The sequence below is a fragment of the Amblyomma americanum genome, chromosome 11, assembly GCF_052857255.1.
Source record: "Amblyomma americanum isolate KBUSLIRL-KWMA chromosome 11, ASM5285725v1, whole genome shotgun sequence".
NCBI classification, from domain to species: domain Eukaryota; kingdom Metazoa; phylum Arthropoda; class Arachnida; order Ixodida; family Ixodidae; genus Amblyomma; species Amblyomma americanum.
In genome coordinates this window covers 51,288,957-51,430,793 of record NC_135507.1, presented here as the reverse complement: position 1 = coordinate 51,430,793, position 141,837 = coordinate 51,288,957, and the positions used below count along the sequence as shown (strand labels likewise).

At 45.8% G+C, this 141,837-nt stretch overlaps 3 protein-coding genes across 12 annotated transcripts; 1 reads left to right on the top strand and 2 right to left on the bottom strand.

Moving 5' to 3' along the window:
* The first annotated feature begins 25,958 nt into the window (after positions 1-25,958).
* Positions 25,959-35,571, top strand: LOC144111316 (tonsoku-like protein). The gene is made up of 2 exons (XM_077644577.1): positions 25,959-26,975; positions 27,684-35,571. Exons 1-2 carry the CDS (start codon positions 26,799-26,801, stop codon positions 31,032-31,034), a joined length of 3,528 nt encoding a protein of 1,175 aa, XP_077500703.1. The 5' UTR covers positions 25,959-26,798; the 3' UTR covers positions 31,035-35,571.
* Positions 35,572-41,466: 5,895 nt separating this feature from the next.
* Vinc (vinculin) lies at positions 41,467-95,335 on the bottom strand. 8 transcript variants are annotated; one of them, XM_077643156.1, is made up of 25 exons: positions 95,061-95,335; positions 83,394-83,501; positions 81,723-81,894; positions 80,567-80,712; positions 79,490-79,813; positions 78,579-78,797; positions 76,506-76,698; positions 75,318-75,463; positions 73,618-73,710; positions 72,669-72,738; positions 71,839-71,987; positions 71,014-71,079; positions 69,837-69,948; positions 68,890-69,087; positions 67,110-67,201; positions 66,180-66,270; positions 64,329-64,430; positions 61,843-61,914; positions 59,739-59,869; positions 58,100-58,215; positions 57,060-57,183; positions 54,768-54,858; positions 53,702-53,740; positions 46,522-46,691; positions 41,467-45,003 (listed from the first exon to the last, which is right to left on the bottom strand). In XM_077643156.1, the coding sequence occupies exons 1-24, from the start codon at positions 95,115-95,117 to the stop codon at positions 46,522-46,524; spliced, it is 3,081 nt and encodes a 1,026-aa protein (XP_077499282.1). In that variant the 5' UTR covers positions 95,118-95,335; the 3' UTR covers positions 41,467-45,003. The 8 variants fall into 8 exon arrangements, 7 of the variants coding, with proteins under 7 accessions (XP_077499282.1, XP_077499283.1, XP_077499284.1 ...); XM_077643157.1 differs by lacking the exon at positions 53,702-53,740; XM_077643158.1 differs by lacking the exon at positions 61,843-61,914.
* Positions 95,336-108,836: 13,501 nt separating this feature from the next.
* LOC144110607 (zinc finger SWIM domain-containing protein 5-like) lies at positions 108,837-141,273 on the bottom strand. 3 transcript variants are annotated; one of them, XM_077643624.1, is made up of 17 exons: positions 140,875-141,273; positions 134,284-134,380; positions 129,203-129,330; positions 127,720-127,863; positions 126,858-127,006; positions 125,842-125,992; positions 124,205-124,411; positions 123,583-123,984; positions 121,693-121,938; positions 120,796-120,933; positions 119,070-119,394; positions 117,476-117,599; positions 114,939-115,183; positions 114,107-114,258; positions 113,786-113,952; positions 112,167-112,314; positions 108,837-111,200 (listed from the first exon to the last, which is right to left on the bottom strand). In XM_077643624.1, exons 1-17 carry the CDS (start codon positions 141,239-141,241, stop codon positions 110,395-110,397), a joined length of 3,996 nt encoding a protein of 1,331 aa, XP_077499750.1. In that variant the 5' UTR covers positions 141,242-141,273; the 3' UTR covers positions 108,837-110,394. The 3 variants fall into 3 exon arrangements, with proteins under 3 accessions (XP_077499750.1, XP_077499753.1, XP_077499752.1); XM_077643627.1 differs by lacking the exon at positions 140,875-141,273 and adding an exon at positions 139,884-140,174; XM_077643626.1 differs by having other exon boundaries at positions 110,248-111,200; positions 114,939-115,180.
* Between the last annotated feature and the right edge of the window lie 564 nt (positions 141,274-141,837).

The window sequence follows — 141,837 nt, the reverse complement described above, 5'->3', positions numbered from 1 at the left end:
ACGAAAACGTAGCATACGGACGGGACGAAGAAGGGCGAAGACAGGACGGTTGCTACTTTTTTATGGTAAGTACTGATTTATTATAAACAAAAACGTAGCATATGGACGGGACGAAGAAGGGCGAGGACAGGACGGTTGCTACTTTTTTATGGTAAGTACTGATTTATTATAAACAAAAACGTAGCATATGGACGGGCCGAAGAAGGGCGAAGGCAGCCCGGTTGCTACTTTTTTATGGTAAGTACTGATTTATTATAAACAAAAACGTAGCAAACGGACGGGACGAAGAAGGGCGAAGACAGGACGGTTGATACTTTTTTATGGTAAGTACTGATTTATTACAAACAGAAACGTAGCATATGGACGGGAAGAAGAAGGGCGAAGACAGGACGGTTGCTACTTTTTTTATGGTAAGTACTTATTTATTATAAACAAAAACGTAGCATATGGACGGGACGAAGAAGGGCGAAGGCAGCACGGTTGCTACTTTTTTATGGTAAGTACTGATTTATTATAAACAAAAACGTAGCATACGGACGGGACGAAGAAGGGCGAAGACAGGGCGGTTGCTACTTTTTTATGGTAAGTACTGATTTATTATAAACAAAAACGTAGCATATGGACGGGACGAAGAAGGGCGAAGGCAGCACGGTTGCTACTTTTTTATGGTAAGTACTGATTTATTATAAACAAAAACGTAGCATATGGACGGGACGAAGAAGGGCGAAGACAGGACGGTTGCTACTTTTTTTTATGGTAAGTACTGATTTATTATAAACAAAAACGTAGCATATGGACGGGACGAAGAAGGGCGAAGGCAGCACGGTTACTACTTTTTTATGGTAAGTACTGATTTATTATAAACAAAAACGTAGCATATGGACGGGACGAAGAAGGGCGAAGACAGGACGGTTGCTACTTTTTTATGGTAAGTACTGATTTATTATAAACAAAAACGTAGCATATGGACGGGACGAAGAAGGGCGAAGGCAGCACGGTTGCTACTTTTTTTATGGTAAGTACTGATTTATTACAAACAAAAACGTAGCATATGGACGGGACGAAGAAGGGCAAAGGCAGCACGGTTGCTACTTTTTATGGTAAGTACTGATTTATTATAAACGAAAACGTAGCATACGGACGGGACGAAGAAGGGCGAAGGCAGCCCGGTTGCTACTTTTTTATGGTAAGTACTGATTTATTATAAACAAAAACGTAGCAAACGGACGGGACGAAGAAGGACGAAGACAGGACGGTTGCTACTTTTTTATGGTAAGTGCTGATTTATTATAAACAAAAACGTAGCATATGGACGGGACGAAGAAGGGCGAAGGCAGCACGGTTGCTACTTTTTTTATGGTAAGTACTGATTTATTATAAACAAAAACGTAGCATACGGACGGGACGAAGAAGGGCGAAGACAGGACGGTTGCTACTTTTTTATGGTAAGTACTGATTTATTATAAACAAAAACGTAGCATATGGACGGGACGAAGAAGGGCGAAGGCAGCACGGTTGCTACTTTTTTTATGGTAAGTACTGATTTATTACAAACAAAAACGTAGCATATGGACGGGACGAAGAAGGGCAAAGGCAGCACGGTTGCTACTTTTTATGGTAAGTACTGATTTATTATAAACGAAAACGTAGCATACGGACGGGACGAAGAAGGGCGAAGACAGGACGGTTGCTACTTTTTTATGGTAAGTACTGATTTATTATAAACAAAAACGTAGCATATGGACGGGACGAAGAAGGGCGAGGACAGGACGGTTGCTACTTTTTTATGGTAAGTACTGATTTATTATAAACAAAAACGTAGCATATGGACGGGCCGAAGAAGGGCGAAGGCAGCCCGGTTGCTACTTTTTTATGGTAAGTACTGATTTATTATAAACAAAAACGTAGCAAACGGACGGGACGAAGAAGGGCGAAGACAGGACGGTTGATACTTTTTTATGGTAAGTACTGATTTATTACAAACAGAAACGTAGCATATGGACGGGAAGAAGAAGGGCGAAGACAGGACGGTTGCTACTTTTTTTATGGTAAGTACTTATTTATTATAAACAAAAACGTAGCATATGGACGGGACGAAGAAGGGCGAAGGCAGCACGGTTGCTACTTTTTTATGGTAAGTACTGATTTATTATAAACAAAAACGTAGCATATGGACGGGACGAAGAAGGGCGAAGACAGCACTGTTGCTACTTTTTTTATGGTAAGTACTGATTTATTATAAACAAAAACGTAGCATATGGACGGGACGAAGAAGGGCGAAGACAGGACGGTTGCTACTTTTTTATGGTAAGTACTGATTCATGTAAACAAAAACGTAGCATATGGACGGGACGAAGAAGGGCGAAGACAGGACGGTTGCTACTTTTTTATAGTAAGTACTGATTTATTATAAACAAAAACGTAGCATATGGACGGGACGAAGAAGGGCGAAGACAGGACGGTTGCTACTTTTTTATGGTAAGTACTGATTTATGTAAACAAAAACGTTGCATATGGACGGGGCGAAGACAGGACGGTTGCTACTTTTTTTATGGTAAGTACTGATTTATTATAAACAAAAACGTGTCATATGGAGGGGACGAATTAGGGCGAAGACAGGACGGTTGCTACTTTTTTTATGGTAAGTACTGATTTATTATAAACAAAAACGTGGCATATGGAGGGGACGAAGTAGGGCGAAGACAGGACGGTTGCTACTTTTTTATGGTAAGTACTGATTTATTATAAACAAAAACGTAGCATATGGACGAGAAGAAGAAGGGCGAAGACAGGACGGTTGCTACTTTTTTTATGGTAAGTACTGATTTATTATAAACAAAAACGAAGCATATGGACCGGACGAAGAAGGGCGAAGACAGGACGGTTGCTTTTTTTTTATGGTAAGTACTGATTTATTATAAACAAGAACGTGGCATATGGAGGGGACGAAGTAGGGCGAAGACAGGACGGTTGCTACTTTTTTATGGTAAGTACTGATTTTTTATAAACAAAAACGTAGCATATGGACGGGAAGAAGAAGGGCGAAGACAGGACGGTTGCTACTTTTTTATGGTAAGTACTGATTTATTATAAACAAAAACGTAGCATATGGACGGGACAAAGAAGGGCGAAGACAGGACGGTTGCTACTTTTTTTATGGTAAGTACTGATTTATTATAAACAAAAACGTAGCATATGGACGGGACGAAGAAGGGCGAAGGCAGCACGGTTGCTACTTTTTTATGGTAAGTACTGATTTATTATAAACAAAAACGTAGCATATGGACGGGACGAAGAAAAGCGAAGACAGGACGGTTGCTACTTTTTTTTATGGTAAGTACTGATTTATTATAAACAAAAACGTAGCATATGGACGGGACGAAGAAGGGCGAAGACAGGACGGTTGCTACTTTTTTATGGTAAGTACTGATTTATTATAAACAAAAACGTAGCATATGGACGGGACGAAGAAGGGCAAAGACAGGACGGTTGCTACACTTACAACTGAATAGAATGAAATGCGACAATAAACCACACCCCATTCCAGAGCAGCAACGTGCATGCGCATGACTTAAAACAAGGTAAAAACAAACAATCTTAAAACGTGTGGAAAAAGAGAAAAGAGAAAGAGCGATAGATAATAAAAGGTGGTAAGAAAACTCAAGTGCGTTTTAAAAACTTCAATTCCTTCTCCATCAGATACACAGATGGGGTACTAATGCACGTGAATTCACTACATTTAAAAATTTTCTGGGCTTCCAAGATTTCCCTAGCCAATTGGGTTTTGCCACGCCCTACAATCTTAGTACGATTAAGCAGGGGAAAACAACCATTGCACTTCTTGCAATGCACTGGTACGCGTTCCCCAGTTTCTTGGCGAAGTGACGAGGCATGTTCACCGGGCCTCACGTTTAGACACCTGCCCGTCTGCCCAACGTACCGGTCAGGTGAGTTACCGCGACTTTTTCTATCAAAGTAGTTATCAAAACCGGAGCGCGAGACGGAAATATGCTTCTTGTCGTTGGCAGTAAAAGATTCATGAACCATTGAACAAGCGAAGCACCATAATTTTATGGTGCCTTCACTCCATAATTTTACGGAAGCACGTTTTTCAGAGCGTTAGCTCTACTCTCCAGGATATACAACTTCGAAAAACGCCTCATGCCGGTACTTCCACCTCCAAGATCAGGCAAGCTTCAAAGCGGGACTTGCTCGATTTCGCTACTGTTTAGCTATGCGTATAAGCATAGTAAGTATTACGTGATGAACCATGAGCTTGGACCGTTGGTTATTTATGCAGTTATATCGAGTAATTACTGTGTCGAATTAGCGTTAATTAGTTAAATACAATTAAGACCAAACTGCGCTATAGCGCCGTCATATACCTTTGGAGAGCTTAGGAAGAGTGCAAATGCTCAGTGCTAGTTAGCGACTCGAATTAATTACCGCTAATTGGTTAATTGCGGTTAAAAACAAACTACGCTATGGCACCTGAGTAGAACACATCGACCGCCGGGCCTCCGTCATTTAAAAAGGCAGACAGACAGCGCAGACATTCCACTCTGAAGAAAGGCTGCTTGCCGTTTCGGTTGATAATGCGGATGACAACGTAAGATATCCCGACTTAATCTCCGAACGATGAGGCTGGAAGAGGCATTGTGATAGCCACTGGAGAGCCGTAAGGACTTGAATGAACATATCCGGGACCTACAGTGCATTCTGTGCAGCTGCCGTGTGCAAGCATGAAAGCAGCGCACGCATAATACTCAGAAATATCAGCCATATGAATTTTTTTTTGGTGTCATACCAATGGGAATGCTTGCTCTGCCGTTCAAAATTATCTCCTAGAATCAAAACGTCTACCTTCATAAGCTTTCGTACTGCCCATGCCATCATAAGCTTTCGTATTTGGGTAACTACTTTTTGCAACTCCTACTCTCTCTCTCTCTCTCTCTCTCTCTCTCTCAATCTCATTTTTTTGCTGATTCCCTTACCTAATCTTCAGTTTGTTAGGTTGCCCTAACCTCCTGCAACCTCCTCTGCTACGGAAACAGTTACACGATTTTTGTTAGGTCTGCTGGATCGCCCCACACGAGACACCAAGGCGCTACTCGGACTCGACGTGGAGCACGCTTTTGACAACATCCACCATCAAGCCATTCTCAAAGCCATATCTGACCACAATCTCGGAACACACTTCTACCACTACGTCAAGGCGTTTCTGGAGGATCGAAAGGCCACTCTCCGGACAGGCGAGCACGTCTCGGAGAGCTTTGATCTGGGCGATAAGGGAACACCACAAAGCTCCGTACTTTCACCATTCTTATTTAACTTGGCGATGACAAAGCTCTCTCGCGCACTGGGTGAAATTGCCGATGTGGAGCACACCATATACGCAGACGATGTCACCATCTGGAGCACCGGTGGCAACGATGCGGAATTGGAAGCTCGCATGCAAGAAGCCATCTCAGTTACCGAGGCCCATCTCACCCCAATGGGACTTCGCTGTTCTTCTAGAAAATCCGAGCTGCTCATCTACCAGGCCCCAAGACCAGGGCGCCCGTCCAACGACTGGCGCAAACACCACACTCCGTGCGTAGAGTTACACGACATGGACGGAAATAGCATACCTACGGTTGACAAAATACGAATTCTAGGACTAATCATCCAAAGTAACGGTTCCAACTGGGCGATGCTGGACAGCATCACGATCAAGATTGCGAACGCGATCCAAATGTTTCGGCCCATCATGAATAGACACAGGGGACTGAGTGAGGACAACTCATTAGAATGGTCCACGCTTTTGTACTCTGTCACATCACATACGTGGCTGCGATGCTTAACTGGAAAAAAGAACATCGGAAAAGGCTCGAAGTACACATACGCCGAGCGTTGGGGCTCCCGATAATGCCTCCACTGATCTGCTCTTACAGCTAGGAGTCCACAATACCCTTGACGAAATCATCGAGGCTTAGCAAACGGCACAGCTCTCACGCCTTTCAAGCACCAAAGCGGGCCGAGAGATTCTCGTCAAGCTCGGCCTGAACACCATAACAGAAAGAGACAAGGTCCTGCAGCTACCTAAAGTCATGCGAGAAGCAATTAAAGAGCTCCCCTTCCCTAGAAATGTACACCCGGTCCACAATCAAGGACGAAGACTTGCCCGCGCCAAAGCCCTCTCTGCGGACGCGGCAAGGTTTCCCGACGAAACAGCTTTCGTGGATGCAGCCTCCATACCGGGAAAGCATGCCTACTCGGTAGCAGTAATCGACGGGCACGGGCGAACGCGCAACTCGCTCACGCTTTACACCAAGAAACCAGAGGCAGCTGAACAAGCAGCGATAGCACTAGCTCTCAAAGACTCGAGCTTCACAACTGTCTACAGCGACTCAAGAACAGCCACACGAGCTTTCGCCAAGGGCGGAATAGACAAGACGACGCTACGAATCTTAGGCGGAAGTGACATCACCGATCACTCCATCGTATGGTTCCCCGCACACATGGGTAGCTTAGGGGGTGGTCTGCGGAATCTCAACGAGATCGCACACGAGGCGGCGCGGGGACTCATCGACCACGTCCCTCCGGTTTCCTCCGCTACCCCACATATCGAGTATAGGGATCAGTTATTCACGTACAACGAGCTCACTAAGCACTTCTATTTAGGCAGACGAGAGTTTCCCCATCCCGGATAAGAAATTAACCCGCAGCCAGTCGGTCACGTTACGCTTGCTCCAAACGAACTCCTATCCCAAGCCCTGGCGCATGAAGCACATCGACCCAGACTAAGACGGACAACATGTGTGTGAACAGTGCAGTGAACGTGTAGACTTGAACCATATGCTGTGTGGCTGTGCATCGAGTGACGCCTACACCAAGAACAAGGAACATTGGGACAAAGTGCTAAAGAGTGCTTCACTTCACGACCAGCTTCGGGCTTTCCAGGAGGCCCGCGCGGCGGCGGAGAGCTTCGGGCTCTCTGTGCCAACGTGGGAGCTGCCCTCTACACCTGGCGCCTAGCCGAGTGTCCTTCAGGACCCCTACTATGGGATATAAAGTTTTACCACCTCCACGTGATTGCTGACTGTGTAGCGAAGCGAAGATTGCGCGAAAGCGGTCCGATAGTCTAAAATACAAATTTCTGTGGACAATTTTGAACACCCTATCGTACCAGCCCAAAAGACCAGCTTAGTTTGAACCAACGCTTTGGAAGGCAACAAGAGTTCGGGAAAAAAAAAGGGGGGGGGGGGCGTTGCACCCGTGTTGAGGCGAATATTCAGGGCCAGCTGGTTTTCCTTGTGAACACACAGCGCATGGCACAACGACAAAAGGAGAAGAAGATTGGGACACAAGCGGGCGTTGACTATGACCTCAATTTTATTTCGGAAGCACACACAATGTGCAGTCGAAGAAGGGAGCGGTACATGGCTGCGCGGTGACTGGGATTTCAGTGCACTCATGTCAATGCATAAGACATGAAGTTACGAATGATGAACGCGATAAACGCCGTGAGATGTAAGGGGCCGTCAGGCGAACAGCAAAGCAATAAAATTTTATTCTGCGCTTAAAAGTGGCCAAAAGGGACCGAAAAATTAAAACACAAGAGGTGAGTGACAAAACACTTCTTGGAAGGGTCAAGCATCACCACGCTGGTGGCCGCACTCACCACGCATGCTCAGCCACGCTAAGTAATATCAGCTTTTTTTCCCGACAAACACCGATACTATCTACTTACCCACTGGTACTTGAAAAGATGAATTTAGAGGGCTTTGATTATCTCCCTGGGTATACTATCTCGTCCTATCCCGGTAATGACACATTCTCGGAATGCTGGAATGCATGTCTTACCTTCACATTCCTTAGAACGCTTGGAAACAATACTGGAAATTGTAGCGTTATTAAACTTGCTGACATTTTCTTGAAGCCTAATATTTATGCGCCTTCTAGTCTGACCCGTGCACATTTTTCCACAGGACAAGGCCACTGAGTAGAAGAAACCAGTGGCAGAAGAAACGTATGGATTAACATGCGTCTGCCCAAAGCCTCGAAGAACCAGTTTCACTGTTTACCCTACCAACTTTTAACGCGATAGAGTTTAAGGCCCTGTTGTCCAGAAAATGCGATGTTGGCGTGGCGTCGGTGTTATGTTGTGAGCCAAAAATCACGAGCACGACTCTGACATGGGGTGCCCAGAGAACAACCAGGAGGCAGGTAGGCCACATAGGTCACGTGACCTTGCAGCATCATCACAACCTGGCCACCGGATAGTGAGTAAGCTGCCTACCGGAGCAGGTGGCTGTTAAATTAATGATTGGTCTCTCGGGGAGAGCAACCTTGGTAGCACAAGGCCCACCGCTCAGGGCACCTGCCATCGCAAGGCGGTGGCGCATCGCTTAACCGCTGCCCCATTGAAGGAGTGGACTGAGGACTCCAGGGATCTATGAATGTAAACTAGAGAATGACCTTCTCCATATATGGTAATTAGTCCAATACGCTGTCGCGTCATACCCTTAAAGCGGAGCTAAAGTGTGCCCTCCAAAACCACTTGGTTTGAAAAAAGAAAAAACACGCCCACGCCTGCGAGTTGACCAATTTTTTTCACACATTGGCCGGTTTTCTGCATGCAGGAAAACACGAGGACTTGTCAGCGGCCGCTCCCACTGCGAGCCGATGAATTTTCTTGCATGCGTTTCTTGTATTGTTTTGACTGCTAATTAATCAGTATGCGTAAGATGGAGCGCTCTGCAAGAGCGTGCTTGAAGAAGATGTTCTGCGTGGTTGTAAAACCTGCATTGAAGGCGATGATCACAGGATCTTTGATGGGCATTGCGAAAGTACAGGCTGATAAATGTTCGCTTTACCTGCTTCGTGTTGGCTTTTTACCTCCTGACTCAAGGGCCAGCAGGAATGCGTAGCGGAACAAAATTGCAGCACATGTAAGCTCCGCCTTAAGGATATGACTCGATAGTGTATTGGGTTAATTCCCAAATATGCAGAAAGTCATTCTCTACATTACATTAATAGATCTCTGGTAGTCCTCATAACCCCTCCTGGCGGAGGGGTGCAGCGGTTAAGCGATGCGCCACTGCCCAGCGATGGCAGGTGCTCCCAGCGATGTTGATTGTGCTGCCCAGGTTGCTCTTCCCGGGCAACCAACCATTCATCTAACTGCCACCTGCAACGGTGGAAAGTCTGTTCACTATCCGGTGGGCAGGTTGTGATGACGTCGCAAGGTCACGTGACCTAGGCGAACAAGCTGCCTCCTAGGTTGTTCTCTGAGCACCACTTGCCAGAGTCATGCTCGTAATCGTTCGCTCACAACGTCGTCGCCAACAACGCCGACATCGGGTCTTCTGCGCAAAGAGGCCTTTAACGCTATTGCGTTCAAGTGAAGCCGCTGGGCAATATATCTCATAGGGTGGTCATACGGATTTTCGGATGTCAAAGTGGATGCATACATTTGTCATACAAGGGGAGCATTTCTGGAGCTACTGTTTCAAAGCTTCGCTTATGCATTTTAACAGTACGAGATAGTACGTTCTGCCCAGCTAGGTCTACCAGGTTTCTCTACTACCTATATTATACTTCAATTCAGTAGGAAACGACTTATAAAAGACGATACTCTGTGCGTTCCAAAAGCATAACAAGCGGCAACTTCAAGAGGGAAGTCTTTGGTCAGCTCGTGATGATACTGTGTATTCATATGCGGATAAAATTTATCCGTCGTACGCAGACGACAAGCAAAGAAACCCGACGCGCGCCGCAATCACACCGCCGACGCTGCTGCTGGGGTGCTAGGCTCTGAAGGAACCAGAGTAGAGAAGGAAGAATTGAGATCAAACGGACAATGGAACCATAGGGGAAGAAAGAGACGCAAGCGCCAGGGCCAAATTAATTCAGATAGATGTTTCATTAACATGCAAGGTGGCAGGAATAGACTGAAATGGGAGGAAATAGAAGAACAGTTAAGGCAGGAGGAATTAATGGTATATGGTTTAGTGGAAACACATCTTAAAGACATGAAGCAACCACCCTGTAACCCAGACTACGCATGGGAATATTGCAATAGAACAGAGGGCAGCAGAAAGGGAGGTGGAATTGGCGCATTCATTCATAAAATTATGAATTTTCAAAGGGTTAGACTGGGATGCAGGGAACATTTATGGCTAAAAGGATCAGTGGCAGGCAAGCAAACACTCCTTGGCTTTGTATACCTGTGGACAGGGGTTAATGCCAAAGAGGAAAACAGGAAAATGTTAGATTGTATTGCAAGCGACATTGATGAGCTTGGAGGACAGGGCGAGATAATTATATTAGGCGACATGAATGCACACATAGAAGACCTGGATGGGTACACGGATTCGACAGGAAGCATGCTGCAGGACATGTGTGACAGCCATGATTTAGTTCTATGCAACAGCACCGAGAAGTGTGAAGGGCTCATAACATGGGAGGCGGGGAGTCTGCACTCGACGATAGATTATGCGCTAATGTCACAGAGGATGTATAATAGATTAGGGGTAATGAGCATAGATGAAGATGGTTCCAGAAGTCTAGGTAGTGACCACAAGCATATCAAGTTGAGCTTCAGAAGAAAAAGCAATGTAGGACTGAAGCAAGATGAACAATCAGGGGGAATTTTTACTCAGAAAAGCAATTGGAAGCAGCAGCCAAACAAATCGAGAAAGTAATTTTTGAGGATAGTGAAACAGAATGGACTTATACCAAATTAACTCGATTACCGGAGCTAGAGCTAGCTAAGGTGCGAGTAAAGCTAAAAGGGAAAAGATGCAAACCCAAGAGTTGGTGGGATGAGGAGGTCAAGAGGGCAATAGAAAAGCGCCAGGAAGCATCCAGGGAACACAGATATTCCAAGAAGAGGGGGAACCATACCCGAAGTAGACAGAAAATGGGATACCTTCATAAAGTGTAGAAGGGACGCATCCTATTTGATTAATGAGAAAATTAGAAGAAAGGGTGCCCAATGGATGTCAAAAGTAAATAAAAAGGATAGAAAGGCAGCCCAAAAATTCTGGAAACATCTAAATGCAATGAGTAATAGAACTAGGCTAGAACTAAGGTTTATTGTTAAGATGAGGGTATTCGACTAGAAGGGGATGAAGCAATAAAACACATAGGAACAAGGATGACGGAAAAATTTACAGCAAAGCAAGTGGTACATAATTTATTGAAGGAGGATAGACCGGTTACAGCAATAGCTTCACTTGAGCAAAGAGAGTAGGAAAGGGCAGAGAAGAAGGTTCCTAGTGGCACATCAACAGGACCAGATGGTATCCCGATTATGTTGATAAAGAAGTTAGGACCAAAATCCAAGCAAACATTAATACAGGTAGTGAACAAAATGATAGTGGATGAGAAAGTCCCCGATGAATGGCGATTAAGTAGAATGAACATGATATATAAGGGAAAGGAGGACAAAGCAGACGTAAGTAACTATCGTCCCATAACAGTGACATCTGTGGTTTACAGGGTGGTGATGCAAATTATAAAGGATAGACTGCAGGCTTGGGTGGCGAACGAGGTGGTGTTAGGGGAACTACAGAATGGGTTCCGGAAACAAAGGAGGTTGGAGGACAATCTATTTTCATTGACACAGTGTATAGAAATTGCGGAAAAGGAACATAGGCCCTTATGGCTAGCATTTCTGGATATTAGGGGAGCCTATGACAACGTTACTCAGGAGCATTTGTGGGACATACTGGGCACATTGGACTGGGCACATTGGATGTGGCAAATGGAGTAATTAATCTTTTAAAAGATATATATAGAGGTAACAGAGTGCTCATAAAATGGGAAAAAATGTATCAGGGCCTGTAGAGATACAGCGGGGGCTTAGACAAGGATGTCCTCTGTCCCCTTTGTTCATGTTGTGCCTGCAAGGGTTGGAGACCAAGCTAGAGGGGAGCGGACTAGGCTTCAACCTATCTTTTTTCAAGCTAGGAGAATTGATTAAACAGACATTGCCGGGACTAATATACGCGGACGATATAGTGATAATGGCTGACAACAAGGAAGACGTGCAGAAGTTGTTAAGACATATGCAGTACAGAGGGAGATAGATTAGGCTTCAGGTATAGTAAGGAAAAATCTGCAGTCATGATATTTAATGAAGAGGGCGGCGAGCATAGAATACAGGAGTTCGTGCTAAAAGTAGTGAATGAGTACAAGTATCTTGGGTTGTGGATAAATAACAGTGTTGAGTATCTGACAGAGCATGAAAAATATGTAATGAATAAAGCTAGTAGGAATGCAGCTGATATGAAAAATAGGGCACTGTGGAATTACAATAGGTATGAGGTGGTAAGAGGGATCTGGAAAGGGGTGATGGTCCCTAGCCTGACCTTCGGTAATGCGGTCCTGTGTATGAGGCCAGATGTTCAAGCAAGGCTGGAAATTAGGCAACGGGGAGTAGGGAGGCTAGCTTTGGGAGCGCATGGCAATACACCAAGTCAGGGGGTACATTCTGTGTATTCATATGCGGATAAAATTTATCCGTCGTACGCTGTGTTTCTTGTGAATATTTTCTATCCTCATTGTGCTTCGCTGCGTACGAAAGCAACGTCAGATTCTAAGCAGCGCTGTTGTTGCTATTGTCACTGGAATTTCAAGCTGACTATTATGTGAACAATGCCCCTTGCATAAGCTTCTATGACCTGCATTCCAGTTGGCACTGGGGTATTGGGAGCGTCTGCTTCCGCAGCAATCGTTAAGCATGACGTGGTAGCTGCGACAGGCCTATTCTTTCAATATTTTCTTTCGCATTTATTTCTTTCAACTCTCTTCTGTGTGCACGCGGCAGTGATGACGGTTAAGTCTGAAAGTCATTTTGTCCCGTTTTCTCGCGGTGTGGGCGAACGGACAAGCATCTGCGGCCGAAAAAAGCTGAAAATGTTGCTGTCTTCCACCAGTCAACGTTCAGTGATGTCTAGATCCGGCGCCACACGGGACAAAAACTGTACCAGTGGATTCTTATGTTTCCGCGCTGATGTTTTGGGGCACTTTATTTGATTATTTACCCGAAAAACAATAAAGGCAGCCCAGGTCTTTAAGCCTACACTGTACGCGTTGCCTCGCGTGTGCGATTATAGGTATACGATGTGTGGGCTTCGTGGGCAGCGGGTCGCAGTGTATTTCAACAGCAGTTGCACCCAGCAGTTCACGCAGCTCTGCCTTCCCAGGCCAATCCCAAGTGCCAGAGTGCCGTGTACACTCACTGCATGGTGCCCCGTGTTGGGAGAGCTCCCGAGGGACGCCTGCTTCCAGATACCTCTCTTCAGCGGCTGCAATAGGTATAGTTTTACCCCTTCAAGTCATAATCACCATTTTATGGGTAGCCTCAATTCGTACTCTCGCTGATATGTTTATGATATGTTTATGAGGATATATGTTTTGCTTGTTGGTGTTACAGTGTATTGCTGCATTTACTTTTTGCCACTGCATCATTACTTTGTTATATGTTATTCTGTGTTGCTATTTCAGTGTTCTGCCTTATTTATTGCCATTTTTTTCATTACTTATTGCCTGGTATCTAGTTTGCTATAGATTTAGTTAACCACACCTGCAATAGCCCCATAAAGCGGCTGAAGTATATATGCATATATGTATAAATAAATAACGAGGGGGCTCACACTTAGGAAGCGATACAGGTAGCTGCGGTCCAGTTCTCTTGGCTGCCACTTGGCACAATTTATAGTTCATTCCTTGGTGCAAGCACTGTTGCCAGTGTCGTTCTGTCATGTCGTTACTGAATACCACATCGTTCACCTGATGCTGAAAACTAATTCTGTTGAGATGGGCGCCTGTCAGAGTTCACAAGGCAAGTGACTGAGAAAAGAGAGTACAAGCCTGAAAGACTATTCTTTTCCCCACCCTCTTCACAAACCTGGCATCTTGAGGCACTCCGCGGAATTCAACGCGTCTACGCCCCTCAAGCCAAGCAAGCGTGTTAATAGAGAGCAGTCCGTAATAGCACAGCGGCTGAGCGCAAACTACTTTACGCGGTTCACTTTCCCCTGATCCGCAATCGTCAGAATACCTCCTTCGGGGAGTAAAAGCGTACGTAAATGGGACTTCAGCTGACAAAGCCAGGCAATATCAAAAAGTATACGCCAGCCTACCCCAAGCTCTGCATTGTGGTAGAAACCGCTGGCCAACTGTACACCACAGAACCAGCCTTGGCTTGTACATGCTTAGCTAGGACGGGCCTGGAACGAACCCCAGGCTTTCTCGGTGTCGACGTCTGCAGACAAGCATATGCGGTTCTCTGTACATTCGACCTTATTTTGTGAGTTTCTGGTCCTCTTTCTATGGAATAAATAACGGACACCACGCAATGGACCTCCCACGATGTCCAAGTCTTTTGCTTTCTGCTGTCTGCTCACTGCTCATAACTATAGTGAAGCACTGGTCAAAAGATTTAAGGCCACAGCCTTCAGCTGCAGCAAAATGAACGTTCCCAGAATGCTCCGTGTAGCGGATCATTCAAAACACCAGTCAAGCAGAAAGCTTCTGTACCGCAAGAAGAAGCCTTCTGCTAGCATTTAATTCGGTCTTTAATAGGGCCGCAATGGATCTGTTATGCGGCTGAAGCGAAAAGCCTTTGACGTTGAGACCTTTGGCCAAGACTGTACATTTTTCAGCGTGCGTTCATTTCGTCATTTTATTTTTACAGCGAGAGCTGTTAGGCGCCCGTCCCTAGCTTGCGCGTCGCCGTCGTCGGCGTAACCGGTGGGTGCGTTAATGACTTGTCATTAACGCACCCATTGGTCATTAACGCACTCACTTTATATCACGGTCAACCTGGGTCGCATAAGCCTGGGGGTGGCTCTGCTTAGAACAGCCGTCTGCCAATGCAGGAATGCATCACTTGACCACTACACCAGTGCGATATGTAGTCCCTTTATTTTTTCTACCTCAAAATATCCCCAAAACTAAATGCTATAATCAGCTGCCACTGAATCTCGCGTTACATAGTCGTAACCGTACTGCAAGTATTTTTGCGTAGCTTGATCGACTTTCGCAACCTGGCTAAATTCTAGTTGGCGTCCACAGTGAAAAGCGATCCAGGCTGAAAGCACCCTACCATGCTGTCTGCCTATTGCAGGGAAGACATGAGAGATAGCTGGTGGTTCTACGACGGCGGCCGCTGCCACTTGTGGAGCTTCCCTTCGGGAACGTGTCTGTCGAACGACAGCGCCGTCTTTGCCACGGCCGCCGAGTGCGTCGGCCAGTGCGCCGGCCATCGAGCACAGCGGCACTCTACCTGCGGCAAGCCTCGCGCCGTGCCCTGTGAGCGGCGCCACCTCCGCTTTCCCTACTTCGCGCACTTCTCGCTGCGCCACCTGCCAGCGCACCTCCGCAGCCGTGGTCGGCGGCCACCGGTGCCTGGCCGGCAGAAACCAGTTCTCTTCGATGGCCGTCTGCAACGAGGCCTGTGCCAGGAAGGCGCCGTAGTGACGACTGTTGATCCCTGACGCCTTTGTCAATCGTACCCTAACGCAGAGGACATTTCTAGATTTAATACACTGGGAATAGAAGCACCCAGCGGAGATGTAGTTACTACATCCATGTATACAAATGCCGATAATGTCACAAGGAACCAAGTGCACGCATGCTTTTTTTCCTTTTCGCTTTGTTATAGTCACACTTTTTTAAATATGGGAATATGGTCTGTTACTCATACAACCTGACCGGAGTTGTCCTTCATTTCAGTCTTTGCACTTCTTTATGGGCGGTGACAACGCCTGCTCCAATGTAATGAACGCGTCTCACTGCGGTCTACATTGCGCAGAATATGATGCGACATTTTAGGTGTGTAATAAAAAAAAAACATGGACTGCATGTACGATGACTTCTTTTGCAGCACTAGTTACGCTTTCGATACTGTTTATCAGGTTTCCAACACTAGAGTGTTGAATAGCGGGGAGTTATAAAGCGACAACAACCCCGTCACGATAAGGCATTGATTTTATTGCGCTTAATGCTACCACCTTCTTGCGCCCATCGTTACGACTTTCGCCCATGAGCCACATACTGAAGGAATAGAGGAATAGGTTTGAATCTCTTGTACATCCGACGCTTGCTATGCAGTGTATGCCGCAGTTGCTTAATTCTGCCTAGTACTACCCGGTTCAAGTAAAGGTGGGAAAAACAAGCTATGGACATCGCAGTCATACTTAGCGCGGAAGGGGAGCCTGGCGTACAAAGTCGAAACCTTTTGAACAGAAATCTTGCAATAGCTCGTCATCAATGTGGTCGATGTCACCTCCGCCATACAATTTGTGTAGAAAACTGTTATTGGGATCTGGCAAACTGTCAATGGTAGGGTCTCGAATTAGTCTAGACGTTGAAGAGGAAACGGAAGAAACTAGTGAGGCGGAAGCCCATCAACGTGTTAAGAGGTGAGAAGGAATGCAGAGTAATTCAGGATTTCGCAGCAGAACAGATATTCGGCTTTAATTCAGGAAACGACCTTAATGTTCAAACGATGAAAGTTAATCTCACAGTTATCATTACGAAGAGCGCAGTAGAAATAGGTGGTAGGATGGTCAGAGAGGATACCAGCAAGCCCTCTAAGGACGCGAAAGATCTGATTAAGGAACGCCAAGATATGAAAGCCTCTAACCAATCAAGCAGCGCAAGTAACCGATATTGGGAAGTTTATTATGGTAACAATCGAGCATGCTTCACAGGAAGGAGTTATTCTAAAAGCTTTGAAGAGAAAGCTAGGCACAGGCAAAAATCAGATGAATGAGTTAAGAGACCAAGAGAGCAGTGTCGTTATGTATAATACAGTTAAAATAGCAGATGAGTTCAACGGGAAAATCTACACAGACTCAAACGCAGTCAAGATGTTAACGAGAAGCCGGTAGCGCGTAGAAATGGGAAATTCTTTCGGTCTGCCCAGCTGCAACTCCCAGTCAGGCACCGAGCTCTTCAGAATCAGAGAACTGCAAGCAGCGGCTAGGTGGAACACCTTCCGGACAGAGAGGCAGATCGTACTGCATATCCACTTTAAACTTTTTTTTTGCCGCAATTTGAAGCCAGATTCACACGTGCCATGCCTGGATCATCCCAGACCCCTCATCGCATCTGGCAGTGGGCGGCTGCCCGCTCACATGGCCGCAGGCAGCACGTTGATTACTCTCCGCAAGCCCAGAGCGTGGGTCCCGGCCATAACTACGCCGGCTGCGGACAGTGATACAGCCCAGTAGGCTATACCATTAACTACACCATACCTATAGCTGGCAGGCGGACAACCATGGACCGATGGTATTCGCCCCTCCTCCAATAAAAAAGTGGTTGTGCCAGGAGCGGTATTAACCGGGCTAGTTGGTTCGTGACACACATATAAGGTCGGTTTTTCTGAACCTAACAAACTGGAAAAACTTTGAGAAATGGTCAGTCTACAAGAAAGCCGCCAAAACAGTGCGGAAAGAAACACGGGATGGCTTCCGCCGAATGCAAAAAAGAATGTGTCTACGACGGGGGTCCTGGGGGTCATCATACGTATACGACAGACTGGATGCTTTTTAAATGATAGGCTCAGAGAACATAACAGGGATCTCAAAGACAGCGCGAGAAAGAATCTGCCTGAACAGGTGGCCACCTGCAATTGCACCGCGAATCTTGACAAAAACAAGGTTCTGAGGAGACACAAGCCTGTGCGCGAATTATTTGTAGCACATGTCATCGATAAAGGAGGAGTGAAGTGCGTGAGCGCACCATCTATCATTTTGAAAAGTAGAGAGATCAGTTTTCATGATTTCTAAGAACGCGGTGAATCTTGCTGCTTGGTTTCAAACTTTTTGTTTTTATGCTGTGGGCGTGGCCCTGGGTACATATTGCCGTCACTGCAGTAAAATTTCTTTCAGTTGCTAGTCTGTGCTCATGTTTGTGCCACTTCCTTATTTTCCCGTCTATAGCGCAGTTATATATAAGTGGTAGTAGTTTAACGGAGTTAAATCTCGTAGAGGCGCGAAAGCATGTGTTCATTCTTCAATTAGCGGGACACTTAAAGGCGCCATGACAGCCTATTTTTACGCATATTCTGCTTATCGTGTTTAATTCACGACAGGTTAAATTGTAACTCCCTGAATTTTCAGTTGATTCTGTGCGGCAAATATTTCTCAAACGAATTTTTTCGTTTCTTCTGCGAACTGCTTGCTGGTGTGGCAACCTCTAATCGCTGACGTCACGAGGGCATACACGCCCCGCGTCGTCTGCTGCGAGCTGTTGAGGTGCTTGCATGCACACCTTCGACAGCGGTCGCTCGAAAAGTTTTTTCTTTTAGTTTAGCGAAATAAAATGCATTTTCCGTATTTTGTTTTGGGAAGCCTTCGACTTTGTACGCGAGCTGAGTAATCCTTGGGAAAGCGGACTTGTTTGTGGCGCCCGTTTTCCGATCGTTGAGGAAACAGACATCGATGGACCCCTGCTTTAGTATTCACGCTTAGAAGCATGCTGCTCGTATGTTATGCGTGGGGCCTCTTTTGAGCAGTCAAGTGCTCCCGTATGTGAAAAGCGGCACGTGCCGTGCATGCCTTCGCCGATGTGCGCCGTGAAAGCCGCGGCGTTTTGTAGCTAGCTACCAAGTTCTTGTCCGCTATTCATCGGCTCGATAATTAAACTCAAATTATCAAAAGGTGATACTACTGTCGTTTTTCATTGATACATTTTTTCAAAATTCATGCTTAAGGTGCCAAAATTTTGTCGTAATCTCCTATGGAAATTTCCTTGTTTATGCCTCTACACCTTGGCCAATCCCACCATGTGGGTATGTGCCATGCCTTAAGAGGACGAAGAAGAAGAAGGCCCTGTACGGCAACCACACCGCTTCTCTTCGGGCAGCAGAAATACAGTGGACAGCGGATGAACACTGGATGGCGTTCGGGGAAAGCTGCTGCACCATGCAGATCCTCCTTTTGGTTCACTGAGTGCTTTCAGCGACGGCGCGGCCATAAAGAGTCCAACACCATCAGCGAGAAACTCTGCTCCCCAAAGGCTGGCCTTGGGCATGGTTCCAGGTGAGCCCCCTGCGAGCAGCATGGCGGAGCGTGCAACCTCTGCAGTGTTGGACCCACAAGAAATGGATGGCCTTTGCAACTTGGTCGGGCAGCGGCTTCAGCTGGCCAGAAGGAAAAGGTCTATGGCGGACAAGCTGTCTCTGAAGTCACAGCCAAACCCAGAGGAGAGTTCAAAGTGTGGTTCACCCACATGCAGCAACCACGACTGGACGGCAGACGGCAAAGGAGGCACTAAACCTTGCAAAGGCCAGCTGTCGAAGAAGACAGTTCGGGAGAACCGCTCCTCTGATGGCGAGCCTGGAAACAAGAGCAGCGCACTGTCCTCATCCCAGCCCGAGGAGGGCGAAGTCTCGGACACTGGCGGCGGCTCCTTGGTGCAAGCCGACGGCGACCCTATGGAAGAGTTCGACGGTGGCCTCAACGAAAAGTTCGTCGGTAAAGATGAGGACCAGGCGCGCCTGGCGCATACGACGATGACAGAGGGCAAGGAAGAGCTGTTAAACCGCATTCGAAAGGGTGAAGGTCTTCGACCCGAAGACACGCTTCGGATCAAAAAACAAGGCTGAAGCTAAAATAAGGCACTGAGGCTAGTAGGAGAGTTGGGACAGCTCACGTAATATCATCAAGGAGTGCATAGCATTATTATGGCAAAGATAGCCCGCTGTCATAAACTATCTTTCCTCATAATGCTATGATTGACGAAGGAATTTTGAGAACTTTCAGAAGAACTGATCACTTTGTTGTTTAGTTTATTATTTCCACGCATTGTGTGCATTTCGCGTTCACTCTTTGCGCCGCCGCTGTATTCCGGCCATGGTGTGTTATCTCCATTTTTCATAATCTAATCTATAGTCATTCTTGGCAAGAACTGGTCCAGTTCTGTGCGCTGTGTGCTAAATTGTTATTGTTTGTTATTTTCGGTACCAATCTTTTTTTTTTCAAAATAAACGTCCTACAGTGTTTGGCTTATGGTTTATGAGGGTTTAATCTCCCAACGCCACTAAGGCTATGAGGGACGCCGTAGTGAAGAGCTCCGGAAATTTCGAACACCTGGGCTTCTTTAACGTGCACTGATATCGTACAGTACATGGGCCTCTAGCATTTTGCCTCCATAAAAATTCCACCCCAGAGGCCGGGATCGAACCTGCACCTTTCGGGTAAGCAGCCGAGTGCCATAACCACTGAGCCACAGCGGCGGTTGTTAACTCTATTGTATATCATTGTAATTTATGGGTAATGTTTTGTTTAGGTTTCCTTGTAATACAGTCAACGACGTCATTGCTATGTCGCCTAAGGCAGAGACACACTGACATCAGTCTGGCATGACAGAACAAAAAGCAGTGCCAATGCTTCTTTTTTGAACTGCGAGTAATTACGCTCCGTCTTGATGAGTGTCTTGGACGGTAATCCGATGACATTGCCGATGAAGGCAGGATTAAGATGGCGAAGTTGCAGATATATCGGTCATAGTTGTCGGACATCATAGGATTTCGGAGCTTGTCAGTCAGCGCCGCTTCTCAGGGATCTTCTCAGCACAGTCAGGAATCGAATATCAAATATGCATCCAGGAGCAAACGAAAGCATCTTCCCCTATACGTGGCACGTGACATGAACTAAGAATAATTTTGTAGTAATGAGAAACTAGAGATAATTTATCGGATAATTCAGAGAGAGAATTCAGCGAACGATTGCATTTGTAGCAATGCGGCTTTTCATCAACAGCCGTGTTGGCGCTTAGTGCTGATGCCCGTCGGATTATCTAACACTGTATAGGGGCCTGGAGTGGCTCTTGCGTTTATGCCGCTACATGCACATTGGCGCCATATTTAAGCACAGGAGAAACCCGGCGGCATAGAGTGTTGGAGCAGCAGTGTACAAAAATGACGGAGGGCACTTAAGACTATTTATGTGCAATGAATGCGAATTAATTGTTTTAGTTTATTTCCATTTTAGTTTTATTTCTTTATAATTATTTAAAAGCTTAAATCCTCTGCGAAGAAGCTGCGGAAGCAACTGCTACACTAAGAGAATGCGTAGGCCGTACGGTAAGCTGCTCCGCTCTGGCATCCATTGCGCCACTGTCCCCCTTTTTTTTTCTGTGTTCCTATCTGTGTTTGCGCTTTGTCATAATGTTAATGCGAAAACATCTTACGCCAAAAAAACTTCCGCTCGTTTCCTTGCTAATAACGAAAATCCCCAGAAAACTCATGGAGTTTCCCACTTCTTTCAGCCAAATTTGTCCTGAAAAAGCAGGTTCCCTGATAAGGAAAAAATTCCCCCAATGCAACATCACTGCTTTGTAGTGCTCTCGGATTGTTTTATAGCTTATGGCTGGTGCTTCTTCTACGGCTAGTTTCTTGCTTTAGTGGCGATTCGGATTAGTAGTTGTAGTGGCGACTGAAACGCGCTATATTGTGTCGACACAGTAACACAATTGAGGTTGCTGTGGCAACAAAAGCAGGTGTTTCCAGGAAACGAACTTCTTGACCAGTGAGTTTGGTCTCTCTTGTTGTTGGACTCTTATGGCATGGCAGATAGCTACCAGGGGGACTTGGCAGATCCATCAGTGCTGCTACTGAGCATCCAGCAGACCTGCAGAACCATAACCTCGAAAGAAGCATCGTTAGTTTCTCGCTTTGTAAATCATTCCTTCGTTCATTTCGACTATTGCAAATCTGTGGAATGAATATTGCCTCGTGCTGCTGCCTACGCAGTAGTGACGAAGAAGACAATGGTTCCGCAGAAGAAGGTGCTTTCAACACCTGGCATTTCCTTGGAGTGTGCGGATGTGCAGTTCGAGGAAATGTGAGGTGTTCATGACCCTCTTGCGTTGCAGAATACCGCGACTAAATCTCTATGTCGATCAGGGTTATCGCTGACCAACATTTGTGAATCTTGTGGCGAAATAGTCAATAGATCACTTTTTCCTCTTTTGCCGGCGGCTCGCTTCTCTCCGTAGAACATACTTAGAGATCCCCCTCGCTCGACTGGGGCTTCTCTATCTATTTCGATCCTACTCTCCTTTGGGGCAAGCGCCAAGGGATATGCCTTGAAACCTGAGTGCGATTTTATTCGTGGGTATATAATTGCATCAGGTCGATTCTTATGCTAAAATGTGAATTCACAGTTTTTTCATTTCCTTTTTTTTTCACCTTTTTTCATCCAAATTTGCGCCTTCTTCACAAAATTATCCAATTACTCAACTCCTTATCCATGTGTGCGTTTGTACCAACAATGTACCCTGGCCAATCCCCCACCGTGGGTACGTGCCATTCAGCCAGAGGCCATCATCATCATCATCAAGAAGGTGCTTCGGCTGTGTTTCTGTCCGGTGTGCGCATCACTTCTTTGTTGGCCAGTTTAAGGACAGTGGACGGACAGTGTAAGCGACCACTAGATGCACAAATCCTCTGCTTCGTTTGCTGAGTGCCTCTAGCGACAGCGTGGCCATAGCAAAGAAAAAGAACATCTGCGCAAACAGTGCTCTATGAAAGGCTGACCCTCGACGCCATTGCAGGTGCGTCCCCATGCGTGCAGAATGGTGAAGAGTGAGAGCAGCGTAAAGTGGTAGCTCGGAAAGGAGGAGAGAGACTGCCCCGATGACTTCGACGAGCAGCTGATCGATCATGTTCGCCAAAAGGAAGAGGTCTGACTCGGAGAGTCCGGCGAAGAAGTTACATCCCGAAGATAGCTTCTGGTCTCTTTCAGCCAGTTACGCAAAGACCACTGGATGGTCGACAGCAAAGGAGGCGCCGAACTTCGCAAAGACCAGCGGTCGAAGAAGACAGTTCGGAAGAACCGCTCCTCAGATGGCGAGCCTGAAAACAAGAGCAGCGCACTGTCCTCATCCGAGCCCGAGGAGAGTGAGGCCTCGGACCCTGGTGGTCGTTCCTCAGCGCTGGCCGGCGGCTTCGGGGCCAAAGGCGACGACCCTCAACGAGAGGAGTTCAGCGAAGACTGCGACTTAAACCTTATCGATAAAGATGATGACCAGGCGCAATTGACTCGAATGACGGCTACTGAAAGCATGCAGGAGTTGTTCAGCCGCATTCGGAACAGAGAGGGGCTGAAGAAGCGCTTCGCGGTAAACAACTATAAGCGGTGTGTTAATAAGCGCAACGAGCAGAAGCGGGGAGCTGAGGAAAAGGGTACTTACACGAGCAAGAAAGGTGGAAAGGGGACGTCAACCAGTCCAGGATATCCTGGATGCCCTAAAGTACGAGTACAGTACAGCGAATCGAAAGCGGAGGCTGTTGTAAATTAGAAACAGTGCTTCCTGCGAAACTCGAACAACTATGCAGTGCAGAAGACCGAGCCCGAGGAGGAAAAAGAAATGCCATAACAGAAGGAATACCGTTAAGAAAGCGCAGAGACTAGCAGAAGAGATGGACAGCTCGAATATCATCCGCAAGGAGTCCATCGAAGTATTCAGCTCGGCATATGCTGAAGTTATTTTTATTCATATATTTGATTACAATAACTCGGCAGGTGACGTTTGTTCATAAGAAATGATGATATGGTTGCTTGCTATATATAAACTGCCAGCATCTGGATTATTTTGTGTTAATTTTTGTGCGCGGCATTTTTTTGTGCGTGCGTGTGCGTTTGTGAGTGTGCGCAGTTTACAAGTCACTCACTGATGTCACGGATATTGTTATTTGAGCTTATTTGGTTGGTTGTACGTGGAGTTGTATCGTTTGTTGTTTGCGCCTTCACTTTCTTTTGATAGAAAATGTGCACAAATTGATAACGTTGTTTATTGTTTGTGAATCATGACCCATATTTCGAATCAGTTCTTGTCTTAAAGGGCGAATTCCCGACATACTGGGGCCCGGGAGCTTCTTGTGCTGCTACTTTTCTTTTTCCGGGGTCAACTGCCCTTTTATGAAGGTAACTTATAACCAGAAACTGAAGCTTTGCGTTCCAATTCCATATGAATGGCACATCCACTTCCACTGCTTTAATTACCTAAATGTCGTGCGCTTTAAGGGATCTAATGCAAGAAAATTAGCCACGGTTTAACTTCGCTTAAACCGATGTGTGACGTGCGAATTAAAGCGCCATGTCGTAAATGATGGCACCACAAGCGACACCATATAGCAACGAGATGACGCAAAACTCAAAGCTGTGAACTTTTTCAGGAGTGGCCCGGACAAAAATTTTGCAAATGACTCGGGTCAGATTTGGAGGTCGCCATCGTGTCGGGCACGGTGAATTATGGTTGGACATCCATTTTGGTCCAAATCGGCCAAGGTCAAATTTAGGAGATGGCCCGGGCCAAATTCTTGCCGCTTGGCGTCACAATTGCTATGGCAACGAGCGATGCACAGGCTAGATGCAAGATGCACAAGTAGGTGTCTATTTTCTGACAGATGGAGGAGTGGCTTCAGCATATCCGTCTATACGATCGCCTGGAGTCCTTGGACCTAGGCGATGTTTTCGGCCAGTCGCACGATTCTCAGCTGAGTCTCAGGGTCTGAACTGTGCGTTAGAATCTCCCAAAGATCCTGGCGATGGCCAGAAAAGACTCTACATCCCCCCCCCCCCCCTCGAAGAATATGCATCCGGAATACCATCAAGAAAGAAGGCAGAAAAGAGCCAGAAACGCTCCAGAAGAGATATCGAGTAAGGCAGGACGTGGTCTGTGTGGACGCTGGCGATAAGGACTGACACGTAATGGTCGCGATCGTAGCTGACGACCGGCTAAACCTACGATGCACAAGCAAGATTTTTGCTCGGCTCAGACTATAGTATCAGTGCTATCATGGAGTAATTAAGATGCGGTGGCGCTGCTGTCGCCGGCTGGGACGACGCGGATGAAACTTGGAGGCGTTGCTTGGGGGTATAGTGAACTAGAATATAGTGGTTCACAATACTTGGGGGGTGAAAAATAGGATTAGCGCCCATAGGAATACATGGAAGAAAAATTTTTCAAAGCAGTTTTCTGATTTCCCAGAGCACCTATGACACATATGTTATCCCTTCGTGAAGAACAGCCAAGTTCATCTCGCTAGAACAGATATTCTGAAAGTATGAAGAGTTATTTTTATGGCGATGTATTTTTAACACATTACGTTAAACAATAGTTGGGGTCACTCCCGCCTGGAGGTAAGGAACGGTAGCCCGGCCCACTGAAACACAAAGTAAGCAAAACTTTATGAAATATTTTTTTTCTAACTTACAGAGTACGGAGGCGGCTGTTTAACAATTGGCGAGTGCTTTGAATAAGTAGGGTGTGAGAATGTATGCTACGTCATTTCGAAGCAATCTTTTTAGAAACACCACCAGAAATGTGTATTGTGAAGCCGAACATACCTCCAAAAGACGCTATATCTGCGGAGTGCATGGCGGGGTGTACCTAATGAGATTTTCTTTTTCAATCACCTTATATTTTTGGGGAAGTTTCGAAAGTATTCGCTGAAACACCTGGCGAATGCGTGTGTGTGTGTGTGTGTGTAAATGAAAATTGGTTTTGAGGAAAAGACAGGGTGGAGTAACTGTACTTTTATATAAACGCTTGAACCTCGTTGTGATGAACGGATGAAGTAAGGAGTGAAATAAGAAATGTATTCTCGCTTTGAACCCTAGGAAAGCTAGAGAGGAAAGTATGCAGTAATAAGTTTAGACAGGTGCTAATTCCACAAATATCACTTGATAGGCTTCCGTTTTTTATATACCATTCCATTAGGCTGTGTGCATAAATAGAAAAAGGACATCTGAGCGTATGTTATCCGACGTTATGCTTGTATATTTTTCCTGGGTTTATGAAAATAGACGCAAGTTTTTTTTTCTCATATTCTGTCGTATTCTGGTCTTGTTTTGTTGTGATTTATCCGAATGTAAGCTTCCACCGCTAAGGATCGGAAGTAAAATTCTTGGCCATAAACTCAACAGCACTGTGGCAGACCAATCGCCACTAACAACGAAAGGAAAAATGGCGCGTTCGGAAAGCAATAATCGCGGGATGTTTTGCTGGTGAGCGCTCGTTCGTTACCGAAAGAAACCGGCGACATCTGTGTTGTAAAGCCTTGGTACACATACATTTATCTAAACGCCGCCAAAGCGTGTTACTACGCCTTACACAGAGTGTGGCAGTCCGTTCTTGATGTGTGCCAGTGATTCCAAAGTGCAGTGGAATGCACGGGTACTTGTGTAAACTGCCAAAGCAACGATCGGACCGTGCCCGGGCTGTTCTCTTGTGCACGCAAAAAAAGACTACGCCGTAAGCGGCATGTCATAATTGTAAGCACCACCTAAGTGCGTGTTAAAGAGAATCGCTGAACGCTGGTGTCAGTCTACCGGATCTCTGGCATGGGCTCACCATCGTACCCCAGGAGTGCAAACATGATCTGCGTGTCACAGTTGAGCAATCGTGCGCGATGGCATTAATACGCACTCAGCCCGAAGTGTTGAGTAAAATGTCGTCATCACAGTGCTCACCAACGACCATCACCCCGTCAACCAAGAGATCCCGCCCTGTGATGTTAGGGTGAAGTGGAAGTGGTGCTGCCTTCACGGTGACCTCCAAGTCCTTCTTTGTGGTGTGAAAGTGGTGAGGTGAGCTTAGTGCTCCGTTTCGGTCTTACCTTCACAGCTTACCCGGACGTTAAGTCCTTTGTCGCTAGCTAAAATGGTGACTGCTCGCAGAACATACCCATGTGATCGTGCTCAATGGAGCAAGACGAAGGCATCCGCTCCCAGCCGGAGTCGTTTCTAAACCATCCGCGGCGCTGACACAACCTGCCTTCAGCAGCCATGCCAGGAGGCAGCAGCCGGGGCACCTCTGCTTCGCTGTGCCGGCGTATCGATCAAGATAAGTGCCACGCTCAGAGGAACGGAAAGTTTCGAGACTTGTACGATCTGTGCTTGTACAAGGGCGACACTCTACGGGAACACGGAGATCATGAAGGGGCACTGGCCGAATTCGAAGAGGTACGTGTGGTGACAACGTCATTTTCTTGTCATGTGGGAAAAGTTATATTGGTTTATCAACGAGCCTCTAAGGAGCTTGTGCTAAGGAGCTAACGAGCTCTGTGGACGGAATGTCTCTTGCTAGATTAGAGGCAGGAATTCAGCACACCAAAGTGTTTAGTCTTTAAGAAGGCAAAACACCTTGACGTGTGCGACCAATTTAAGAAACATCGCAAACCACTGTGCTTGTGAAGTTAGTTGTGCAGCATATTATCTGGACAGCTAGTGAGCAAACAATGTGTATCTCACACTGTTTCTCACCGCCAAAGTAGCTAACAGTTGAATGTGGGGCTTTCAGAACCACTTTTCCTAAAGACATGATGGATTATACAAATGCTGCACTGTGAATAATGTGCCATGATCAAACTGGGTAATATTATTTCAGGGTGGAGGGCTTATACAGGATGCTCTATCGAGTTGCAGTTGTTTCATACAAGTGGAAATTTTTTAGGCCTTTTGAGAAACATTTATTTATTCCTGTTTTCTGCTGCTGTGTCCACTTAACCATAAGGCAGAAGCTAAAAGCATTTGTTTGTCTGTATTTATCTGTGCATGAGGTGAAAAACCACAGCAAAATTGGCATTATATCTCAAGCTTGGCTCTTATGAAAAAAAGAAAAAATGCACTGTCACAGCAACTCATTTCATGCATGCTGCTGATTCTATGCAGGCCTTCCAAATCTGTGAAGTGCTGCCAGACCCAACACCACTGGACAAAGCTGAAGTGCATCGAAGGCGTGGAGAGTGCCTCATGCAGCTGGAGCGCTTTGATGAGGCCCGCGACAACCTCAAAAGCTATCTGTCTTTGGCCGAAAAGGCCGGGTCACACGTTGAACAGCAGCGTGCTCTGGCAACACTTGGTCAATTGTACTTTGTGCAACACCAGACAGAGCCACAGCCCAGTGATCGACTCATCAGCAAGGCCAGAAATGCATTTCTGAAGTCACTGCGCATTGTGGAAGACAACCTTGCCGAAACATTGGGTGAGCCAGAGCGAGCCGTCATGAAAGGTCGCTTGTTCTTCAACATGGGCCTCCTGTATGATGCAGTCGAAAATGCCAAAGCCATTGAGAGCTTCAAGTTTGCCCTTGTCCAGTTTGTGAAGCATCGCGAATCCAGAGAGGACTTGTGTCGGTGCCTTTCAGTGTTAACAAACATCCACCTGAGGCAGGGGAATGTAGAAAATGCGCTTTCGCTGGCAGGACGCCTCCTCGACATTGGTCGTGAAACTAAGCAGCCGGATATAAAATGTGAAGCCCATTTGCTTCGGGGAGCTGCCTTGTTGCAGGTTGGAGATCGGGACGAAGCTCGAATCGCTTTCAAACATGCTATGCGCCAAAAAACTACTAAGCGGGAAGACCATGAACATGCTGTTCGTTGCGTGAAGCTGAGCCAGGCACTCAGGACTTGGGACTTGGATCTGAAAGATGCCCCGGATGTGGTTGAACGCGTCAGGCTTCACGAAAAGGCCGGTGATGCATTGGTGCACTGCTTGCTACAAAGGCCGGCACTGAAAGAATATGAAAAAGCTGTTGAAGAAGCCCTTTCACGTCCCGACACCATACCTTCGAAGAAGTTGGCTGACCTATATGTCTCCCTGGCTGAGACATGCAGTGATGTCCGCGAATATGAGTCGGCCCTTAAATACTACCGCCTCGAGCTTGCTGTACGGGTCGATGAACCGGATGAGATAGCATTAACTAAGCTGAGGATTGCTAAGATGTTGCAGAAAACAAGTGGCAAGGAATCTGCAGAGGTGGAAGATGCAATTCGGGAAGCAGTTACTCTCTCTCGAAGAGCGGGCAAGCCGTCGCTGGAACTTGAATGTCTAGAGGAGCTGGTTTTGGTGCGAGGCAAGGCCGAAGACGAAATACAGGACCGGATAGAAGAGCTGCGGGCAGCTGGTGCTGATGACACAGACAGCTCAAGAAGTAGCCAGCAGTCAGGTACATTGTCTGAAATTGATCTCAATGACATCTCCGATGCCAGTGACAGTGACCCTGAGTTCAGCGACTCTGTGCGAAGGCCGAGGAAAAAGCTGGAGGAAAAAATCAACACCAAGGGAGAAACAAAGCTGCACAAAGCGTGCATTGATGGTTCGTTGAAGAAGGTCAAAGAGCTGCTCCGAATGGGTCACTCCGTACATGTCCGGGACTACAGTGGGTGGCAGCCTCTGCATGAGGCCGCAAACTATGGCAACCTGGAGATCGTGAAGTGCCTTGTGGAAGCAGGCGCCAATGTGAGTAGTCCTGGCATGAAGGGTGTAACACCACTGCATGACACATTAGGAAACGGGCACTTGGAGGTCGCCTTGTATTTGCTGGAAAAGGGAGCTAGCCGAACACTGAGAACTGCTGAAGGGCACACTCCGCTAGACATTATCCTTAATTGGAAATCTGAGAACAAGTCGCAGTTGAATTCCAGTGAAGAAGCGAACCTGCAAAAAGTTGAAGCATGGCTTAGAAAAGCTAAGGCTTCTATCAGAGACAGTGTTTCTCTTTGCGGGCCCATCTGTGAAGACAGTCCGTGGATAGCATCTCAGTCAAAACGCAGCAGCGCGCAGGAGGGTCCTGCTTTGATAAAAGCAGCAGACGACTGGCTTGAAGATGACCTTGCAAAACCTAAGTCCAAGCCGAGACGCCTCGCAGAACCAGAGTTGCCTGTGACGCGAAAACGGAATCGGTCAACAGAAAGTTCTTTCAGCACAAAAATCATGCGTATTGATGAGGAGGAAAGTGCTACTGAAGAAAGTGATGATGCAGAGGTCATGGACACTGCTGACAGCATTGAACAGGAGGAGCTGCCCCTTGTTGCTGGCACCCCTCACGAAGAGATTCCAGCAACTCCAAGTCCTTCTCCTTGTAAAAGTATAATTGCATCCGCAGGAAGCAACTCCTCTCTTCGAGTTCGCATCCTCAACACACTGTTCTTAATTCCATTGCCAAAGGGTACTGGCTCTGCGAGGACTGTGGGGTGGCTCGCAGCCGAAGCCTCAAAACGCTACCAGGATTTCCAGGGAACGCGCCCTGTGCTGAGGATGACACTTCCTGATGGAGCACTGCTTGATCAGTCGGACAGCATAGACAGCTTGCTGCAAGGTCCTTGCACAGAGGTCATAGGACAAGTGGAATCCTGGGACTTGCCTCCTCTTGCTGAGCGCTACCGTTCGGAGTGCGAGCGGAAAAATGTCCTTGCCTGTGCAAACTTTGCCTCCGCCCTTCAGCCATGTGTGGAAAGTGGGGATTTCACTATACCCTGTTTCAGCATTGGAAACATTGACCTCTTCTTCCGTGCCCTTCGGCACCAGGACCCTCTGCACACCCTTGACATTTCTGGTACTGTTCTGACACCTTCAGCGATGACCACATTGTGCGAGTGCCTTGTCACACTACACTCCCTCAATTACCTTGGGCTCAAATGTACAGGCCTGAAAGGTAACTACCTTGACATTGCAGTGCAATCTTTGCAGAAGGCACAGGTTCAGTTGCAATGCTCAGAGCTGGAATTAAGCTACAATCCTATTGGCAATGAAGGTGGCTCAGCGCTGACATCACTGCTTGCACACACACCGCGGCTGAGAACCTTAAGAATTGAATCTTGCAGTTTTACAGACCCCGGTTCATATGTGCGATGCTTGAAGACTTTGGAGGCCCTTTACATAGGGTTCAATGCCTTGAGTATTGACGCACTTGACAGACTAAGCCTGGTGCTAGATGACAATCCCCTGCAGGTCTTGGATCTTTCGGGTTGCTTCACAGGTGAAATGGTAAGGGTTGGAGAAGCACTGGCTAGCTTCCTGGCGAAGGCTAAGTGCAAACTTGTGGAAATTGGGATTGGTTGCTGTGGCCTGACAGATGGAGACATTAGTGCTCTGTGTGCATCAGTGGCTGGAGGAACACTGTCCAAGCTGGACATCACAGCTAGCCCGGGCATCAGTTATGAGTGCATTGAGGATCTGTCGCACAAGCTGAGTGGTGTGAAAATTTTCTCTGATCACAGTGCTTGTGACTGTTGTTTATGAAAACATGTGGTGCCAGGTCACATTTGTTAGTCTGTTGGACTCTTAATGTAACCATGGTCAGAATCGTTGTATGTATACTAGTCGCAATGGTTATGACTCATGAAAGCGCCATTCAAGGTGACTTCTTGGTGTATATTTTAATTTCTTGTTGCTTTGGGCTGTAAAATGCTCTGAATTTTTCTGCTTTTTTGTAGCCTACTTTGTTGTCGTCTTAATGTAAAGAGATTTGTTATGCATGAATATGTAGTTTTCTTTTGTTTGGCAGCCATAATGAACTGTCCTTATACCAAGTTTCTCTTTGCTCTCTCACAATAGGAAGCCACGATAACCTGACTTCCTGGCGAGGTCAGAATTATATTTTAGAAATTTATTGCCGAGAGCATAAAGTGAGATGAAACTGTTCCCTTCCGGGTCTCTGGATATTTTTGTGGCCGATCATTTGTTTCTACCATGGGTGTATATTTCTTTCTCCTTGTTAAGCAAACCTACTGGCATTCATAGTTTCTGCAAAATACATTAGCCTAGTTTGTTTGGACAGGCCAACAGTGGACCTGCTGTCTTGTTTCAGGTATGACGGTACTCCGCTTTACAAAGTGGGCAGAAATGTCATGTGCATTTTTTAAATTAATCACTCATTGCTTTTACAGTAATAAATGTTTGAGGGATTTTGTCCAGATTAAACAACATTGCTGTCAGTGTACCGTGTTGCGCCTGCACTTGTAAGCAGCAGAAGATTGTACCAGGGTGTGGTTGCTATTAACAGTGTGCCATTTGTTTCTGTATAATCCAGGTGGGGCTGGGGAAAGAGGAACATGTGATGCAGCCATTGTTTTCACTTAGGATGAACACTGGGCTTTTTGGCATGTCACTGACTGAATGCGTAAAAGTGCCTCTGACAACAAAATTTCATCTTTCATTTATCCTGGTTAAGATGACAGCAGTATCATCACTTATAGTCAGGCACACTCTCCGAGCATGCATTCTCAAGTACGATCAAGATGTCTCTGTTCTTTAATGAAACTTTTTCTCTTGAGCAGTTTCGGTTTCACTTTGTGCCTTCACTAGGTAGTAGCGGTGCATCTCATATTGATTAAACACAGTCAAGAATCCTTTCTCAATGCTGTCAGAAGCCTCGTGAATGCATTTCTTGCCCTATAGTCATCACAATGACTTTTCCTGCACAGTACGTTGTGTTTCCACACTATAGTTTACTAGATCTAGTACACTATATCCACACCTGTTCCGTGATGTGATGTTGCTGTCGGTGCCAACAGACCCGGGAACCAAACCAGATTGAAAGAAATTATATTATTGTTTGATTGGTTTGGTTTATGGGGGGTTTTACGTCCCAAAGCGACTCAGGCTATGAGGGACGCCATAGTGAAGGGCTCCAGAAATTTGGACCACCTGGGGTTCTTTATCGTGCACTGACATCGCACAGTACAGTCGCGAGTAAAAAATATTAACACAAATCACTGGCGATCAGAATTTGTATATCTCACCACGCAGTGCCGCGGTTTGCAGACCTGCCTATTGGGCCGTTTCCATATTTACAGCATAGGGGGGGACGGCAGGAAGTAAGCTTTATCAAGCGTGCCATCGCCCGAGCGTCGAAGTGCCATCCCTACGTGACTGTGCATGTGGCATTTATTTTGGCTTGGTTATCATGAGCAAAGATGGCTTCTTTTTTATTACTGTTTTTTTATGTCAGTGACGGTTTGTCAAAAGGAACTCGCGGGAACAATAGATGATAGTGGTACTTTTAGCCAGTATTAAGCTCGAAAAACAGATAGAGTTTATTTTCCTGATGCAACTAATTCACACAAGTCACCTTGTTGGGAAAGTGTAGTATAACAATATTAACAGGAGCACTATCATATCAATTCAGGAAAAGAAGGAGGATAGCCAGCTCGCTGTCGTGATGTGAGAGCAAACTCGTCGTTGCACTAATGGCGTGCATAGGCCCCACCGACCCTCACAACGCTTTGAAGGCGCTCACGGAAGGAGTCAAGGCTGCTTGCGAGGTCAGGAAGAGCCTGGAGCCTGCTCCGCTTCTCTTGAACCACTGCCCAAAGGATATCTGGCGATGACTCGTGCAGCTGCCTTTTAGCTAGTCACTTTTTGATTAACCCCTGTATATTTTCAATTATATTCAAATCTGCTCCCTTGGAGGGCCATGGCAGCTGGATGCAGAGCTGTTCAAGCAGTTGCCAAGCACGGCTGAGGCTGCTCGAAAAAATAACTGCCAAACAAGCAAAAAAAACAACTATCATTATCTTCACCAGTTACATGCGGGATCAAGGCTGCGTTAAAAAAAGAGGGGGCGAGACAGAAAAATAAATTTTGCTGGGCCGTGACAGTCCATTGAACCCCCCTAATACTGTAGAATGGGAACGGCCCGGCACTCTCGTTATCAGCCTCTTCGTCACCTGCAGCGCCACGCGTTGTCATTCCGGCGCTCCGGTGTTCCGTCATGTGTGCTAATCTTTCTTACTCGCGACTGTACATGGGACTGTAGAATTTCGCCTCCATCGAAATTTGACTGCCGCGGCTGGGATCGAACCCATGTCTTTCGGGTCAGTAGCCAAGCGCCATAACCACTGAGCCACTGCACCGGTTATTATAGATCATGTATTGCACATTGGCGTATTCTGAATTGCGATTTGGGATGAGTAACATCGGCCTCCGACATGTTCATGGGATTGAACCTGGCCACGTTTTGAGAGAGGCAGAACACAGAAATGTTTATCTGAAGCCTTCCACTACAACATGCATCACAAACACTCCCTTAGCTTTGGCCTATGAACTTTTATTGATTATGTTGCTTGCACAGAATTATAAACTGGAAGACTCAAATGAAATTTTGCCTGTGCACCTTCAAATGCAATACAGGGATATGCAAAGCCTTCTGAACTTTGAATATGTTCACTTGCTTTATTTAAGCTGTTGTGGTAGCTGCATGCCCTTCATATAGACTCTAAGATAAGCAGTCGTAAGGCATATTGATGAAAACAAGTGATAGAATCTCGAGAGCAACATTTGCCTGTCTCGGTGCGCGCTCACCAATGTTGCTAAATTGCATGCCTGATAAACATGCAAATTAAACCAGTTGTTTAGGCCCGAAAGAATGTCATGCACACTTAACCATTAATTGGTTCATTCACAACCATTAGCCCACAAGTGCTGGCATACACTCAGATGGCTTGGTGCCACTGGTGGTGTTTCATTCAAAGCTTGTTGGTGAAAACATGTGGACTTAGCAATGAACGAAGTGGCAGTTGCGCTGTTTAACACAGTTTTGATATACCCACTGTAATACTGGCAAAAAGTTAGGTGGGCAAATCAGATTAGGAAGATTAGGTGGGCGCAGCACGCAAAGGACAAGGTTAATTGGAGAGACGTTGGAGAGGCCTTTGTCCTGCAGTGGGTGTAGTCAGGCTGATGATGATGATGACTGTCATCTCTAGCGATTATATGCATGGACCTACTGTGACCTTAATGTTATTTCCGATTGGTGCTCGACATGGAATATGACACTTAACACGGCAAAATGTAAACTAATGCGTTTTTCACGCCGCAGAATTATATGCCCTCCCTCTTACTGCCTTAATCATGATCCACTAACATCGGTAAGATCTTATAAGTACCTCGGCGTTGTTCTAACATCGAACCTGACCTGGAATGAGCACATTATTTCTATTATCACAAACGCTAACCGCATGTTAGGCTATATTAAACGCAACTTTTCTATGCACAGTCATCTGCAAAACTAATTCTTTATAAAACACTTGTTCGCTCTAAACTCGAATACGCCTCATCAGTATGGGACCCACATACCGACGAATTAAAAATGCCTTGAAACAGCCCAAAATCGCTCCCCACGTTTTATTCTTGGTGACTATGGTCGTCTATCAAGTGTCACACTCATGAAAGAAACTTTATCAATAGCACCCTTGTCGATACCCAGAAAAATTTCCCGTTTGTGCCTTTTCTTTAATATTTACCACACAAATCCAATTCTAAAAAATGAACTGTTCACGTCACCCACATATGTATCGTCGCGCATCTATAATCCGTGCAAAGTAGGCATCCCCCACTTCCGCACTACATCCTATCCATATTCATTCATTCCTAAAACAGCAACAGAGTGGAATCATCTGCCTGCCGCGCTGGTGCTTAATAACGATATCGAAGTATTCAGGAAAAACCTATGCTTGCATTATAACGCATAGAAGTTTCTTCTAACTCCTTTAGTTTCACAGTTTTCAGTTATATTGTTGCGTGTTTTATGTGGTTTCATGTTGTGTTCTACTCTCTTCGTTTTTAGCGACGAACATTGACAAGTGTTGCCACTTATTAGCTATGTTTCCCATGCGATGTTAGTACTTTTTATTACCCTGCATTACCATGTGCTTTTCAAACGAGAATAATCTCCAGTTCACTCCTGTATTCCAATTTGCCTGTTCCTTTCTTCTTTTTTTGTTGTTTTGTACTGTATTACTCCCCTCTAATGCCCTCAGGGCCAAGAGGGCAACTGAAATAAATAAAAATAAATAAAACCACCAGATAGTCCATAATTTTGTGCGTAAGAAAAAAATTCACTTGAGCCAGTTAAATACTGTTATGTCATTGGAAAGAAAAAAAGAGTTAAAGATTGGGAAAGCCCCTTCAACCATTTTTAGGTGGAAATTTTGTAACGGAAAGCAGCTTACAAGGAGAGAAGACCAGCATGTTTTGTGCAAAGATGAATAGCACAGGTGCAGAAATACATGAAACTAACCATGTTTAGTCATTTTTCTCTCGCTTCTTGGCTGCGGTTGCTTCATGATCTATGTGTCTGCTGCCATAAAACATCTTCAGCGTGACTCTGCCGCTGTTGTCGTGGCATCAGATGCGATGTCGGCGGCAGTGGGCGAGAAGCGTTCTGCCACCGGATAGGGTGTGGAGTCTTTCGTTTTAATCTGTGAGCAGCCCACTGCTAATGCTTGCAATAAATGTCTTAATCATGGTCCTGTTAGGAAAAATGTGCATTCAGGAGGGCTATACAGGTTGTTTGACCGAAGATTGTAATATTTAAGTGATTGCTAGTTAAAAAGATTCTTTGGAATGGCAGACATCAGTATGAAACTGAGATGTGTTAAGAGCTAGCTGGTCAACTAAATTCTGACGGTTAAATTTTAACCTCTATAATAGACAGGTCATTGTAATTTATTTGATATATGTAGTTCTTCATATGTAATAGCCATGTCAGTTTTTAGGTTTTCTATTACGTGATTCTCATCGGCACCAAAGAGTAAGGAGTTCTGGATTTCAATACAGTCCAGAGCAAAACCGTGGAGCAGAGGTGCGCACACAGTCAAACCGATAAGCACGCGTGACTAGGTGGCGTGCATGTCACATGCTCTCATACCAGCCTGCCGCTCTCGCTCGGACACATCAAAGAAAAGCATCTGAATGGTGAAAATATTCTAGGGGAGCCACTGCCTCAAGTGCTAATCGACACACGACTTTTCCCTTGCGACTCTGCCCCAGGGCAGAGCCAAAGGAATGTGCACACACGCATACTTCTGGTATCCTGTCAACTGCTTTTGGTAAACTACTGATCCATTTTATTGATACCTAGCTGGGCTACGCGCGATTTCGTTCGCTGCTCTTTTAGAGCGATAAGCTCTACTCCTCCCATGATGAGCCTGAAGGTCATCTGGCTCTTGGATTTGACCTCTGACGGGAGGCGCGCCGCGTGTGCAAAATCGTGCGTGGCAGGTGCCTCGATCCTCTTCTTCATCGACGCCACAGCTGCGCGCTTCGCAGTCACGTCCGCCGCTGCGCTGGCTGCTGCTCGGCCGCTCCTCCTCGCCAGTTGTGGCATGTGATGTGTCACGTGATTCGCTCTCTCGCTTGGCAGACACGTCCACCGCTGCGGAGAGAGCTGGAATCAACTGCTGCTGAAGCAGAAGACGGGAAGTTCTTGTTAGCGGGGCCTTGAAAGTCACCCCTGTATGGGGGTCACACTGAGGTACAGTCGTCCACGCTCTACAAATTCTTGGCAGTTAAGTTGCTCTATGTGGACGCTCGCTCTTGCATTTGTGGCACGTGATTTGCTCTCGCTGAAGTCTTGAAAAAAGATTAACCAAAGCTAAACCGTGTCTCCATGCTGGACAGAGCTTTCGCATGTATATCCTGGCTCATCTGTTGTTGTTGTTGTTGTTGACCTCACACAATGGCACATACCCACAAGGGGGATTGGCCATAACCAGGCGGTGGCTATTTAAATGACCAGTTGCATGTGGCAAGCATGGGATGACCTACCAAAATTTGGATCGCACAGTTTTCGTAGCCGAGGAGGTTGCAGGAGGTTAGGGGGGCATACAAACTAAAATTTAGGCAAAGAAGGGGTAGGGATTACTATAAGTGGTTGTAAAAACCGAAATACAGAAGCTGATAATGGGAGGGGCAGGACGAAAGATCATGAAGGTAGACGTTTCGATTCCAGTAGATAATTTTGAACGGCAGAGCAAACATTCCCATTGGTATGGCCAAGCATAGAAGCGCCAATTCTGAGTTGAGCCACGGCCACTTTTCTTTTTTTTTTTTTGCTTAGCGTTGGCGATTGAGCAATGAGGAGGAAGCAGACGAAGCACCATTCCAATATGGCACCTCCGGTGTGACGGCCAGCGGGGAAGGACACGATGCCCTGGGGTAGTGTGTGATGACCTGTGTGGGCAACGCCAGATAGTGACCAGGGTGAGGAAAAGAAGTGCTTCGCCATACGATAGAAAGAAAAAAACACGCTGGTACAAGGAAGCCGGTGTTCAGCACTTCCTTCCACTTGGCATGGAACTGCGTCTATGCGGTTCACACTGCCCATGTGAGGCTTATTCTCAACCAGAGAACGGCAACGATCACCGCGCCAACGTGTTGACAACGAGCCGTCCGTGTCACGCATTAAGTAGCAGCCGAAAGAAGCGGTGCCCTTGACGTGTCTTTTGGACGACCTGAAGCACGAACTTGGGACAGCATGTCTAACGAGACCGTGGCTTTCAATAGCGTCGCCGGGTTCGAGGGCGTGGCACCGCAGTTCCTCGGGGCCTTGCACTGCCTGAGCGATAGGTTTCCGGACCAGTGGCCAGTGTGTCCCCCGCCGCAGACGATCGTGGCCATCGTCGTATTCGTCTCGGTGGCCTGTTCCTGCATCTACGGCCTCCTATCGGAGCCGCAACAGGACGACCACAATGACCGCGCCGAAGGGCCGATGACGGCGTCCCAGGCGTACACCGACGCCCACGTCATATACACCCGAGTGCCGTCCAGGGCGAGCCTCTTGGACGACGTCCGCTACGATCGCATCAGACTGCCGTCCGGGATACCAGAAGACATGGGCGGTGGTGGCTTCACCGCGATCCTCCGCTTCAACCGGTTGTTCTCGTCGGAGCGATGAAGCGCTGTTTAACCAAGATTAACTTCCGAAAAGCTGGGTCTTTGAGAGCCGCTTTCGGCGGTGCAGCGCCCGTTCTGAAGCGATTCACCCAGTGGCTGGCGGGGAACCCTAACCAGCTTTTGCGTGCGTGTTAATAAACCTGTTCATCGGGAGCGCTGCATGGCCATCGCATTTCTTCTGCACGGGCTTCCTTTGCTTTGTTTTAGCCAAGCAGACTGAAATGTGCCGTCAGTGAAGCTGGAATGGAGTACCTCAGTGGAAGTGCCTAGGTGGAGCTTAATTTCCATTTATCTTCCGTGCATTCTACTGTGCAATGGAAGCTTCCACGCATGGCGCCTTGCGGTGTCATCGCCGAAACGACTGCCCAAATGTTCATGACGTCAGCAGCTGTTTCGCCGCACGACCATCGCAGAGGTCATCGTGAAGTGGGAAGATCGCTAGTTGGTATCAGCGGCAGCCGTTACGTTCATAGCGCTCACTTTACGATGAATTTCTACTGCGATAACGCAGCAACCGGCAAAGGTCAATCTTTACAACCACAGCAGCAGCGAACGCTGCTTATGTTATGGAATAGCGCAAGTGACCAGGTGGTGATTTTTGAAGCGAAAAGCTTCACTACGCTAGGTAAAGCAGTCGTCGCGTAGGCCGGAAAATGACCTTGAACGACCTTCAGCCCAACCACGTTAGCCTTGTATGACCATATGTGGTACAGCTATGGTGTCAAACTCTTGACCCCTGATCTTTAGTAGACCTCTGACCTTGAGTTGACCTTTGAGATTGGGTGACCTTAAGAACATCGGATGGACTGATGTGAAGCCACATGATGACATCTGATGGGGGTGTCGTAAGACCATGTGATAGCACGTCATAGCCACGTGGCTGTGTGGGTATATATAGAACGGCTGCCGCGAGCGTGTAGTGCGGAGCTGCCATGGATGAGCCTCAGATGCTTAGCAAGCGTACTTGTTTTTTGTTGAATTCCAGGGTCAACCAACTTATGCCACTGCCAATTTTTTTTTCCTTCGACAACTAGTATAGTTACTAATGGCTACATGCAAGCGACTCAAAAGCGCAGTGGATGGACACCATCTGGTCGTCATATTTTCGAAATGTTTACACAAGCTGCCGTAGGCGAACTTGCACGACTGTCAAACAAGTTTCCTCCGTACGGGTGAGGTGCGTTTCCGAAGATTACGCAAAGAATCATGGGAATATCGTCTGCTAGATACTTCAGATTCTAATTTTCTTCCACTGCCTGCCTGTTTCATACCAGTCGCCCTAGAAGCCCTAGTCGCTAGAATCGTTTAATCACGAATTTATTTGTGCTGCGACATCATTGATTGCACTACAACATTGGAAGACCAGCGCGTTCTGCGGATATGCATGACGAGAGTGCTGAAATTGACAATCCCTAAAGGTAAGCGTGCGCTATCAAGGTTTTAATATGCCTGTGTAGGCTGGCTGTTGTGTTGCAGACGGTTTCACGCGAGTTAGAACGGATTTACTGCATTAATAATTATATATTCTTTTTTGCTGCAACGCGATGTGATGCTTTTTTTTTTTGGACCTGGAATTGAGTACCCCAATAGCAGTGGAGTTGGAATGGAGTACAGGTACTCCTCTGGAGCAGAGTACCCAGTAGAGTTTGTACTCTTTTGCTTCGGAATAGTTCTGTGTAACTGAGAAGGCTCATTTCCCTCACAGCGTAGGCTCCCAGTGGGATACAAACTGGCCATACATGCACACCGTGCATTTCAACAAATCGCTCTAGTCGTGCTCAGAAAATGCCTCGTCCCACTTTTATTAATGCTGTAGCGTTAAGGGTCTTGTTCTGCGGGAAACCCTTCGTCGGCGGCGGCAGCGTGAACGAAAAATCCCCAGAGAAGCAACTATGACTAGGTGGGGTTCCCAGGTCATGTGACCTTGTGACGCCATCATAACCTGCCCAGTGTGGCAGTTAAATTATTGATTCTTTGCGAGAGATCCCCAGGTGGTAGAAATTATTCCCGAGCCCTCCACTACGGAACCTTTCTTCTTTCACTCCCTCCTTTATCCCTTCCCTTACGGCGTGGTTCAGGTGTCCAACCATATATGAGACAGATACTGCGCAATTTTCTTTCCCCCAAAACCTATTATTATTATTATTATTATTATTGCGAGAGGTTGCTCGGAAAGCTCAATCCATGTCTCGCAAACCCCACTGGTGGCTGTGTTTGAAACAGCCACCTGCCAGGGCAGTGACATCATTAAACTGCTGCACCACTGCACCAGGAGCATTATGAGGACCCCCAGAGATCTATGAATGTAGAAAACGATCAGTCCGCCTATAGGAAAAGCTGCGCATTGAGCCCAGTGGTGGTACGCGCTATATGCAAAAAGTCTCTTAAGTCGATGAACTTACAAGGGAACGTCAAGATGCGTAGTCAGTTTTTCGCCCGGGCTATGCTTGCTATTAAATTTGCTGCTTTGCATAGTTTGCTATTAAGCCATGAATGATCCCCCCTCAGGAGCTCATACTTATGTTCCAGAAGGTGCTGCGCATGAGGACTTCACGTAGGCCAACTGGGCAACATGCAGCTTCGGCGACGTTTTGCATACTCGCGTCTCAACAATAGTATTTATTTCACCAAAACTTTCTGCTGAAATGGCATTGCACCTGAGAGAAATGATGCAATTGCAGCCAGCACGTGACCCTTGGCAGAGCGTAGCTACCGGGTTCCTTGAGAGGTGTCAGTAGTCTCTTGCTTATACACAATTTCTGAAATCATCAGAGCTATTCTCAGTAAAAAATGTCACACCTGCAATCTTGGGACACATCTGTCCTACAAAATATTCGATTTTTGTGCTTAGTAGCCCAGCAATACAACAAATTTTATTTAATAATTGTGGGGTTTATGCGAGACAGTCACCCTAAAATGCCAAAATTATCAAAGTATGAAAAGCATTGCTTGTTTTCTTTATCATTGATAACTGAACAAAACCACCAATGCCACATGAGGAGTAATAATTCTTTATTAGCTCTAATAGAGGATATAAATAGAAAATAAAGAGGGTTATTGCAGTACACGGAGTAGTCATTGGCATGTAAAAAGCACTCGGGAGTGAAGGGCACACTGCCCTATGAAAGTGGCACACATTGCATAAGGAAGCGGCATTTGCATAAAAATTAAAGGCACCATCGACACCTGCAAGCGCAAACAGAAAACAGGTAGTGCAAGAACTACCATCGCTGGAAACAGCAACAAAAGCAACGAGGAAACACGCATTAAATGCCATGTTGTCACAGGTGACATGTCCGGCCCTTCCCTGAACCTTTCCACCGCTTTGACAGTGGTGCACATGTTCACCTCTTGCATGTTATGGCTGCAGAGAAGACCACTCGCCCAGAATTTGTGGTCATGAAATGCTACGAGGTAGCGACATTGCACAATTTCACCGTCTACAGCCTCGTTTCAAAAGAAGCCACCTGCTGAAGGCAGGCACACATCAACAAAACTGGAATTGAAAAGTGGTGGTTAGATTCATTTGATGCAACTACCTCTCTATTGCTGCTCCTACTGCTATTACTATTTGCAAAACAAAATGCACCATCATGGTAAAACACTCGCAAAGCTTAAAATTGTGCAAAAGCTTCAACCACTCAACGCTTCCACTAAGGTTTCTGAAAAAGCTTTCCATTATCCATTCAGTAGTGTGAACGGCAAAAACCTCTCACCAGCTACAGTTTTCTGAAAGGTTTTGAAGTTCGCTCGAATGCACTGATACTGTCAGGCCAAGCTGAATGTTGGGACAAGCGTACAAGTTCTCACATTCCCCACAAATGCGAAGAACCTCGCATTTAAAGCAAAGACCCGCGCATATTGGCACCATTCCTTCCACACGGTTCTCACTCCCGCGCAGCACTGCGTAAAAAAGTTATAGGCTTCACTGCTCTCCACGTGCAACACAGATGATGGTGGGCGGATAAACACGTGCAAAAGCACGTCATGTGCAAGGTAATGTGTACAGAACGTTTCACCACGAGGAAAGAAACCGATGTTAAATGCAAAACGAACGAGAAAGACACAGAAAGCAGCCGTTTTGCACCAAAACACCTGCTGCCCCCTGGTGACGTGAGATGGCTTCAGAAGATGGGGAAAAGCAAGGCAGCACTGTCCACCATCGCACCATTGAACAGAGGACACAAACCTATAAAATGTGCCGATACCCTTAAGAACACAGAGCGCTTATTCTTGCACATTCTTTTTCTACTGGTTAATTGCATGAATGTAGCTGTGTCCGGATTTCTTTGCCAAAAGCTCCTAAACATGCTACAATGCATCACTGAAAACAAAGAAAAAGGACTGTGAGGCCATTCAACAGTTTCAAGGCTCAGTTTGCAACTCGGCAAGAATTGTAAAAATTACGGATGCAAAAATACTTGAGCAAATGCAGGTTGTTGAACTGAACGCTGATTCCTCTACAATGAAAAATTGGGTTGAATCCTACAGAAAAGCCTACTGTCCATTGACAAAGATGCAAGCAACCTGGAAACCTTAACATTGCGTCCACACTAGGCATTGCTGCTTCAAATTGACAGTGGATTCGTGCAGCTACTTGGGACTGCTTTGGATTGGCAGTGACATGGCATAAGACACTAGTGCAGGCAACTTAACAAGAACACAGCCCAGACTTCCAAGGCCCTTTCGCATCACCAGAGGCAGAGTAATATGTCGCGTACAATTAAAATGAGTACATTTTGAAATGTAAAAGGTAAAAAGAACAACAAAAAATGCTTTAAGAATTAAGAATCTTATGGCACAACCATTGTGTAAGAAAGGATCGCTCAAAACCCTTTCTGGTTCCTTCAAGCAGTGCAATGTCTAGAAATGCCTGCAGGGCAAAAACACAGGTTCCTACGAAGAAGCCTCACTAAAAACTACCGTTGATAAGAATATAGTATCTACGTCGTATTTAGATAAAACTTGAATTGCGCGTGGTTCAGAGCTGGACATATCCTTCTCGAGCAAATGAGTTTAATAAGAAAGAAAATGAGAGCTGCTATTGCTAATCAAGAGATCAAGAAATGGTGCAGAAAATATTGTCATATTCTGCAGCAAGACACGCACTTAATGCATCTGAGCCCGATGGGGCTGTTTCACTCACTGATTGCTTCTCGCCTTTTTTTTAAAATAAGTCATTCAAAACATGCTCTATAATCAAGTAAAAATGCCAAATAAGAATGCTTCTTAAAATAATGCTAACTTTTCAGGCCACCACATCAAAAAATCTCATTGTAGCATCATTAAAACGACCTTCAGCACATGGAAGACACATTGATAGACACTTGAATAAGGTGTCAACATAATGCCATCTGCAAAGAGGTATGCACTACCTTCACGCACCAAAATTGTAAAATACATCACTCCTTGTGGCATGAAAACAGCTGAAGTCCTTGCACATTTCAGGAGAATCTAAGCAAGCAGTCAACTTGCCAACGAAAAGGCATACACTACATGAAAAGCCAGCGCAATGCCTTCATGCACTCAGTCATAGAGTGAATCGTGAATCACTTGTGGTAATGCAAGTTTGTCATGGCGGTAACTACTACGACTGATGGGAACAATGACTGGTTTGTTTAGTCATGGTGTAAATGACGACAAAGTAACTGTGGCCTCTGCTTTACATGCCTGATTTCTCAGTTCGGCGTATTCTTTTCTTGCGAGCACTTAAACAAGAACGTCCTACTTCCTGCAGAGGCCAATAAGCACCACTTCATTGTTCAGCGGCAGATATACCCTGTTGCTCAGATATGTTTGATGCCTGAACCGACTGGTAAATTCACGGTATTCGAGATATTCTGGTGTGCCTGAACACTGCTGGCAGAAAAAGCTATTCACTTTTATTTTTTGTTCTTGCCTGTGCAGAGAGAAAAAAAATGTTCCAGTAAAACTTGAGAATGCAGCCCAAATTTCTGAATGAAAATGGGATGCCATTGCTGTTGTGCGCATGAGACAATTGAACAAAACCATCAAGCAGGCTCTATCTAGCCTTGCACCCTGAAGATACATAAAACCTGTTAGCTCAGTTCACAAAACACCTGCTATGCCAACACGAGGAGGTCATCAGTCTCATTACAGAGCTGCAGTCGTCAATAAAGGTACTACTACAGTCAGTACTAACATGCATGTAAACAATAACCATATAAACATGAGCCCAATGGGGCTTGCTCAAAAAACAAAACGCGCAAAAATAAACTGCTACAACAAAGGTCTGCTAACATCTGTTCTGTTCAGTGTAAAGGACTTCAGGCACCATCGGAGAACTTTAGACGCTGGCTGTTTGCTTTTTGTTGTTCCAATACATCCCCCCTCCTCCCACAGCGACAACCACTTGTAACAGTGGCTTCCATGATCGAAAGTGTGCAAGACCCGAGGACCTCGCGGCATTTCCCGTGGATCCTGCTATGCATTTTCTCAGTCGGCGAAGCAGCGAAACTGCACAGCTGCATGGCAGTGGCCGACGGGGTCCTCAATCCGGTGGCAACTCCATCTGCAGTGCATCCAATAGAAATCACCTCAGTTCTCTGTCCGGATGTGCTTCCAGGCTCTCAAGCTCCAGGGCTAAGCTTCACAGATGCGGAGCCTAGGTCAACAGTCACGAAAAACTTGCTCCGTGACTGCACTTGTTCTTCCTGTGAACGGCAATGCTCAGTACGAATGATGAAACCCCAGATTTAAGCTTTGTCAAGTAATAAACATGCAAGTGCAAGCTCCAGTGGTCATCACACCAACAAAACTGCACCCTCACCACCGCTCCATGTACTGCGTACTGATTGCACCTTATGAACCACAAAGCTTATTGACAAGCTCAAAAGCTGTTCTCTGTCTCGGTAAACTGTGCCAGAATTGTGTGAGTAGCATGCGACTAGGCCGCTCTTGTTGACTAGATCAACTTTCCAATTGAACACCTGGCATGCGACTGGTGAGTCAAGCCCACATCTGCATCTCCACGTCATTACATGCAGCAAAAGTGTATTCCCAGGCTGAGCGGTGTGCCTCAGCGTAATGAAGTGCAGAGCACATCAAAGGATGAAAGACAGTGATAGTGAAGAGGACGAGAGGAGGAAAGTGGAGGGGGAGGGTACAGCAATACCATAAAGGCAGGTCGCGCGGTGGCGACCTGCAGCATCAGAGTAGCGTGCGCCGTCGTCTGCTCGCCGATGATGTCATCTGTAAAGCATGCGTCGCTCACAAGAGATGGCACGAGAATAGCGTGCACTGTAAGCGTGCTGGTTGTTCGCCCGAGGCGAGGCTCATCAGTGGCAGAGCGTTGTGTGCTTAGACCAAGTCGAAACCCAGACCCACCTTTGTCCATTACTGCGTCTTCCTTACATGGTCGCCTACGGTTCAAGTACCGCAGCAGCTGCACCAAAGAATTGCATCACCGAGAAGCGCAATAGTCGGCTAATTTTTTTTTTACTCTCAAAGAAGCACTGTGGCCGAGAGGCCAAATGCTCAAATTCGCCAATCTCCTGTCTCAATTTCAACTACAGTGGACTGTTGTTAGTTAGAACTTGCTTAATTCAAACTCATTTACTTGTTCTTCAGCAGCGCAGGGGACAAAGGACGAGACAAGTGCACAGACACAGATACCTGCTGAAAAACAATGTCACACCAACTTGCCCAAGCTTCTACAGTATCGTTTAGTTGAACTTCCACTCCATTTGAAATAAAGCGCTGATCATGTCAACAAGTGTATTAGCAAAGCTACCCTCAATGCGAACAAATTCCAAGTCTCCTTCGAGTTTGAGTACCTAAGAGCTGACAGTGGCTGTTGTAATGAAAATATTTAACTACAACCATCACACCAAAAAGCACATGCAGTGAGATGAGATCACCCCCCCCCCCCCCCCCCCAAAAAAAAAAGACAAAGAGTAAGCTTAGCCTAGCAAAGCCAGCTTGACAGTATTCACGTCTGCCACAAGTCACCCTGCAAGCCATTCGGATTCACAATTCACAGGCCAGCTATGTGAAAAAACAACAGAAATAGAGTGGAATGGTGCCTTGCCTAATACTGGTACCAGGGCTGCTTGCGGATCCAGCGGACGCGCAGTCCTGAATCTGTGCGGATCTTGATGGAGGCCGCCTCGCAGGCACGCACGGTCTCCTTGACCGACTGCATCAGGTTCTGGGCATTGCCAACCAGCATGTCCGTTGCCTCCTGGTCTTCCTCCGTGCCTGCGCGCGTGCCCGCAGCAGGTCAACACAGGACACTAACCTAATCTGCCCATGATGCTTTAGCATGATTTATGCTTGAACTTCACTGCTGCAAGATGTGATGAACACTGCCGTTTCAAGGTGGCACACTAGCCTTACATGATGCTTGGCGAGCACCTCCCACAAAGTGACAAAGAAGAAAATCCTGGAACCCCAGATCCTCACATTTTTAGTTTCTTATTTTTTTATCCTACCTTTCGAAACTGAGAAATTCACAGTGAAATACTAACAAGTGTCTCGTACATTGCTCTTTAATGCTGCAAATCTGCACCAGACTCATGAGATACCAAATAACCTTGTACACATGGTCGGGCTCAGCTGCTGTTGAAGTCAACGACAGTTCTGGTTCCAGCTGCATTCTGTGGTCTTTCCTTTGTTGCCCCATTTAACCCCTTGATCACATGATCATGGCATCTGTGACTCATTAATACGTAACAGTGCATCTGTGCCAAGTTTCTTTCACAACTCATTCTCACATTTCTGGAATGAGACCCTGTGCAATTTCTGCACATTCTGTACGCTGCAACTGAATGGCATCAAGAGCCAAGGTGATCACGTACAGATGTACTCGGCTTGAGTGCTTGGTAGCTACCTTTCCAATGTCGCTTCACGTACTACGTATTTCACTGCTCATATGCAGTTTGTTACTGAACATTGTGTACTTATACCTGTGCTAAGGAGGACATGATGAAGTAGAGAATAGGTTTGGGCATGTTGGTGATTTATTCTTAAGCGGGAAGTAATAGCGCACAAACGAAGGCGGGACGAGCGAGTGGACAAAGACAAGCACAGATGAGTTACAAACATTTTTTTAAATATTTTTTAATACATAAAAGCAAAACTTGCAAAGTCAGATGATATAGGGGGAGACCATTTGGAGTCAAACAATGTGCGAGTTGACATGCCCAACTGGGACCCGCCGAACTCCACTAAACACATCAGCCACCGAGAGCTCAATGGCACTTCAAGCAGCCGCACACCACTATCCAAATGTTGCTGAACTCAACTGTCATTGCTTCAACAGTAGCTAAAGCAGCAACCAATGTGACGACGGCATTTGAAGATGGCAAGTTGAAAATTCATATGTTCAGCCCCTAAGTGCTCTTTCCATTCTTAAATATACAGTTGAAACTCATTATAACAAAGAAAAATCTCTATATGACCTCAGTGGTAACTGCTTTCCCAGATGAAGACATCTGTCCTACAGAAAAGTTGGTCAATGGACTGGGACTAGCCTCCTACCCCTTGTTCCAAGTTTGTGATGTGGAAAATTTCATGTCTGCTCTCACTAACTGCTGTATAAACATAACAAAGTGACACAGTAAGGAAACATCATTTCCCTTGAAAGCCCCAATACAAACCCTGTACTTCGTGAACAGTCTTCCTAAGGCAGAAGATTTTACCAGTGAACATAAGAAACTACTTAATTCACTGAAAACTAAAATGTAGCTGAACCATTTTGCATTGTGTGTTGAAGGTCCCCTAAAACTGTGAGATGCTCTTCAGCGCCCTTACACTGGATCAGTTCAGCATTCCGTTCCCCCACCTTCAACATTTCCCTCCAGTGGAAGAAAATCCTGCACTTTTGCTGTGCACAACACAGCCAAGAATAATAAAAAACTTGTCTTTAAGGACGCAGTTACTTGGGTGTGTGGCCCACTGACTGGGCATTTGTACACCAAATGCAAATCTACAACCTTTCTCGAAAGCACAGAGGCTATGTGCTTTGCTTCTGGGGCCATGCTGAATGATTTGCGGTACATTTGCCAGCGTTCCAAATCCCTTGAAAGTGAAAGGAACCATTGTCATGTTAAGTCCTGAAAGTCAGGGCTTCCACGGATCCTGTGAAAGCCCCACAGCACAGCTTGGAAGCAAACTCCTTGGCCTGTTTACTTTTGACAAAGGCTTCACAGGCACGGCAACACTTGTCCACAGATAACATAAAGCAGTGGTGATAATGAGGTTCAACTGTATATCAGCGCGTAAATGCCAGCCCATCCTAGACGTAGAACAACCTGAGCAATGCCTTTTCTGTTCATACGATTCAACAAATTTGTACAAACTTTTTCCTTATCTGCTGCTCTCTTTAAAGGAAAGAAAACAAGCTGAAAAAGAGCAAAAGATAGTTATATTCTTAAATATAAAAAAAAAACATATAAGAAAACACAAACAGTGCAGAAAACCATGCATCAGGATGAAGAAGAGGAGGCGTTCACGCAGAAACAAGCCAGGCAAACTCTGGGACAGATGGAATGGCAACCAAGCGGCTTCGTACAGCTCCGGCTTCAGCCATTGGCGTGCAGCTTGTGCAAGTGCAAAAATTTGTGCATGGTGCAAAAATGCGACCAAGAAAGAAAATCTCAAGTGTCCCGCAAACATGATATAAACAAAGCAGAGCATGCCACACGCGCATCGTGTTTGCCAGCTCCTGAAGCGGAGACAAAGAATGTGTTACTTACTCCATCTTCTTACTGCATTTTTGTTTTTGTTCATTTGAAATTTGAAAGAGAGAAAGGCGAACACAAAAGAATGAGCAAAGAACGAAACTTAAGAGCGATCGCTTATAGACAACAACAATAACAAAACAACAAAGAAACTACAAAAGGAAATAAAGAACTGGTGGCGTATGGCTTGAACACAAACTGACGTGAGCGCACAACACAACATAGGTGGAAGAACTGAATGATGAAACACAGAGCGAGCATGTTTTGGGTGCTTTTCAAACAAGATATTTCTACAAACAGTTGATCTCAGCAGCAGGACGTCTACACAGACAAACTCCGTGTAATGCGGCACCATCCTACAAGTGTCTCAGACTTGTGCTAAATTACTGGAGAACATGTCTTGGACAGGTTTTCACCTTTTCCGTGACTACCACATCACATAACCTTGACACTGCAGAGTTCTCCCATAACCTTGACACTGCAGAGTTTGCACTACAGCCATGTCCCTCTATTTGATTCCTGTTTGATATATCCCAGAGGTACATACATTAAATCCTCATTGATTCAACCCCTATTAATTCAGAAATGCGGATGATTCGGACAGCTGGCATGGTCTCGGCCAAAGCCCACTTAATTAAGCCTACGGTGTTAGTCGCTCGTTAATTCGGACATTGTTGGGGTTGCAGACACTAATTCCAATGGGTCCTGAAGAAAGGCCACATTCAGGTGTGATCAGTAAAGCGAATGACATTTAAACATCCCTCCTCACATCTGAATTACACGGCGCACTGTTGCCTGTAAACCTCTGGACATGTGCATGGCGGCAGGTGTGATGACCACATGAGGGCCCCAGTTGCTTGACAGTGAAATAGTCTGGCCGCATAGTTTCAGTTTCGTTTTCCTGAGCTTCGCACCATCTCACAGCAATGGCAGTTATTGGTTATACGTCAACCAGCCAGCCAAGCCCAGCTGCATGTTGTTCCGGACACTGACTGGTGGTACTCCAATCCTTTCTTGTTCTTAATAAAAGGTGCCTCGCCATTGCAGCGCCAATATGCATTTCCCTCACTTCTGTCCGCATGGTGCTTTCATTCTTCGAGTGAGCCGCAACTGCACGCCTGTCATGAGCTACCGTCATTACTGTTTGTACGGTGAAGCTTTCTCACACGAGCTGGTGCTACATATGAGGAGGCATTAGAGAGCAGCTCCGCATTGATGCTCCCGACAGTTCACATACATAGTGAAGCATTTGCTGGAACTGCGGAAAATCACTGCTGCGCAGTTTTAATCTCAAAAGCGGAATACCCTTACCCAGCTTTTCACCAAATACATTTCCTGTGCTGCAAACAGTTTTTGTCTGTTTTTAGTGCAAAAGCATCACTGGCCTCATAACCTAGAAAATGCCTGTGTGCCTCAGAGGTTAGTCACGTGATGCGGGAAATTGCGAGAAATAAATGACACTTGAATGAAATAAATTTTGTGGTTAGCAATGCTAAACCATCAGCAATTTTTTTTTTTAGGGCTGTTCGATAACTCTGCAATTCATATAATTTAGAAGCTTTTCCAATCCGTGAAGTCAAAATTAATGAGGTTTTACTGATTATTAGAAGAAAATATTTACTGCCCATCCTGTCCTTCAGAGTTAATAAAAGCACGAAATGCTCACAGACATACCCCTATACATCTACATGATCCATGTTTTGTTTCAAAGGCACCATTATAAATTATCACAACCTACATTCAACTCGATACGTATCTAGTTTCCACCACTTATGTTGCTAATTAAGTCTACTTTTACAAAGGTGTTACATTATACCACTAGACTACAGCCATATGCTGCTTCGCACTGTCCGCATAGATGAGGTCTTGTGGCTCAAGGCCCCCCATTTCATGCTGACATGTGTGTACTGACTCGTATTCTATCTAGACTGACTTAAACATTTCTTTGAGAAACCAGAAAAATAGTATATTCTTGCCTGACCCCTCGATGCATCATATGCAGTGTGCACACCGCAAAAGACACAGCAGCAATAGAGTGCCACTTGATGCAACACAAAAGACACGTCCAACATTCCCGGACAAAAATTTTGAATATTGAAAACTAGTAAGGTACTGTTATGGAAATATTGAAAGTAAAGGTCCATTCTTCCGATGTGTAGCAACATCTTTCTTTTAAAGTTTTTCTATCGCTCGCATCGAGCACTTAAGACTGCCATAGAAAACTAATGGGGAATGCTTTTGATGATAGCAAAAACTTTAATAGCAAAAAAATACAATCCTTCCGGCACGAGATCTGCTGATACATTGATTGTTATAGTGAAATCTTACAATATATGAAAAAATTGTGCTCATAAACTCCTTCCTGTTCAAAAATACTTTTGTCCAGAATTGTTGGGTATGATGCACCACTAATTCGATCTAACAAATACAAGCTAAGCACCTACACACTTGAAAGCCTGAAGCATGAAACTAAGAAACTCGAAACTTAGCAGAATTGAGTACATGAGTAGTATTCACCAATGTCTAATCCTTTCCACAGATCTGCAGAGTCTCATAAACAACTTCCACCAAAACATTAGCTCTACAAAAGCAACTGACCACTAGTCAGATCATCATAGTAAATAGTATTTCTCACAGATTACTGCCAAGACTGCAGTGAGCATGAGCAGGACTGTTATGATGAGGGTTAATTTATGCATCTCATCAATAGAAATTTGAGGGACACTTAAGTTCCGCCTTTAAGAGTATGACAACGCAATAGTATTAATTGGTCCCGTCAGTGACTTCAACTGATCTTATTAGCATACTACACAGTCACGTGCTCTACTAATGTTACCAGATCACATGACACACCAATATTAGGTGAAACGAATACAGTCATTCATGTGTACTCAGCCCTCAGCAACAAGTACTTCCTTACTCACTTAATCACTACTCCCTTAATTAGTGCCTCTCTAATCACATACATACTCATTAGTACACAGTCGTAAGCTACCACATTATGTGAAAGACCACACAGTTAAAGCAGGGCTTGGTTAAAGCCCTGCTTTAACCAAGCCATACAAATGTGCCTATGTGGCCTATGGGTAGCATGTTTGACACGCAATCCAAGGATCGGGGGTTCCCACTCTAATTAACCTAATTTTCTTTTCAGCGCAATTTCTTTAGTTTATATACCTGAAGGACCTAATGATGAGGGAGCCATGCTGCGACCTTGTAATCACAACTTAAGCAAGGTTTTAATCACTTTTCAATTCTGCCACTCCACGTGTGACTCCAAGTCTTTTCGACCAATCCGGAGTTTCGCGGCTCAACAACACCAGACGCTGATGGGATGACGCCGCCTTTTCTGCTGAGCAGGACCCTTAACGCTAAAAGCAGCCATGAAAGTAATCTTCACCGCAGTATGCACATGCAGCCTTGAAATTAAGAGATGTGCAGAAATGTTGTTCTCGCACAAACTAGTATAGCTGTCTCAAAGATCACAAGTCGCATTTCTTGCCATTAAAATGCAATGGTTGTTGTTCATTGGCCATTTTTTCCTCTCTGCACAGCAGAATACATTTTCTCACTACCCGATGAAGGATAATGAGCAGACTGTGTTTTATTCTAGTCTAGCACAGCACACACAAGCACACGTGTTAGACAAAATCTAGGAGCAACAAGGGCCCAAGAAGTTAATGAGAACACGCATGCACACACACAGACATCATGACATAATACTGTTAGGGCAGACAAAACATCTCACTGAAGTCAAGGCAAAATGCTCCTGTTGTCATTGGCGAGAGATTCGGGCGCTTGAACTACTGCCACCGTCTCCTTTTAAATGAGAAAACAACACGCAAACACTCGGCAGTTGCAATCTAAAGTAACAGAAACAGTTTCCAGCAACTCTTTCTCGTGGCTCTCTTGAGATCACTAAACCTGGCTGCACCTACTACGCTTCACTAGACTCTGTGATCAGGCAGACCACTGACGTTGCATTGCCATGGGTTCTGCGCATCCAACTAGATCTACTCATCAAAAATAGGCTCGCAGCCTGCCTCATGGCACATCCAGTACACCAAAAATAAAACTCAATCCAAATGAGTGTGCAACCACTTCTCTGTGCAAAGTTATATAGAAAAGAAAGAAAAATAAACAGAAATTAGAGTGGGCTTTAAAAATCATTAAAAATATTAATGCCCAGCCCGCACCAGTAGTGCGCCACAACGGGCAAAGAAAAATAAACGAGTGGAGCTCATACGGCTTTCTGGTGACTGATTTGAGAAGGAGCATCAGTGCCAAAAATAAAAAAAATGAAAGCCTGGCAGGCACCGCCTTTGAAATAAAGTTCTGCATTTCCGCACCTACAGCCCCAACATCCAACTGCTGCGCTGCTACAGCCCATCAATTTGTAAACTCACACTAGTTTGCATACACACAAACACACACGCAGGAACTAGTAGGCATCGCAGCCCTGACATGTGCGAGTCAGGGAGATCAACGAACGTGCACCAACCAAGAGAATCGTGCGAAGCGTTTTACCGCAGATAATCTCGCTCCCATCGGGCGTCGGTATGGGCTCTGTGGGGAATCAAGCATCGTCCTCAACAAGAGTGCCCGAGACCTCATTCCGAGCCGGGTCATTTTAAGGAATGGACAAATACTCTCTAAGAGTGCGCTTGTGGGCTGCAGCAGTGACTGCAAAGGTGACAGCACAGTAAGTTAAGAAAGCTAGCAAGCGAGGTTATGTCCATCATCAATTTTGTTTTGCCTGATTCTCAAGTAACTTCTCAAGTAGCGTTCTCTTGTAGCAGTAGCGATTGTAGCATTCTCATGTAGCGACTTGAAAAAAACCAGTCACAAAAGACAAGGTACAAGAGAAGGAGTGTTCACGACGCAACGACTGGTTTTTTTCAAGTTACTATGAACCAACTGGCCTGCATTACAACCCTTCATGTAGCGATTCTCAAGTAGCAGTAAAGGTGAGGCCACCTCCTCTGACAATCAAAGCTTAAAATGAGCGAAGTTTCTAATGGTGCAGCACTGACCCAAAGCGTATTTTCTAAAGGTGATGCCGCCGTAATCATAAGAGCAATCCTTTCGCTGCACACATGGGCATCACTGCTGCAGTCAATATCACAGCCCAACTTTCACACACTGCACACTACTGCCAACATTTTGCACTATGGTGCTCTTAATAGTAGTAATTTAGTAATTTAATTCTTATTCACGCAGTGCACATTATGTCAAGTTGTGAACATCCTGCATAAGCCTAAAGAAAAAAATACAGACAAAAGTTTATGCTATGCTGAGTAATGAAAGAACCCAGTGATAGCCGTTACACCGTGCCACATGCGCGATGAAAACAATGCGAGTAAAAGGAAGCAATACTGTACACATAGCACAGAGTAACTTATCCTATACTTTCCTGCCTGCCCTCCTGACACTCTTTCATTATACGGACGCCTACGCCAACGTTGTGGATCTATGGAGTTGGTGGCAGTAACAGCCGTCGCTGCAAAATTACCTCTGGAATACGTAACATTAGGTGCATTAATGTTCTTTAACGAGCAAGAATTCTCTGCACCAGTGCAGAGTGCACACTCACCCTGGGCACCAAGCATGGTGGCTTTGACAGTGGACAGTATTCTCAGCTGGGTGCCGATCGTCGGGATGCGCTCACACACTTGGAGAATGTTCTGCGAGTGGGCAACATGCACCGGAGAACAGAGGGAGACACATGAGCACATCCTTAGGAAACTGAGGCAGAGAGGCATGGATTACACCGATGAAGCTTTTCACAGCTCTGGGGGGCAGCTGGCCTTTGGGCTGTGGGCAAGACAGCACAGGAGCTTTCCAAGTCAAATGTTTCCTGCTCTGTGAGCAGGCATTTACAGCTGCCCACGACAGCTGAGCGTCAAATATCGTACCACCCTTCGACTCCTTTGTGAAAAGGTCAACACAGCAGAGTTCAATCAAGGCATTCGTGGCGGCACCTTGTAAGCCTGCGCAGGTCAAGAATACTTCAGCTCAACAGAAGTGTCGAGAATACAAGACTAACATACAGGAACTATGGCGCGAGCCCATCATACTTGGTGGAACGAGGCACGACATTTGATTTTCAATTCTTCTTCCCAACCCGAACAGTACATTTGTTTGTTAGCGTGGCGCAATGTGTCCAATTAAGTGTCACGTAGTTAGAAGTGCAGTGAAGTGCTGTTTGTCACACTGCTTTCCAAAGCTGGACAAACACCTACACTTACAAACCTGTCCAATTATGCTTTCGTAACATTGTAAGAGTTTGCATTAACAAACAGGCATGAGTTTAATGGTTTTTCTCAACGAGATTCTTCTTTAGTGGCGTCAAAGAACCAAGCATCTGCCCCTGAACTCTTTACTATGAGTGAAAATTCAGGTTATTTGAGTTTGCCTTGATGGGAGTTCGCTGCACTGTGGTCTCCTCAATAGCTTGCGAGTTCCACCTCGTTACCTTGTGATTCTAAGGCACATATCACAAAGGCTGCCACTATCTCTGTGGCTCCTCAGAAAGTTGACTTATTTATCAAATCCCTAGGGTAGTGGTTCTCAAATGGCTGTCCCCAGACGCCTCTCACTTCTGTTGTTCTTCAGGCACTCCAAAGTAATTGTGGCACCTTTTTTAGCGCCAGCACAAGAATGGAATCATGCGTATTCAGAGACACGTATACTTCAGGCACAACTGCTCAAGAAACCTAGGTGACACAATAGGCGAACTTTCAAAACGAGCTAGCGCAACACTCCTCACTGTTCTTTTGCACATGCTCATAAAACAAGAGCAGTTCACTCCGGCCACCACTTTAGCTGAATACTCCATCCTTTTTTCGCAACAATGATTTCACCCTCCCTAGCACAGGCTTTTGAATCAGCCACTTTCGCTGCCCCCCCCCCCCCCAACAAATTTGTGGCTGAGAACCATCGCTTTTGACAAATTAGCGTGAGATAAGAAGTGGCTAGTTGACAGAGACTAGGTCATATTGAACAACAGTGCAAAAGGATGTGGAACTTGAGACTAAAATCTAGGTAGCTTTATCTAGCTCCGATCTGCTATCTCAACTAAGGGTGAATTGGCGTACTTTTAAATGCTTCAATTTCGCAATTTGGTGGCCTCTTAAGTATTTCATTTGTTGTTTTGCCTTTCGTTTCTGGTGTTCTTCCTTCACTGCTGATGATCTCACATTTTCTCCATTCCAAGCTTAGTTGGGCCCTTGTAATAATGCCCTTGTCATAATGTCCCTTGAAATAATGCCCTGGTAATAATGTCCCATGTAATAATGTGCCTTGTAATAGTGTAATAACAAGCCCCTGTAATGATGTCCAGAATTAAAAAAATTAATGGTAGCTACAGCTGTGGTAATGCGAATGGTCAGCACTAGCTGGTTCACCTTGCTGTGAACGTGCAGTGCTCAGAGCACAATGCTCCACTTCAGCTGTATCCACGGCCCTATAGCAATGCAGCTGGGGTGCCACATTGCCGCTTGCTGCTGCATCATAACTGTGGAAGCTGCTACTGTGCAAGCATAAAGGATGCTGTGCCACCCAGTCATTCCAGGATATTCTTGAATGTGTTTGGAGGCTCTTTTTTTTTTGTGGCATCTTGTTGTGACTGCGCACCTCACCCGAAGGCAATGAAGCTGACATCAGGTGCGAACCATGGACTGCGTGCACAGGTTGGTCACACAATCGTGGGTGCTTAATGTTCACAATGACAGTTGGCATTGGGGTCGGAAACCTCCACTGAAACAGCTAGTGGCAGTAATAAGTTGTGTGACCTCTTCTTTTCAAACTGTGGTTTGCCAACTGCCTAGAACCCACCCCTTTCCCCGACTACTCGGAAAAGACACTGTTGCTCACTGTAACCCACCGTCCTCATGCGCTTGTCGGTGCACATGCGGGCGAGCTCCTTGGCGAGGCGCGTCACCTCCTCAGAGGCCTCGGCGATCTGCTTGGCGCAGGCGATGAGGTCCTTCTTGGTGCCCCCTTCGCCTCTGCCACAAGGGGAGAACAAACCAACAGGGACGCTTGACACTTGCGACTAAACATGAAATGTGAGCCCTATTGTCACAACAGACAGCTATGACTAAACACACCATGACCAAAACCTGTGCTGTCATGATCACAAAAATTTAGTGATGGTTGAGCACAACAGCTCTCAGGGTGCATTTAAGAGGAGCCACCAATTAAAAAGGTGGCCCACAATTGAGCAAAAAGCTCCTACACTTTTTTATCTCTTCTGCTGTAAAGTGACAGCTACAGCAGCACTATGCGGGCGTCACAAGAACTGATCAGTTACCAATTCTCCCTCTTTTAGCAGCAAGTGGGCGTGACTGCTTGAACTCTCATCAACTGTTTCCCATGGGACTTTTTCCGCGCCAATGGCAAATCCCACCTAATGCTGGCTGGTGCTCGCTGCTTCCACCTACAAAACTACGCCAACTGGGAGCTTTGAATGGCATTTAGAAATTATAGAAATGGGGGGGGATGCTTTCAAGGATACGGGCAGCTGCACAGAATACGCCTGGATTTTGATTCAGAACCTTGCAGCTAGAAATGGTTCATATGTTTAACATCCCAAAGCGACTCAGGCTATGAAGGATGCTGTAGTGGAGGGCTCCGGAAAATTTCGATGACCTCTGGTTCTTTGACGTTCACTAACATCACACAACACACGAGCCTCTAGCATTTCGCCTTCATCGAAATGTGACTGCTGTGGCCGGCATTGAGCCCGCACCTTTCGGGTCAGCAGCTGAGCACCATAACCACTTAGCCACCATGGCGGCTTCCAGCTGCAGCTAGGAATGGCTGAAGATCAATGGTGTGAATACAGCCTAAAGGTAGGCCTACAAGACATTCATCCCCATGCAGACGCGGGGAGGCGGAGGAGAGGAAGGGGTCTCTGCTCACCTGACCAGCTGGCTGAGGCGTGCCATGAGGATGGCCATGCGCTTTGCGGCCGCAATGATCTCGTTGTCCTTGCTCGACCACTGGCGCACCTCCTGGTGCAGGCCGTGCGCCGCAATCTGCACAGAGAAGACGGCCACACTTCGCTGTCAGCAGGCTCCATCCAAAGCCGCAACCATGACTTACACTTCTTCAAACTGTATTGCACAAGGAACTAGCCGACTTTTGTGGACCAAGCCGTTCACACGATGATAAAGCCCTTTCGATGGCAACTTTGGTTGAAAACACAACAAAAGCTGCCAAATTTCAATGCTGCAACCTATTTCAATTATTATTACTACCGTACTTACTTACGATAAGAACACAACCTAGAACTTATGCCAGATCTGGTTATCAGAACGTCTGAGGCTCTCCCAAGAATCAAGCTACTGTTACGTGCCAGCCAATAATGCACAGACCCCAGCAGCGTGGCCTTTCATAGGCGACAAATTATAATTTTGTCAGTGCTAATTAATTGTTATTATCCTTTAAACAAAGAACACAACAACCTTATCTCATGCTGCATTTGGTAACCATAACATACTGAGTTCCCCTATAGAACACAAGATAGGGTTAAGCATAAATGAATGATATGCACTAGCTATTATTATTATTTGTTATTATTTCAAGACATTTTCGGGATTCAGATTTAAAACGAAATACTATGCGGCTCCCAAAGTGGTATGCAGCACACAGTGTAATGCTGTACTGTGCAGCTCCACCAGGTATGCTCATGTGAGGAGGTGTGCCCAGGCGGCGAAAATTTTCAATAGCCTTCCAAATGAGGTCCTCTCAGCGGATTCTAAATATAAGCTAAAAAAGTCATTCTGATAGTTTCTTTTAATGTTTTTGCATTTCTTCACTGTTTTGTTTTATGCCACGATATTAGTCACTGTGCAGTTATGAATACTGTCTTTTTTTCTCTATACATACCTAACAGATTATTGATATGTGCACTGTGTGTGAATATTGCTTATCTAATGCCCATTTTGTGTGTTCCTTGTGTATTTTGTAATCTTGTGCTAATGAGACTTCCTGTACATTCAATGACAACATTGTTCTCCTGCATTCCTGTTTTTGGCTCCTGCATTTTTCTTCGTTTCTTGTGACCAAATTAGTAAAAAAAAATTTCTGATATTTGTCTCTCTCTGCTTTCTTAAAAGTAAGTCTCTGAATGATCTTCTTTCGGCTGGTTTTTCTCTGTGTTTTCAATGATTTTCCCAGGCCCAGTGCACCAATATCGCATAGTACACGGGTGTCTAGAACTTCACCTCCATCGATATTCGACCGCTGCGGCCGGGATCGAACCCGTGTCTTTCGGGCCAGCAGCCGAGCGCCATAACCACTCAGCCACCGTGGCGGCTCTCCACATTAATGATTTAACACGACCACCCCTTCTTGTCCACACAGTCCAGGATATGTGATGAAAACGAGTAGCACCAATTTGTTTCAGACTTTAACTGGGCTTGACGAAGCACAGCGCATAGCAAAACACTACTCGTAACATTATGGCTCTGATGCCTTAGCCCTTGCCCTGATGGCATTGCACTCGGCAGTGCAGTTGAAACAGCACGGCTTTTAAGCGGGACAGCGCAAGTCTCACCATGATGGGCTGGTTTGGCTGCGGGGGAGGGAAGCGTTCCTCGAACTCGTCGTCAGTTTCGCACGGTGGCGGCGGCCTTGGTGGCGCCCGGTCTCCAGAGCCGGGCAGCGGAGGCCGCGGCGGTGCCTCCTCTGAAACACGCGAGGCCAAAGGTCACCAAAGTGTAAAGGATAGAGTGACACTTAAAAAAAAAAAGTACAGCAGTTAGTTCAAGCCTTTCAAGTACCAATGCAAAAAAGAAAGAAGATACACAAAAATGCCGTTTTTCTGGGTGCTGGTACTTGTTTGAAACAGCAAAACAGGCACATGGGGTAGTTTCATTGTCGGCAGGTTTTGTGTGTCCATAAGTGAACTGAGCCGATAAGCAGATGTGGTGCCTAAATTCTGTTAAAAGTGACAAACTAAACAGACTTCAGTGGACACGACAATGGCACTATTAACCAAGGAAAAACAATGCCAAAATCCTACCTCTTTGAGATGTCTTAAACGTGACAGTCATAGTTTATAGTTATACAGTAGGTTCTCCTTGGTCTTCTGATCCTTTTTTGCCAAATTTCACAGCTGGGCAGCATTTTCTTTTTTTTCATTAAATTTGAATTGTAATACTTCCCGTTTTGTGACCTGAATAGGAATGATTTCTACATGCAACTTTATGTGATGTATCACATGCTACCCACATGTCAATATTCATTGTGTTTGCAGGAGGAAAAATAATCATCAGCTTAGTGCGGTCATCCAGACAAAGAATGATTTAGGTCATGACTTACAGTCACCAGTTTAGCCATTCAATACACACACACACACGAGGTTTTGGGACAGCACCCGTGATGTCATGAGTTGTTTAAAAATCAGTTTCGGTCTGTTTCCTGATTTTCGTTGTTTCATCATTGTTTTGCTCATTATTTTGAAAACTATTCCCTACAACTGAGAAGGAGGTCTAAGAAATACATAATGCAACTGAAACTCAAAATGTCCAAATATGCTCCACTGTTCATTGCCCTTTAAAACCACCCAGGAACCAGGAATATGTAACATTCTATTTCAGATGTTTTTCTTCAAGGAACCTCTCTTTGTTTTTCTATAATTTATGTTCATTGCGTGTTTGCTATGCAGCATGTCGATTTGTTTCATTAAAACTTTCAGTTCCATGTGTTTCTGACACCCCGAAAACATCAATTTCAAAATCACGCATGTTAACATGACTCCAGGTTTGAAAAACACCACACCTAAAGACAGGACAAAATAAAGCCATTGGGAAGACATGCATTTCAAGCACTAAATGCAACAGCACTTTAACAAGTTTTATATCACACCTCTACAAGAAGACGTACTTAAGAGCACAAAATAAAAACATACCAAGAAATATAACCTGGTGCAACATGCAACCAGCCAAGAGATGGCTAGTTCATGCAATTTTTTTAAAAAAGGATAAAAAGACATGCCAACATTCACAGTCTCAAGTACAATCATTGGCACAATGTGCAATGTGCCGTGGCTAAAGCTGGATCCAGCTTTTACTTTAAGCTCGAAGCCAAGCTCAAACTCAAGCACAAAGCCAATTCAAAACAACGTCTCTGCTTAGCAGAAACCACACAGCATGGCCACAAATGTGACTGCTGACTGCACAAGTTCAAGCAATTCAAAAAGCAAGCGTCAAATATTTCCATGCTCTGATGCACGTGCAAGTTGCTTCTTGCGACTAGCGCAGTGAAACATTTCCATCAAGAACAACTTCCCGAATCAGGTCAGAGGAAAAGTTACAGAAAACCTCCAAAGCATTCATTCAAACGAGAAAAACGCGCTGTTCAGTAGAGAAGAGAAATTCAGCTCTCAAGTCAAACGCAAGCAAGAATCCGAGTGGTAACAAGTCCAATCCAATCCAAAACCAAGCTCGAAGCCAAGACATTCGTGAACTCAAACTCTAATCCAAGACAAGGCACTCAAAAAGCCAAGCCACCCTCAGTTTTCTGGTAAAAATGACGGCTTTCTGGTGAGTCGCATGAAAGGAAAACTCATTCTCAAGCTCTCCAGGAGAGGCAGGCAATCGCTGCAGTCGAGAAGCCATCGTAAGAAGGGTGCGAGAACACCACTGCCGCTGCCCCACCTGGGTAGTTATGATGCTCCTGCAATTGCCGAGGAATGGCCGTCTTCTGAATGGGCGGTTCCACCACCACCTCTGTGGCGAGCGAGGACACAAAACCAATCCAAGCAGAGGTCAAGAACCAAACTAACAACAGCGCCCTCTTTATTGGCACTCCTTTTTGCACCCCTATCCTTTGTGCTGGCAATGGCAACCATGCCAGTACTAGGGAGAATCAGCGACATTGCACAGCTTCCCTGGTTGTTTAAAAAAAGGCATCAATGTGAATGCTTCCTTACTTAAAAACAGAGAGCTTAGCTGTACTCATCTCAGCAGTTCCTTGCAGCACTACCAAGGCTGCGATGAGTGCAAAGGCTAAGTTCTGATGCTGCAGAATGTAGTGCCAGTATAAAGTGGGCATGTGGGATAGCATATTTCAAAATTCACATGCGCCAAATGCTATTTCAAATCTCGTTACACATGCAATTTCCTGAGTTTAGCATGTGCAACTATTGGGTACATTAAAACAGCTTTTCAACATGGCAGCATGCTTAGAAGCATGACCCTCGCTTCAGAGTGAATTCATTGTCGTAACATGGTTTTTCAGTACGTTCATTGGTCATAAATAGGACATCAGGCTTTTGTTTTGTCTCGTCTCCCATACTGCAAAATCTAAGAACTATAAATTTTCTTTATTTTTTATTTTAAGTGATGATTCTGCCACTCCTAGGCCCAAAGAGAAGCGTCGGTTTGTTGACAAAGCGCTGAATGTAATACAGCTCATGCAAAAGAAAACATTACTTAAGTATAGTGGTTTTCTCTATAATTTGCGAATATACATTGAAGGCAGCTACAAGGTTGTCTTCGGATAGCAAGAAGAAATTCGCACTGCACAGCACGTTGTCCTGTCCACCTTTCTTGTGAATGTCTCTTATTTTGCGCTAATGTCTGTACATAGACAATAAGAGCTGATTCAGACCCCATTAGTATTCTGCATACGGGAAACACCAATGTTACTAAAGAAGGAACATTGAAAATAACGTGCTTCATCAGTGTAAATGTGGCTACATTTTTTTTTCACGGTTATTTTGGAAGCATATGTGAACTGTCAATAGGAATTTTCGTCTTTCAAGCACTGCTTCAAAGTACGGCATTTAAAAGGTTAACACACTCTTCCGATTGGCTCACAAGGTCTCTAGCTTCCACAGTGCTGCAAGGAACTTATAAGATGGAGTATAGACAGCTGCAAAACTTGAAAGGGGAGAAAATAGTAAATTGAGTGAGGGATGACAACATCAGCACTCTTCAGCTCAGATGACGGCATTTTTCCTAGATATTGCAAACACGGCTTTACAGGTAGCTATCAACACCAGCAGTACTGGCAAACAATCCAAAATAAATGAATTTAACCCTGTATTTTTCAATCTGTTAGTAAGAAAAAGTTGTTACAATACATGGAACACAAATGTAAGTGCTTAGTGCGGACTAAAAGTAGGAGAAGTGTGCTTACTGAGTATGTGATTCCAGAAAAGGGTAAAAGATTAAAATAAAACACATTGAACAACCATAAAGCCAAAACTAGATAACTTTTTCTTCCACACTGTAGTTGCATGTCTTTAACCTCAGAACATCATTACTGCTAAATTTTAAACAATGCCAAAAAAAAAAAAATAACACTCCATCGTCAAATGGTGAGACAGAGCAACCATGGCAAACAGGAATGGAACTCCAAGCATAGATGAGGGTCTCAGTTCAAAGCTCCACGGTTAAGGAGAGCATGTGGTGCCTTTTTTGCCAAAGCTGGGTAATCAAGATCCCCAATACGGAGGGACAAAGACGTCAGCGGGAGCACGAAATAGGTCAACCCAAGCGTTACAGTTGGCGCCACGCATACAGCCACTGGGATCGCACATCTCTGTTACGAAACACGCACCACATCCAGCTGCTGGGATCGCGCATCTCTGTTATAGAACACGCATTGTTTCATTTGGAATGACCTCGCAGTCAACCAGATGAGGAGTAGACAAGTGCACAAGATCCAACTCAAGTTAATAAAGCAGGGACGAGCCTCCGAGAACTCTGTTATGCATGTCAGATCACACAGGGAAAATTCATTTGCCACCTGTATTTCTGAACGCAGGGATAGCTTGAGTGATGCACCCCTCTTGTAGGTAAACAGAAGAGAAGCTATTCTCAGCCCTCAGATGAAATCAGTCACCAAAAAATCTTCTCACCGCCGCAGAGAATGAATGAATGACCCACACTATCTGAAGATCTTTTTGCAAATGCCCAAGCACAAATGCCCGGTCATGCAAAAGCCGCCCACATACATGTTTAAGCATAGGAATAGTTATGTGGGCATCATCAACAGGCAGGGAGGAACGAAGCATACTGGGTCCCTTTTTTGTTTTGTTTTTTTTTTTTCATTTGCACCACACAAGTCGGGGGGGCAGTCAGCAATGCTTTGCAGGGGTGCAGCCCGGAGGAGAGGCCAATGTGTGAACGGCTACCTCTCTTGGGAGGCGGGCGCTTGTCGACCGGTGGTACTTCGATCTTGACGTCAAACATTTCATTAAAGTTGGGCATTTTGACGTCCTGTGCCCGTGGCTTGGCTGAGGAAGGCCGCCAAACCACACGAAAAGAGGACAGGTGAAGGCACAGTTTGAAAGACGGGAGGATAAAAAAAGAAAAAAGAAGAGAGCAGTATTTATAGAATGCAGCTTCAGGAAGAGGCTGAAAGTTTCTTCATGGTGGTAAATTCAATGAACAAAAAAAATGGTCACGGCCCTTCGAACCAGCTGGTTTTACGTTACTTAACTTCGGAAATTAAAATTTCACGATAAACACAGACACAATCCTGCCGACTTAATTTTAAGACTTTTCTTCGTTTGCGGCAGCATTACATTAACAATAAGCTGGCTATTGTTCCTTGATTATAAAAACATAAACATGAAACTTACTGCCATTTTTCACATTGCCTCACAGAAATTTGAAATGCAGTCAAGCTTCACAGTAATTTTAAACATGTCACACACCTTTCACTTGCTCACTTAAACTATATGCATCTAAGCGAACCTTCTTATCCCTGAATATGTAAATGGTGCAGCATGCTTGGAAAGACATAGGCAGATTTGTGTGTTCTTGACCTCTATCATATCACAGCTGTTTTTAGAACAAGAAGTAATCAGTAACTTCTTTCAACGTTTTGCATTGCTTTTTACATATACTTCTCAATTGCAATCAAGGCCCCAATAAAGTAAATGAAAACTGTGCTGCAAAGAACTTCGACAGTCACAAACTACACCACTGAACACACAGCACAGAAAAGTTTCACAGCAAACCCACCAGCACATAAGCAACAGGAGCAAAAGGTCTTTCCTGTCCTGTTTTGTGCTAACAAACACGAGCCCATCACGCGTTACTAACTACACTGCAGCAGAAATTTTATAGACAAAGCTTTCCACCATTCCAAGGTGGCAAGTTATGGTAAGTTTATGGTAAGTTAGGTCTTCATTCATAAGAATAACCGTTAGAAACACTAACACTTGATGATTTATCATCTAAGAGGTATAATGTGTGCTGTGATGGTGACCATAATTGAAGAACTTTGAAATAACCTTGACTGCCAGTTGCTTCCAGTGTGCACTGGAACCTTGGCACACAGGTGCATTTGCATTGTGCACATGCTAAAATGCAACCACTGAGGTCGTTTATTATATCTGTCATCTAGTGCTCAGCTGAACAGGACTACACTCTCTGAATTGCATCAGCCTGTACTGACACAGAAATATTAAGATCTCCCACATGACTGCACTTTGGTTGAATGAAACACACTAACGATGTTACAAAAAAAAAAAAGAATGGAAAAAGGCTGTTCACACTGCTGGCACACGAGCATCATCAGACAAGGGCCAGCGCTTCACATCCAACAGCGTACTGTACAAAGTTGTTCTCAAGCGGAACACATTTTTTAAACAGCTATCACGAAAGAGTGTGAAGCCAGATCGCTGCAGTGGCAAACGAATGATGCCGAGGAATGTCACTTCCGCAGCTCAGTCGAACAACCTCAGTCAAGAAAAAGCACAGCTCGACCATTAGCAACTTCCGCTTCCCTATCGAGCCCCAATCCAGGGCTGTGCTAAAACTCTTAGCATGTGAAGCAAAATTATAAGTGCATCAAAAGTTCTACTACTGAGCTCACTGAATCCACTGTTGCACATACAATCACCACCCCGCTAAATGCCTTTGTCAACTGAATCCCCACAGAAAGCATTCCACGCTCACGCCGAAAGTCTGCCGGGTGCGCATCAATCTCAAAATGGAAAACAGTGCTACGGGAAAAGAGGTGATTCTGGCTTTACCGTTAGCCTGCAGTCCCATGAGGTGTGGGAGCAGCTCTTCTTCGGGTGTCACCGTCACAGCCTGCCGCACTTGGCCAACCGCATTGATGAGCTAGAAGGGGGCGCGAAAAAAAAATAAAAAATAAAACAAAGGTGTGGCCAGCTGCCAAGACTGGGTCAACAAACTGCACTGCAGAGAGTTGTTTTCCTTATATATACTGTGGGTGTGTATGAATAGTCAAATGTCATGAAGATCAGCTCGCAGGCGGTCGTGCGAAGAGTGAAATGTTACCTTGGACTGAATTCCCATTGAAAAGTCCTGAATGACGGCGAACAACAAAAAGAAGCAGCAGCACTGAGCACACAGAAACAATACGGCCCCCAAGGCAGCCAGAGATTCCTGCAGCAACATCTTGAAGGAGGTTGCTGGATGGCAACAAGCCAGCAGCCTCCTCCAAGGTGCAGCTGGGCGACAACCACAACAGCAGTCAATATCGCAGAAAGGAGGGACATACTGGCAACATGCTGGCACTATACTGGCCTTGAGGCTAACTGGTTTGACATGTTAGTTAAATTCTTGCACTGTTCCATCTTTACAAGAGACAAGACAGTAGAAGGAAATATACACGTAAGACAAGAACAAACTAACTGGTAGTCCACATCAGTGGGACAGCGCAGGAATTAAAGGAGTTGTCAGCAAAGTAGCAATTCCTCAAAAACCTGAACCCGACAGTATTGGCAGCACGGTCAGAATAAACCTTGATCTCAGTCAGGTAGCAATCACACATTATTCTTGGCATGTCACTGTCAAGTCGGCATCCCTATCACCATCCCTTTTCGCAACATTGACTCGTGAAGCGGATTTGTATTAGCGCAATGGGACAACACACATGCACATCCATCACACTGTGGACAGAGAGGAGGAACAGAAGAAGGAACCCGCCAACTGACCGCCTTGTTGGACTCCCTCCAGCGCGACTGGGCCACGGGGTCCGAGATGCGGGTGGCCACCTGCTTGGCATTCTGGATCATCGGAGTCACCGCTGCACAAACAGGGCGCAAGGCAACATGGTCGTCAAGCCCTTCAATGCACAGATTAAAAGTGGCCCCTAAACATGTGGTCGAGTGCACTTGATTGCAAAAAGCTTCAAATAAATTCAAGCAGGCCTTACATACTAGTACATGTACCACTAAGTTGCCTTTCAACATAACAGGAACGGACGTTCTCTGGAATTCGCATTTACTGCAGTTAAACCTCGCTGCAGAGAAGTCGAAGGGGGTTGTACAAACTATTCCGCAATTAAACGTGCACCATACAATGGTTTTCTCAGCCAAACCAGTGAATTCTTTTTGTTCTGTTTCGTCGTCACAACAGACAATGCGAATATCCGAGTTATGATCGATTCATGCAAGTACCCCAAACAGATGTGGTATAAAACAATTCTCCCGACCAAATGCCATTTCTGCATGAAATTTGATTGCTTTGTTTTGTTTGTACGGATTTAACGTCCCAAAGCGACTCACGCTATGAGGGACGCCGTAGTGAAGGTCTCCAGAAATTTCGACCACCTGGGGTTCTTTAACGTACACTGACATCGCACAGTACATGGGCCTCTACAATTTCGCCTCCATCGAAATGCGTGAAATTTGAGTTTGACCACTTCGCCGGTTTAGCTGAGAGAAGCATTCTACGCCGCGCGTTTAATTGTGGAAAGTACCGTAGATGTTGCGTCATTACAGCTGTAGGTGACCTTGGCTACACCTGTTGCATGTCTGCGGACTTCCTTTTGCCATATAGACTTAGGACAACAAAGCTACTGTTTATTCTGCCACCCATTTATGTTCAAGGAGCCTTCACACCTGCTACAAGCGCCAAGACGTAGCTGAATATAGCTGGCAGCAACCAGACATGGGTGCACCGATCGATCGGCTAAAGCCGAAACAGACTAAAGTGAAAGAGTTCTGCCGTTTCCCATTCTGTTGCTTCCCCGCATACATGAGCATACTGGCGATAGCGCTTCACCTGATTAAAGCACATGAGTTTCTTGTACAGAATAAGTACACCAGATGGAAGGCTACCAAAAAAGCATTCGATAATCTGATAAGGGCTCCCTCAACAGCATTCAAATGCAAACGATCTCAGCTTTATTCTTTTCACACTGAGGGCAACAGCCGTAAGGGAAGGGATAAAGGAGGGAGTGAAAGAAGAAACAGAGAAAGAGGTGCTGTGGTGGAGGGCTCCGGAAAAATTTCGATCAGATGGGTATCTTTAACGTGCATTGATATCACACAGCACATGGGCGCCTTTTTGCACTGCGCCTCCATCGAAACGCGGCCACTGCGGCCAAGTTCAAGCCCGGAAACTGGCTCAGTAGCCGAGCGCCCTAACCACTGAGCCACCGTGGTCGGTGCGCCGTTTGAGGTGGGAAAAAAATTTGTACATGTTTAGTGCGGTGCTCAACACAAACGTGTTATGAGCGGTACCTTCAACTTGCCACGTTGAATGGATACTGAAAAGTTGAGCTCCACTAAAAATAACATACCCAACATGAAATGGCCAGCGAGGTTCATCAGGGTGTTCGTTATATCCATTTGTAAAAACGAGACATCAGATACACAGCCTTTTACAGCAGCTTCCAATCTTGCATTACATGAGTTACGTCATTGTGAACTGTTTTGTTATACTGAAATCCCAAGATTTCAAGCCGTGAAGAGGTGCGCAATTACTCACTGCCTTGGAGGCAGTCAGCGGCCTGGTTGACACGGCCAATGAAGATGGGGTCCTCGGAGTTGTCGGACTCCTGCTTGGCCACCATGAGGACACGGTTGGCAAGGCGGGCAATGCTCGACGTGTTGTCCACCATCTGCTGGGGAAGCTGCCGTGCCATGGCATCCTCACACAGCTCAGTGTGCTTCAGAATCATGTCCTCTGCATGAGACAGACAGCAGGATGTTTAGAACACTGGGACCCTTTTAGAGTGTTGGCTAACATGAGCTAAAATCACTTTTCAAAACAGGCAATATCGAGGCAGTTGGTATGTCACTGAAAATTAGTTAGAACAGTGCACTAAACAGGTCACAGTAGGAGGGAAACACCGACACAAGCACTGTCTACCAGCTGAATGCATTGACTGCAGCATTTTCATAACATGCGTGTGCATCCACCAAACACAAACGAACAAAAGAGAAAACAGGTTCAAGCTTGCCCCTTTTGCGCCTACTGCCTTGCTTTTTCTCCTTTCAAATCTTCTGTGATTTCTCATATTGGGCCTTTTCATTCCAGCCAATCAAGCCAAGCAATGAGCCTGGCTTGTTCAACTGCTAACCTGACCATGGTTTCCCTGCCATAGTCACAAGCGTGCTCCTTCACCTTGCCATATCAAATGCAGCCCCAAAATGCACAGAGACATTGCTCTAGAACACTAGAGATGTTTTTTTATACTCAAAAGCTTCACGACTGCAACTGCTGGTTCTGTTTGAAGTGCTTGTGCTCTACGGTTCCTGTGCTCAGGTCTTCTGTGCCGAGGGTTGTGAAAGACCCTCAAGCATCAGCAACGCACTGGCCAGCCCTATCAAACCATTGTTAGACTGTTCTACAAATCTTAAAAGATCCAGGTTCATCCTCCGCAAAAACAGCAAAGTCCCAATTGCTTGTGGGTGCAGCCAGTGGTGACTCACCGGTGACCTTGACGAAGCTGGCGGTGTCGGTGGCCTCGTCGGCCAGGTTGCGCATGTGCATCATGCTCTCCGAGTACTGCCGGTGCAGGTTCTCAAAGTGCTCGTCCGCAGCCTGCAGACAGATAACATATATAAGCAAAGACAAAAGACACCGGTTCTCGTCATCACTCCTAACAAAATGAAGTCTGGCATTTTCACACTTACAGCCATGCAGGAAATTTTCTACTTTTTCCAGCTGACAAAATTTGATATCAGCACTCATTTTTGTGCGGTACATGAAATGCTGTTTCTTGCTTCAAATTTTTCTCTTAAATATAGAAATGACGTGCTCAATTAAAAAAAAAAGGTTAATCAAACCAGATCTTTTTTTCAGCCTCAGTGGTCAAGGCACTGGTCTAGTGAGCCAGAGTACCCGGACCACCGGGGAAGGGGGGGGGGGGCTGCCTTTCAATGGAAGAAATGTCAGATGTCAGTGCATGGTAAAGATCACCAGTTATTCTGGAGCCCTCCACTACAGCACCTCTTTCTTTCTTTCTTCTTCTCCTTTCACTCCCTCCTTTACCCCTTCCCTTATAGCTGGGATGGATCGGGTGTCCACCAGATAAGTGAGGCATCATTTCCTTTCCTCAAAACCAATTTTCAATTTTTTTACAGATCTTTTTTTTTCTTCTTTTAGTACCACTTATTACACAGTGCACATTGCCATACCCAAAGGCAGTGCCTCTGCACCTGTGCTATAATTGTTCCTACACCACCAAACCCTTCATTCAATATCAAAGCCTCCATTTTAAATGCACAGCAGCCTTAGAGAACCTCCTTGCCCCTTCCTCTTCCTTTCTCCCTCACTCCTTTTCACAGCCTTGGAGCATGCAGACACTGCTAGCATGGACAGCACTCAAACAGTGGTGCCAGTAACACTTCCTGACTGTCTTCTCGCTCATATAGAATGCGCTTTTCACAGTTATCTTCCAATTAAGCCGAGCCGTGGATGTGTAAGAAGTCTAAAATAATAATCAACTGAAAACATTGTCCCAGAATAAGTACAAGATGTCCGTTAGCTCCCATGTGGTGCCTTCAGATTTTCCCGAAGGTGCATTTTCGTGTTCCATCCCTCACTGTGAAGCCAGGAAAAAACAGCTTGGAGCTAAGGTGCTGAAAAATCTGGTCTTCAATGTACCTTGTTATCTGGGTAGGTCATGCGGATGCGCCCGGCATTCACCAGCTGCGGGGTCAGGCTCTCCACCTGGAAAAAAAGCAAGAAATGAAGGAGGCTGTCACCCCCCCTAACTCCAGCATCAGACTGGACAAGGCTGAGTACTTGGCCATTCCTATACTGGCAGCTGTTGGGCCACCCAGGTCAGCACCCCAAGTCAAGCACCCACTAGTGGGCTACAACGGTCGACTTACAACCACCAGGAAATCAGTGGAATTGCAGCATTTAATCAGAAACATCCACATTAACATCTGTTATGCCATTTTTTTGGACGATAAAAAAAAAACTGCTAAATGAAATGTGGCAGCTACATTGTTTACCTCTGGTATCCACTAGGGAAGAATGAATGGATAAAAAAATGTTCATTTACATGCAATGGCAAACAGCTGCAATAATGGTTTATTCCTTAAGCTTTTTAAATATGGATTTCAGCCTGACACAGTTAACGCTCAATAATCTGAACTCAAAAGCAACCACAATTTTGTTCAAAGCATGCGCAGTTTAAGTTAAGCTAGGTAGCTAGGTTTTCGAAACACTTGATGTTGACAGGGCCAAAGGATCAGCTTGAGCAAACTGGAAAATTGGTTTAACTTTTATCTGAAAGCATTTCAAACCTAGAGAGATTACAGAATAGCAATAAATCCAGCAAGCCCCAATTAAAAAGTCCACATGATCTAGCACACTTTAAAAAAAAAAAGGACAGCCTGTTAGCCATGTAAAAGCTGGAGCACTACACACTGTCTAAGTGCAATCAATACGAGTGAATCAGCATTCAAGGGAGCCTCTTGCCTGAGCTGCTGAAGATAGGAGTGCCTCAGCAAGCTTCTTGTTCGATGCACCACCAAGAGCAACGTTGCGCGCTGTCCGTGCCGCCTTCTGCGAGAACTCGGTCAGGTTGCGTGCCTTGTCCTGGAAGTTGGCCTCCCTGTTTGGTGTGCCTGTCGGCATTGAAAGCTCCCAATTATACATCACGGTCAAAGGTCCCCCGACACAAGCAGCCTGGGCCAGTACAATAGTAATTCTATTCCCATTCCATTTTTTATTTTTGCATTCTATGTCACTGGTTGAAGCGGTGCCATGACCCTACAATCACTGGTCTCGAGCCAGTAATGAAGATTCAAATGTGAAGCATGGTGTCACTTTGGCCAATGTCCTAAGCCATGCTTGTTTTGTCAAGGTTACAGCTGCATCTTAATGGCATGTGAGACTGTTGGTCATGCCCCTGCCATCATTCAGATGTGTGGCTGTCCTTCCTACACCTTCACTCTGCCCAGAGAGACTGGCCATGCTACATTTTTATCGGTAGGCGATTACGTCAGCTAATGTGAAAGAAATAAAAAGAAAAACAAAATGGAATCTAAACAGGGTAGTTGTAATAATGCATGCAAGTGCAGTCAGTGAATCCGCACAGTAGGACTAAGCACGCATGATGTAATGCTAACATGGCAAAGTTTAGGATCTCTGGTAAAGCTCAAATGTTTGCTTAGGTTCACTGCAAAAGAAGGAAGTTTTACAGAGACAGAAGTAATTTCTACACACTACAGGTGGCTAATCATTAGAGCGTAAGCTCAGCCGAAGTCGGTGAAAAGATAACACAACCAGGCGGCGGCTGCCCTTACCCTCGGGAGCATGCACAGCCTCGGTGAACAGCTTCAGTGGAGTGGTGATGTCGATGAAGTCCTCAACCACCTGCAGCGAAGAACGAGATGGGCGATGCATTTAAAACATGTGCAGATACACTGGTGGCCTAGCTCGTAATACACCTTCCTCAAAGAGCAGTGCAACTCCACATTAGTGAAACATGGGAAAACAGGCAGTAAAGGAGCCAGTTTTCGAACGAGAAAAATAATCCAGCAACACGAATGTGTGCACAAACTGCTCAAATGTGCAGGAAATGTTGAAAGGGATGTCCACATGTTACCCGGGTTCCAGTGCCAGCTGTTTAAGAGGGTCGTTGTATGAGGAGGGTCACAGTCATGTGACCCATCAAATGCTGACATGACCCATTAATGTGACCAATAATACATCACATGATAAATGTCACGTGGTCCATTCATGTGACTGATGTCATGACATAAGTCGTGATCGACATGATGTGACATTGGTCATGTCACATAACACTGATCACACTGGTCATGTGACCAATGTCATGTGACCAATGCGGACAACGGCGACAAGCTCTCAGTGGAGTCTCGCTATAACAGCCAACGCTGTAAAACAGACATATTTTTAGAGTCGGCAAATACCGACAAAATACAGACCTGGCCAAACTATTATGGAGTTTGTGCGATGGAACTTGCTTCACGCCTTGCCTAGCGATAATTGGGAAGTACTTTATTAATATGGTAGCACATGCCACTAATATACTCACGTACGAGCCCAAGAAGTCATCACATCTTTTCTATGGAACTCATAGTAAAATTTCGGACGATAAAGCTTGCTCCACAGTACTTTGACTACACCTGTACATGCTCGAAGCTACTGGCCAAACAAGGTCCCACTAAATCAAGGTCCAACTGCACAAGATAACATTTTTCACACGAGCCGCACACAATGCCAACTACTCACCCTGTTGACAAGGGCCTTCTGGATCTTGTGCTTGAGTTCAAGGAGCTTGGACGAGATCAGTCGAGCCGTCTGCTGGGCCTCGGGGGAGTTGCCCTGCAACCACAGTGGGGACGCAACAAGGATAAACGAACGAGAAAGCTTGCACAATGGGTACAGAGGCCGGCCTTGGAATGGAAATCACCATAGATATAATATTAACAGTCACTCTGACTACACAGTTTCATAATCTTAGCAAAAATGACAGCTCCGACATGAAAAGTAAGTGATGCATCTGGTTTACTATGATAGCTCATTGTGACTAAACTAGCAGATAGAAAACATGACACTGCTAGGAATTGGAAAACTACTTGAAAATTGAAGAAAAAGACACGTTGACTAGCTGAAGGTTGCAGGAACAGGAGAACAAATAGGGCAAGCTCTGTGAAGCAAGTGAGGAGAAAGACGCTCAGGATACCCTATTCTTTGCTTGCTCTGCTTCCCACAGCTTGTTTTTACAAGCAGAACCCTGCATGCATCAAAACACGACAGCTGTTCCTAGCAGCAGTAGTTAATGCTTATGTCCACCCAGCACACTCAACCTCTAAGGTATCTTTATAAACAAAGACTAGGGGTGTGCAAATATTGAAATTTTCGAATACAAATCGAATACGAATATGAAGGAAAAATGGCTTCAAATATCGAATCAAATATCGAATATCTGGTCAGCACAAAAAATAAATTCAGAAAAGATAAACAAGCAAACATTGTTGCTCATATTTTTTTCAAAATAGTGTATGGCCTTTCCACTGAAATAAAGAAAACTAGACTGCCTGAGCACCGTATATAAAAAAACATGATGTGCGCAGAAATGTATACTACTTAACTGAACAGCATAACAGTATCCAACCTTTAATGTGGTTATTTTTTTGACCGAGTGACAGGGGCCCTCCGAACGTTGTCACGCCTGCGATTACGCCCACTTAAGGGGTGCATGGGTTACAGTGCACCATGCAACAGGCGGGATTTTTACAGGATCGCTTGCCCTGTTGTGACACCTCGACTCGCCTCTTCGGGAGCCTCACGCGAAATTACCAAGTAGGCTTTCCCGCATAGCTAGTCGACCAAAACAAGGTGGTGGTGGTCACACTCAGAGAGTTATTAAGGTGACAGAACGAATGCCATGGGTGTGGTCATTAATTATATAACACATTACGGAAGGATAAAAAAATTGACGCGCTTTCGTGTTGCAATTGTTAGAAACGGGTCGTCTCCCATCTTGTTCGCAGCACGAGTGGTATGTGGGAAAGCCCACTTGCAGATTTGCGCATAAGGTCAAGCCTAGCGGCATCGGAATGCAATCGGTCCACGTGATAAACGATGGAGAAGAGAACAGGGCCTTTGTATTGCTTTCCTGGAACTTTAAACCCTATATTCAGATAATTTGCCTGGATATTGCGATTTTGACACAATCGAATTTACGAAAGTCGGCGCGGTATAAAAACGTTGCTGAGTATTCGGAAATTTTCGAATATTCGGAAATGTTCGAATATCAATTTATTGAATATGAATATGAACCGAATATGAAACATGTTCGATTCGTATTCGAAATTTCGAATATTCCGAATATCTGCACACCCCTAACAAAGACATTTCACAGCACACAGACATTTTAGAAAATGAGGCCCGAAGGTGATGCACTAGGTGGAGTGAACAGCACACACCAGCCCCCGCCTGCAGAGGTCCTTGAGCTTGCGCGTGAGCGAGTCAATCTCATTACACAGCTGCACTATCTCCGCCCGCTGGGGCATCGGGCAGCTCTCTGCAGTCCGCCGTCCTTCCTCCACCGTCAGCTGGATGGCATGCTCGCCTGGACACAAAAGAGGGCGGCGACCGTCAGCAAGAAAGAACAGTGCTCCTTCTCAAGACACTTACAGAAGCAGCATTTGCACTTCCCCACAAGGTTCAGTACATTTGGAACGAGAAAAATAACTATGGGGATGCTTTTGTTTCAACTGCTGTGTGTGTTTGCGTCAGATTCATTGCAATGTCGGTCCACCAACCGCCACATTCAGATCTGATCGTCCATCTAGGTTGCCATCTAGAAACTAGGCTGCTCACAACGCTGTGGGCAGGCTGTGATGACGTCACAAGGTCATGTGACCTCTCCCGATCAATCAGTGAATTACGTGACTCTGGACAGCAGCGGGATTTTTAGTGCGCTATCGCATTAATAATTGCAATTAAAATAGATGTGAGCAAAAGAGCCATAAAGAAAAGCCGTGCCTGACTACTCAAACCATTCATCGCGCCCTCTTCTACACGAGTTCTCTTGACAGCAAAAGGATAGCCAACTGCACAACCGAGGCTATAATGATCTAAGAAAAGTGGTTTTCCACAGGCTTTAGAGTCATTCATAGTGGTTTTGAGCTGTCCAATCCAAAACTGCAGGTGCAGTTGAAGCCATTAAAACCTAGGTTACAGTTACGACTGTTTTGCAGCATCGACTCTAACTAGACACCATCGAGATCTTATGGTCGTCATCTACATGAAACAGTGCCATCGGGGGTCATGCTGACAATTAAATGGCCCACTTGTCCATAGGCCACCTGATCCATTAATTGTCAAAGGGTCAAGAACCCTCAATGAGTCACATGACCCATTCAACTGTCATCGTTACAGTTAAATAAACTTACAAATGAACCCACAAATGCATTCTACTTTCACATTTTTCTACACCCCCTTACATACAAAGCTGAAGTTTAAACTCCCATCATTTTATGTGAATGCCCTTTCAACTTTTACAGCGACAGCTGTTAAGGGCACATTTCCTGGTGTAAGAGAGAAACGAGAAACGAAGAGAAGTGACATCCTCTGTGTGCAGCGTCGCACCATTCATGCAAAAAACTCACCAAGGCCCTTGTCCGAGACACCGGGGTTGACGAGCCACCTGAGTGCCTGCTCCACTCGACCACCCACAGTGTGTGCCAGCTGCTGGATGCCGCTGCGCTCAACATTGGTGATGGCCTGGCTGACAAGGTTGTTCAACTCACGCAACTTGAGACCGACTCCACGAGCCAGCGATTGTGCCTGGGGAGAGGCACCCTGCAACAAATGAGGACAGCAGGGTTGGGCAGAACCGACCAGCAACACCCTCAGGTAAAATTTGCTTGAAGAACTAGCCACACAGAATTTTGTTAGCGTTCTTTCTTTGGAACAACCATAAGCAAGTGTCCTTTTCATTTGTATGTTTGTTTCCGAGAGGGCTTCTCTGTTTTACGACTGGGGTGGCGGGTGCCCCTTTTTGTTTGAAAATCAAAAGGCGAGTTTTGGGCTGCTTGCTGGGTGTCTGATCTCAAAGGCCGGCTGAAGTGCGGAGCCCGAAACCCTATGGCACATCTTGGAGAGCAAGCCAGCACACATGTGTGTGTTCCTGTGTTTTATGTGCTTACGAGTGCATGGCTGTCAACGGCGCTGAGAAAAGGCGGGATAGTGGCAGTGCGAACCAGAGTGATGAGCGAGAAGCATTGTGTGTATGTGTGCGTAGTGCTTGGCTGTACGAATGCGCGAGAAAGATGAAAGAACGTGTCAGCATGTATTTTAGCTGTAAATAAATTTCTCTTCGTAAATATATCGTATATACTCACATAATGCAGTTTTTTTTTCCCAAAAAAAAACTCTCATAATTTGGGAGGGTGCGTTCAGCACACAGGGCAAAACATTCGGAAAACTAAAACAGCAAAACAGAATAAGAAGTAGGCTGGTGGAATAAATAGTTCCTCTGGCAAGACTTACATTCTCAATAAAGCAAAATGCACTCTTCAATATGATTTCAATGTTTGACGGCATAGTCAACAGCTTTGAACTTAAACCTGCATATTTAGGTCATGTAGCGGCCCATTCTGCTGTCCAAAGAGGGCACACCTACAAAACTCCCTCTAGCACAATTAGCACCAATCAGCGTGAAGCTTAACCGCAAAAAGTTGCTGTAATCCTCAATATAACAGATCGAAGAAACTCTTTATGACCAGGCGTGGTTTCTATTGGTCCTTGGATTATTTTAAAGGAGCATTCTTACTGGCTGTTTGTGTTGTAAGGTATTCGACAGAGGCATAGTTGTTTAGGCATTAAAAAAAAAGTGCTAGCATTCGCTGTCATCATTGGGAGACTGCACAACAAATGAATGGGTTGAGCTCAATATGCCAGGAAAAATGAATTGCACTTCTGACAGCCAAAGTAGGAAGTGCACACATTATGCAAGCATGTTCATTATGTGAATAAATTTGGTATAGCCTTTAGTCTTTTTCCACATGAGCAATTAAATGTTCATTAATTTGAGTTTCTGACATGATGCACAAGGCGACAAGTGGAATTCAGCTGCACATGGTGAAGAAATTACAAATGAATTTCTTTTTACATGTAGTTTTGATTTTAGTTTCATCAGTCAATCTCTAAGGGCCTACAAATGTGTAACAACAACAACTCATTTGACAGCGGATGTATGAAATGTCATGAAGCCTGCAGGCATGAATGCAAGTCAAGCATACGCAAGGCTGCACATTAAAGGTAAGGACCTGGATGCTTTTATCACTGTACTTGCTGTGCATTGCAGTTATGCATTGGTTTTAAATGTACCAATAGACACAGGCAAGTGACTTGGCAACGGTATACACTTTTCCATGTTTTCCAGCAAGCCATCATTTCAATGTCAGTGCTTTGTGCAATCTTCTAGAGTCTGGTGGCCTTTCATACCACTTCTTTGGTAATGTACACTTCTAACAACTAATTTGACCTACCATTCTTCATGAGAACCAATAGGAATGACACTTGGTGCTCGTGCATACTAATAAACAGTCATGTGAAGTTACCTCCATAAAAACAGCCACGGTGAGCTAGGTCAATAAAAAGGCATATTCACAACGAAAAGAAACAAGGGTTCAGTTGGCAGAGAAAGAAACGACCGAGAAAAACGACCGTGCCCCCACCTTGCCCTCTTGGCGCAGCTCACACAGGGCGTTAGTCATGGACTCCAAGTCGCCACAGAGCTTGCGGATGGCATCCCCATCAGCGGGCAGAGATCTGTCGGCCACCCGCTTGGCATAGTCCAGGATGTGCCGCAGCGACTTCTCGCCCACACCGCCAGTGACAGCTGTCGGGTCCTCGAGCCAGTCGTGCGCAGACTGGATCTTGCCCGCAATGGCGTTCTGGAAAATAAAAAAAAAGACATATTATAATGAGAGACACTTTGCTTATGCTGCCTCACTAGGCATGCATGGCAGAAAGATTCCGCCATTTTGCAACCACTGCTCACGGCGGTGTAACTGCTGTTCATGCAGCAGAAACATGAGAAAATTCCTCGCTACACAGCCCCTACTACTGGGTGACCAGATAAAGCCATGAAATTCAAGAGGAATCAAATTAACATTACAAGCAAGTGATAAGAACCCACCAGCTAATAAAGCGAAGGAACAGTAGTAGGTTGGTACAGGTTTTTGTGCATTTTCTTTGAACGTCCTCTCAGACGTTGTACAAGCTCAGCAAATTTAAATCATGTGACACCAAAGTAGCTAATTCAAGTACAATGGTTTGGTAGCGACTAACAACACATCTTTTGCAATGGTTCGTGTGAGCTTCCACTGCACCATGAGAATGTCAGTTGAAAAGCAAATGCAGTACAAAAGATAAATGTTAGAGAATACTATCTCATTCTTAAGGTCTACATTGCATTACTCGTCTTCACATCAAGTGCTCCCCAGGAATATGGATACAATTATGCCTGGTAAAAGACACTTGTTCAGCCAAAACAAGCTATCTGCCTGCAGCTGCGCTGACCATCACACTTTGGGATTCCATAATCCCTCGACTGAAAGTCGTCTGAAGTGAGGCCGATGCTCACCTGGGCCTTCTTCATGACGGTGAGGTTGTCGGCGTCCCATTCCTCCTCGTCATAGGTGGTGAGCTGGAGGACGCGGATGATCTCGTTGATCTCCTCGGTCATGCGCAGTGCCAGGTAGTTGCGGTTCTCGGCCGCCTCCTCAACGCCCTTGCCTGACTGGGCCAGGATCTGGACGAAGATCTTCATGCTGCAGATGAGGATGGGCGCCAGCACCTTGACCGAGTCCAGGCACCGCACCAGGATCTCCCGGTGCACCTGGTGTGTCAGCTCCTTCTCCCGAGCGTCCACGTCCCGCGACACTTTCGTCAGGCACGGGCTCATGTCCTGCATATTCAGCACATGCCGTCACGCGTCAGTCATGCGTCAGTTACACATCAGTCACATGTCAAGTCACCAGTGGACAGCACAGTCAATGATGACTCACTTGACTTTGCCCATGCAGTGAAGTGCGCTATCAGGCTGCACACATAACTGCAGTCACTGATTGAGCTCGCAAAAAAAAATTTGCTGCTGTCATTACGAGCCAGGCTGACAGCTCACTGCATGAAAGCATTTCTCAATGACCTGCAACAGTCAGTTACTCTTGTCTTGCACCAGCCATAGCTTTGATGTCCCAGCGAACTCACTCAGTTTCTCAACACCATCTCACTCACTAGTGTCACCAATGTTATTCTTTGCTTTTGCAGTCACACCATCACTCTAACAGGCACTAATCCTGCAATAAGAATTACTATTCAGGAACTCATGGGCTACTTTAAAAACATGTAGCAAAAAGACGTATGCTGTCAGTTCCACAACAGCAAAACAATATGAGGTAGTGCATATGTTATGAAGGAGGCATGAGAATTCATCACAGTTTTCATAAACTTATGAAAAAAGGTGAACAAGCTTACTGGCAAATGCAACGCCAGCATGAATTCCAGGGCTACCTGAGCAGCATGCTATCAAGAAATGTGCATTAAGCAAATGAAAAGCTTGCAGAGAAGCTGCTATCAGCTTGCCCGTGCTTTGATTTAGCCATCTGCCACGGAAGTTTGAATCTACGAAACCTGTAGCCAGGTTGTGAAGAGAGCATACCTTGACGAACTGCACAAGGTCCTCCATGGACTCGATCACTTCGGACACGGCCAGGTAGTCCAGCACTTTCTTGCACTCGCGAATGATCTTGCGCACTTCAGACTCGTCAAAGCAGAGCAGCAGGGCAGATGTCCCTTGCAGGATGCCTGCAGATGCGTTGCGATTCCACAAAGCAAATTAAAATGACTTTTTATGCGGTTGTGCGTTTTGTCATAAATAAAAGCAATTCTTATATTGAGGCTGTTGAGACACGGCAAGGCATCAACACTAAGAATTAGAATAACCCATTGTCCTGCCACTTTTCCGTGCAAATGATGTCGGAAATATTTTTCACACAGGAAAGAGTCAAACTCTGCCACTCATCAAGAAGGAAGAAACTAGACGTCATATCATTTACTCACATTTCAAGTATAAAACTCTGTCATGCAAGAATATTTAAGGTCTTCATAATGTAATACAGCATCCTGTACAGCTATGCACAGTTGGGGACAAAATTATGCAAAACGTGAAGCATGCATGAAAAATTTATTTCTACGCAGCAATTTTTTTCTGTGCGCGCATACGCATCCCACAGAATTTTGCCCCCAAATGCACATAAAAGCCAGGCTGTAGTAACATAGTATGAAAGGAACTCTGTGGCGCACAGCTCATCATTTCATTTCCAGTTTTACCATACTAACTTTTAATGTGCCCACTTTCACAAGCGTTCACAGCTCAAAAACCCCACAAACTACTGTTGCTAGCTCTTTTCTGGGTTTACTTAGAAGCCATTCCACTCTTTATCGGATTGCAACGGCATGTATTGCAGCAATAAGAATAAACTGCCACCACTGCTTGGTTTCCTTGCAGGAGAAAGAAGTAACAAGTTCACAAGTGCACCACCAAAAAAAAATGAGACAAACAGACAGCATCATCTGCATCAGACCAGTCACTCCAAACATCAGCTATGCTAAAACAAATTTGGAAGTCATTGAGAAAACAAAATTTGACCTCTGGAAATAGCTAAACAAGGATCCCTGAATTCAAGCAGAAGGGCATTTTCTTCACATTTTTCTTGGCACTGACAGCTGCTAGCTCCCACCATCGTAAATTTTCTCACATTGGCATGACAAACTGACAGCCCCCAGTGACAAGTAAAACAATTTGTGACACGCACCGCGGGCTCCCTCAATGAGCTTCTTGCGGGCAGGCTGCGAGTAGGGGTCGGCCTTGAGCATGGCCGAGGCCTCCTCGAGCAGCTTGGAAGACTGCTCGACCCGCTGCAGTGCAGCCGGCATGTCCTGCCGCAATATCTGGTCATCGCTGCTGTTGATCGTCTCACGCCCCACCTGGAAACACAATAAAAAGAGAATTTAGCCGTGCCCAATTCAACTGAACAGGGAATCCTTTTCTATCACTTTATTGGGACACCCGCATTTCGCCAAAAGACATTACTCCAAGGGGAACTAAAGAAAGGAAGCCAAGTACAAAGCAAGCAGAGACACAAGAAAACAATGACTGCAGCACCGACCCACTAGCCCCCCCATGGATGCTCAGCGACGGTAAATTAAAAAAAAAGGACACACACACATCAAATGCACACTGACATAGTAAGAGCATTTTCCTTCACTTCTTCCCAGAGCCATCCACTTTGGCATCTTCTGCTCTCATGCACTCTTATGTTCTTGTCCCTTAGTTTGACGTTATTTACCACTGGTGCCACACTCACATAACTAGGCGGAAAATCAAGCTAGCACTGGCCAATGATGCTGATGCTATGGCACTGGTTTACACACGTGCACTAGCAAGTTCCATTTTCACTTCATGCCAGTGAGGCACTTCAGTCACTTCCAGGCAATGCAACCTCACTCCTACAGCCTCGCTTCTCCCTTTCCATTTCAGTGTCCAATACAAAGGCAAACCTCATTAGTTAGACAAAGCATGGCACAGCGGGCAGGAAAATGGCCTCCGTATAAGCACACAGAACTTGCACCATCATGTGCCCTACCATCACGCATTTGCGCAGGAGATCACGCTTGCCGAGTGGAATTCAGGCCAATTATCTAATTCATGTTTAAAATCCCTGGAACGTGATCTGAAGCTCCGGCTTCCATCTGGCCTACCACGATGTGAAGCAACTTTGCTGTGTCACCTATGGCTTGATGCCCATATTCTTTGTGAATGCCCTGCCTATAGTGCCGAAAGGCAGTTTCTCTGCCGTGCGCTGTAGCGCATAGACCCACACCCACTGACGGAAATGAAAATTCTCGGCCACTGGCTGCGGAGATCGGCGATCTCCGGCGGTTAAGCCCTCCAAGGCACTGCTCCACTTCTTGAGAACTTCTCGCCTGCACAATCGGCTGTGACTTTACCGAACTCTTGCTGACTTTGCATACTGATTTCATTTTCCTGCTGCTCTCTTTTCCCCTTCATCTTTTTATCCCTCACCTCTTTCCCCCCGTGCAGGGTAGCAAACTGGTTTATTCTTCCGGTTAACCCTTCTGCCTTTCCTCTTCCTCCTTCTCCTGCACTTTCTGCTGCAAGATCAGTTAGGAGTGCAGCACGTCTGTTGCTCTACCTGCTACTCACTTGCAAGCATAACTGCTGACTGTCTCATCTGTTCTCATGCGGTGCACTTCATCTAAATATGGAAGCTCCACCAAATGGTCCACGAGCCCATTGTTCTGAAGTTTAATAGAAACTTTATCACTTAATTGCCATACGCTTTATATTAGTATTAAAAGCCTTTTCTTTTCAGCCAAGCTTGGCGTTAGTTTAAACCAGTCTGGCGGCTCATGCGTGATGAACGCAGTAACGATGCAACGGCCAGGAAAGCACAGCAACAAACCTTGATGAGGTTGGAGACGGCCATGCTGACAGCCTTGACGGGGCGCTCCAAATCAGGCATGGCGTTGCCATCTTCGGCTTCTTCATGAAGGATCACCAGCCGGGATACCTGGAGGGTAGACAGTGGAAACGGCCAGGTCAGAGAGACAACCCTGATTCCCAATTGTAACCCTGCTCCGTAAAGGCCCACTTAAAAAGCAATGACACGAAAAAAATGCAAATGTACCACTAATCACAACATCAGAATATCAAAGCAAATGTATATCATTAAAACCTGCAACTATGTAAAGCTGAGATTTGGGCGAGTTGGTAAGCATTCATGGTGGAAGAACAGCGCAACAAAGGCGGGACAAAGGCAAGACAAGCGCTGACTAGCAACTGAGTTTATTCATTCTTCAATAAACTCAAGTTGCTAGTCAGCGCTTGTATTGCCTTTGTTGTGCTGTTCTTCCACCATGACTGCAACTATGTATTGTCTATCTTATTCACAGAAACAGCTTGCCTGTTGTAGTTGATCCAAATGAAATTTCTAGGCATTGTCCAAGTATCCCACAAATGCCATTAGATGCTCAAATATCATCAAATAGTACGTGGCTTGCAGGTAGCCTTTCTTGTAGTTTATCATCAAAGTTTTGATTTGTAGTAAAGGTATCTTCACAAGTTACTACAAATTAAACTAAAATTGTCTTCCTCAATGACAAATTCAAAAGAGCAATGGTCGCAAAGCACATGCTTTCATGCTTAACATGCTCACTACTGTTAAGGCCTGCTGCTTTTCAATGTGTCAAAATTAATCCACCAGTTTCCCTGCCCAAATGGAAAGAACTGACAATGATGGCAGCTCCGACAGTTCGTAACCGTTGGAGTAACAGGAACAACTTTCAGCCACCGTGGATAGAGCATGGTTCATTATGGTTAGCCATCTTCTTCACATATTTAAGATATGAGTGCCGCAGAACAGCAAATAGATTATTTTGCACTTTCGTTCTTTAGAGGGAATATCTGAGCACACAGGACACAGGTGACATGCATGTCTGGTGGCTGTTACATGAACAATCTGAGGCACAGCTGGTCAGAACATCAATTACCAAAGATCACTGTCTAAGCATAAGTTCAGCTTTTGGTTGATTAAAGCTTTGCCAACAATTCAATTTTTCTTTTGAAGAAAAAGCCTTTGTATTTTAAGACATATAAAGTTCAACGTAAAATGAATGGCAATACTGCCTCTTGAGTACAGACCAAGACTTCCCTTTCATATTGGACCAATCTGTAAATGTATACTTGGCCTGGTATCTGCATAAGCATCTTTTCTGAAATACAGCACCCATCACTGTCTCTTCCTCTGCTCTACAGCCCACCACTGACATGCACTGAATGACTGTGACTGCACCTTTACAGTACTTAACAGTAGGCAGAAAAGAAAAATAAAACAATATGCCTAAAACAACTGCCTTAAGCAGCACAAGAAAAAATGCAAAACAGCAAACATTTCAAAGGTCATGTTCACCGGTTAACACTGCAGTGGTTAACAAACATTTCAAAGGAAATGTTAAGCCGCCGCGGTGGCTGAGTGGTTATGGCGCTCGGCTGCTGGCCCGAAAGACACAGGTTCGATCCCGGCCGCGGTGGTCGAATTTCGATAGAGGCAAAATTCTAGAGGCCCGCGTACTGTGCGATTTCAGTGCGCGTTAAAGAACCCCAAGTGGTCGAAATTCCAGGAGCCCTTCACTACGGTGTCTCTTATAGCCTGAGTCGCTTTGGGACGTTAAACCCCCATAAACCCATAAACCCCCAAAGGAAATGTTAACGTTAATGTTTCGTCCTTCTAATGAACAGCATTTTCTAAGGCTCTGCGAAGTGCATTAAACTCTTCTTGAAATGCCACACATTTTGCTTTATTATTTCTTGAAAGAAATGAATACTATTGCAAGCATAAAGATAAACACTTGAACAAGAACACCCCTAAGGTCTACCCATACATGCAAGGACAATGACTTCATGCATGAACAAGAATCCGGAAGAGAAACATGTACTACTTTCACAAACATTCCCAGAGTCAGTGCACAAGTTTAAACCTGCTTCTGATTCAAAGCCCTTCTGAATTCCTTCCTTCTGAGTGTCATATGACCACATGCCTTCCCAGCTACAAGCCATGTACCAACCGGCCTTGACACCACCACAAGAAATTAAACGACGCCTTACGGCTTGATATTCCGTGTTAATGGCACTGAGAAAGTGAGTCTCCCTCGCAGAGTGTACAAGCGTCTTTCTGCAAAGTCTCCCACGTCTTCCCACGGGCACTCTCCAAGAGCCCCTGCGCTGAAAGTTAGGCAACAAGGCGTTCTCGACACAGGACGGTCACACCCGCGAACGAGTTGGTAATGCATGTTACTTTATCGGCTAGTTCATAAAAGATAAGAAAAAGAGACGAGGCACTTCTATGTACGTAGTTGAGCACCCTGCTGTTGGCTAATAAGCATACAACTTTGCATTTATGGTCTAAAAAGTGAAGCCGGGAGCATAACGAAACAAAATTTTTGCACAGAGAAAGGCACACAGCTCAAACAGCTTTTCATGAAGTACAAAGCATGATGCCACTTGCAGTCAAGCAAGCAACGACATTAGCAAGGAATATAAAGGTGGAGTTTTCATTTTTTGCTATGTATAGTAATGCTTCCTGCGCTACTGCTCTAAATTTCGCTTATAAAATGAGCAAAAATTCTTTTCCATAATTTCTTATGCACACAGCCACAAGGTTAGGTTTTGGTCGGAGATGTCTTGCAGTTTACTATAAGTTATTGAACCCAACTAGACAGGCAATTCTGGCAAAATGTGTAGTTTCCAAGGTGCATAACATTCCTATTTAGGTACAATCAAAAACAAACACTACTTTGTATGATTACACTAGTTTCAAATGCCACCAGTGCACTGAATATAGTTCAATTAAAAAATCCCACAGCATTTGTTGTATGATGTTGGCATCTCAAATTTATACCCAACAATTTATGCTTCACATGAGGTGTAACGTCAGTGGAGCATTAAGCCACACGTGCATAACAGTACAACATGGTTGATGACAACCAAGCTGTAGAACGAAATGTTTCCAACGATGTTGCCACGACACTTTAAAACCTAACTTAAACCACTCAGGTCACACTCCTTACAGTTTGCAAACTACGCTGCAGAAAATACGGCCGCACATAAGCTGTCCCAATGAGACATCTCATTTGATCCTGAATGTACATTTTTTTCTGCCATGGGTCACTTTATCATAAGCCTACATCTATTTGTTGTATTCGCTGCACTGCATGACCTCTTAAACTGTGCTGTTAATGGTTACAAACCATTAAGGCCTCTTCCTATAATGCAGCAACATGTGTATCTGCCACTCGCCGTTACGTTTTACAGACCTTCAGCACAACTTGAAGGGCTAAAGAAAGCAGAGAGCTTCCTACATGAGGAACAAAATTCCAGCCTCTTCTGAGGATCAGAACAAATCAGGTCTTAGTTTTACCACACGTATATCAAGTCAGTGAGCTGCATTTATAGGGATCCTAAACCTAAAAAGCGCATGACATGTTTAAAGGCTAGCAGGTGTATGTTGGTTGCAGCGCTAACAATGCTCCAGCCTTTCGGAGGAAACCAAACTCCAAATGAAGCAAGATGATTAGCGGCCACAGTCTTATTTACTGAAGCACTGACACACATAAGGCGGTAAATGCAAAAAATGATTCTGCCCGAATGCTTCCGCAGTTTTTCGCATCTATTCTTGATACGCACACTGTCTTGGCCACTCATGTAGTGGCCAGCACTGCTAACGTGCACATAACATGAACTGTGCGACAGCATTTTTCTTTTGTGTCATTTTTCAGGGAAGCCAGATTAACAGCACTATCTGCTTACTTGTATGTATGGTCAGTTAATCATCAGTTAGTACTCACTCATGTGATTGACAATCATGGTCATCAACAAGGCAATAAAAAGAAGGCAAGGCAACATGTAGGCCTGTGTGCTGGTAAATTACAATGGCCCATGGGGCAGTAGCTGCGGCTCCAACCATGCAGTCATGATGTCATTTTATATCTACGTCACGCAAGAATTTTGAAGGTCCTCAAACTGACAGTGTAACAGAGCTCGATGGCCAAGCGCTACTATACAGGCATCTCCAATGGCCATTGAGGTGATCTATCAAATCATTAGAGCAGTGGAGAACTCTGTTATTCAGTTTTAAAGGGCCTTGAAGTAGGGGCAGCAAGCCCTTTCGGACATGAGGCACTCACAGCTACAGGCTGAGAAATGAATCATGAGCAGTTATAATCACTGAAAAATAACTCAGTAATATATGTTACTTACAAAAAAAAATCGGTACGCCACAACACACTGTAGTAAGCCTAATATCCTCGCTTCCAGTCGTATAAAAAATCACAGGACGATTACGACTGTGTAGCGTAAATGTGAGGGTTAGCTGTTACATGACAGCGAAGAATTTTTCATAGACATGCTCCGTTTTTTTTTTCTTGCAAAGTCAGACACCTGGAGGTGAATCGGAGCTTGCCAAGGACTGCAGTGACACTCTGCAGTGGGTTATGGCACTGAGTTTCGGTGGGTTTCGAACCAACTACCTCCCGCAACGGAGCCAAACGGCTAACGCACTTTTCCACCTGTCACCCCCCCTCCCCCTTCTCTCTCCATCTCTCCTCTTCCCTATATGAGGAGAGTGGGATCTCCTTCCACCTGCCTCGGTCGGAGAGTGGCACCGCGGACGCCGACAACAACAACGCCAAACTGAGGAACGATCTAATAACAGCTAACGCTCCAAAACATCGCAAGGCCGCTTGCTCAAAGTGTGCACATGTGCTACTACAGCTTGTCCAAAACAATGAAACTCATTTCAAGAACAGTGAATATTATTGTAAGAAATAAGATTTCATTCTTAACCTTCTTAGGTCGAATTTGAAGGCTCCTGCCTGCAAGCCTGCAAAATTATTGGCGGCAACGGTGACCTCTCAATGGCGATCGAGTTTGCCTTTTAGCACTGGCACAAGTCCTTCCAGTTCAATCGCAGCTGAGAATCCCAAAGACCCTCAAATCAACAGCCCACTGAAAGCCATTGTGGGATGCGGGTACAGAAGGAGTTGAGACATCAAATTCACCTAAGTTCGGTAATTAATTTATAACTCAATTCTTCTCTCACGTTTTCTTTGCCTCAGTTTCAACAGCTGAACAGCGGCTATGATGACGCAGACAAGTTGAGTTAATAAAACTTGTTGCTGGGCTAGTTGGTGACACACATACTTGTCACCGTTCGTGTTTGTGGTGTCTTCCTTCTGTGGTCGTCCTTTTTTGCTCTACCTTTTTATCCCAGCTGAGCCAGTGCTCCGGTCACGTCAGGCATACAGAAATCATGATGTATTAGCTATTTGTTCATTTGCTGTTAGTAGTGACTCTTGAAAAAGGCTGGCATAAGAATTGCAGTGAATAAAGCGACAAAGCAGCGATTTTAACACGATAGCATTAAAGGCCCCGTTCTACAGAAAATACGGTGTCAGCGTTGTTGGCATTGGCAGTGTGAGTGAAAAATCACAGGCACGGCTCTGGCAGGTGGTCCCCAGAAAGCAACGCAGGAGGCAGGTGGGCCACCTAGATCACGCGACTTTGCAGCGTCATCACAACCTGCCCACCAGGGCAGGTGGCAGTTAAATTAATGATCGGTTGCTCAGGAAGAGCAACCAATCATTAATTGATTGCCTAGTGTGGGTGGGCTGCAAAAGGCCCACCGCTGGAAGTAGCTGCCATCGCAGGGTATAGTGGTGCATCGCTGAATCGGTGCATCACTGCACCAGGAGTGGTATGGGGACTCCCAGGGATATATGAATGCAAGGTAGAAAATGACCTTCGGTATACATGGGAATTAACCCATTACGCTATCGTGTCATACCCTTACGGCAGAGCTTATGTATCCCTCCAATTATTACTGCACTTTCTGTATGCCTCACACGGCCTCAATGCTGTGTCAACTCATCTGTGGCATCATGGCCATCATTTCGTGGCCGAAACCGAAACAACCTCAGAGAAAAATCTAATTATAAATTATTTAATAGGTGCAGACAAATTCCACATGGTGATTTATATATGTCAATGTCTCACACACCTTTGCAGAGCAGAAAACAATGAAAAATTTGGTTTCCCTATCCCTATAGGTGCAAAAACGTAACAACGTCAGTCCTTGACCGTAACAGCTTGGAAGCGGTATACATTTTTTTTTTTACCTTTACAGCTCTTCACATCAATGTGAAACAACCACTGAGTACAAAAATGCTGATATCGAAGCACTCAACAGGAAGTTCACCATTAACAAATTGGAATGAACATTACATCACTAAGCCAATGAAGAATTAGTAATGGCACTGGCACAAAGAAGAGTGCATGCAGAGAGAGACAGGATTCATTCTTTATTCTTTAACCAGTTTTTCTGATCTTTCCATTATTCACAGTATATACTAACCAGCATCATATCTCTTACTAAAAGCAATAAAGCATGATAGCAGGAGTAAAAATAAAAGTAAATAGAAAACAAATTGAACAAGTATTAAGCACAAATTTGATAAGGTAAATAGTATTAACTGTGCAAGTTTGCAACACATTCAGTGTTAGTAAAACTGTTAAAAACAAATTACAAGACAGCAGTGTTTTACTCACAAGTACAATTTTATTCACTAAATTCAACCTGCCTAGCTTTACTGCACAGTTTCTACCTCAACAAATATGACGAAACAAACGAATTTCAGCTCACTTTGACAAACATATTGGTGTCATGAATCTATGTTTATTACATGAAAGTAGTGCGTTAACGTTCACAACCGAGACAGCTACGCAGCACCCAGATTCTAACATAGAAAAAAAAGAAGCAGTGATGGTGCATTTTGCTTAGTAATGAACTTTTCATGAAGAATGTTGCTTAAACCAAGTAAAAGTTAACTCAATTTGTACCATGTGGCGTATATTTTATATAAACTGCCCTTCTAAGCTGCCCTAAATGTTCATTTGGGAGAACCCAAATGCTGAACACTGTTACTCCTGAGGAGAGGTACAAAAGCTTCTGCCAGCAAAATTGCAGCCTAGTTTCATACATGGGAGGGGAATGTGCCTGTTTTCTAAAAAAAATAAATGCAGGCAAACACTGCCTATAGTAATGCCAAGCCGAAAAGAAATTTGACAGCGCAAAGAACAGTGACGCCATCTGCCACTACAAAGTGGAATCAATAATGAGAAAAGAGTGCCCGCACTAACAACAGATAGTGCTACCATTCCTTTCGCTAAGAAATGGCTCTACATTGCTGCAAACAATGCACACTTCACTGTTCTTACATAAAATGGGCAAGTATTGCACTGAAACGTGGTGCTAAAGCAAGGCTACAGCCAAATGCCAACTATGTGCGATTTCTGAGCCCGAATTAAGCAGCAGTTTAGACCCCAAGAGTAGTTTTACCTGCATCTGTGAGTCATGCAACATTCGGTGTAATTAAGCTCACTGCCTAACCATTTGTATACCAGACAAGTGGAAGCCATATGAAGTGCAAACAGTGCGCATGGCTTCCATTATGAATGTGAAAATTTTGCTGCACGTTTCGGTGCTGCCTTTGCCCAATAAAATTTACGTGAATAACCAGTCCATAAAAACAAAAACCAGGAGTTTTGCTTTCAGCTTAAATCCAGATGTTGAGACAGACTCCTCATTAAGCTGAGTGTGCTAAACTTTAAGCAACAAACTGCGTTGTCACCTATTTTCACGGTAGAGAGAGGGCAGGAATATGGGATTCTCGACAATTCACAAAACAAAATGAACAAGGGTGAAGGAGAAGCCTCAGTCTGCTAGCCAATGTTTCAATGAGGAATGGTCCTATTGGAAGACTTGACTTGTCCTATTTACAGTCCTTTATAAAGAGTTACTTTCTTGTGACACCTCTCACAGGCATTGCCTCCACAACACCTCCCTGCTGTCAGGCCAGAACCAAATCTGAGCATGCCTATAAACAGAACGCAATATTTATTCTATAACGAGTAAGTAGTGTTAAGTGCCTTTCAATGTAAATAGTCCTGCAGAGCGCAGGACTAATGCCGGCACACAGCCCACAGGATATATATGTTTAAAAGTTAAAATTTGGGCTTTGCAGACCATCTGCAGGAGTGGACTAAACAGCATTTCCTTTTTCGACATTACCCAATTCAGCATGAACTGCCCAAAGTGATTCTATGTACCAAGCGCAGATTACGTACCGGGAGTGAACAGTCTGGTTAAAAGATTTTTTTTCTCAGCCCTCTGGATAAAACAGGTGCAAATTGTATGCCGGAAATGACGATGCTTTCGCCAACTATTTACAAATAAATGTTGCACTATACAATTGGGTAACGCACAGCATTGTGGTACGTGACTAAACATTCCTCTAGCACAGGGGTCAATGGAACTATGACATGTTCACTTGTTACAAATCCGCATGTCTAGTCACATCGCTCAACGGACTAGTCGAACACCTTGAGGTGCAGGGCTGTAAACCATTCATCCCCTTGCCCCATAACTCATGACTCGCACCTCCACCACACACTTCAAGCTTCATGGGGCGACTGCCAGGCACCCTTGTGGGCGAGGAGGAAAGTACCGTGGGGCAAAAAGGGGAGGCAAACAAACTTTCGCGCCTCCCCGCTGACACGATAAAAGAACAAAATATGGCAAGCCGCGAGCACGGCCCGTAATCCGAGACGCGCCATTCTAATATTAGCGCGCCAGCCGCAGCGGAAACAGTGACCCAGCTAAGCAGATGGCGCCACTGACGCGCCTTTTTTTTTTTCAAGATGGCGGACGCGCTACGTCTGCTCCGCTGCACGCACGCGAGCGTCTGCTACTGGCGTCGCCTGGTTTCTTACTTTTTCTGGATACCGTCGGAGTTTTATGGGATGCTTTTTTTTCTATTACCGGGCGCACCTCTTAGAGGAACGTCTTCCGTCACGAATGGCTGCGCCGATAAGCGACCAAACGAGCAACAGCATCCTTTTTTTTTTTATTCGCATCCTTTTTCTTATTCTCGAGTTCCGCGTACGGACAAGGTTCTCACTTGCACGATTTCGTTGACAATAAACAGATAAACCTTTCTGCCAACGTTTTACTTGCTTAAAGCGTCAACTCAAATCATTTTCTCTTTGATAACTACATGATTAAGCGACTTCGTTTCTTCAAAACATGAATGTTCAGGCAACTGTGACGTTTGGAATCCGTGTTTGGTGAAAAATAAGATTCGTTTTGCCTTTCACGTTCGGCCGTTTGGTTTGCAACGTGACTTGTTCTGGCAAAACACATTGCAAAATAGTTCGATGTTGAACAGGCAGTGCTTTTATTTTACTACACCGATTTAATAAGAAAATTACTGCAGATCGCTCGCAACGATCGGTACAGCATCTCGCAAACCTAATCCTACAGCAGAAGTCACCTGTTAAAATCTGATCCGCAAGGATCTGTCGGTCTCCGCTAAGCGATTCTACAAATACAAAACGAGTATTTTTAGCGACCGCCATCGGTAATCGAATATATGTCAGCTCTCCAACACAAACAAAAACTCCAGCGGACCGGAAAGCTCGAAACACGTGCCAAAGTTCGCCTCGGGCCTTGCAAGGAAACACACCCAACGGAAACGATTGTGTTCCAAAAGATTTCCACAACTGGCGTATGTTTAGTCTCCGTGCTGAACGCCATGTAAGATGCCACAGGCAGACGGTGAAGAAATCTTTTCATTCGGGCGGGAAAGGATGCAGGGCTGCCTACACGAAACAAGCGGGAATACCCACATCAAACGCAGAGTTTGGTATTCACTGAGGCAGATACCTTAAAAAGGATTTGGCAGTTACCCAATCCCAACACCCACAGCACATCCTGCACGGTGTGTTGTATGCATGACGTCTCCAGCTTTCGGTTTTGTTATCGTCTGCTGGCATCTATCTGTTTCGTCACAGCGTTGAACAGCTTCGCGTTGGTGACGTTTTTTCACGTCTTACGTGGGCAGCGAAATGATCGAATGGCATACGCCGCCCGCGTACTGAACCCACGCGCAGTCTACCCCCTGCAACTCGAACAAGCAACTAAAACCCCTCGCTCCGACGCGATGAAGATTTTTTGTTGTTAGTAAAACGTAGGTTGCGAGTTGCTAATCGGTCGTTACCACTTCCAACACGAAGAACATAAATAAACAACGGGCTTCTGCCAAGTGAAATGAACATCAGGACATGTAATATCCACTCGCAGCTATGCTACTGCCAGGGCAAGTAAGTTTAAAGCAATCGTCAAACGGAGACGGCGGCTTAAAAATAGCAACAAAAGAGGGAGACGACAGAAAAAGAAAGAAAAACACCAGGGTATTTCGTCACACACCTGTCACCAAAGCGAGCACCCGAGCGTGAAGGTAAGGCCCTGTTATCCGAAGGAGATTCATCAAAACGACCGCTTGTTAGCGCGATTCCGAGATTGATCTTGAGTCCCCGCTGGGTTTGTGCAGATAAACACAGTTTGCCCGACTAAACCCTTGCTCAAACCGAACGGTCGAGTCGACAGCGAATTCGATTCAACACCGCGCTTTTTGACGTCGCATGCAGTTCCGTTTCGAACCGTTAGCAGCAGACGACAGAATGCCCCGCCCTACGCATCGACGGTGATATCATCGAACGAGGAGTGCTTCTCCAACGCTCCTTTTATGATTCGACTGAGCAGTTTTTTTAAAGGCAACACTCAGTCTTCTGTGAGCCGGTTATCGCCACTTCAGCTGACTCAGCTGTAGCACTCCCGCGCTGTGCGGCGATGACATATCCCACTCAAGCGGAGACATCAAATAACAAGCAATAAAGTCGACACCGGCGAGTTTCACAAGGCCACGGGATATCTGTGCAAGAGCACTCAAGTAGCACCTAACAGTCTTTTAGGAAATCCTGAACGACGTTTCCGTGACATACACCGACAGATGCGACCGGGTCTTGGCAGCGGAAACAATTTGGCACGGGTTTACGCGCAGAAAACAAAAAAAATCATAAAAGATCAGAAAGCAAGAAAGTACTGAGCTTGCACTGCAGCCAACGTGTGCGATACCCGACACCGCTTATGTAATAAATCGTCTTGACAGTGCATCCCGGCGCGTTATCGGCGGGCTCGGAACGGCGAAACAAGGCGTTTCGTCCCTGCTGTTACACGGGCCATTGCTTCGCAGGATGTATATTTCTCTCAATGTCATTCCCACCGAGTCCGTGTGTGTACTTCGGAAGGCTCTGCTCTGTGTCGCGTCAAACCCCTTGGCTCGAACAATGGGTGCGCTTGTAATCCGGGCTCCTCCTCTACGCAGGCCTGCATTTCTTTACCAACCCGGCCGCTTGTTTCTCCGTAGCATGGAAAAGCGTCCGTCCGGCTCGTCTTGGGAACCGCGCCCCGCACTCCAAATTTCGCGATACAAAGCTGGCCAATCGTTCCGAACTTCGGTCGAGTCGTACCGAACCCGACACACCTGCGCCGCCGCGAACTATGTAACGAAAATCATAGCGTGGGTATCGTCTGACGCCGCATACACACACAAGTCAACCCGACACGCTCGGCGAGCACCGCACAGCTCTCATGGAAACACGACCCTCCGCCGCTTACCTGCTGTGCGACGGGCTCGAGAATGCTCTCAATGGTCTTGGTGTGAAACACCGGCATGTTCAGCTGCGATCACTGGGCGCTGCGCGCACCGCACTTCGCTGACAGGTGACCGGAATATCAGTTCACGACGCGGGACGCCGTGAAAATAGTGCGCGAGAAATCCTCGTTGTTCGTCGAGCGCCGAAATAATAGCGCCTTCTTCGTCCCAAGCATAAACACACACGCCCTGCCCTGCGTTGCTCCCTGCAAAACAAGCGGCAGCTAGCGCCTATTTCGGCAAGGCCGACCGTGGCGCCCACTAGCGGCCGACGCGGCGAAGCCACCGGAAAATGGCCTTTCGACATGTCCTTTCGGTTTCAGAGCTGCCAGCGCAGCGGCTGTTTCGCGTCCGAGTTGCCTGATAATGGAGCGTTGCTTCATATTGTACACGTCTCTGCACTTCAGAATGCTGTTACGTCCAGTCTGCTTGCCGAACTGCAAAAAAAAGTTGGAAACGCTACTTGTTTTTTTATCGCAAAGAGCGCTCAAGGAGTGAAACTGAAACTGCTAAAACGTCCTCGAGGTGAAAGCGAAAGTGACCCACTTTTCCTTACGTGGTGAATCGTGGGCGTGTGCGCTCAATGGAAAAGTGCTCGCTCGCGGGCGTTCGTTTTCGGTCCACATCGCGTAGAACACTTATTTCCCTACCTTTTTTTTTTGCGTTTGCTGTGGAAGCGACTGCGTGCATTTGCTTCATGTTAATGAATGTATACATATACGTCTATCGTGGGTGAAAAAAACTGCCAATTATGAACGCAATACATTTCACAGCTACCTGAAGCATGCACAGAATATTATTTCTGAAAATTTTGACTGCTGCCAACTTTCCGCCGTTATACATATATGCAAGTCAAAGCTTTCGTGGAGCCAGCAGCGTCCATTGCGCCGCGCTCATTCATGTGGCACGTACTGGTCGTTAACGTACCGTCTTTGCCAAGACTATAAACGTGCAAGCTGTATGCTTTGTAATTCTCACTCGTATAACGCAACCCTTAATTACGGCTTGCGTAATTAGGATCAAAAGGTTTTGAAAGGTGGACATGCATTAAATAACATTACACTGATTTAGAGCTTGCAATCCATGCAGAAACTGCCAACTACAGATGATCGACCGATCGTCGGTCTCAAGTCGGCAACCGATCGAGTTCATCGGCAGGTGAACCTTGGCCCAGTGATGAGCCAAGGTTCAGCTTACACATAGCTGGATAAAGCCTGACATACGAAGGTTGGGCCGACAACGTTCAGTGATGAGTTAACCGATCCCCCATTTTTTTATGCAAATTTTTGGATGCATATTTTTTCTCTGGAGTGGTGCGCCGTACACTGGATGCATGAGTCACGACCTGGAATTCACCTACGGCAGCTGATTTTTTTTTTTTTCCTGTCGTTTTGGTTTGAAACGCCGAACGAAGCGTTTGACGTACAAGACTCATCCAGGTCACGGGAGGCGCGCAAAAACTGCAATATATATAATCGCAAGCTGCTTGTTAATTTTTTGTCATTGCAAATCTTGAGCATTGCGTGATGTGAAAAGGCCACATGTGACCTTAACACGCCTTGTACGTCAAAACTAGATACAATTAACTTTAAAAAAAACAGTAGTTGCAGACACTGGGACACGGTCCGTGGCATCCTGTATTACTCCGCTAGCCAATCACAACAGTAAACGAAATAAACTTTTTAATGTTTGACTATATTAAACTAGCCAAGTATCAAAATTCTAGCTGCTACAATTTTTTTCTGATTAGTTAGTTTTTTAGGTAACAAGAAAAGTTTTAACAATGATATACGTTTTTGTCGTGGAGTAAATCTGTTATCTAGGGGCTTTAGTCACAACCGCCTATTGACTGTTGAAACCGAAATCGAAACAGCATAAATTCAAGAAAAAAATTCATTATATACAGTGTTGTGCGTTTTTATCGCTGACACAATCAAAAATTTCCCCGCCTCAACCGCTGGCTCATTTGCGGTGAAACTGCACACAGAGCTTGCGTATTATGGTAACTTTTGTATCGTAGCAAGGTTGACAACGGTACTTACTTAGTTCAGGCGCACATGATGCGAAAACGTAAGCTCCTACGAGAGATCGGCGAACCAAAACCCGCAAACGACGCTTTTTCGCTGAGAACCGGCAGTGGCGCCATCTGTTTTCGGCTTGCAACGCGGCTTTACCTTTCAAAGAACATTGTTTGCAACGCTCGTCTCGGCGGACTTGTCGTAACGCTTTCCACTGTCGAAAACAGATGGCGCCACCGCCGCCCTTTAGCGAAAAAGCGTCGTCTGCGGGTTTTGGCTCGCCGATCTCTCGTAGACGCTTACGTTTTCGCATCATGTGCGCCTGAACTAAGTAAGTACCGTTGTCAAACTTGCTACGATACAAAAGTTACCATAATACGCAAGCTCTGTGTGCAATTTCACCGCAAATGAGCCAGCGGGAAATTTTTGAAAGTGTCAGCGATAAAAACGCACAATACTGTATTATTTAGCGTTTCTTTGCGCAACCCACATGGTTATAATTGTTTTTTTAAATATGCAGCTCATTATTCTCAAAAAAGAAAAGGATAAAAATTGTTAATGGGAATCTACCCGTTTGTACTGGTTTCTTATGGAATCAGCAGGAAATTGCTGTTTTACTGGTTCCAGCGGGTACTTACTGGCTTCCTGCTGGTGCCAGTAGGCAACCTGATGGTTTTCTCCTGGTTGTGCTCGTTCCAACCTGGCTGGTTTTCTGCTGGAAATTGCGCTAGTTTCTGCAAAAGAACTTTTTGCTGGTCTGTTTGGAGAGCTTTTTCTTTGCGCGGTAATAATATTCTTCAGCTAACAGAATCTTGTAGCTAAATCTCTTCGACTGTGAGCGCTAAAAAATGAGTAACTATAGCACCAAAACTTAATCAGAGAGCTTTGCAGCTTATTAATAATTCCCCACTAACACCAGCAGAACACCCATAATAGGGAAGATAAGCATTAGCCCACGTATTAGAACATGAGGGAATGAGCTAAATTAATACACAGTTGTAGTGTTTTAATTATTGTTACTCTAGTTGCGGCTTTTTGAGTGGAGTTTAAAACTGTACTTGTTCACTACATACTACATGGTCCTCCAGGATGGCTATCATTTTACCGTAGGGAGTGTTTAGGAAGTTACCTTCACATTTTTTAACGTTTCAGAAACGCTTAGAAAATGAAAGGACATTGGACTAATGGTTTATCCGAACAAATTAAATGTAATGTTTCGGTGCTGTAATGGAAGGTATACTACAGCCGATTCCAGCAGCTATACTGGTTCCATCAGCTGCGGGTTCGAGTAGCTGCTGAGGATGTGCTAATAAACCAGTACTACTGGAACCAGTAGGATCCCAGTAGGAAACCAGCAGCAAGTTTTAACCTGGTAAAAGGTCAAGCATTCGTAGAGTTAATGAAAGCCCTCGAGAATCTGGGACTCCCAGTGCCAAGATGATACATTCTTTGCAGGAAAACTGAGCCTTCTTTTACAATGGCCGCTTTAATTCTTGGAGGCTCAACTATTGCCCAACAAAGAAAATAATATGCACAGTATGAGAAGAAGAATCCCAGGTCACGCGCTTTGCCTTCTCAGAATACACATCCAGAGACTCTACAGGGCACTTGGCAAACTCTTATATATGCAGTGATGTCAACCGCAGCTTTTTGAGCATATGTGGACTGCATGTAGTAATCTGCAAGCAGTGATGTATAAGAATGGCATGCTTATAGTCAACAGTTAACTCGAAAGTCTTTTTTTTTTTTATTCCTGCAGAAGAATGGTGAATTGTGGTCTGTAAGCGCGCCATGGACGACTGTCACTGCCACTTCTAGCATCTAGCTACAACAGACAATTTCATGCAATTGTAACTGCGAGTTCCTCTCTAGTTTACTGAGTTTTCATTCTTTTGACACAACGGTTAATGAAAATTTGCAAATTTTCAGCACAAGAGCACTTTTTGACAACATATGAAGCTGAATTCAGGTGCATCTGTTCACTGCAGCTCTTCAAAAACAAAACCACACAGCAAGATACTAAATCTTTCTTCGCATGGGAAGTTTGCTGTTGCACTAGTTCCTGTTGCATTTCAATCATCCCACATACATCCCTAGGATACGAGAACATATTAGCTTTGCAATTTATAACAAGATTTTCTATTGATCACAATGTCTATAACGTTATGGGTTAAATTATCAGGAAAAAAAAATAGCCATGGTGGCTCAGAGGTTTGGACACTTGGCTACTGAGCGGGAGCACCCGCGGATTCAACACCCATCGTGGCCACGTTTCGATAGTAGAAAAACACATAACACACCTGTGTGCTATGTGACGTCAGCACATGTTAAAGAACCCCACATGGTCTAATTAAATTAATCTAAATCTCTCCACTGCAGCATCCCTCATAACCCAGATGTTGTCTGAGACATTAAACCCCACATTTTTTATGAGGAAGAAGGAGATTGAAATAAAGAGTCAAGAAATGATGGCTACACAGGCTAAGTTTAAGAAGTTTTTATTCCGAAGGTCATATTCACTCAATGCTCATACACGACCACACATTTTGCCCTTCAATTGTTTCAGCGCGACCACTTTAAATAGCCATTCGAATAAATAGTGATAACACAGGCGGACCGGTTACATTTCATCAGCTAACGAGTGTTGACCGGAAACCAATGTAGAAAAAAAAACGAAAAACAAGGGTATAACAACGGTTCAACAAACATAGCTGGTCAGGTAGGTGGGATGGATATGGTTTTGTGATGAGGTATGAATAAGGACGCAATACAAAGCTAATGCTTACAAAATGACCACTCAAAAAGATGCATTCCACACATTTGCGTGTGCTATGTTGCACTAGATAATTGTATATACCACATGGCAAGCCAACGGTAGTGGAGGAGCTTGAACGTCAAAAAAAAAATTAAACATGTTGCAAAGCATTAAGAGCAGCAGGAGCTCTTTCCTTCATCTATTTAACAAAGAACAATATATGACGTTGGTTCCTCAATCACAAAAGAAAAAGTTGCCTGCATTAGTGCAGACCACACACGAACAAAAATAGGCTCAGAAGGTGCAATGTTGACTGCCCTGTTCAATTAAATTTTGCTAATTCGAGGTGATGTTGACCTCCTATTATTACTACAAGGTTCTGCCAACCATGACATAGATGTTATCATTAGGAAGCACTGCAACATGACAGTTCTAATTGCAAGTGAATTAGACCCAACCACACACCTCCAGGACTGCGAGTGGTGTGTAGGACCTCTTCCTCTTTTTCTACTCCCTTTTCACTCCCTTTCGTTAAGTTCGATTCAGGTGTCCACCTCAAAGTGAAACACTTATTGCAGTTTTCCTGTCTTGATAAACCGTAGTTAGCATCTAAAGCAGCGTGAGGTCACGAAAGGGTCGCACAAATCAGATTTCACTAATGCATGAATGAACCCAAGAAGGCATAAAATATCAGCGGCTAATGTCTAATGTGGTTCCACAGCTTTCACCTTACTGAACTGAATGTAAAGAACTGTTCCAAAGAAAGCAATGCCGGGCAGAAAACATGTCATAAGAAGGTGCCACGTAGAACTTGTTCCTTGAAATTAGAAAATGACAGAATGGGCATGTTCTTACCAAGGAAGAAAAAAACTAATAAAGCAAGCGAATGCTTCGTGTACACTTTTGACGTCCAAGCCTCTTCACAACCACAAGCACACAGATTGGCAGCCCTTCTCATCACTTGACCTGTAATAGCCTTTAGGGGTAGCAGGGGCGGGGGGTGTAGGGGAACGGGGGTAAGTAAGAAAATGTAACAAACGAGAAAAGAACAAACAATCAACACGCAGGAGGGGACGCAAAGCAATGCCAAGGAAACTTAACTAGCCACACGCTCACAACACACAAGCGCCACGTATATGCACTAGCGACGGAAGAAAGAAAAAAAAATCAAAAGAGTTTCAGCGAGAAATGCCTCACACAGTTCACAGGCAAGTAGGCGCAGCACACGCAAGTGTTCCCCGCTTCATTTGCCGTAGTCTTGCAGCAGTGGCTTCGGCACATCGTCGTCTCTCCTATTGCTCCAGACACGCCGTGGGATCCAGATACGTACACGCGCGCACACGGGGTGGGCGAGAGCCAAGCCAGTGGCAGATCCAAAGCCAACAGTAGGCAGTTCCACCTGGAACGGCTAGTGAGACTACTCACTGACCACTGGACCAACACACACGGCACTGCACTACACAGCACTGTCAGACAGATGCATCGCAGCGTCGCACGAATTCTCATGAAGCCAGGGGCTGTTGGTCGTTCTCCACACATTTTTTTTCTCTCAAATGTTCTTTGTTGCTGTTTTTCTTTGTTTCTTGTGTTGCATAGCGTTCATAGATTCACAGCGCGCATTTGGAAGATGTTAAGGGAACGGCAAGGTTAAAGGAAAGGGCAGCAGAAGGTGCGATTGCAAAGATGTCCGTTTGCGACGTAACGTCGGTCGGCATGTCGCTGCATCGTCATTATATGCACTACATCCTGTACATGATATTTCTTCGGAGTACAATGTCACAGCGACAAAACTGCCACAAAGCACGTGGAAATGATCACACACACCTATGCATACGTGTTCCACACACACTCGTCTATGATGAATGTGATGACGATGAGAAAGGTGATCAGATGTCGCTGAGAGGCAAGTGCACATGCGTTCACATCACTCTTTCCTTGCACAAGCATTTATAGCACATGCTGAACACAACACTGAACGACACACACAAAAAAACATAACAGAGTGACAAACAAAACATGCATTGCTTGGTCCTCACTGGCTTTCGCAAATTAAAAACCCAGGGAAATAGTGTAAGCAAGGGGTAAATGTCAACTCATTCGCCTTACTGCAAGCAGTGATAGCTCCATCTGAACTTTGTGTTCAAACAGCTACAAGGAGACCACATTTTGAAGTTAACGTGGCCCCATCGACTGCACTTACTATAGACACAAGTTCCGAGACAGGATGCGATCACATGCCCAAATTCAAACTTTTCAGCCGTAGATACAAACAGTTCAGCACGCAAAAAGAAAAAAAAAAATCTCCCTGAATGGCAGCTTTCCTGAACTGCTTATAAAGCCTGCAGAAAAGCAACATTCCAGTGTTGTATGCCTGCTCAACTGGTGTTGCAACATGAAAGGCATGTCAGACTTGAATGGCACTTTTGCAGCTGCAAGTCGCGAGGCTGAAACTGTCAAGCGCTGACCCATATAACGTACACTGTAACATTCCCAGAAGATGTCTGTTCCTTACAAGCTGATATCTTTCCTAGACTTTTAAAGTTGAGGGATAGATGCATGGCCCTGGCAAGCACTAATATTGAAAGTGAAGTTCCACTTGAAAAAAAAAAATCCAGAACTGATTCAAGCACACTGTACACGAAAATAACGCAGTATTAGCAACTAAAATGATTTGTGTTGAAGCCTCTTTCAACAGGAGGCAATACAAATGAAGGTTTCCAGCTTCCACATGTAAACTTCTACTGCATAACTAACAACATTCGAGATTCAAGTGACAATTCAAGATTTTGTGCCATTTTCTATTCCTGATGGAGAGATCCAGACTGCCAGGTATTCAAAGCCACAAACTATTGGCAAATTTCAAGTGGAGATGCAAAATAAGTTTTTATACTTCACGAATCAAGACCGTGTTCAGAAGGTCGGTTTGAATCTGGATCCTGCTCCAACTGCTGATCTGAAACGGTTTGTTCCGCTGCAAATCATTCCACCTTGTCCTGCACAGCCTGGAGTGCATTTTTTTTTATCGTTGATTTGTATTCCACAGTGCCATAGCAGATTTCGCACTTCTTTGCAAATTTGGAGCGATGCACTAGATCAACAGTTGGAATTCACCACAAGCGCGATTCCAAAATTCAAGGGGCAGTTTACAACGAGACCATACAATACAGGCTCCGCTGATAGAATCATTAGCTTAGCAGCAACATGAATCTGCGACTTCATTCGGTGGAATCCAGCCACCATGCTTGCAAAATCCGTAATGTGCAGTGCGAGACCATACGAATGATCATCTTCACTGCACTCACTTCGCATACAATCCAAGTTGACATCACTCCGGTCAAGGCGGTGGTGCATCAATGATAAGCGAAAAGCCCCCACATCGATCATGCTTGCACATTTCACAATCATGGCGGTCGTCTTGGCGTGCTTCTCGATAAGAATAGTAGAGGTAGATTACAGACTGATGTTACTGGCATATAAACTGCATTGCCACCCAAAGGGGAATGAGGCCAGTGTGTTTATAAAGGGAAACCAGCATGTAGCAAGGTTTTTGTTCATACAAACAAACATAAATCAATGCACGGTAATGCAAAATTCGCACACGTCAAGACTAAAGGACTTGTGGAACAGAACATTATATAACAGTAAGGAAAAATACTGGATTGCTCTATTTTCTGCAGCTCTGCCGTTCTCTGCAGTTTAACTGCATAGATAAATTAAAACACTGGCTTGCACAAATCAGCGGTACAATGAACTCAAAGAGCAAAACTTAACATGTGCACAGAAGCCTTGGAAACCATCATGAAACAGACAAGAGCACCAGAGTCAATTACACGTAAATTCTATGTCAGAAGCTCAGAATGCTAGAGCGACAAGGCTGCAAGTCCAAGAATTTTGCATGCACTTCCAACTTTCCATTGTTTTTGAAAGAATGGCAACTTTCAAAAGAATTACACTACAAAAATCTGTAAAAAGTGTACTTGAAGATTGTTTATATCAGAAATGACATATTCCTGTCCACTGACCATTCTTGGGAGCCTCTCTTGTAAAGACAGGGCACACAACCTCTCTTTCTATGGGTAATTCTGCATACACGCCATCTTACCTAAACAAGAACACACTGTGCACCAAGTTAAAGAGAAAACTGAGCCTCAGCGTAACAGAACAGAAATGCACACACATCATCTTCTGAAGGACTTCTTCCTCTCTCTGAGCAAACTTTTGTGTCAGCAATTCATATTGCCATCAACCAATGCAAAACCATATTCTTCTGTAGAACAGATCACGAGGCCACATCAATTGCTTAGTCGCAGAGCCTATTGGTCCAACATGCTGAATTTGTATGCCAGTACTGCCGCCAAACCAGTGGTTTCTCGCATCAGTACATTGGTAAGCTTTCCCGAGTGAGGGGACACTGAAAAAGGTGCTGCCCTGTCTGTACAACAAAGCCAGTTGCAATGAATTTCAATGACAACGATAGTTGGACATTTTGATGGCATAATCCAACACTTCAGCATTTGGAGAACACGATCTGCGGAAGAAAAACCTTTCTCGGACTATGCTTACTTTTGTTTTCATCCCACAACAGTCTTAATGGCGTGACTTTCAAGTCTGTTCAAAGCTTAGGTCATCGTCAATGTGTGGATGAGAAATGTCAATGAGGGTGGCTCGAAAGTTTCATAACAAGGCTTCAAAAAGCATGACAAGATGCAGGATATGTAGCTACATGCGTCACAAGTCTGTGTGACAATGCACAATTTCAAACAGGCTGTGCCGGTCATCTGTCAACTGGAGGAGCGCGCGGAAATTCGCACGCCAATGATAACTCTTGACCTAAATGGGACGGGGCGACGCTTTTCAGAAGGTGCATGAGATCCTTGAAAAAAAAGAAAAAGAAACATGATGCACGAAAATTCGACAAGGCATCGTCTCGTGGAAGCTCCAGTCCGTCTTTGGCATAGCTCATCGTGAGGTAGGCAACAGCGGCAACTTCATGAAAAGCGTCGACCAGTTCAGTCAAGTCGCGAGTTTTGTCGCAGAAAAATACAGGGTTTAGCCAGAACGACAACGCCAGACCAGCAACTAACGGAGATGCCACCAGGATACAAGAAAAACTACTAAAAACCAGCGGTGAGAACTTCGGGAGACTACAATAGCCACACAGCCACAGTACAACATAGTCGAAGTGCAAATAGTCACAAGCGGTTGTCAAGCATGTCGTTGCTTTGGAATTGCATATGCAAGGCGCAGCGAGTCCTCAACAAAAGAAAGCAAAGCAGAAGACAGCAAGGCAAATGCAGGCGGCCTGCAAGCGAGCAAAACAACTGTTACATTCAAGACGCGGCGTTAAAAGGTTTTCAAGGAAGAAATTAGGCATGTTCAGGCAAACTGCACATAAAACAAAGATTGCATGCTTCCTTAGTTCCAACAAAAGGCACTTTAACACATGGCACGAAATCTGCAAGACCCTGTGCCAACAACAAAGCACTCTAATGCTATTTCAAACGCAAACACCGGTTTGTGAGACACTGCCGTGACAGCAAGTGAAAAGGAGGGCAACTACCACCAAGAAAACTGAAGTGCAAATAGTAAATATAAGTTTCAATAACATACAGAAAGTCGAAATTCAGGCAGTTCACTGAATACAAAGCAGAATAAGAGAAACACAGAAGTCAGAAAGAGACAAGTTAGTTCAAGTCCAGCGGAAAATCGTTACGCAAACATATATTTCAGAACATTTCGACCACACTGCATCCTGAATTTGCGTTTTTCTTCAAGCAATGAGAATATCAAATCCTGTATTAATGCCCACATCTGGCAACAGACTTGCCACTAAACCAATGTTTGGAAGGATGAAAAAGAACTAATCACTGTACCACTAACAGGCTTTCTGCAGAGTTTAAAGGAGAAACACCAGGTGTGCAAAATGCATACGTAACCAATGAATATTACAAGCAGTGGTGAAACGAACAGCTTTTATACAGACTGGCCATTAGATAGGTAAAGCAAGAGAGATCATTTGAGAAGAGATTCTTGCTAATGGGAGTGCTTGCATATATTGGCCATACGATTTTAACAATTCTAGCATAGATCTTGCTTCCTGTAATACATTTGGTTTGACGACAACATTTGCATTGGAGCTGACTTCATTTATCCGAAATAAGTGGAAAACGGCTACAATGTATGCAAGCCAAATATAGAAGAGTGGGAATAGCTAGTAGGTGAACCAGTGCTACCACCTGCATTCAAAAAAGCAAAGCAAGCACCACAGTAAGTAACAACTTGGCCACTTGTTCCATGTTTTCCCACCAAGTGGCAGCACCAGCATATACAGTTTGCTGGGGTCATTTTTTTGTGGTTAGATTAGCAAATGAAACTAGTTATGGATGCATTTTTAATGAAGCATCAAAATTATGAGTTACAGGCACGATATCTGGGCAAGATTTTAGAACGGATTAGAAAATTCCTAGACACCTCAGTGACTAAGGCATGAAAAAATCATTAATGAAGGCCAAGTCAGATTTCCTTGCCAAACAAAGTCGCATCACTGACTTCAGTCTTAATGCAAGCAGAGTGTGTTTGTGTTCATCCATGTAAGCTCATAAGGCAAATACCGGGACCGAATTCAAAAACCTGGCATTGGTAAAAATTTGTGTGCGCATAACAAACATTACAAATCTTTCTTTTTTTTGTTTATTAGCACAAATGCACCATAAGTCTGTCAAATTATAGGGTACCTCTAGTGTTTTGCTTGCATTTTGCGTGTCCTTGCATATGGAAACTATGCCATAAAGTTGTTTGCGCTCTTTTTCTTTTACGGAACAATTATAGTCGAGTGTTTTACAGAACACTTGCATCTGTGCTCTTTTATGGAACGATTACAATCAAATGTTGTGACAGTGAGCATTAGAAGCAAGGTGCGAGTGAAAGGCTCCCTCCTGAACAAAATGAGGAAAGTTTTGCCACAAATGCCCTGCTACTATGCTCACGAGGAAAGCCTTAGAAATGCCATTATACCAAGCGCTCGAAACCAAGCACCGGAAGCAGTGAAAAGATGTGTTCAGAATAAGAGAACTCCCAAAGGAATAATGCTAAATGCCGCCACAGTGTAGAGCGAGAACAAACAAAGCTTTTTATGCGACTGTGTGGCTCACTGAAATGAAAGTGCTGACTAGGGTTTTGGTTGACACACCAGCCCCACTGAAAAATCGTTGTGCCACGACCACATTTTCCACTCTGTTTCGCCGGTAAGTAGATGCGCAAAGTTCACAAGAAAGGCGCGCCGCATTATTTCATATTAAAGCAACTACTTATTTTTTTTCTTTTGGCAATGCTCGTGCAGACACTTTTTTCTGCACGGTAGCAGAAAAGCCATGTCGTGCGACGACAACAAAAAGAAATGGGAAAAAGGAAAGACTGGACACTACAAATAACAAAATGCGAAGAACAAAGCAACTTCAACAACAGCAAGGCACAGAGAGTTGTCGTCTTCTTGCGGAGTCGAGCGTGCAGATATGCTTAAGCCGTGACAGTATAAGATGCATACAGTGAATCGCATGTTCCCATCGCTCAAGCAACCGCCAAGGAAAACAGGGCGCCGTCAAAGCCTTTTGGAGATGCCCGTAAGTTTTGGAGCAGAGCTCTGGATCAAGCTGAAGAAGTTGGAAAGAGTAGACTGGGTGCCACTTGCGGAATATTGCAAAGATAGACTTGCGAGGACTATGTACAAAGTGGCAAAAGGTTCCTCAATCTCAGAAATGCTAACGGAATTGTATTGAGGACGTCGACAATGAGAAGCACGGCGGTCAAAGTACAAAGAAAAGATGGCGGAGAAAAAAGAGGAAAAAAAAAAAGAGGAACGTCCGTTGCACGTAAATATTCACAGCTACGTGCATCAATTGTTCCCCGGCATGCACCCGTCACCGGCAGTTTCTGGCGAGAGACACAGTCAGAAAATCAACACATCGCCACGGGAAGGTGGCACATAAGAGTGAGCTCCAACTGTACATGTGCACATAAAAAAAGAACAAAAAAAAATAAAGCACAGTTCAATTCAGTCCATTTCGTATTCTCACTCAGCAAATTATGCTCGCAGACAGTCCATCATTGTTGACAGCCACCTTTCGGTGCACCACGCACGAAAAACTGTGGTGCGTAATAAGGTAGAACAGGTGTTCTAACTTGAAGATGATTTCTCCACCACTGATATCACAATCAGTAACTCTGTAAAGTTGATAACAGGCACAGGCTCAGTCCTTTAAAGGGGGGACACTGGTCTTAGACCTATTTTCCTTCTTTTTAGTCCGATCCTAATGAAACTATCAACTTGCTCAGTTCTTTTACTGATTTCAAATATGAAATTGCTTTTTAAATTAATTTGTTAGTTCCTAAGGTAACTAATTTTAATTAGTCATTTATTAGTACCTCGGTACAAAAAAAATAGCTTGATAAAAAAGAATTTTTAACCCATGGCTACATAGTATGGTGAGTAAAGAGTCCAATAATCACAGCAGTTTTTTCATTTTACCCTCATTAGCAATTTTACAGCATTTAGAATAGCAGCATTCAAAGTGTGACTATCATGCATAGATAAACTTTGCAAAATTATAAATTCTTGAAGCATGACTGAACAATTGTGCTTGGATTATTGCATACAGTGTGCCTTCAGCTTCCCTTAGCAAACAATATGTCATGTCTGTCTGTCATAGACGTTGAGATATTGACGTACTAAGACAGCCAGGTGTCCAAAATTTTAATGGTGTTAAATCGCCTGCTCCTGCACAAATTGAGCCGACACAGTGATCTAAATTTAATATTATGGTCAAAATACAAATTTCCTGGAGGAGAAGACTGGTAGAGTTGAACAATAATAGCTATAGGCTCCACAAATGTCATTTCTAAAAAATTGATTTTTAGGTCATTTTTTGGTCCCAAAGACCAGTGTCCCTCCTTAAAGGCCTTTTTTTTTTCCACTGTCGACGAAACTTGCCCCAAAGTCTCTCGTGGGAACAGAACAGCCCACTAGGAGAGTTTACCACCAGCCTGAATAAAGTGGCTTTACCAACGCTAAGTAAAGCCCACTCTGCAATTCGTGACTTTTCTTGACTCGGTTCAGGCAGAACCAGCTGCCTCAGCGAGAGGACTTGACCGGAGAAAAAAAAACACAAAGAAAAAACCGAGCGGACGCGACAAGGATTTCAACGTGACGTCGTTTATTCGCGCCAAGTTCGCACAATGCCACTGTGGAATTGTGAAGTTGATGCTGAGCACGAGCAGAATGAGCAATAGAGGAATGACAAACTTATCAAACACCCTCACAGTTGGCCTACACCCAGAACAAAACGGCAAGAGCCAGAGGAAAAATCACACGTACACTTTGTTTGATCGGAAGCTTAGGATAACACGTATGCACGCTGTGGCGAGGTTCCTTCGTTGGGACTCACGAGACAGAAGAGTCACCACAGTTTCGCATTCCACAAACAAGCAAACAGTCGACTGCGCTCGCCAAACGAATCAACGTCCGCACCTCGCGCAAGAAATGTGCCAGGTAAATCGGGTCGCTAAACACGGTGGGCTAAATCTCGCTACAGTTCTAAACCTGTGGCTGACGCCTCTGGTTAACACTTGTCGGTGGCATGTCGTCCTTTTCGCAGAAAAACATACAACACAGCAAACTGAACAGAAAACGCGAACTTAAGGCAGAACACAGTGTAGCTAACTACACTGTGTTGTCACACCCACAGTGTCCAACAATGTTAAACAACACGCATGAGGGCACAACAAACGACAATGCACTACACACAAGTGACAGGCACAAAACCATGAGGAACGGAAAACAAAAAATAAAGCACGTGCCTACAATACTGCTAGAATATACTTATATATAAATAAAAAAATGCAGGAAAAACAAGTGACCATGTCTCTCGCCAGGCCGCCATGTTCTTATTTTTAACCTACTTTCCTTTTCACCACTTTCCCAATGGCAACACTTCCCAAGGAATGTCGCCTCGTCGGGTGATGTGGTGGTGGTTTGGCATCATCATCATCTTTTTTTTTTTTTTCCATTACAGCCGAGTGGTAAAACCACTCCACAGAGGCTTGTCTGCTCAAAGACAAGCTAAAAAAAAAAAAATCCTGGTTAGGGATTGTGGCGGACAGGGAAGTGCCTTCTTCCAAGGCGCCCACCACTGACGCATTGAACAAAAAAGCAAACAAAGTAACCGCGAACGAGAGACAGCTTCATGCGGTTCCGCGAGAGCATGACTGCCAGTTTCGGCTGGCTGAAGGAGAGGATCTTCGAGGGCAGGGAGCATATGCCAGATCAAGCAGTGGCAGCAAACTCCTCTTTCTCCAAGAAATGGATATGAGGGGCACTTTCACTTTTCAAAGAAAAGTGTATTAGCAGTTCCCCCCATTGAACCAAGTGCCACCAAATAGGGATGACCTGCCTTGTCAAGACAACGTACCGAAACACTCAGCCTGACACACATGGCCGATGCATTTCGACAACCGCTGTCACTCCACCCCTCAGCCGAACCGCTCCTTGACTAGATACATGAGCTTCTTCTTGCCCTTGTAGGCGGCCTTCATGTTGTCCACGAGCTGCGCAAACTGCACGTGCCCATCCTGGGCCAGCAGGAAGGTCTCACGCGCCTTGCCCAGGAATTCGATGAAGTCGCCGTAGTGGCGCGGCGAGATATGCGCCAGCCGCGAATGGGTTGTGTTGACATAGGCCGCAATGGCCGCGTCCAGCAGCGGCCGCAGCGGCGGCTTGTCCAACGAGAGGGCGCGCACGCAGCGCCGCTTGGCGTCCAACGCCGCCGAGCCCATGCCCGGCGCCGCCATCGAGCACCGGCGCAGGATGTCCGACAGGACAGTGGCGCACTGCACGTGCTTGACCAGGAGCGGCACGAGGCCTGCCAGCTCAGAGCGGCCCAGCGAGTGGGCCAGGGCGCATGCCCAGTGGATGTCGTTGATGGCTGGGTGCGCGTCCTGGTTGTAGGCCAGCTGCACACCGCGGGTGGCGAGCACGGCCAGCTTGTAGGCCCGGTGGGCGTATCCCCGGTGCTCCATGTACCGGGCTACGGTGAACAGCTGCGAGGAGGTCATGACACCCGAGCCTGCCGCGTCCACCACGATCTGGTGGGCCGTCTCGAAGGCGTACGCATCCCCCTCGCACAGGGTGAGGGCATTGAGCGCGCAGTTGGGCGGGTCCTTGGAGGCGCACTGCAGGGCCAGGGTTCGCGCGCACGATGACAGCTCCTCCTGCTGGCTGAAGTCAAGGCCCAGCCGCAGGATGGTGGCATGTGACATGATGGTCGTGGCCACTGGGCCTGGGAGAGAGAACAAAAGCTTGGTACATGCTTGCAGTGCTTTCCCCTTCAAACTTGCACTGCTTCGCTGGCCACAAAAAAAAAGTAGACTCCAAATATGAATCAATGCGAACCACCCTTGTGCGCAGCTGAAAGCAATAAACAAGCAACGATGCAACCGTGAAGCCAGGAGTCAGAGAAAAATGGAGACAAAAGCGATAGAACAGTGCCATCGTGTGTGGCTCGACTGACTAGCACCAAGCCGAACAACAAACGGTTCGGTAGTTTCAGATTCTGGCGCATGCTGAAAGTTACCGGACATTTGCTCTTCCGATTGTCTGTCTCCGATTGTCTGTCTCAGAAAGTGACCATCAGTGCGAGCGAGGCAGTTAAACGGCACACATTTCCTCCCTTCACCACCCACACATTTCACAACCACACACGGCGACGCGGACGTGCCAATCTTCCTAAACCTGCCTTGTGCACACCCACGTGCATGCTGGTGGTCTGGCGCAGCAGGACGCGTAAAATATGAGAGTAAAAGATTTTTTTTTTATATAAAACCCGCGTAATAAATTCAGGCCGTGCAATTTAGGCGAGGGTGCATAGTATGCATGCTACCAGTAGCATATTGCTCTTATCTCAAGGCAGTGGCAGACTCAATGTTTTTCCCTGTGTTCTGAGACTGCTGAAGTAATCATGCCGGCTTAAGGCTAGAAAGGGTTTCGTTTAGACAGGTTGGTCACCAAGGTACCAAAAAAAGGGGCAATTCTTGAAGAGCTGCCAAGTGATCACACCAAATTGAGCATCCTGTCTTATCAGCTGGCCTTAGTAGACAATTATTATAGATTCAAGACCTGCCCTATGGCCAAGCACGGTGTGCTACTGCTTCTACTGCGTCTACTAAATAGGAATGAGCACCAACCTACAAAAAGATGCAAACGCATAGTTTCACAGTTGCCCATGCAGACATGGCAAAGTGCATACCGGTGGCTTCGGTGGGGGTGAAGAACTGGTACCACTTCTGCATGATAGACACCAGGGCCTCCAGGCCAATCTCTGTGGCGCAAGTCACCAGCCAGCGCACCATCTCCCGACGTCGCCAGTTCAGCGATGACAGGGTCACCCGCATCACCTGCACCATTGGCCACAACATTCCCATAATCAGATGACGCAAGATGTGCATTGGCAGGAGAGAATGGTAACAGCAATCCTGTAACATGACTAAAGCTCTTTCATTTGCCAGAATTCCCACTATATCTAGAAACAGCTAAATGAATCCGATATACAGAGCAGTGCATAACTGTGGCTTTCTTGCGTCTTAAATCATGTACATGTTTACGCAATTCCAAGCAAACACAATATGCCCAGTTAACTTAGACCTGACTCTGACTATAGTTCAATCTGGAAGTTCTCTTAAGAAGCAGCAATCATCCCAACCAACACTTACTTTGCCCTGTGAACACTGCATAAATTGAAGTTTTTCTACAGCACCCACTATTAGAACCAGAACCTCCTGCCTATTAAGACCTTGTGGTTGTTTCCATAGAAAATTACATCGTCACATAAAAGTCATAAGATCATGACCCCAATGTCATACGAGCCTAGTGATACCTAACAGGTCACCTTACCTCAATGTCACACGACTGAATTGTTTTAGACTATGTGAATGCCGATAACTTCAATAAATTTAGATATTCAGTCAAATAGTAAAGCATCCAAAATTAAATTTGATCAGAATGTTTAGAATTCAAAATCTAGAAATATTCGTCTAAAAAAAAAAACGTTCTGGAACCCTCACTTTGTGTAATATTGGTTTAACATACCTCCTGCGGGATGGCATCACGGTGTGCATGCAGCCGAAGCTCCAACTCCACTGACGCTTTTCAAGCACATGCACCGTGGGCTTATGCTGGAAGGTGGTGCGCGCATGCATGCGGCAGACACAAGCAGGCTCCAACGTGGCCCCCAAATCTTTACCTGCCAGGTATCGGCGCATGCGCTGATGGCACAGCGGTGTACATTAAGCGGAGGATGCGTGACACCCCTAACTTCCACAGGACAAGTCTGAGCTGACTGCAGTTGTTGCAGCTGCTCTTCTCCCCATCAAATTTGGTGACTTAGAAGTGCGACGACGCGAGCATGAGAGGGAGCTGGCATGAAGCACATGGAGCCTTATAAGGAGTAGTGCCGGATGAGCAGGTGCATGGTGTGTAAGCTTTGCAGGTATCCATGGAGAGACCGGAGCAGCCGCAGGTCCCAAAGATAGGTCCCATACCTCATAAACCGAATGGTTCTGTGAGTAGATCCAAATTTCCAAAGGTCAACAAAGCTTCGATAAGTGCAACAAAGCTTCAATGCACTTTCTTCTTGTGCAGTGGTCTTGTGTGTTAAAATGCCTACTGTGTTGTTAAATTTTTTTTATGTGCTGAATGTTTCTGAAATATATACTTCAAAATGACTTAAGAAAAAGACCATTTGCTTCGAATTTGCTTTGAGCCAATGAACCACTTTTTGCACAAGCCTAATAATAATGACCAGGAAAGAAGAGCTAAGTGCCCCTTCACATCTACCACAACCACACAGAAAGAAAACAAGAGGCCCACCTGCAGGCCCAGCTCAAAGGCCACGTTGAGCAGGGCCAGGTGCCTGGGACCTCCGTCCTGAGGCACGGCAATGCGAAATGCGTCCTGTGCCAGCTTGAACAGCTGCGACGAGCTGTGGATGTTGCGCTGCGACGACTTCATCACCGTCCGCAGGCGCATCACGTCATCTGCAGGCATCATGTGCGGAGGAGAAAGTTGAAGGGAAGCTTGATGGGGGGGGGGGGGGGGTCCTGCCACAATCACAGACTGAGCTTAGCGCCGCTGTCTAAAGCAGAGAAAAGCCAGCCGAAAATATCGAGATCCCGAGCATCATTTGCTCACCCTTTGCGGCAGAGAGCATGGTGGAGGCCAGGGCACACTGCTGCACCTCCACATGGCCCAAGGTGAACCAGCGCGGATAGCGGCTGGATGCAGGGGCGTTGACCCCTGTGCCAGGGTCATCGGGCTCCTCCTGGTTCTCCAGGATAGGAAGGCTGTGTTACAGAGGCCAGAGAAAGGAAAAGGGTAGATTCATTTAGACTCCGAAAGAAGTGAACAGGAAGGCCGTGTACACCATGTACAATCCAATCTGAAATGAAGGAGCAATGACTCCCAACTGCCAGTAGAACTTTGCAGCTATGAGATCTGATATGCTAACAAAAAAACGCCAGCACAAGAGTGCAGACAAGCGCCATGTTTTGTCGTTTCACTGTCCTGTAGCTGGTCTGTGCACTCACAGCTGCACATAGCCATTCAACAGAACAGCTGTTGTTAGTGGTTATTTATTAACAAAATAGCAGTGGAAGGAAAAGATGTTGCTAGCCGCGGCATCTGCCATCAAAACTTGAAGCGCCTGAGCTGCGGCTAGCGGGAATAAAAGGACAGCTGCGGCTAGCGGGAATAAAAGGACAGGGAGAGGGAAGGAAAGGGGGGAGCGATAGTAAGAAAGGATAGGGGTAGGGGATAGTATGCACAATGTACAAATACAGAATAAGAAATAACGCTGTAAAATAAGCAGACACAGCTGGTAAAGGCATACGAGCCTCAACACGCTAAGCTCATGCATCCTCCGAACAGCCATTACCCCTGCTTCATTACTTGTGTGTTCAAAGTGCAAAAAGAGACAAAGGTGAGAGAAATGCAAAAGGAAGACGAGGGCAAGACGGCCACTAACCGCATGGCACGCAGTCCAACACTGTAGGCCAAGTCAGCGTCGTAGGGAAGCAGGGCCCCAAAGAGGTAGCGGGCAAAGGTGTGCATCGGCACGCTCTCGGGGTGGGCACCCACGCCTAGGCCTGAGTAAGGTCCCCCCTCGAGCAACAGCATGGCCTGCTTGCGCAGCACCCCGACCAGCAGGCCGTCGGCATCCACGTCCCGCAGCCGGGCTATCAGGCGCTCCTCCTGACGGCATGCCTTCTCCTGGGGGGCAGCCATTCGCACCTTCAGCGACGCTCTCTTGGGTGCACCGCACCGCAAAGGATGTAAAATAGCACCCTTCACAGTGTAAATTAATATTGGCAGAAATAACACAAAGGGTGCTAAAATAGCACCCATTGTGGTTTAAAATAAGCATGCATTTATTGGGTGTACTATGATTGTGATACCTTTTACACCATATATGATGTAAAAGGTGTACTGTATTTAAAAGTTATGTTCTTAAGTTTTTGAAAACCACACACCCTCCTCCCCGACTTTCACCATCCCCTGGACAAAAAGGTGACATCAAAAGGCATACCCTTTCCTCCTGGGAGTGCCCAGTTCAAAACTAATTTGATCATGTGACTGAAGATAGCACCTACTCAAGAGGACCTCTTGTGCAACCTGTTACAGCACAGGCTTAACTGGTCTGCATGACAACATTTTACACAGTCTGGGCACACTTACTGCCCTGCATGGCATTTATGGAGTTTACAGTCAATGTGTACAGTCTCACCAGTAATGCCAAAGGCACTGCCGTTGTATACCCAGAGAAAGTCTTCAGTGCAGCTATTACTGTAAAAGAAACTTCTGCATCTTGTCACTGAAAGGAAGCACTCCCGAGAGTTGACGACTATAGAACAAAAGCACTCTCCAACGCCTCCAAACTTTGGAGAGAAACTGCAGAGCTTTGCAAATGGCTACACTATTAAATGTGCACTGCCCCCAAGGGTGTAAGATATGGTCACTCTGTAAGACGGGGGTTTATTGAAGGCACTGCGACCTCAGGAGCAGGGGTAGCAACAGTCCATGGTCAGCCAGGTCGAGCACAAAGTACGCGCAATGATGGCAATGCTGCCGCTAAACAGAATGTTCGTCTTCGTCTTTACAACTCTAATGATCAACTGTGCCATAAAAAAAGCATTTCCAAAGCTGCTGCGGTGGCTCAGTGGTTACGGCGCTTGGCCACTGTTCTGAAAGATGTGGGTTCCATCCCGGCCACAGCGGTCGCAATTTGATGGAGGCGAAATGCAGGATCTATTTTGGAATGAGCAATTTCTACTTGATGTACTACTTTTCAATAACCAAAAGCACATGGAGACTTCCTGGCATGAAAGAAACTGGTGCAGCTTGTTTTCAAAAGGAAGTGCGTTTGAGATTAAGATGATGATCACTACTGGTGCTGAACAAGATGCACCAATAGCACTGCAAATGCTCTTGTATGAGCCAAAATGAAACAAATAATAAAAAAGGGTTCTTAGACAGACGCTACCACATTCAAAGCTTAACATTTTCATTACCATAAACTCCTTAAAAGGGCCGACAACTGAAGAAAGCGTGTCTGAAGATTATGGCGGAAATGAAAAGACCTTGCCTCATACTGTCCGAACAGAGTACTTTAATATCGAACAAACGAGGATTTATAATTTGAATTTGGCACTGAAAACTGCATAAGACATGCTGGAGTGATACCCTGCTGTGAAACTGCCACTGTCGATGTATTCCACCACGTGACTACATTTCAGTACTATAATATTAATTACCTATACGTTGCAAGGTGCGTAGCGTTTCTTCTTTCTATTATAGTTTATATACTCTCTCCAGTGCACCCTTTGATAAAATGCGACACTCCCTTTGCATTACCAATGAAGTGCTTTGGGCTGTTGGGCTGGTGCTGATAGACACAGTGTATTGAGTTTCTTGGTTTCAGTGGTAATCATGGCCCACTGAAACTGCTGCTGATGAGGTGTACATCACTGTGCCACAGCAGTAGGGTGATGAAACTCATATAGGTGCTACACCACGCTAAATCTGTCCAATTACTTCAGTTTCTAATGACCACTTTTGCTGGCGTGCAATTGCAATCGAGCTCAGTGATCATGGCTTCCAGCAATGGGGTACATAGAATGGGCATACCCAGCGATTACAAAATTCTCAGTAAAAAACTTATACGTTTTGTTTCTGATGAAACCACTGCAGAATCGGGCACCTTTGACTGTAAATTTTCTGCCGCATTAAAAAAAGAAAAGAAAAAAAGGCCCTTACAGAACAGTTGTTCCCTTCAAGACGGGCAAAGGTCACACTGTGTACCACACAAGGCAGTGAAACCTGAAGGGCTATGACACAAAACACAAAGAGGGCCAGACATAGCTGCTGGCAAGATTGAATGACTACAGACAAAGCATACTCTGAAGAAAAAAAAAAAGACTGCAAATCAAAGAAGTATGTGAGGAACTCCAGGTCAGTTTAGTGAACTGTCATATTCTGTGGCAAAGCACCGCAGGCCAAGGTTACCTGCGCATAGAGGCCCACAGGCATGGATCGTTGTTGTCCCAGTCCCACCAGGGCTGCCTCCACAGCCAGCGAGAGGAGCGACTCACTGCGGTCTCGACTGCCTGGCACCGCAACGTGACGATACCTGCAACGCCACGGACGAGTATGTGAAAGCCCGCCAAGAGACTCACCTGCCACGAAGCAATGAAGAGCTAACACATTTCGGTGGCTCCCAACCGCAGATATGTCTCAGTGCTGCTATCTATGCACACTCCAGTTTGTTTGCTCTATGTACTTAATTACTACCGGCTTCCAAGAACACGTGAACAAAAGTTTTTACTGCTATTTAACTCCACTGCCCGCAGAACTTTGTCTCATCTTACAGCAAAAACCTGCAGCCATATATAGAGGATTTCAAAATTTCACACTACACAAATGCCAACTTCTTCTACTGAAGACATGATTATGCCATATTTATCAGAATGTAGCATTACATGACTGTAACAAGAGGGTAGCTTTTGAGAGAATCAAAGAGGCAAAAAAGAAGTACATGAATGTAATGTGAAGAAAGAGACCACATATATTGAAAGGTGAGTAGAAGTTTATGAGCAAAAGTGCCTCAAAAACCAGGTTGCCTGTGCGTCGTCTTCAAGTAAGATGCTGCGTGAAAGTTCCATGCACCTTTTCAAGAGAGCTACTATGCAAAAGATTCACAGAGAAGTTTGATACGGGGGTAAGCACAGAGCGCCACTGCACCATCAATGCGTTGACCATGAGCTTGAGACGCCTCATCATAAAAACGAAACAGCTCCCAGTTGCTCAACTATGCGGCGGGTTATGCCTCCCAAACATCAGTGACCACTCTCAACAGCACTGAAACAATCGGCTGTCTTACGCACGGAGTTGTCAAAAATTGCATGCCAGCAAGCTAGTCCAATACCGTCAAAAAGAGCGTCAGGTACCAATATTCGGGAAAGCAGCAGGAGTACCTTCTTGCAAGCAATAGCAATGCTAAGCTTTCCATGGACCTGAAAAGGATAACTGCTGCTAATGTACAACGTCGATGGTACTGTGGACGTTAAGGGTATCTGCTGAACTTTCGTAAGTGCACTATTCCTGGTGATTAGTTTCTAACTGTGCCGCCACCGTTCTGATAAGTCATGCACTGCGTCAGGCACTTAGTTTATTGTTTGGATCTTGAAACTTCGTTTTGTAAACCTATAAGATATTGCAACATTTTACATTTTTCTCTTCCTGAAGACAGAGGGTGACCTCCACACTGCATCAATCAATACGCAAACAATTACAGTACAGTCTGTCTCAGCCTCAACATAATACTCAGTGGATGTCATTTAACTTCTATTTTCAGTAAAAAAAACAAACTAATCTTGCATTTCAATGAATAAGGTACATCTCCTCCAAGTCCAAAAGGCATAAGCAAGCAAGAACAACGGTCTCTATCACACAAGAGAATTTCACGACAATGTGGTACTCTCCCTATACCTCCGATCATGGTGAAGGAACAGCACACGCACATTATCCCTCCTGTCTACAGCGTCAACCCCAATATGCTCATTAAAATTCGCCGAGAGAAACCAAAGTAACAACAGCTTACCTTGGTCTTTCCCGGGGTTGCGCTGACGCAGACTGCGAGGGAGGAGACGATGATGAAGAGCCGCCACCTCCGCCCCCGCCACCACCATTGTTCCCATGTGGTGGATGAGACGGGTGCGGTGGGTGGTGCGAGGAGTTGGCAGCCCCATTGTTGTTGTTGTTATTACCACCTCCGCCACCACCGCCCCCACCTCCGCCATTGTTGTTGCTGTTGCCTCCACCTCCACCGTTGTTCCCTCCGCCACCACCGCCGTTACCACCACCACCACCACCATTGCCACTGGTGCTGGCAGCTGCTTCTTCTGCGCTGGGTCCGGGTAGAGACTCTGCAGCAGCCATGTAAAGAACATATTATGACATCACATAACATGGCACAGTGCGGTGTGGTATGCGGGGTGTAACATCCCGAAGTTGCACAAGGGCTTATGAGAGACACCATAGTAGAGGGCTTTGAATTCATGCCAACCATCTGGGGCTCTTTAACGTCCAAAGCATGTCAAAATACAGCCGGAATTCAATCTCACAAAACTGGGCTCAGCAGCACAACACCATAGCTGCTGAGCCATCATGGTAGGTGTCTCTAGAATAAGAATTATAGTCTCATTTACACCAGAACAAACTATGGAGTGTTATAGCAAATTTACAGAAATGCTACTGAAAGCATCCAAGAAGAATTTACGCCATATAAACCAACACACTGGAGGTACAGTGCATGTCTGAACATGTCTGCAATCTAGTGCAAAAAAAAAAAATTGTTGAAGTGTACATCGCATAAGACACAAGAAAAAGGTTCTGCTCTTCTACGCTTATTTCACTAACTCCAGCCCCCTTGCTCCATGCTACAGATGCACCCTTAAAGGAAACCTCCCTTGAATGATTGCTCTTTAAAATGGTTTTGCTGCACAGTCAAACCTACCAAGGTGTGCACAGGCTATCATGCAACAAATTATAGCCCTTGTAGGAATCATTAATACTCAAGAGCCATCGTAAAACATGCACATTCTCTATATTTGGTCACCGGAAGCTTCCCTTAAGATTGAAAAGACAGCATATCTATAAGCTGCCAAGTGAACAAGCAGCTGAATTTTTGTGCCCTGTTTAAATGACAAAATAAGAACCCACATGCTGCCTTCTTAAGTTGAACAAAAAAGACAGCCCTTTGCTATAAACAGCTTACAAAAAACAGCATGTCCTCTCATTAGATGCTGCTGCACATAGGCTGCAAGAGAGACATAGCACAGGTTTCAGACTGATTCTAACTAGCTGGGGCTCTTTAATTAAAATGCACTGACATTGCTCAGCAGTTGGGCATCTTTGGCATTATGCCTCCATGGAAATGCAGCCGCTGCAGCCGAGATTATAACCATGATCTTGCGTTCAGCAGCCGAACATTGTACCCACTAAGCCACTGCAATAGGTCTGCCCAGAGAGTAAAGGCTGGAATCAACCCCAGCCCTATCACAAAAAGTTTTATACTCATGACTAAGTGCAGCGAAGTGATTGCATAAAGTTCTTGCTCTAAAGAAAAGAAAAAGATCTGGCACTCAGAGGGATCATAATCATGTCTGTGCAATGCGAGCTAGGATATTTAATACTCAGCAATGGAGAGGAATGAATTTACAGGAAGTTCTTTCTTCTGACTTTATGCGCAGGCTTCTTAATGCAACAAGCAACAAAGCAAAGTAAGCGGTGTGCAAGCAAGCTTCCCAGGGGAGCCCGGCTCCCACCGTAAAAGTACTCCAGGTGCTTGCTGTCGGGAACCAGGGAGGCCTCGGCCAGCGTGTCGAACAGGGAGCCGATGGGGTTGAGTGGGTGGCCGACCCAGCCTTCCGTGTTGTTGTGCGTGCTCAAGCTGGAGGAGAAACCTGTAGACCACGCAGAAAAGGAATGGAAGGAAAGGACGGTGTTCAACAACGAAGGACATGACCAAGGGACGAAGAAACACCACGATCGGCAGACATTTCGCCCCTTTGCATTTCAAGTTCAGTTCATGACAGTTAACTTCACACTTGAGGAAAGACAGTCCGTCCCATTCCTACAGCTCACGCCTAGTTCTCCATTTTGTAGGACCCCCGTTTTCGGTTAGTCACGTGTACTCTATGCAGTCTAGGCACAATGTTTAGACTTAATCTTAAGGCAGGCCCACAACACATCTTGCATTACACCAGTGACATGTTACGCCAAAAACAGCGCCTTGAAGGCACATTAATCCTGCAGGCCACAGTGAACTGCATCACCTGAACAAATCAGGCTTGGAGAAATCCTCCCACATTCATCAATTTTCAAGAACCACACCGGGCTCCTGCATTGAAGCCCCCAGTACGTGTTCCCGTGCTCCCCTGATTTGTATGCAGGCTATCAAGAGACGCCACAGTGGAGGGCTCTGGACTGATGTTGAACACCTGGGGTACTTTGTAACATGCACTGACAACACACAGCACACAGGTGCTATTGTTTTGCCTCCATTAAAACATGGCCACTGTGGCTGGGTATTTAGTTCCACCATTTGGACTCGACAGCTGACTGCCATCTTCAATGAGCCAATGTGGCAGGTCAGATGGCACGGCACGCATTAGGCCGCACGTCAAAGGTGCGGTGCACATGGGAGGAGAGGCGGCTCTCACTGGACGAGGAGGAGGATCCCGACGAAGAAGACGACGAGCGGCCCCCACTCCGATGATGGTGGTGGTGGTGATGGTGGTGGTGGTAGTGGATGCCCGAGCGCTCCTGCTCGGCCTGCCAGCGGCACTGCCACTCGCGCTGCTGGCGCTTCATGGTGCGCACCACGGCCACCGCCAGCCGCAGGGCCTCCTGCTGGTAGCCGTGCGAGCGGAGGGCCTCCACCCGCGAACACGCCACCGGGATGGGCTCTGCAGCAGCCATGCGTGGACACATGGTCATGTCACGAGATGCATGCACTCGAGCAGACACACAAACAATTACAAAGGCACTCTGAGTGACAATCACGTTCAAAGACATTCAACACATAACAACAGACCAAGACGATCATTAAGTGCTGGTGACCGTTGAACTTTTGCTTTCATTTTGAACAGATGATGGCACACTCTAAGGTTTTGTACCGTTTTTAAGCTTGCACCTGTGTCTTCTGACAAATCGAGTGTCCACTGAATAACACACAAGTTAATGTAATATTTCTCTGTGCACTGTCACAAATCAGAAAGTAACATCATTTGCTAACACGACAACAATGCCATCTGTATATCTTGTAAAACTGCCACAAATTCCACAAAAATTTTGCCTGGAAACAGCAAACAAATGACATAAGCAGCTAGGCCACTTCAATGGAGACGAGACTGGATGTGCCATGTGCAAGGGGCATTAGAAGTGCTTGCACACATTTCAGTTGTATATACAGGTAAGCAAAAATAATTACAGAGGCACTGAGTCTTTTCTCATAAAAGTGCTCTAAAATTTTATCATTAATTATGCTGCCAGACTACGGGTCCACAAAAGTTGAGTCGATCACATTACCAAATGAATGCCGTATCTAACACAGTAATGTTGTTATTGGCATGTCTCGGCCTCACCAACAATATGTGCACAACACCATTTTTAAGTACAGTACCCATGACAAGCCACCTGTTTCTGGCTGCATGCCACTCCACACACCCTAATCTTTCCATGGCAAACCAGTAATGCACTCGAAGCTCTGCCCATCACCTGAGACACGGGTTATCTCTCAACAACTTTTAAAACGTGCTGAGGAGCCCCGTATGTCTTGTGTTCTTGTTCTTTCCTGCAAGACGTGCATGGAAAAAGGAGCACCGAAGCACAATGCCTCAAGAAATGCTGAAATTCAATCAATAATTACTGGCTGTAAAGTGAAACAATCAGCAATGAACACTTACAGTGCGATTATTCCCAAAATAAAAGTATGTAAAGTAAAGTGAGGGAGTGGGTTGAGGCAAGCAAGGGTTTTAGGTGCTTGGGAAACCCAGAAAACACGCCAAGGAAACCCCGGGGTTCCGTGGAACCCGGTTTCAGAACCCCTGGTCCGAGGGGACAAATAATGTGGCGCAAGGAGCAACCAGAACACTCGCTTCAGGTACCTAGCAGGACCATCATCACCAGCTCGGCTACATTCACTGCTAGACAAAGGTATCTCTCATATCTCTCCAAATAACGCCACACAACCCTGGTTGTGACCATCCTACCCTCGCCTAAATCCTGATCTCATCCACCCACCTGACTCTACACTGCACCCTGCTATGGCTGCGTTCTCTTGGAATCCACTCCGTTACCCTGAGGGACCTTCAGTTATCTTCCCTTCACATTACATGACCCGTCCATGCATTTCTTTTTGATTTCAGCTAGGATGTCATCAACTCGCATCGGTTCCTTGATTCACTCTACTCGCTTCCTGCCCTCATCAGTGTCATCTCCACAGCTCGCTGCACTGTCCTCAATTTTAGTTCAAGCCTTGTGAAGAGTGGTTGGCCTTGAACACCGTCACAACACATTATAAAATCCCTGGAAGACAAAGCAGCACTCACCATGCCAGAGGGGGTAACCCTGTGAATTGAAGTGGTTGGTCGACGGGGCACAGGAATTGGAACAGGACGACGATGACGAGGAGGACGAAGATGAACACGACGAGAAGGACGACGACGACGATGACAACCCAGACGAGCGGTGGGAATGAGGTTCGGAACAGGCATCGTGCGACAGAATGTACCGCAGGTGCGGATCATCCCACGAGAGCAGCCAGGCTTCCAGGGCGCGTTGGAAGATGGAACGGGGCGGAGCCACAACACTACTCCTTCGCGACCGCCGGTGTGGATGGTGTGGCAGCACGCCGTTGCCACCGTGGTGGGGTGGACCAGGTGGCAGTCCTCGTGGATGGTGGTGATTCCCACCGCCACCCCCGTGGTGCCCACCACCAGCTCGGTTGTCACCTGTTGAAGAAAGGGGGCACCTCGTTGTGAGCAGGTTTTCAGCAGGCTTGACAGTAGTACATTAAAGTTCGCAAATCATATCGTAGATGGGACATCAATGTTAGGCCGCTAATTACAGCTGATCTGAACACAAGTTCAGGAGCTCTGAATAGAAGAGTCAAGTGAGCTGCACAAATTGCAATAACCGTCCACCAAAAACGCGTGCTCAGCAGCAACTGACCGTGCCCACCACCCCCGTCATCCTCGGAAGAATCGGATGAGTCGTCGTCGACGGCCAGCGGCCGACGTCCCGTGGCACTGGGTCGGAAGTCGGCGTCCTCCAGTGGACAGATGTGCATCGAGGACCACCGCTCCAGCAGTTGGCGCCACTGCTGCTTCTCCGCACTGGTGCAGTGCGGATTCAGCACCACGCACACCCACAGGGTGCCTGCAAATGTTCAATGCACAACCCCGAGCAAAAATCATTGCCACACTCACGAGATAAGTAATGAGCCTATTCAACCAGTGTTCGGACAGTCATGTTTCTTAGTTTTCATTTGGGACATGCTTCCCCAAACAGAATGCACTGCTTTTGCCAAAAGTAACCCAAACAGAATGCACTGCTTTTGCCAAAAGTAACCCAAACAGAATGCACTGCTTTTGCCAAAAGTAACCCGGCTGCATGTTCTACTTCTCAGCTGTATAGTGGAGCACTCATGCCATCCCTCAAGCTCTGAATCTCTGAAAGATAAGGAGAACCCTTATCCTTGCCTTCCAAGATCTCTTTGGTCTTAAGGGAAGCCGTACACTCTAAACAGAAAGGAGTAAAAAGGGAGTAAGCTGTCCTCCAGCACACACCCTTTTATGCACCAGAGGATAGTTTACTCTCTTTTTACTCCCATATAGGTGTATTCTTGTTTATAGCATAAAGGCTCCACTAAAAAAGCGAAAAGGTAACCGTGCAGCCCGGTTACCTTAGGCGAAGTAAGCACGCTAGTTAATGACGTGCATTCACTTAGTTTTTACAGGCAGCTTCTCTAGTTTTTCAAGGTTAAGTGGGGTGGAGGGCGGCGGGCAAGCACATTCTACTTCCCGTTTCATGCAAAGTGCTCAGGTGCTACTAGCAATCGGCACAGCCACATGCCTCAATCGCCAGTTCACATTCTGGAGAATTTATTTGGCAATTCGTAGATTTAGAAACACTCTGGATAGCCCTTTCAGGCACACTGTCCAAAGTTGTGGACACAACCTGAACACCATCAAGTACCCATATGTACAAGGTGCAATATGCGCAACTGTGTGCACCATGAAAATGTGCTGAAGTATGAAAAATTTTGCACTGAATCACCTCACAACCCAGGCATGTGAAATGAATGCAGAAAACAGCTTATAAGACTGATGCCTCTTTTTTTTACAGTAGCTCTGGCCTCTTCCCGGTGAGTGTGTGCTTCTATTTACTTGTTTTGCAAGCAACAGGACTTTAAAATGCCTGAAGTGGGCTGATTTGTTTAAACATTGAAGTTTTATGACAGTGCTGACGGCCGCTCTGCTCCTTATGCGAATGCCCTGATCGACAGGTGCACCAACCACCCATCTCTGACCCCACTTTCTCCTCTTGGGAGGCTGCTCTGTCTAGATCAGACCCGCAAGACCAGCAACGGCTGTCTGAACCGCCACCAATCGAACAATGGCCACCAATTGAACAATGAATGAATGAACGCTTTTTTTCTCCTTCCCTTCCTTCAAAAACCTAAAAACGTTAACCCCTCCTCCCCATGCCCACTTCCCCAGAATAATGATTTGACACTGAAAGGAATGAGGAAAAAAACACAGGGCACACACAAAGGGTAGGCTCGAGTGAAAACACAAGGTGCATACCAAGCTGGTCCCACAGCTGCCGGCACTTGTCGGACATGGGTGTCCCCTGGGCCCGCCAGATGACAAGGCGTGGGTCGGCCAGGAACTGCTCTGTGATGAGGCGCAGCATGCGAGCCCCGTTGGAATCGCCCGCCCGCAGCATCTCTTTCACCTGCGCAGACAAGTCGGCTCAGCTGCGGCCAACCGCCGGGTGGGAGCACTCTTCAACAAGAATGCTGAAGACAGGCAGACCTCCAAAGGGAATGCAGTGAGTGCAAGCTCTCAAATGCTCAAGGGATGGCGGAATGCAACGGTTGGTATGCTGCTTGCGGGATGAACAACTAGGACAGCACAGGTGGCATTCACAGGGTTTGGTCAGATAAATGCAGCACACTCTGACTGAAATGCACCACCGTGTTACATTCTAAGTAGCAACGAAAAAGAGCATCTGTTTAAGCTGTGCCAGCCCTCCCCCAAGTTAATTTTCACCTTTTAAACCGAGTCTGTGCAATCAGGCAAGTTGGGAATGAGAATCAGGACATGGTGACACAACATCGAAGAATGACACAACTTTGCTAGCCACTGAGAGCTAAAATGGTAAAAGAGCTGGCACACTTGCATCTGGGCACCATAGGTGGCCTCTGAAAACGATGCAACAGTTATATTCTTTTTTTTGGTGAGATTAATCAGCAGCACCGCAGTTCACACAAAGACGATTGTTCCAAATTTTTTTACATAAAGATAACTGTTGCAACAATTGTTCCAATAAGAAAAAAATGCTCGGCAACAGCATGCTATGGACAAATATCTTTTGCCTTGCCTAGAGGTTCTGCTGCTTCCACTGACCAATGCAGGCCAAATGTGGCATCCCCAAGGATAACTCTACCTAAAGCACAGCCCCATAAGCCACTGCAAGCAACCCAGCATTTCGTGCCATTGCAGGTGCAGATGCAGCAAATGTAATGCGAAGAGTAAAGCACATTGCACAGTGCGTATATATAGAGAGAATAAGAAAGAGGGTGAGAGGAAAAGAGTACCTTGGAGAAGAGGGCGTTGAGCTGCTTGGAGACCATGAAGTATCCGCCCTGGGAGAGGAAGGCGCGCACCTGCTCGCTCACTTGCTCCTCGTCTAGGTGCCAGCTGTGGTCCTCTTCGGCCGAGGCCCCCGCCGTCGGGTCGGGGGCCCCTTTGGGGCAAGCAATTAAAGCTTTTAAGAACGAAGCTCGACACAGACACTGTGCGCCATCATTCTACAACAACAAGTTCAGCACTCCTGTTGAGCCTTACACAGATAAATACAGCTTTGCAAGGCTCTCTGGGTCAGTAGGGAACTTTCAAAGGTGTACTGTACCAATGTAAGACAAGCCCATGAGAATGCTCACAAATGATGGCTGAGGCATTGAAACCGGACATGTGACCAAACCAGGCTACTGCACCTTCTAGACAAGGTGTTGAGCTTCAGAAAGCAACCTTTCACCTGGGATAAGTAAGAACAAGAAAAGAGTAAAATTTGACTAGATGGCTGGCTGTCACCACATCATCAATGAGGACAGTTCTCTTAACCAGATGTTCCACTGCGTACTGTATAACAGTGTTTAGTTACACTGTTAAAGATGGCGGCGTCTCTTTTTTGATGCTGTGGATAAACCGCGCAAATACTGCCCTCTACGTGTCACTGGCCGACCTATTTGCAGATGCCACCTCTAGGAAGCCTGAGGGCTTTAATAAAGACCAGCAGTTCCAGGCAAAGGTCAAGCCTTCAGCAACGACCAAGTCTTCAAGTGACACTGAGCATAGGCGATCTGGACTGCAGCTAGCTGTGCATGTCCCTGTGCACGTCAAAATAGACAAAAGCAGCTGCAATAAATGTGTACGCTATAACGAAGCCCACCACTGTACCTGCAATGCGGTTGATGAGAGACCGCGATTGGAGAATCTCGTCAGCCAGGCGCTGAGCTGTGGGCAGCACCTCGGTGTGGTGCTCGGCAATCAGGTACTGCAGCAGCTTCTGCAGCTGCTCCCGGTCCAGCTGCAGCAGGGTCTCTGCAGATGCACACACACACATACCACGACAGCATGTCAAAGGAAGACATCACGCATGTAGTGCAACTATCTTGTGGACCAATAAGCACTCGCGCTATCTTACTAGTATACAAAGATACACAATCGCTACTGACTGTGTCGAGGCCCATCAACACACCTTGGAGTTGTCAGCAAAAAAATACACCAGCAGAATCACAAGAAAGGGCAGTGCTGAGTACAGTACTACTGACAGAAACGGAAGGTGGATCTGCATACTGCTCCATCAGCCGACAGTTCTAAGAAGTGGTGCTCAGAACTGTCCAGGGCTTTGCCAATGCAGTAGCAGCCCCAAAACAGCTGGAGAGTTCACAAAAAAATCTAAATGAAGAGTGTTAACTTGCAGTGTCACCTCGTGTTCCACCAGCACAGTCCGAGGCACCCAATTTAAAATGCACAGACATGCTTTCTGCAACACATTTTGCAAAACCACTCAGAGCTCAGAACAAGGTAATGACATCTATTTATTGAAGGTACCTATGGTACCCAAAAGGGCATCATTGTAGTTGGTTCAATTTCATGAACAAACAGAGCAGAAAGAATTCATCAATGCAACGAGACAAAATCTGAAAAACGTATTGACAGTCCTAGCGCCATATAATATAGATCAAGTGAAGCAACTAGATGACTGTTAAAAATCATCAACCAAGGCAAAAGTAAACAATCAGCACCGACTACAACCATAATTTCTATACATGACTGCAAGACAGGAGCAGTCTTTACAACAAATAAAGAACATGTTGTTGGTTTGGTTTTGGTTTATGGGGGTTTAACGTTCCAAAGCGACTCAGGCTATGAGGGACGCTGTAGTGAAGGGCTCCGGAATAATTTCGACCACCTGGGGTTCTTTCACGTGCACTGACATCGCACAGCACATGGGCCTCTAGAACTTCGCCTCCATCTAAATTCAACCGCCGCGGCCGGGATCGAACCCGCATCTTTCGGGCCGGCAGCCGAGTGCCATAACCACTCAGCCACCGCGGCGGCTTTAGAACATGTTGTACACATGACTCATAGTCACTGTTTCAGTCATCCACAGTGCTCCCACTTCCCTGAAGTTTCAGAGACTCAAGAAGGCCAGTGCTTACCTACCACAGCTCTTACATGCGAGCATCCCCCACCCAGCTACACATTGGCCCTGACTATGTGCACTGTGAGATATACATTACAAAGACACTGTTACATGAAGTGCCAACAGATGGCGCCACCTGCCAGAGGAGCAGAGCATGGCTATCAAGACATGCCAGGCACACGAGGAAGTGCAAAGCAAAAGAGGGCACAGACACGCAAGGCACCTCCTCACCTGAGATGGGCACCCGAAGCCGGACGCTGTCGGCGTTCCGGATTCGGTAGATGGCCAGAGCCACCACATGCTGGCACCAGAAGATGTCGTGCGTCTCGCATGTGCATGTCACAGAGGTGATCTTGCACCTGCAAAGGAAGCGCAAACAGGTGAATGCAACAGCAGCACTAGTCTGCCGGTGTACAAACAACACAGAAAAACAAAGATGCGGTGACAGAATTCAGCAATTTTGTTCACAGATGCCACTTTCAGCAAGAGGGTTCCGGCTGTACAACTGAAGCTGAAACTGGTGAAAGTTATCTGCAGCTGGGTGCAGCTTTCATTGGCCCAAATTTGACATCCCATTGTAGCCAGATGCACCAAGATAAACTGAACTACGGAAAGGTCTCCTGCAAGTTCCTATTTAGAAGGCTGGTTGAACAGCCACTTTTATGCAAGCCTCATGGTGAGCGCATCAAAAACAGTGCTTTCAGAACTTTTACGGCCCATCTGATCAGCCCAAAGAACCACTCCAATCGCATTTTTGCGGCTGAAATTCCGCATGGTGCATGCTACTGAAAGCAGTGGCTACTCCAGTTCGGTGGAGTACAGCAACCACACATGCTAATGTCAGCACGTGCCCCTCACTAGAGTGAGGGGCATTTGTGCACTGTGAAAAGGCAGCTTTCTGACGTGAAAAATCTTTTTCACGAGAAACCAAAAAAAATTGCTCTATATGCTGCTGCATGAGCATGTTTTCAAAGAAACAGCATTGAGCTAGCACAAAACCTGCTGATGACTGACAACACAGGCAGTTGTAAATGACACAGCAAGTATTCTTGACCTCAGTTGTGGGCACCACGCTGCAGTGGAACCACCAACTGGCCAATATGCTCCCAAAATCATTGTGAACACTGCCTAAACTATACAAAAAAAAAACAAGAAATGAGCAGCAGCTTCCCTATGATATAACACTGTGACCACAACTATAATGGCTTCCCTGAAAACAAAGCCAAGAAGGCCATCTTACACAAGCCTGACGCAATCATGCCGTTATAGTACAGCATAGTCCTAAGTGCGCTAACCAGCTCAGCCTTGGAACATTACACAGAGCTAACAATGCTGCTATATGCTTTAGCCCTTTAACATATTAGTTTATGCACCCCAAATGCTCGAAGAGGAGCCCCAAACCATAAGAAACAGAAAATCGATTGTCTGCGACAATAACCTTCGCAAGAAAACCTTCCAACTTGCAACCAAGGCACACTGATAAGTGACTGTAACGAACAATATATGTTGACAGCCAACAATCATCCCTCAGTGTCTGCATTAAAAAAAAAGAAAGAAACTCAGTTCATCTCGTTGCAAGAATAACAAAACCAAGAAGTGCTGCAAATGCTAGCTCAATACCAATGTTATCTGTGTGAAAGGTTCAATATCATTTCAGAGAACATCTCAATCACATCGTGCCATTATCCCAAGTCCACCAGCTGCTCCACGGCTCAATTGTTTAATGTGCATTGGTGCTGCTCAGATACCTAGTTTGGCTAAGCTGAGCAGGACCCTGACAACCTTAAAAGTAGACAATTTTTTTTAACCCAAGCAGCAAAGCTTCTTTTTTTGTATCATTACATTTTTTTGCTCTCAAGGTTGTCAAATACTACCTCAAGCAACTGGAGCTTGATAATTAAATGACATCCAACACCCAAGCAGCACTCAATCCCTAGTAAGAAAGCAAAAATCAGCTGTCACTGGCACGCACTAAACAAAGAATCGTAGCTGATAAGAAGAAAAAAAAAATGATGGATCACAAGCCAATTTAATTTCAATTTATCACGACAATCACCTCAATGTTCACCGCTGTTTCATCGACAAGAGGTCAATAAGAAAAAAACTCTCGAACAGATAACTTGCTCAGCATGAGACAGCTATCGACCTTCAATGTCTCTGGCATTCACCTCACCCCCCCTCCACATGTCTTTCATTCATTGCGAAAGTGTTCATTACTTCTGTGCTAATGTGTTCCAGGTTAAGAAAGAAAATGTCGCCATATGGAGCACAGCTTGACAGCTGAAGAAGCACTGTTGGAACCTTTGCAAGCATTCTTGTACACAATGCTTCTTTCTCACGAAATGTCACTGCCAGCCTCTGGGTTTCCCGAGCGATGATTCAAGCACTACCTCGTGGAGACAAATTGCTAAATCCAAGGGTCGCAAAAGACATCAGAGACAGACCTGCACTAAAGCGACAAAGTAGAAAAAAAAAAACTGCAGCCAAAGATTGACAAAGCTGTCGCAAGCCAATGAGAATTTTGAATCAGATCGAAAAACTTTAGCAAATAACAGAAACGAACAAATTAAGAAAAACAAAACAGATCTGAGTAAGGGTGAAAAAGTAAGCAAAGCAGTGTGGTAAGCAATTATACAAAGAATGCTTTGCAAAACAAATGGCAGCAAATTGTCTCCCCTTAAGACAGGCACGAAAATGTCACAGCTAGCTCAAGGCTCCGACCACAAAGGCCACAAAAGCAACGTGTCTTAGGCAGCCACACAATAGCTCAAATACATCTGCGCACATAACGGAACACAGACTATTGGCATGGCTTTTAGCTATATGGTGAACAATAAGACACAGAAGGCCTTGGAAGAAATGCTTTACAGAAGGCCAAGCAACCATCCCATCTCTCCGTGGCACAAAAGATGCGCGATCGGTGAACTGCGTCATCATGATCATCAGCCCAATTAAGTCCACCACAAGAAGAAGACCTCTTTCTCCGCACTCATCTCTAATCAACTCTGTCTTGTGCCAGCTATGGCCTTTCCATTTCCCACAAAAATCCCAACCTCATCCGGCCACGTCTTTCTGCCACCCCCTGCAACAGTTGGGTTTTCTTGAAATCCACTCTGTTACCCTATAAGAGGCCATCGATTATCTTCTCCTCACATTGCCAGACTCCACTTCCTCGTCTTGATTTCAGCTATGATATCATTAACTCATGTTTGTTCGTCAACCCACTTGGCTCCCTTACTGCCTCTTAACGCTGCCACTATAACTAAGTGCCTATGGTAATAAGACGGTCTAACATTCTCTTTTTGAAATGCAGACACTGACCGATGACAGTTCATTGTCGGTACACATACATACTGCTTAACTATAGTACCTATGGTAACAAGACGGTCCAACATTCTCTTTCTGAAATGCAGACACTGACTGATGATAGTTCATTGTTGGTATACACACATACTGCTTGTTCTTACCACTGTGTGTTGATTTCAAGTCGGGAGCTTTTAATAAGAAGGTCTTTGTTGCAAACTATTTGATTTTCTTCCTTTCCTTTTCTTTTGTCTGTAGACTCTGGAGGAAGGTGGTTCTTGCTCATTCACTTGGTGTGCATAAACTAACATGTTAAAAAGGGCATCATTAGCCCTGCATTATGTGCTGAGGGTGAACTCGTTAGCATATGCTTAGCATTAAAACTACCCTTGAACTAGGTAGGTAACTGTACACCAGTGGAGAGAAAAAAAGGAAAGAACAAGCACAGTGTCTTTTTGTCTTTTCATTAAAACAGCCAGCATGCTCGAACTGACATTCCATTCTCGAGCTTGACACAGATTTGTTTGGTCAAGGCCATGGAACCACACACGACCATTTAAAAACAAAGAAATGCTACAGAAACGTACAACTAGGGCAGTCCAAGCACTGACTTGATGCTGATCAGTGATGCTTGCACCTGCATACTTCTCAGTTCCCGGAAATAAAGTAAAATATAGGGGCAGCACATGCTGACCTACATGCAAGGCTTGTGACAGCTCAAATCCTGCTAATCAATGAGAACTGGACTTTTGCCCTTACCAAAGACTGATGGACTGACTACACAACTGAAACTCTCAACGAATTAAGGTTTTATTTTTTGTATTTTCATTCAATTGGAATGCCACCCCTGCCACCATGAAAGAAACCACAGAATGAATCCCATTCCTGCCCAAATTTTCCCTGCTGGTAATGTTCTTAAGTTAAGAGCACACTGTGGGAAAACCCCATGCAACCTTTGTTCTTAGCAGAAATCAACTATTTCGCTCTTTTTCGCTATGTGATTGATGTTTGCCTGGCCGAATAAAGACAGATTTCTTGCTCGTAAAACAGGACTTAAAAATGAAACATTTTTTTTTTTTCCCACCACTATGTTCAAACTCAAACAAAAGGATTTCACGATCACTGTTTCAAAGCAAATGAAGGCATGACCTAGCTAGCCTCAAAGATCCGCAACAATAGCAACAATAAAAGGTATTGACGTTATCTCGGTTTGCTTGTGAAAAACCAGCTGACAGCGCTGGTACCTGTACTTCATTTCCTGGCCCTTTTCGAGCCTGCAGTAGCTCAGACAGCAGCTTCTTTGTTGTTAGAATCAGGCAATCCGTCGATACAGGCAAACTTACACTGGTTTCTAGTCTCCCTTCAACAGACCAGGCCCTCTCAAAAACAGGCACCCCGCTTAGTCATTCTAACAAGCCGTTATTTTTATGTGATTGTGTAGGAAGCTCTAACGAACCATTTTGCATTGGTGCCGTGAAGTGACACGAGAGCTGAGGCAATATGTAGCGGCGTTTTGGTTACATGGGGGTGCCATGATGCCCTGAGTGGCAACTGTGCATGTGTGTGAGTCATATCACTAGTCATGACTCGTGACATAGACCGGAAGTGACGCCACCAGATTGTAAGTGATGTCAACTAAGCTGGAAATGGCGTCAACTGAACCGGATGTGGCATCAACTGAACCGGAAGTGGCATCACTAGACCGGAAGTCACATCAACTGAACTCAAGTGGCATCACCAGACCGGAAGTGATGTAAGCTGAACTGGAAGCGGCGCCACCGGACCGGAAGTGACGTCAACTGAACCGGAAGTTCATCACACTCGGGCATCCAAGTGGGGCTATGATATCACACCAGACATGTAATAGAATCAAGTGCCTCTCAAATTTTTATACCCATCTGGTGTCTCTGTTAGAAAAAATAATAATGTGAAGAGCCAATTCACTTCAACGCACCCTGTGCAAAAATTCAAAAACCCTGACACTAGAAGAGGAGGGCAAGTGGTCTCACCTGTCGAAGCTAATGGAGATGCGAAACTTCCTCTCGGGCTCGGCAGGATACCCTGTCCCAGGGGCACTGGGCGTCACACTTCCGCTCAAGTGAAAACCTGAAAGCAGCACAGAAACGGCAACGATAAGTGTCAACAGCGGGACAAGACAGGTGCCAGCAATCAAGACAAATACTATCCCAAGCTTCACCACTACATCTGCTAAAAGGGCTATAATGATTCTGCAACTCTAAGGCCGTACAGCTGCTACTCAGACAACGGAAAAGCACAAAACGAAAAAGGCAGGAAACAGCACTCAGTCAACTAGGCAGCCCTTCAAAAAAAAAAAAATCCCTTTTTTGAGAACGTTCTCTTTGCCACTTCTACCTTCCAGCACACTGAAGTTATTTTACGCGGTGAGCGCAAAAACTCTCCCCACAAATGAGAGTTTAGGAAATTACCCTGCCTGTCGCAGAGCAAAATGCAGTCTTGTGTGACCTAAAAATTCTGCGTGAGACAAACTTTCTCGCATTTTTTATGCCTGGGCTTCAAGACTGCCACACAGTACTAAATGCACCCCTGTAGTTTCTCTGTCCTTCTGAAACCCCACAATAACTCAAACCAAAAGCTTTCCTTGTACCTTGTTCGCTCAAAGGCCAGGCTTGACAGATGACTAAAAGAAAGCAAGTCAAGGGCTATACTCAGAGCTGGCTGCGTTCAAGGAAAATGCCCAACTTTGAACACAGTGCCCGGTGAGGCATGTTGCTCTCTCTCAAAAAAAATCACACGACTGACACTGCCATGACTCCACTAAACAACGAGTTGTGTACACCATGGCCAAACTTTAACATGTCAACTCTCCCATTATGGAGGATGTATCTTTTCAAATCATTTCAAAGTGACTATGGATGCGTAAATTTATGTCACCTTCATTCAACAATGGTGACTCAAGTGACCATGGACTGAAAGCACAATCGTGACCAAACCAATATATATGATAAGTGACCATGGCACACGCTTCTACAGCTCCAGAAATCAAGCAGCAAAGCTCATGGCATGTACACAAGGGGGAATGGCCGCTCCAATTGGCATGGGAGAAGGGGGACGCAACGCTTCTACCCATATTCATCCCTGCTACACAGCAGACATGAACATAATCATGCATTTTGGCCCCCTCTTAAAGTGGCTTTGAAAGGGGCTCTAATATAGTTGTGGCATGCCTGTTATGTTAAACGGTGCCGCTTCACGAATGTCCCCCAACAAGAATTTTCTGATGCGCTTTGAAGAAGCCGAGTTATCTGTAGTCAAACCTTAAATTTTAGCGTCTTCATGCCTTTCCCTCACCTCTCATCACTTTTCGCATGCTGAAACATCGGCGCTCCTCCGCCAGCCCCACCGCTGGGGAGGGAGCTTCCCGAAAGGCCGAAGCTACGTTGCATATTGGCCGCATCTGTAATAGCTGCTTGACGTCTCAAAGAACCTAACCAATGGCCATCTCTGAACTGGTATACGTGGGAACGGTGCTATGGAGGAGGGTGCGAGCATGAAAAAGTAAAGGATTCGCCAACTTTCGCATGTGATTGTGAATTCTGTGCTGCGTGTAGAAGCGCATTATTTGGCTCAGGTGTTCATAACAACACAATGCAGTGATCGAGCGAGTTGATGTGCTCTCCTCGGAAAGTGTTTCAGAGCCCCTTCAAGGAAAGATGTGTGCATACCTATGGCAAAGCATCATCCGCTGAGGAAACTGACAGATTCAGAATGTAACTCAGCACTATCTTCCTTTATCTCTTCGTTATTATGAAGTAAAAGCCTAGGACTTCTAAGAGCATCTAGCCACCATGAGTCGCTACATGGCGAAGGGAGGCAACAACTCGGGCATGTCACACCAAAAAAAGGAAATTCATAACAATCTGTCATTCATGCTCTGTGGCATGTAAATCTAGCATTACACAAAGAACTACCAGTATTTCACCTATAAATGGAATGTTACTGTGTGAAGCGTTTTAGAAGATTGGTGAGGTGTTTTAGATACGATCAGACAAGCATTCAAGATCAGCATTGAGGAGACTGTCCTTGAACAGCTGCAATGGAAGCCAATTGTTGATGAAGCTATCAAAGGAGACAGGTGTGTTGCATTAGGAGAAATAGCAAGAATTACACAACACAGCACGAGAAGGTGACCGTAAGCTAGTCGTTATCTGAAAATTTGTACCCTCAGGATTCCACTTTTTTTTATTGAAAAAAGAGAACGAAGCTCAATGCTTAACCGTTACTGTGTAACTTTGTCACAAATATTGAAATGAAGGGAGATGTCCTGCTCCATATGACCAGTAATGAAAGCCGAAGTAACTGTGAGTCTATGAGTATGCAATGGAACCACAAGCTCTCAAGAAAGCAATGACAATGCCATCAGTGGCCAAGGCTGTGGGCATGGTCCTCTGGAATGCCAAGGATTTGATTTTGGTTGGTTCTCCTCAGCCCGGCTCAATGCGTCAAAACACTCGTCAAGCTCTGCTGAGAAGTAACCATAGAGAGACGTCATCTAGCAACCCAAAATTAAGAGGCTCCTTGATGCAAAAAAAGTGTGGTCGGAAGTTTGGCTTTTCTGGGCTACCTCCGGCTCAGATATCTACCGGACCATATAAGAAAACAATGCTATGAGAAAGCAGAGGTAATACAGGCAGCAGTGCGTCACGTCCTCAATCAGCAAGGCTGGAACCGAGTGATATGCTGGACAGTCATTTTCAAACTTCTTGATCAGTGTGAAAAGCGCTTGTGAAGAAATGGTGACTGTGTGGAAAGAACAAGGAGGTAGTTTTTATTTCAGTAAATATGCAGTATGTATAGTAAAAATTGTCTCTCATTACCTTCGTCATGACCCTCATATAACACTATGGCATGTTAACAACACTGGCCAAATTTATTGCCACAGACATGCCTCAGACAGAAAGCGGAACACAGTTTGCCAACACAGCCGAAACAAACAGCGCAAACTATAATTGATGCTGGCCACTTATGCATGTTAATTAAGCTTTTTTTCACAAGGGAAAAATTTAAGCCATCACATTTTCGTCACAAAATCGCCTAGCTCCGACATGCAACATCACATATTATATATTACATGTTTCAGGGTAGAGTGAGACAGATTACTGTGGCTTTAAGCTTTCACTCTGGTAGCCAATCACATATCCTACAGTAAAAAAATCACCAGAGGAAACTAGCAGAATCGTAACTGACTGAAACCGGTAACAACAGAACAAGCAGATTCCGAATGACACTAAATGTGCATCTGTAAATTATAAACGGTGTTTTTGACAGGGTCAACCACATGGCAGTGCATGAGCACTGCCCATGGCCCATGGTCAAAAGTAAACATATATTGCCAAACATTGGCGTTGCACCACAGAATATGTATCCACAAACGATCGTTCGAAGCATTTCGGCAAGACACTAGCTGACAAAAAAAAAAAAAAACTTCGCTAAAATTTCCGCGCATCATGTCCTCTTAACAGCCTCTTGCGATCGATCATGACGTCATTCCCGCCCTGCGGCGATGGCAGAAGAACACGCTAGTAGCGACCAGATAATAGAAGGCACGAATTAGTTATCGCTGCCAAGCTTGCCGACAACGACGGAGACGCGTGCCGATAGAACTGCCCACGGCGTGAGGTCACGTCGACCGCGCTTATCCATTTGGCTTATCGCAGAGAACAAGTGTCTGCTGGATCAGCGGCGCGCAGACGAGCAGTGACATCACAGCCACTAATCGCTTTTGGCAGAGGCGAGCGCAGAGAAAAGCCGCCATCGTGGACACGATCGAGCATCTGCAAGGTTTATCGGTATCAAATCAAAGGAGGAAAATAACTTGAAGCGCAACTGCTTCCAAACGACTGCACTACAGGAACGCGAAAAAGTGCACTCGATCTTTTTCCCCCTCGTTCGTCTGATAGTCATATGATGCCTCAGACAAGGCATCATGGACAGCTAAAGCCCGACTGTTTCAGCTCCGAGATGACGACTCAAACTCAAAACAACACAAAACAACGGTGCAGTGCAGCCTCCACCGCCTCCTAAAGTGAATGTCGTCTGCTAGCAGGGTCAAAACTAATGATGATGATAATTACAGCATAGCGGTTATTGAATTCGGAGTGGTACATGATCAACTAGAATTAGAAGAATTATTAACATCAATCACGCAGGCGCCCGACCGGACAAAAAAAAATTACTATGGTCGCCCTTAAGAAAGCAAAATGCCGCTGTCGGCCAAAAGGCGCCCCATATTCCACCGGGGGCAATTTTGCCTCGAGTCGACGTGTGCGCGGGCTTTCGTTACATCACCAATTTCCACGAGCATGTCGGCTCTGTCCACCGAGGGGCCGCGGGCAGCCTTGAAAATCGCTACAGGGAGACTGGTGGAAAGGAGGCCACGGCAGCAATGTCCCGGCCAATAACAATAAAAGGCCATTACGTAAACTACTTTCCCTCCGACCCACTGCCCTCCCTCGCAACACCGGCTTATGCAGCCAGGCGTCGCCGTTTCATCCGATGTTTTTTTTTTTTTTTTTGCGTTCCATGACGTTCATCCGTTATTTCGGGACACAGCCTAAAAGCAAACATGACTGTGCCGGCGGTCTCTGCACACATCATGCTGCGCGAGACAAAAGGCGCAACGCACAGAATAAATAAAACCACTTTTTTTATTACAAACGCTCATCGCATTTTTGACGCAACAGTCACGACATCGCGTTCTTTTTCTGCCGCTAAGACTGCAACGCAACCCCCTCCTACAGATTCTACGGCAAAGGTCCACCTCGCCAACGCAACAGCGCGCCTTTGCTATCCGAGCACGGTTCCATCGCGTTACGTAAGGTACTTTGCGCCCTAACTACAAACAAAGATAATAAAATAAGCACGCAAAGGCGGAGTCGTAGGCTTTCCTCTATTACTTTTCCCGAACGCTCGATCTTGATCCCCCGGGCGGTATTTTTCTCGACGTTGCATATGCGCTTTCGCCGATGGCGCGATTTCGATCCGATCCCGTCGGCCTGGGTATGCATGTGTACTTTATTTCTGTATACCCAGCGGCGGCAGCGTTGGCGAGGCATCACGCACACACGCAGCGAGAGGGCCCTGTATTAAAAATGCAAAGGGAACGATGCTGCTTTCCGAGAGATGCCTTTCGCCGAGCTGATCCTAGCGGCGACGGCGGCGCGCGCGCCAGCAGACGAAAAAAAATCTCCGTAGCAGACGAAAACCGAGGAACGCGCGGCGCTCGTTACGGAAGAAAAAAGTAATTTCGAAACGGATGTAGGCACAAACGCTCGCCGCCCAATCAGGAAAGCGAGCGAGAGATGAGAAAAAATCTCTCAAATGAGTCCAAAAACTGCGCTTCCAACGAACAACTTTCGCAAATGCACTAGCAGCGACAAGCGACAACGCGCAAAACTGTAGCAGAAGACGCAGACACTCGGCGCACGGGCGCGTTTCTTTTCCCATCATCCGCGCTTAAGAAGCGCTCTGCACAAAGCACGCACGAAACTGGAACAACAAGAAAGCGCTCTACTGCGAAAACGGCGCAAAGAGAAGCGAGAATAAAAAAGCATGATTTCATCATGTTTACATTTTGATGAGCCGTCGATACGGAACGAGGCCTAGCGAGGGGGCGATAGGAGCAGGCATAGCCGCCGACGCCGGGACGGCGTCGGGAGCCAGATGCCGAGGCGCGGCGACCGACCGCGGAGACTATGCCAAAGACGACGACGAAATCATCGCTCCGGGAGATAAAACGAACGCGGCTTCCTTACGGCGTCGGGGCCGACGTTACGCCACAGGAAGCGCTTTCCGCAAGTCTCGAGCTAAGCCTAACGCGAAGCGGCGAGCAGCGCTGGCTGCTCCCCCACGCGCCGACGACAGCACGGCCCCCCTTCGGCCGGAAAACATAAACACGACGCAAAACCGAAACAAGAAGGCACGGCGCCCCGTGACGCAGACGACAATTACCCCGGGACGGCATTTTCGGGAAACGGTGCGAAACAAATCGCTATTTTTTTGGCAGATGTCGGCGACGCAGCGGCGTCGAATCGCGCTGACCGAGGCATTTCGAGGGGCGAGACCGAGCCGGCCAAGCGCGTCCGTGGAAAACGCACGCTCGCCTCAGGGGGGAAAGCAAAGCGGGGGGCTCTCCCATGGAGCGCGTCGTCGTCTGGAACCGGAGACGACGTTTCCTCCGTCGCCTGCGGATGCAATTTTTGCGATGGCATGGCGAAAACGACGCACGGCAGATCACTTTCACACCCGGCAAACGAAAAAACGGGGGACGTGATCAATAATGGAAACGATTAAATTAGCCGCCGGGGCGGAGGGGTGTCACACGGGCACGGACTGGTTCGATCAAAGACGCCTTTGCCCGCGGCACTTTTGTTTACTTTGGCCCTGCCACGGCCCGTTCCGACGTTGGCTACGCCCGAAAACGTTGCACCGGCGACCGCACTCGTCGGCCGACGCGGTGCACTCGAGCGAACAAGCGGCCAACGCAGTGGAAACATGCACAGACGCCGAAAGCCCATTAGGCAAGCGGCCTTTGTTCGATGCGCTGAACAGTGGGTACTTACCTACTTGCAACACGTTATCGACACACCCAGCCTCGTACAGCTTGAGGCCTCGGTAAAACGGAAGCTTCTGGTAGTCACCACAACTATTGGAGTCACTTGATAAGGACGAGTACATGCAGATATCCCGTTCGTTGCGAGGAAACGACCAGAAGATGATCCTGCGTTGCACGGGCTCGGGTATCCTGTTGTAGCGTTCTTCGATGCGCTGGAATGGGATGTGCTGGGCCACCACTTTTGCACACACGTCCAAGAGGCTCTCTGGCCGCCGCTGCCCGAAAAGTTTCGGCTCGAAATTAGACAGTCTGTCGCCCTTGGCGAGGCAATTTCCACCCACAAAAGAACACGACGGCCTCAGCGCCGTCGCCATGTTTGAAACATCTGATATAAGCCGGGGCCGCACTGCGCATGCGCGAGAGATTTAATAACAATACAGCACCTGCGTGGTATTTACGCGGGACTCGCTATGCTGTTCCTGGGGCCGGGGGCGCCCTCCATTGGCAATCGCCGCGGCGTCGGGCCCCTCGAGGAAAAGGGATGAATCATCGGAGCAATTCACATGTTTTTCATTCAAATGTAAGGCGCGGCGTGTGAAGTTTTGGCTGTCATTTTGCCAGCTCGGCGGCCGCCGCTCGAAATGTCCCTTCCGGGAGCACGGGCTCCAGCTCCGCCCCGCGAGCGAACAGCTCGTCGCCGAGGCCTAGCTAAGCTGCTGCTCGCCGTGCGTTGGGCACGGAGTCGAAGCGAAGCCTAATTCGGATAATCGCCCCCCGGTTCCCCTTTCCCCGCTGATTTGGAGGCGGCTTGCATTTTTGTTCCTCAAAGCGAGCTCGCGGGGTTTCGATCCGGCGCCGCTGCTTCGAATCGTTATTCCGTCGTTGGACATTGATCCTGGCCTATCTTTTTGGCTCGCCCGTCGTGAGATGGGAGGGGATCGGAGGGGAATTTATCGCTCCCGTGTTGGCA

What these genes read in the sequence shown, in the direction of transcription:
- LOC144111316 (XM_077644577.1), top strand. Translation starts at nt 26,799, where the DNA reads ATGCCAGGAGGCAGCAGCCGGGGCACCTCTGCTTCGCTGTGCCGGCGT. An exon ending in CACTGGCCGAATTCGAAGAG is followed by an intron (nt 26,976 to 27,683) that starts GTACGTGTGGTG and finishes GATTCTATGCAG; the next exon opens with GCCTTCCAAATCTGTGAAGT.
- Vinc (XM_077643156.1), bottom strand. Translation starts at nt 95,117, where the DNA reads ATGCCGGTGTTTCACACCAAGACCATTGAGAGCATTCTCGAGCCCGTC. An exon ending in GCTCATTGAGGGAGCCCGCG is followed by an intron (nt 80,713 to 81,722) that starts GTGCGTGTCACA and finishes ACGCATCTGCAG; the next exon opens with GCATCCTGCAAGGGACATCT. An exon ending in GGAGCATCATAACTACCCAG is followed by an intron (nt 59,870 to 61,842) that starts GTGGGGCAGCGG and finishes CGCGTGTTTCAG; the next exon opens with AGGAGGCACCGCCGCGGCCT.
- LOC144110607 (XM_077643624.1), bottom strand. Translation starts at nt 141,241, where the DNA reads ATGGCGACGGCGCTGAGGCCGTCGTGTTCTTTTGTGGGTGGAAATTGC. An exon ending in TCTCATCAACCGCATTGCAG is followed by an intron (nt 127,007 to 127,719) that starts GTACAGTGGTGG and finishes CTTGCCCCAAAG; the next exon opens with GGGCCCCCGACCCGACGGCG. An exon ending in CATGCTCTCTGCCGCAAAGG is followed by an intron (nt 113,953 to 114,106) that starts GTGAGCAAATGA and finishes TGATGCCTGCAG; the next exon opens with ATGACGTGATGCGCCTGCGG.